This window comes from Phoca vitulina, unplaced genomic scaffold (genome assembly GCF_004348235.1).
Source record: "Phoca vitulina isolate PV1807 unplaced genomic scaffold, GSC_HSeal_1.0 scaffold88, whole genome shotgun sequence".
NCBI lineage: Eukaryota > Metazoa > Chordata > Mammalia > Carnivora > Phocidae > Phoca > Phoca vitulina.
Genome location: NW_022589791.1, coordinates 1,884,993 through 1,995,983, shown reverse-complemented (window position 1 = coordinate 1,995,983; position 110,991 = coordinate 1,884,993). Strand labels below are relative to the sequence as shown.

The window sequence follows — 110,991 nt, the reverse complement described above, 5'->3', positions numbered from 1 at the left end:
ACTGAGGGTTCTAGAGGGGAGGGGGGTGGGGGGATGGGTTAGCCCTGGTGATGGGTATTAAAGAGGGCACGTACTGAATGGAGCACTGGGTGTTATATGCAAACAATGAATCATGGAACACTACATCAAAAACTAATGATGTAATGTATGGTGATTAACATAACATAATAAAATTTAAAAAAATGTTTTGGGGAATTCAGATGTAAGCTAGAAGTCTTCATACAGTAGTTTGTCAGTAAGTTTTTAGCGAGTGAAATAAACATTTTAATCCGAATGGTTCTGCCTTAGTTTCATTATTATTTTAAACTTATTTGAGGTTTACCTCTTTCCTTATCTATGGTGAAGGTACTGCACCAGAAGACCTTAAGAGCTCATCTACATTAATTAGCTATGAATCTATTTCTATTTTCAGTCATCATCGAGTGAACATTCTTAACAACTCAACTACTGTATTATAAAAACTAAGAGCAAACTGATTATGGAATACAATTACTTTATTTGATTAATGAATCAGAAGACATTTTGGATATTATAATAAGCTTTCCAATGAAAACAAACCCAATTAAAAAAAAAAGAAAGAATGGGGTCTTTCCATTTGCAAGAACATGGATGGACCTAGAGGGTATTATACTAAGTGAAATAACTGAGACAGAGAAAGACAAAAGCATATGATTTCACTTATATGTAGAATCTAAAAAACAAAACAAACAAAACAGAAACCAATCCATAAATACAGAGAACAAATTGGTGGTTGCCAGGGAGGAGGGCAGTGGAGAGATGGGCAAAATGGGTGAATGGGAATGGGAAATACCTCATGGAGATAAAATGTACAGCATAGGGAATATAGTCAGTGGTAATGTAGTAACACTGTAGGATGACAGGACAGATGGTAACTACATTTGTGGTGAACATAGCACAACATATAGAGTTGTCAAGTCACTATGTTGTATACCTGAAACTAATGTAACATTTAAAAAGATACTGTTAAAATAATGCAAACATAAGGTACAGAATGGGAGAAAATATCAGAAGCTCATGTATCTGATAAAGGACTACGCAGAACCCAAAAATAAAATACTTAAAACTCAATAATAAGAAAACAAAAGGTTGAAGGTTGCTAAGAGTATATCTTAAAAGTTCTCATCACAGAAAAAAAATTGTAAGTATGTTTGGTGACAGATGTTGACTAGACTTATTGTAGCAGTCATTTTGCAATATACACAAATATCAAATCATTGTGTGGTACACTTGAAACTCACATGTTATAGGTCAATTATACCCCAATTTTTTAAAATGTAAAGAACTTAATTTTTTAATTGTAAAATATTTGGCCAAACACTTTAATAAAGAATATATATATAAATATAAAACATATATAAAGATAAACTAAGTATATTTTACATAATAATAAGAATAAAGAAGATAGAACTAGGACATCAGCAACATGGTGGACTAGGAGGTCCAACCCAAACTTCTCACAAAAACAATCATTTAACAATTACTCACAGATTAATGAAGATCTGAGAGGGATCTGGAGTACAATTAAGAAGCTGCAGTAACCCAGTGAAACACAAAAACACAGGTTGGCTGCATACTGAAGTTTAGGAAGCATTTTACCCGGCCACTTCATCCCCCAAGCCAGTATAACTTGGCACCAAGAGATTGCCTCAGCCATGACTTTCCTCTGCAGGGGAAAGGGAGAACAGGAGAACTCGAGCAGGCTTAGCCACTGAGGACCCTGGCAGCTCTTGATGTTGCTATACCTATCTGAAATCTTCATTGTCAAATAATTCCTCAGTCTTTACTGATGCTGACCACAGCTGACAGAGCTACCCAGAGCCAGAACCACTACTGCACTCCTGAACCCAGGGACTGCTATGCATCTCCAGGGTCAGAGATATCATACCCCATCCCTCAGCTCTGGTGCTTCATACACACACTATGGACCTGGAAATACTGCACTTACCCCTGAAACAGACAACTTCCTCCTCACCCCCCACCTCCAGAACTGGTGCCCTCATGCACTCCTGGAAGCAGTGTCTTCAGACCTAGCACTGGACCCAGTACTGACCCACTGTCATGCACACCACCTAGCCAAGGCCCTCATGCTCACTTGCAGGGGGTCTTTTCCTTACCAAAGCCAGTCCACAAAGTCTGAAAGAGGTGACTGTTACTTCAAAAGTAGAGACACCAACACAAGGCTACAGAAACTTGAAAAAACATTAAAAGGAAACATGATGTCACCAAATGAACACAATAAATTTCCAGTAACTGACCGTAGAGAAATAGATTGCCTTACTAAGAATTCAAAATAATTGATTTAAAGAAGCTCAGTGAGCCACAAGGGTACATGGAAAGACAACTGAATGAAATCAGGAAAACAATACATGAACAAAATAAGTTCAGCAAAGAGAGAGAAGTCCTAAAAAGGAACTAAACAAAAATTCTAGAGATGAATGAAACAAAAATGCAATAGAGCTCTTCAACAGCAGTGAATCAAACAGAAGAGAGAATCAGTGAACTCAAGGATATATTTGAAATTATCCAGTCAGAGGAGAAAAAAAATTAAAAGAGGGAAGAAAGCCTATAGGATTTATCAGACATTAGTAAGAAAAACAATATACAAATTATGGGAGTCCCACAATGAGAAGGGAGAAAAAGGGCAGCTGCTTATTATAGAAATAATTACTCCCCCCAAAAAAGTCCCAAATCTGGGGAAGAAAGCAGATATCCAGATTAAATAAGCCCAAAAGATGCCAAGTAGGTTGAACACAAAGAGGTCTGTAATGAAACATATTGTAATTACATTGTCAAAAGTCAAAGACAAAGAGAATGTTAAAAGCAGCAAGAAAAGAAATGGCTCATCACATATAAGGGACCCCTGCCCCCATAAGACAATCAGCAGGTCTCTAAACAGAAATTTTGCAGGCCAGGAGAGGGGAGGAAGATATATTCAGAGTACTTGGCAAAGCCATCTTTTAAAAATGAAGAAGAGATAAAGTCTTGCCCAAACCAACAAAACTGAGGAAGTTTGTCACCATTAGACCTGCCTTACAAGAAATGCTTAAGAGAGGTCTTCAAATTGAAGTGAAAACACACTAAAGAGCAATGCAAAAGCATATGAAAGCATAAATCTCACGGGTAAGGTAATTATATGAACAAATACAGAATACTATAACTGTGTAATGATAGTATGTAAATTACTTTTAACCCAAATATAAAAATTAAAGGATAAAAATATATTAATGAATACACAATATAAAAAGAAAGACTCTCTGAATAGAAGAACACAAAATGTGTTGGGAGGAGAGTAAAAAATGTAGTGTTTTTGTATAAAAATTAAAATAGATGGTTATAATGACAAAATTTTTATGCAAATCTTGAGGTAACCACTAAGAAAAAAACCTATAATATATACACAAAAGATACAGAGAAAAGAATCAAAGCAAATCACCACACAAAAAATATCATCAAACAACAAAGGAAGCTAGTAAGAGAGGAAGAGAGGAACAAAACCTCTCTAAAACAGACAGAAAACAATTAATAAAATGGCAATAGTAAGTTTCTACCTAACAAAATTATTCCTTTGAATGTAAATAGATTAAACTCCTCAACCAGAAGACAATGGATAAAAAACAAACCAACAAATAAACAAAAAAAGATCCAGTGCTATGCTATCAGAGACTCACTTCAGATTTAAGGACACATATAAGCTAAGAGTAAAGAGGTGGCTTAAGATATCCTATGCAAATGGTAACCAAAAGAAAGCAGGGGTTACTATATTTATATTAGACAAAATAGACAGTCAAAAACTGTCTCTAGGGACAAAAAGGGTCAATTCAATAAGAAGATATAACAAATACACACACACACACACACACACACACACACACACCACCGGAGCTCCTAAATACATAAAGCCAATATTGCCAGATCTGAAGGGAGAAAAGAACAGCCACACAGTAACAGTAGGCAACTACAATCACCTACTTTCAATAATGAAGAGAACATCCCTACAGAAAATTAATTATTAAACAGTTTATTTGAATAACATTATAAACCAAATAGACCTAAGACACATACATAGAACCTTCTACCCCAAACCAGCAGAACACACAGACTTCTCAAGTGCACAAAGAACATTCTCCAGGACAGATCACACGTTAGGTCACAAAACAAGTTTTAACAAATTTAAGAACATCAACATCATTCCAAGTATGTTTTCTGACCACAATTTAATAAAACTAGAAATTAAGAAAATAGGAAAATTTTAAAATGTGTGGACACTAAACAACATACTGTCAAACACCATTAGGTCAAAGAGGAAATCAAAAAGGCATTTTAAATATATCTCAAGATCGATGCAAATTAAAGCACAACATACCAAAATATGGGGTGTGCCTCAAATGCAGTATTAAGAGGAAGTTATATAACAATAAATGCCTACATTAAAAAAGAAATATCTTGAATAAATAATCTAACCCTACACCTCAAGGAACTAGAAAAAGAACAACAACTAAGCCCAAAATTAGAAGAAGGAAGGAAATCATAAACATTAGAGCAGAAATAAAAGAGAATGGAAAAACAATAAAAAAAATAACAGAAATAAGACTTCGTTTTTTGAAAAAATAAACTCAATGATCTTTTAGCCATGTAGGTAAAAAAAGAGAGAAGACGCAAATAAAATCAGAAAAGAAAGAGGAGACATTATAATAGATGCCTCAGGGAAAAAAACGATCATAAAGGACTATTATAAACAATTATATGCCAACAATTAGATATTCTAGAAGAAATGGATATATTCCTAGACACATACGACCTATCAAAAATGAACCAAGAACCAAGAAGAAATAAGAAAGCCTGAGAAGACCAATAACAAATAAGGAAACTGAATCAGTAATCAAATAACCACCCCAAAAAGAAAAGCCTAGGACCAGATGGTTTCACATGTGAATTCTACCAGATATTCAAAGAAGAATTAACACCAATCCTTCTTCAGTTCTTCCAAAATATAGAAAGAGAGAACACCCAGCTCATTTTATAAGGCCAGCCTCACCCTGACACTAAAGTCAAACAAAAAAATCACAAGAAAACTAGAGGCCAATATCCCTGATGAACACAGATGCAAAAATCCTTAATAAAATACTAGGAAACGAAATTCAGTAGTACATTAAAAGGACCATATATGATGATCAAATGGGATTTATGCCTGGGATTCAAGATTGGTTCAAAGTATGCAATCAATGAGATATACCACATTAATAGAATGAAAGAAAAAGGCTATACGATCATCTCAATAGACAAAGTATTTGACAAAATTCAACATCCATTCACGATAAAAACTCTCAACAAAATAGGTATATATGAAAATCCCACAGTGAATATAATCAATGTGGAAAAACTGAAAGCTCTTCCTCTAAGACTTGGTACAAGGAAAAGATACCTCCTCTTACTACTTCATAGCACTGAAAGTCCTAGCCAGACCAATTAGACAAGAAAAAGAAAGAAAAGTTATCTGAATCTAAAAAGAAGTAAAATTATGTTTGCAGATGACACAATCATAGATGTAGGAAACCCTAAAGACAACAATAATAACAATAACAGGAGCAGCTGGGTGGCTCAGTCAGTTAAGCATCTGACTCCAGGTTTCAGCTCAGGTCACGATCTCAGGTGAGTTAGATTGAGCCCTGCCTTGGCTCCGCACTCAGTGCAGAGTCTGCTTGAGATTCTCTCTCTCTCCCTCTGCCCCTCCCCCCACTCTTGCTTGCTCTCTCTCCCTCTAAAAATAAATAAAATCTTTTTAAAAAATAACAACAAAAACTGTTAGAATGAATAAAGCAATTCAGTAAAGTTGTGGACTACAAAATCAGCATACCAAAATCAGTCACATTTCTATATACAATGAATTGTCTGAAAAGAAAATTAAGAAAATCTCATTACAATAGCAACAAAAAGAATAAAATACTTAGAAATAAACTTAGAGGTGAGAGACTTGTACACTGAAAATTAAAAACACTGATGAAGAAAATTAAAGAAGACACAGATAAATGGGAAGACATCCTATGTTCTTGGATTGAAAGAATATTATTAAAATGTCCATAGTACTCCAAGTGATCTAAAGACTCAGTGCATTCCTACCAAAATGCCAATGCCACTCTTTACAGAAATAGAAAAAAAAAATCCTAAAATTCATATGAAACACAAAAGACCTTGGATAGCCAAAGCAATCTTGGAGGAAAACAAAACAAAACAATTACAGCAACAACAACAACAAAACAAAGAGGGGGGACACAGTTCCGGATTTCAAAATATATTACAAAGCTACAGTGACCAAAACAGTATTGCACTGGCATGAAAACAAGAAAACAGACCAATGGAATAGAATAGAGAGCCCAGAAATCAATTCTTAGTTACAAGTATAATACAAACTAGCACCAAAATATCATTAATGATCATTTGTAATCCACACATATGGTCAACTGATCTTCAGTAAGTGTGCCAAAAACACACAATGGGGAAAGAATAGTTACTTCAATAAACAGTGCTAGGAAAACTGGATATCCACATGCAGAAGGATGGAAGTGGTTCCTTATATCACACCATACACAAGAAATCAAATCAAAATGGATTAAAGATTTAAATGTAAGACCTGAAGTCAAAAAACGAGAATAAAACATAGGCAAAAAGCTTCCTGACATTGGTCTGGCAATGGTTTTTTGGATATGACACCAAAAGCAAAGGAAACAAAAGCAAAAAGAGACAAGTGGGATTACATCAAACTAAATATCTTCTGTACAGAACAGGAAATAATCAACAAAGTGAAAGGCAACCTATGGAATGGGAGACAGTATATGCCAACCATATATCCAATAAGGAGTTAATGTCAAAATTTTATAAGAACTCATAATTCAATAGCAAAATTAAAAATGGGCAAAGGACCTGAATAGGCATTTCTCAAAAGAAGACATACAAATAGTCAATAGGTATATCAAAAGGTGCTCAACATCACTAATCATCAGAGAAATGCAAGTCAAAACCACAGTGAGATATCTCACACCTGTTAGAATGGCTGTTAACAAAAACAAAACATAATAAGTGTTGGAGATGATGTAGAGAAAGAGGATCCCCTGTACACTGATGGGAATATAAACTCATACAGCCTTATGTAAAACAGTATGGAGAGTCCTCAAAAAATTAAATAGAATTACCATATGATCCAGCAATCCCACTTCTGGATATATATTCAAAGAAAATGAAATCAGTATCTCAAAGAGATATCTGTGCTCTCATTCACTGAAGCACTATTCACAATAGCCTCAATACAGAAACAACCTAAATGTTCATCCATGGATGAATGGATAAGGAAAGTTACAATTACACACATACACACATACAGACACACAGGAATATGATTCAACCTTAAAAAAAGGAAACCCTGTTATTTGTGATAGCATGGATAAATGTGGAGGACACTACATTAAGTGAAATAAGCCAGACAGAAAGATAAATACTGCATGATCTCATGTATATGTGAAATCTAATATAGTCCAACTCATAGAAGCAGAGAGTAGAATGGTGGTTCTCAAGAGCTGGAGGGAGATGAAAATGGGGAGATGTTCAAGGGGTGCAAAGTTTTGGTTATGCAAGACCAATAAGTTTTGAAGATATATCTTCAAAGGGACTATAATTAATACTGAACAGTATACTTGAAATCTGCTGAAAGAGTAGATCTTAAATATCCTCACCACAAAAAAGGAAGGAAGAATGGAAAGGAAGAAAGGACAGGAGGAAGGAAAGAAGAAAAGAAGGAAGGGAGGGAGGGAGGCAGGAAATAGTAACTATATGAGGGGATGGATATGTTAATTAGCTTGACTGTGGTGATTATTTTGCAATGTATATGCTTATCAAAACATCAAATTGCACACCTTAAATATATACAATTTCTATTTGTCAAATATATCTCAATAAAGCTGAAGGGGGGAATAAAAAGAGTTGTAAAGAAAAAACTGTTTAAAAAGAAGAAAATAAAGAGGTTGTATTAAAGGAACTTCACCAGGGGTGCAACTTCAAGCATAAAATCTAATTGTATTTTAGATTCAAATGCCTCACCAATTTTTTTTAACTATAAATATGGCATGTAGGCTCATGTTAAACATCATTAGTTACTAGGAAAATACAAACTAGCACCAAAATATCATTGCATGATCATTTGTAATAAAATACCTGACTCCAATTTTGATGTTTGATTGCTAAGAGCTTTCAAGCCCATCTTTTCCTCTTCCCTACAACTGGGAAAGTGAATTTAAAGACAAAAACCCAAACAAAACAGGTGTTCCCAGAATTAGTGCCAGCAGGAAGTTTACACCACACAACCACAGCCCATCTAGAGAAACCTTCACCCCAACCCCACCCCTTAACATGCACTTAAACCCCAAGCCACTCTCCTTTTCTTGCTCTCTCAAGCTAATTTTAAAGCAGCTTAGGAAGCCTGCCCTGGTCTCCTCAGAAAGTCTTATTATGTGATAATCCTTTTCCTACCTCCTTGTTCTGTCTGTGTGTGACACCATCAATCATGAAATCCAAACCAAACTTTAGCTGGGGGTCCATCCTACCAGTACCAGATGACCAAAACACCATTAGAGTGGCTAACATTAGAAAGCCTGACTATATTAAATGTTGGTGTGGATGAGGAAGAAGTGGAGCCAACACATATATGAGAAAGGAATATACAACTGATTTGGAAAATAATTTGTCAGTTTTTTACAAAGCCAAATAGACATTGACCATATGACCCAGCAACTCTACTCTTAGGTATTTGCCCAAGAGAAAAGAAAGCATACGTTCAAATAAAGATTTGTACATGGAATGTTCATAGCAGCTTTATTTATAATAGTCCCAAACTGGAAATGACCCAAATAGTTCATAACATGGAATACTATTCAGTAATTTAAAAAAAGGGGGAACCCTCTTACACTGTTGGGAATGCAAGCTGGTACAGCCACTTTGGAGAACAGTGTGGAGGTTCCTCAAAAAGTTAAAAATAGAGCTACCCTATGACCTAGCAATTGCACTACTGGGTATTTACCCCAAAGATACAGATGTAGTGAAAAGAAGGGCCATATGCACCCCAACGTTCACAGCAGCAATGTCTACAATAGCCAAACTGTGGAAAGAGCTGAGATGCCCTTCAATAGATGAATGGATAAAAAAGATGTGGTCCAGATATACAATGGAATATTACTCAGCCATCAGAAAGGATGAATACCTACCATCTGCATCAACATGGATGGGACTGGAGGAGATTATGCTAAGTGAAATAAGTCAAGCAGAGAAAGGCAATTATCGTATGGTTTCACTCATATGTGGAACATAAGGAATAGCATGGAGGACATTAGGAGAAGGAAGGGAAAAATGAAGGGGGGGATATCAGAGGGGGAGAGGAACCATGAGAGACTATGGATTCTGGGAAACAATCTGAGGGTTTTAGAGGGGAGGGAGGTGGGGAGATGGGTGAGCCCAGTGATGGGTATCAAGGAGGGTACGTACTGCATGGAGCACTGGGGTGTTATACGAAAACAATGAATCATGGATCACCACATCAAAAACTAATGATGTATTGTATGGTGACTAACATAACATAATAAAAAAACGTTTATGAAAAAAATAAATTAAAAAACTGAACAGGTAATAAATGTAAAAATATGGATGAATCTCAGAAAAATTGTGCAGATTAAAAGATGATGAGTACATACTGTAATTTCCCATTTATATAACTTCTACTTGCAAATATCTACAGTGATAGAAAGCAGGAAATGGTTGCCTGGAGACCAGGTTGGGAATGGAACAAAGGTGCTGGTTGGGTGGGGGGGAGACACAGGAGGAAGGGATTGCAAGGATGCAACATGGAACTTTTGGAAATGATAAATATATCCAGTATCTTGATTTTGGTGATGGGTACATGTCTATATCAAAACTTATGAAACTTTACACTTAAGATGTGTGCAGTGTTTTATATGGAAATTGTTCCTCAAATAAAAAAAAAAAAAAGATTGAAAATTTCACCTTGAATACTTGTTGACAGAAAAGAGTTCTAAGGATTGTGCTTTGGGGCATTTCTTGGATGTCCCCCAACAATCATTCTAGGTAATCTCTTCAATTTTCTCCTGTTTTTGTTCTTTTTCTGAATCCTGTCTTCCTCTTTCTTGGTTTGCTCCCTCATGTTATGGAAGACATCCTTCAGGAGTACTGTGAGAAAGGATACTTCCATAAAATTACCTCAACAGTGTGTATATGATAGCTTGGGTAGGCACAGAATTTCGGGTCAGAATTCCTTTTCCAACAGAACTTGGAAGGCATTGGCTATTACCTTGTTTTCCTTTTTGCTGTTAAAAAGATCAAAGCTATTCTTATTCCTGATAATATTCCTTTGTAGGTATACACTGTTTTTTGTACTGATCTTTCCTTTTCTTCACTCCCTCCATCTCTCGGGAGGCCTGTAGGATTTTCTAATTGCTTCCATCAAAGTTTATGATAATGTGCTTTAGGATGAGATGAGTTTATCCATTTTGTAAACACCTTCAACCTGAAAACTCATGTCCTTCAACTTTGGCAAATTTTCCTAATGATTTTTTTCCCCTTTTTTTCCCTTTCTTTCAATGGACGTTCTACTCTTCAGGTTTTGGACCTACAGCTTTTGCTCCTTTAATTTTCTTACCTTTTCTTTCTTGTTTTCTATTTTTTTTTTTTTTAATCTTTCTGAGCAATTTCCTTAACTCTACCTACCAACCCTTATATTGAGTTTTAAAATTCTATTATATTTCAATTTTTAAGACTTTTTTTTGAGTGTTTATATGTATATGTATATGTATCATTTTGTTCTTTCATGGATGCATACATACACTTCTTTCTACAGGCCTGTTAGGGAAAGTTTCTATCTTTGAGGTGTTCTTCCTCCTGGATAGGGGTATGTTCTATAAATCACTGTTTTGGTTTCTCCCACTAAGAAGTGTTTCTCAGATACCTTGTGTATTATTTTCCTATTGCCGAACAAATTACTGCAAACTTACTGGCCTAAAACAGCACAATTGTGGAGGTCAGAAGTCCTAAAACAAGGGTGGCAGCAGGGCTGCATTCCTTGTGGAGATCTAGAAGAAAATGTTTCCTTGTCTTTTCCAGCTTCTAGAGGCTACCTACACACCTTGGCTCACGGCCCCCCCTTCCACCATCCTCAAAGCCAGCAGTGTATCATCTTTAAATACCTCTGATTGCATCATCACATCTTCTTCCCTCCATCTGGCCCTTCTGTCTCCCTTTAGTAAGTGATTATATTGGACCAACCTTGTGATTATATTAGGCCCAACCAGATAATCCAGAGTAATCTTCCCATTTCAAGACCTTTAATTTAACCACATCAGCGAAGTCCCTTTACCATGTAAAGGAACATAAGCAGTTTCTGGAGATTAGAATGTAGACACGGGGCCATTATTCGGCCTACCACATCTAATAACCTTTGTTTACTGGTGAGTCCACCCATTCAATCTTCATCCTTTCACTGCTGGTCCTGAACACAGGTACTTACAATGTAAGATAATGATTAAACTTTCACACACACACACACACAAAGACAGAGAGAGATTTTTCCAAATATATTAATTTTCTGTTACTGTATAACAAATGACCACCAATTTAGCAGTTTAAAACAATGTATTTATTTTCTCACAGTTTCTGTGGCTCAGGGGTCAGAGACTGATCTAACCGGTCTTCTGCTCAGGGTCTCAGAAGGCTCAATAAAGTCAAGATGTTGTCCAGGATGTGGTCTCACCTGAGGCTTGGGGATCCTCTTAAAAGTTTATTCATTCATTATCTCACAGTCTCTTCTTGTCTGGAACTGAGGTTCCTGATTTCTTGCTGGTTGTTGGCAGGGATAGCTTTCAGCTCTCAGAAGTCATTTTTAGGCCCCAGCCATGTGGCCCTCCACAACACAGCAGCTTACTTCTTCAAAGCCAGCAGGAACCTCTCTCCAGTTGGCTAAAGGATCTTAGATCATATAACATAATCACAGGCATGATGCAACCATCACCTTTGGCATTTAATGCAACCCAACCAAGAGAGTGACTAGTCCATCCTATTCACGGGTCTGATCACACTCAAGGACACAGGGCGATACAGGGTGTATTCTCCAGGGGGTGGGAATCTTGGGAGCCACAGCAGAATTCTGCCTACAACATCATGTATTAATTTTGAATCTTTCTTTTAGAAAAAGAAGTTTAAAGATTTAAATGGAAGCTGAGCTCTTAAATTCTTCTTGGTATTGTTTTTATATCTTAACACATTTAAAACCAGGGCTAAAATGTGTGTGTGGTGGGGGTTGGGGGGAGAAAGTAATTTACCGATTACCAAATATATGCTGAGTAGGGTGCTAGATTCCTTTACTTTATAGTTTACTTCCTGTCTGAGAAAAGAACAGCGTTTGAACCACAGGGGCACTAAAAAAAGCATGTAGTCAAATCAATTATTAGCATGTTCTTAAGGCTTTTAAGTACAGAGAAGAAAATTAGACAATGATAGTAACTGTCATTAAGTTGAAAGGCTAAAACTAGTACTTCCAAATTTTCCTAAATGAGTGACTGAGCATGCTTTTGATGGTTTTGGAAAACAAATACTCCACATTTCCCAGCGTAATGAACTTTTTTTTTTTTAAAGCAAAACAGATTTTAGTTGCACAGAATTTAAAACAGACTGTAGCTTATGTAACCAAACTTAATGGCCTAAAATATCTTCTCCTAAATCATGCCGGACAGATTTTATTAATCTATGAATAAAATTTACTCCAGGATGGCACTGCACATATTTAATCATAGCCAAATCTTTCTTCATCTAGAAGATCAAATACAGCTAATATTGCGCTTGGAAAATAAAAACTACAAAGGACTTCAGAATTAAGAAACATTTTAAACCACATTTAAATTCAAATATTGCTTAACCCGACTTTCATCCTGAAGCACCAAGGGGAAGTTTGAAGTACGGTCTTTGTGCAGAGCAATCAAGATAAAAACATCAAATAATTTCAGTTTTCAAAATGGTTTTATTAAATATTTAAAGACCTGTATGAAAGTCTTTGGTAATATAGTAATGTTAGAATATACGCAGCAAATCATAAACACAAGTTGAAAACCAACTCAAAATAATGATGGCTATTTTTAATAGTTAGTTCTGTTACTACACAAACCCAGGCTGATGAGATAGCTGAAAAACAACAAATATGAAACGGCCAAACATCAGAGAAATAACTGACTCATAATAATATAGAACACCTAAATTATTTCACTGATGTAAAAATGCACTGAAATGTTTGTGTTCACAAATAAAATATCATGATAACATATGCTTGAAGTTCAAAAGAAAATTTCTTCTTATAAAATCATAAAAATTTTAAGAAGCATTTTGGCCAAAAATACCTCATTCTTGGTCTCAACCCAGAGAAATATTTTAGAAAACTGGAAGAAAAACTGTATTTCATAGTTGTTTCAGGTGTCTCAAGACGGTTGGAAAAAGAAGATATTTTCCCCATTCTTATTTGGGCATTTTGCACACATTCACACATGGCATAAATTTAAACTTTGAACTGGCATGTACAAAATCCTGTATGAGGAAATCACAGTCCAGATATAATCACAGTCCAGAAATAAAAGCAATTTCTGAAACACAGCATGAAAGAATATTTGCAGTGCCCTGTTTCCTTACTGGGGAATTTAGGCATTCACTGCAGACAGGTGTTCACACTGTTACCCAAAGACCAAATCAACACATGTTGGTAAGTGAGACAGCATTTGGAAGCTCCTTACAAGGAAGCAAATGAAATGAAATGAAGAGTATATATCATTTCTATAAGGTTAAATATATATATATTTAATATATACACACACACACACACACACACACACACACACACATATAGGGATGGGAAGCTAGAATCACAAAGAATTCAATGTAATGGCACACTAGGTAATAAACACCAACTCTGAACACTAAAAAGGGTGGGTAAAACCGAGGGCAATTACTTGAAAGCATCCAAATGCCAACAAGCCAGTGGAAAATTACAGGACAGTGGAAAAGTAAACGTACACAGGTAAGCCCAGCATCTGGGGCTACTATTCTCATAGGGACATCTGCTGACGAGGCAAGCTGAGCAGGGCTTTCAAAAGACTCACAGGAAAGGGGACAAAAAGTTCAGGGCTTATCAAGGAGAAAGGACTCTGGTAAAGGCTTCTGGCTTTGGATGGGGACACACTCTGAGAGTAAAGAGTAACTAGAATCAGGAACTGAATCCAACTTCAAAATCTCAAGCCCTTTCTTGATTTAAGGTGATTCAAGATCCTAAGTACCCCTACCTGGCTTCTGAAAGCAAAACTAAATCAATTCTGAAGGAAGACACCAATCTCCCGGAAATAATCTCTCCTCTCTCTCACATACATTCAATGTCAACACACAAAATAACAAGTAGGTGTACTAGGAGAGAAATCAACATCATGAAAAACAGAACCACAGCACAGCAGATATCCAATTATCACATACAGACTTTAAAGTGACTGTTTAATACAAGAAAATCAGACAAGACTGAGAACTTTCTCAGAAAATTAGAAAAAAATTTTCCAAGTACCAAGTGGATATTCTAGAACTGGAAAAAAAAAACCTACTAAAGATGATAATTCAGTGAATGGGTTTAAAAAATTAGATATAGCTTAAGAAAAAAAACAGTAAACTTTAACACAGTTTCAGAAAGAAATATCCAGAATGAAGATGGGGAAAATGATAGAAAATACAGAATAAAATATGGTTGAAAGTTTTCTAAAACTGACAAAAATTATTTTTAGGTCATTAAGTTAATGCTGAACAACTCCATAGCACATAATTATATGTGCTGACATATCCACACAATCCATAATGTGGGAAACTTCTTAAGACAAACCATTATCTTCAATAAATAGCAAGTAAGAAGAGAGATGAAACAGAAACCTAAAGGTTAAAGAGACTTCAGAACCAGACCAACCAATCACAGTATGTGGATAGTAATTGGATCCTGACTCAAACAATCGTCCTTGGGAAAAAAACAACTGTGAGATCTGTCAGACAACTTGAACACTAATTGGATGTGATGATATCAGAAAAAGTATCTTTTGGAGATACATATTTACAGATGAAATGGAATGACTGAAATTTGCTTAATACAAACAGGGCAAGTAACAGGGTTATAAATTAAACACAATTTGCCATAAGTGTTGAAATAAGTGATAGATTCATGCAAATTCATTGTACTTTTCAGTTTTTGTTCAAAATTCTCCATAATAAAGTTTTATAGACTTATTTTGGTACTCTTGATCATCTTTACTATTTACATGTGCATTTTAGTTGGTTCTGTGATCTTTGTCTTTGTTTTTGCCTATTACTTAAGAGATTTGTAGATCTTATTATGTATTAGAAAAATTAGCCCTTTCTCATTAGATGCCAGAATTCTTCATTTTGTTTATGGTTGTTTTGTGGCATAGCTTTCTATTTTAAAGTGGTCAAATTTATCAATATATTCTTTTATCAGTGTATGTCATACTTAAAAAGACATACTTCCCTATTATAATGTTCATCCACGGTTTCTTTTAGTACTTTCTGATTTCACTTTTTCCGCCTCTACATTTAAAGTCTAACTCATCTGGAACTTCTAAGAGTGAGAATGGGACCAAATTATTTTTTTTTCCAATAGCTATCAGCTGTCCCAACACAAATTACTGAATAATCCATGTTTCTACTGATTTGAAATGCTGCACTTAGGTTACTGAATTCCCACATACATCCGAAATCTGCTTCTGGGCTATTTCATTGACTTGTCTATCGCAAACCAGTAGCATTCTGTTTCACTTACTTATGTCTTATATTGTAGTAGTTATTTACCAAATTAAAAAATTTCTCCTAGCTATTCTTGTATGATTATTCGAGATATACTTCTGATGATTTTCACATTTAAAAATCCTCATAGGATAAATATGAGTAAAACTGCTACCCTTATACTAAGCCTTTCTAGTCAAGAACAAAAACCATTTTTTTCCAGTAATTCAAACCTCTCATATCTCTTAGTAAGCAATGTGTCTTGATTTATGGTGTCTGGTACATAGTAAACATGGTTACTGAATGAATGACTCTATTGAACCAGTATTTGGGGATTAAGTATCATTATCAGAAAAGTCTGAAAACTTTTAAGCAATCAGTGGAGCTTATAAACAGAATACCTTTTGGATGTTACAGAAAAAATCCTAACGAATTAAAACCTTTAATCGGTATCTTTTTTGTACACCTGTACAAAAATTTTCATGGATATTCAGAATGACCTTAAAGCTCTGTACAATTCCAAGGTATCCTCAGAACCACAACAAACACATACACATAATTTCATATTCACTTACCGTAACCTGTACTCTCTTAAATCCTACTCATTTGAAAATTAACAGTTTAAATGGGTAGCTAAAGAAGGAAATCATTAGTTTAAAAAACAAGCTAATAGACTATTGCATTAAATTAGGAGAGGTAATCAAGACATGAACTAAGCTAATGGCAACAGAAAGAGAAAAAGATTAACCAAATAAAGGGGAAAAAACAGAGTCTAAAAGGATCCCAGCATTTGAGCTGTGGTGGCAGAGAATAATGGCACTAACCACAGAAATAGGCAAATTATGAGGTTAGTCAATTTTAAGGAAGATGATAATTTTAACTTAACATAGGCTGAATTGGAGGTGAGGAGCGACAAGGCAAAGTCCAGTGCACAATCAAGATCAAGTACCAGCAGGTGGGGCTGAGACAATGATTTGACAGTCATATGCCCAGAAGTGATGATGAAGCTATAGAAATCAATGTTATCTGAAAACTGTTTATTTGAACCCATCTTACTGGTTAACAAAAGATAAATGAAGTGCTACTGCTCACCCTTATTCTAAGTGTAGTTACTTCTTTAAAAAAAAAAAAGGTAAATGATGGTGTGTCTGGGTGGCTCAGCCGGTTAAGCGTCTGCCTTCGGCTCAGGTCATGATCCCAGGGTCCCAGGATCAAGTCACGCATCTGGCCACTTGTGTGCTCTCTCTCTCAAATAATCTTTTAAAAAAAAAAAGGTGAATGAGTAAAATATAAAAATATGCAAAAGGTATTATGGTTCTCTTTTTTAAAAATTCAGTTACATAAAGTTAAAGGAAACCAGTCAATATTGATAACTGAATTTTATAATCAGTAATGCCAAGCAATCAAGCAGGGAAACTCCAAAGATATCTACTGTTGGGTCTATTAGAGAATGGGAGGAAAGAAGGGGATGTGAAGGGACATTATCACATAAATCAATAACAAACAGCCCTTCTAAATCACCAAAATTAATTGTTAACGAAGAATAGCAAGTTGAAGCTTGGCTCAAATGCTGGCATCCTTTTAGACTCTGTTTTCCCTCCTTTGTTTGGTTTAATCTTTTTCTATTTCTGTTGCCATTAGCTTAGTTCATGTCTTGATTACCTCTCCTAATTTAGGTGAAGCTTGTGTGAGTTTTACATTGTTATGTGTATTTATAGAATTACAATACACATTTTAGATGGAATAAAAAAAACAAAAAAGAGTCTTTAAGTTTCAGATTCCATCTCATGACATCAGTCAGCTTCATAATCCACCTTTTACTGTTAAACTTTGGGACAGAGAACATGTCAAATGCTATTTTACACCACGCTCCAAGTCCATGTGTAAACTCTGCAAAGATTAATTAAAACCCTAATCATTAAGCTGCATTAATCTAAGCCAAATACCAGTAACTTTGTAACAGGAAAAGCTTAAAAAATATAAGACCTTCATTGTACCAACAATTTAATAAGTTAAAGAATTCTGGTAACCCAGAACATAATACAGACCTGATCTGTAATCTTTTTGTTAATTTGAAGCCATTTTATTTGACAGCATCCATCACAGTAAGTTTTCAATTTATAACCTGTATTTTTTTGTTAATTTTGCCTTGGCCTATTCCAAATTAGGTATTTTGCCACGCTATACTGGCTTCAAAGTGTAACATTTACTAATCAAGTTGAATCTTTCCAATACCGCTTTTAAAATGTTTTAGCACTGGGGCACCTGGGTGGCTCAGTCGTTAAGCGTCTGCCTTCGGCTCAGGTCATGATCCCAGGGTCCTGGGACTGACCCCGCATCGGGCTCCCTGCTCAGTGGGAAGCCTGCTTCTCCCTCTCCCACTCCCCCTGCTTACGTTCCTGCTCTCGCTGTGTCTGTCTCTGTCAAATAAATAAATAAAATCTTAAAAAAAAAAAAAAAAAACAACTAAAATGTTTTAGCACTACACGTTAACAGCTTCGAAACTTTACCAAAGGGGGAAGATAAGTTTAAGTGCATTTATCTAAGAGTAGACAGAAAAAGTGAATAATGCCTTTAATCTAGCTTTGACTCCACTGAGTTCTTAAAGGTGGGTGGGATACACATACCACAGATAACATACAACAGTGTATTTTTAAATAACTTGTGGTGATTTTATATATCCTGTATTATACATATTACAGATTAAAGATTCTATCTAAAATAGACATATTCTGGGAGTTGCTCCATGGGAATTCCAGAGGAACACTGTAATGTTTATATTCTTTGGAATATATATCCACAAGTAACTGAACTCTGCATGAAACCAAAATAAGCCTTTCAAGTATTTAAAATAAATTTTCCAACATCATCCTGAGGTGAAAAGTGATTTTAGGTTATGCTTTCATTCCAAGTATATATTGCAAAGAATTTCTCATTAATAAGGCTTTACATGAAATTGTGTGTCATGACCTGGTATTTCCTGAATGATAACTTTAAAAACTACTTAAACCTTACTTCCTTATTAAATATTAAGAAGAAAGACTCCTCTGAGGTATATGGGGGTCAGCTTCTGGACCTTTATGGAAAATTTAACAGCCAAATTTTATCTACCCTTAATGATGAGATCCATGGAACTCAAATTTGCAAAAAAGGAGCAGTGATCTAAAACTACTTGGTATGAACAGACTGTCTAAAAGCACTGCCTTAGTTTTTATTATTTTTACACAAAAACCTTCAATAGCTTACCACTGAAAATACACTCAACTTCCTTAAATTGCCATTGGCAGTCCTTCATGATCTCACTCAACCTTAACTCTTTTTGAATATCACAGTAAAAACTATATCCCAACCCACCCAAACTGCCAGTTCTCCAAATACACTTCCCTCTTACTGACTCTTCCTCAGGCTGTCCTCTTTTTTCCAGAATAAGCCCTATGCCCCTCTCTCAGTCTACCTATCCTTTCAAGGTCTACCTACGCTATTCATCAATGAAGCTTTCTCCGATCATCTCAGGCAAAAATGGTTTATTCATTTCTATGGTGTTTTCAATGTTGCACTCCTACAAGATTTCCTGAAGGGACTGAATGGAGACCCGAGGACAGCTACTCACCAACCGAATGCCAAACTCTGGCAAGTGCAGAGTTGCTACGTGGACAAGCTGTGACTGCTTAGTTGCTTTTCCTGCTGGCTTTGCTGCGGATGTTCCCTGTGTTGGCTTAAACGACACATGCAAATGTAGCTTTTCCCTACTGTGGTACCAGCAAGCTGTAAGTAACTGAATAGAGCTGTACTTTAAAGGCCAAGAAATTTCTAGGAACATGACGTAACTTGAAACAATTCTAATTCTGTTCTCACCTGACCACAGCCCGTGAGCAAAAGGAAGAGGCACGTAGTAAATGACAGCAGGAAGTCCTACTTCAACTGTATTTTCTCTTCTCTATGATCCCTAGAGATTTGTGAATGAAATAAGATTATAGATTTTTTCCTAGAATGCCTCTGGCCAATTCTCTAATTTCCTAAGGATTGGTAGTAACTCCAGGAATTATACTGGTGGGCCATAAAATCCGGAATGATGTAGAAGTGAAATCGATCTGATCTAGGTAGGCTTATATCCAAATTCTTTCACATACTGAGCAAAACTCATTGTAGATAAAGGCTACTCAATGGAAGCTTAGTTAACAAACAGCTAGAAAAGAAACACCTTGAACAAAACTTTTTCCCGACCTTAAAATCAGTTTTAAGTAAGAAGTGGCAATGACAAGTTAAGTGTAGATTATCTCTAATATGTAATAAAAACCACATTTTAAAAATTTGGGAAGTGAAAAAGAAGTTACGAGAAAACAGTAAATTTGTTTGTAGTCTATGTTCATTTGACTAGAACTAAAAATTTTAGATTAAAATATCTTTGTAGATTAAAATCCATCACATAATTAAACCTCAGCCTGAAAAGTAACACAAACGTACAGGGTCCAAGTTGTTCTATAGATTACAAAAAAAAAAAAAAAAAAAAGAAAGAAAATGCCAACACATATTTCATGTGCCTAAATGATCATTTTTGACTTAACATCAACCTAAAAAAGAAACCCTCCAATCAAATATCTGGAACAAAAAATCACCTCATTTAGGGGCGCCTGGGTGGCTCAGTCATTGAGCATCTGCCTTCAGCTCAGGTCATGATCCCAGGGTCCTGGGATTGAGCCCCGCATCAGGCTCCCTGCTCCGCGGGAAGCCTGCTTCTCCCTCTCCTACTCCCCCTGCTTGTGTTCCCTCTCTCGCTGTGTCTCTCTCTGTCAAATAAATAAAATCTTTTAAAAAAATAAATAAAAAATAAAAGAACTGTATAGAAGAACACTGCTACTTGTTTGTATAAAAGAACGCCATATATGTATGAAAGAATACGGATACTTGTATGTTGGTTTCAGATGTGAAATCAAAACAGCAGGGCCACACGAGCGTAGAACTCTGCTGCTTCGTAACAATTCTATTAGTGAGTCCCCCAAAATATCCCAAGCAGAGCTCATTGGTTTCTGACCTAAAATTTAGATGGGAAGCTATTTTGAAAACCACTATAAACTGTAAATCTGAATTCTGAGTAGCAAGAATAACTTATATACCACAAAAAATAAAAAATAAAACTAACACGTATAACGTGCCAGACTCCTGACCTAGCACTTTCCGATGTACCCCATGTAATCTTCACAAAGATCTGTGAAGTAGGCACTATTATTGCCCCCCTTTTACAGAGAAAACAACGGGGGCCCTGAGAGGCTGAGTAATTTACTAGGAAACCAGTCTGGCTCAAGTCCCCTGTTTTCAAGCACTATTCTCTTGGCTTCTAAAACAAAAGTTACTCCACAGGGAATGTATGGAAATTATATTTCAATATGTATCCATTTTGAACAGGAAGAAAGGAGGTTTCAAAAGATAAGAAAAAGAATACTGGGAATATCATATAGTAGAAGCAGGGTTTTATTTTTGAAAGCAGAAAAAGTACCTAGCATTCTAGAATACAATGTACCAATATTTTTATATATCTGGCTTAGAATACTAGAATGCGGTGAATGAAGTGTCTGCATTCCTATCTTTTAAAAACATTAACGTTTTTGCAAATCTGTTTTAATTTATATATGAAATGAAACAGGAAAACCTGTTTTAATTTATATGTGAATAAGAGTACTTTGCTTGAAGAATACAAAAAATACATACTAAGAGTACTAGCAAATTCTGAAGGTTTATTGTATTCGCTGACTACGTATGTACATACCCAGAAGTTCCTTTAAACGATTTCCACCCAGGGCCTCATGTAGATATCAATAATGGTTTGACTCTAAAACTGATTTTTACCACTTGCTTTGTATAGTTTATTTATAGTACATTCCAATCCTCTGTCACCTATTCCTTGTGGCAGTGGATCTGAGGCTTATCACACCGAACACATCCCAGAACTTCAGACCAGAAAGAGGTCCAGTGAGAGATCATGAAAACAGACACCCCATGCCAGTGGGTACCTGTGAGAGTTTCAGACCAGTTCTTCCAGGCGGTCGAAAGAGCAATGTTCTCAGGGAAAACCAGTTCTTCAAGCAAAGGAGTAGCCACTAAGCCTGAGTACTAACTGTTCTCTTCCCATTGGTGTGTGTGTCATTTTCTGGACTGCTACTTTTTATGGATTCCAGCAAATTTTTAATTCGCTCACTTGCAGGCTTCTTCCCTTTCTTCTTGGCAAGAGACACACTGCTTAGCACTGAAGGCTGCAGCAGCGTTGCCAGCCCCCAGGGCTGATTACTTGATGGGGAAGGGCGGTCTTTATCTTCCTGACTTAAAATCCAGGCACTTTCTCGGGCCAGATCTACAAATTTTTGTAGTTGGCTCTGATTTACGTTTTTGCTGATGTTGAGAGACGTTTCAAAAGGATTCTGAATGTGCAATGGAGAAGACTCTGGTTTGTTCTGTTCCCTTCCCTATAGATGATTATAAGGAAGAGAAAATGTATAAATATATGAAAGGCTCAGCTATAGGAACGATTTAGTTTAACAAAATGTCAAAAACAGGGCAAATCCCAGCATTTACAGAGTAAAGAACTGCTTTCCTAAGAGAATTGGGTATGTATGCATATTATGTACTTGTGTGTGTGTGTCTGTGTACTTCTGGCTGATTTTTTTACCACTGTAGTTCTGTGATTATTCTTTAGAGAAAAATAAATTAGGTTTATGAGCTACGGATGATGATGCTCAGATGAGAGGTATCTAGACTAAGTCAATCAACAGAAGTATTTTTAAAGTATCAACTTTGACCTAAGAGGATAAAGCAAGGAAGGGAAAAAAAATGAAAAATAGCAGAAAATAAAATGAAGACACACTTATTTTTGAGACTTGCTAAAAACATAATAGAAGCACACAAAATTAGAATCCTTAAATTAAATATAGTAATTAATGTTTCCCAAGAATAAAGTCAGAAAGGAAGAGAAGGAACAAAGGATTATTCATTATTCATTTTAAAACACTGAAAGTTTCCTATTACATTCCTAAAGATCCAACTTACATAAGGCCCTGACAGGTAAGACCACGTCTCATAGAAATAAAAAGAAAAGCTAAAGCTGTGATTTATATGACCATATCACATGTATTACTAAAATATTAACAAAACAAATGTCCAAGATTCGCCAGTGTGAGCAGCACCTCTTTATTCCCTCACTTCTGTCATGCCCTGCCCAGCAAGGGTCCTGCCTGTCCAGCAACTCTGACGTCTAGGCTAAGAGGACAGAAAGGATAAAGAACTTCATGTGATCAGTGACCTTCTTCTCATATGGAATTTAATGCCATATTAGCTTGCATCCCAGGGCTCTGTGTCCCCTCCTTCTCCCCCCCCACTTTGTTGTTGTTGTTGTTAAACAAAATCTCCATGACCAGGATTAAGAGGCAAGGATGAAAAAAGGAAGAGTTGAATAAAACAACAAAAAAGAGTATCTGATTACGTGTTTTATGTAGCCAATCTTACAATGGTTGTAACCAAGTACCCAAATGCTAAGCAGAATAGACCCAAACAGAGAGCTATCTCAAGTATCCCCCACTTGGTAACAAATTTTGCCTAGAATTCTGCTCTGGATTTGCTTTTTTTTTTAAAAAAAAAGTCTATTATTCCAGCTACTCATATGAACCAAAATCATAAATTCATTTGCCTAAACAAATTTAGAGCTCAAATTGAGAGAATTACTAAAATCTATAGGGCCATGTATCCTACTTCTTCCATGAACACAAAAGCAGTTTAACAAGAACTGTATATAAAATTATGTTTGCCAGAAAAATTTTCAGAAGAGTCCACATTTTGAAGGATGCTGTATTAGATGCTGAAAGAGTTGGCTTCTGCTCTTCCAAATAACTAGATGAATGATCTGATACGCAGCTCCTCTAGGCATCAATTTCCTTATTAGTATCTATTACTGTGGAGTTGAAATACACTAACATGTTAAGAGTGCTCTGAAAACTAATTAAATACTAATATAGCAGAAGACTAGATACTTCGTCATCAAATATTATTTACCTGTCGAATATTTATGGAATTTTTATTGAAAGCGAAATTGCCAAAATATTCAAAAAATTCTTTCAGTAGTGATTCTGCAAGAAAATAAAACAAGGAAAATAAGAGGAAGGCCTGTTTCAATTAAAAACAAACGAACAAAGGGAAAAAAAAAATACCTACCTAGTGTTTCTGTGTTTCCTGAAGGTTTAATTCTATTCAAGTCACGAATAAATGTACAGTTGTGGCCTTCTATTATACATTTATCTTCTGCATCTTCAAAAAACAGAAATGGAAAATATTTCACATTTCAAAGATATTGCCTACTTCAGAAAAGGAATCTATAATTAACTAAATCAAAGTTACAGACTAATGTGTCCTATTATTAGTCAGTGTTATAGATATTTACAGTTAATAGGATTTAAAACTCCTTACCAAAAAGATTTGAGACTAATTACAGTAGAGCAAAATTAGCGTTACATTTTTTTTAGCATACTAAAATCATCTATCAAAAGCCCAACAATTCTTAATCTTTTGAAGTCATCAGTTTTTCAGTTATAAATGAAAATGTAGATGGTTCCCATCTTTCACCAACTCAAATCTTGGCAGTATCCTTGATCAAAATACTTAATTCCTCTCCATTTCCATCCTTACCACCCCGTCATGCATATATTTGCAACAAGCCATCCACGACACAAACTGAATGCTCTAAGAGTTTTGAAGAACTTCTGGTAATTTCTAAAATGCAGTACTCTAGCAACTAGAATTCACTACCACAAAGTAAACGGCACCCTGGACTTAAGCATTCACCTTTTCTAATAGTATTTGTATCTTCAGAAGGAATCATTCCCCTCACGATAAATACACAGCCAGCATGAAATTCCTCACCCGTGCTAATCTACCTTCCACTGTACAATAAGCAGACAAATTCTCACTCCTCGAAAATCAAATTAACAGCCAATTCATCTGAAAGCATTTCCTAACTCCAAGTTGGCCATCCTCCGTTAGTTATTTCACACTCCATGAGCACTTATCTGACTTCATTGTGATTGTGTATGCATGCTGCCCACTCCCCTACCCCAGTCTGGGATTACAAATGTCCCATTCACTACTCCCCCTCTCCACATCAGTCTAGCCACAAGTGTCTAGCATACAGCAGGCACATAACCAGTAATCTGAATGATCAATTACATTTTGAATGTTATAATCCCCAGCAGGGGGATTAAATACAGAAATCAGAAAGAGATAAATAAGGGTCCTTCAAATTTTTGTCTCCCTTTTTTTGTGGTTTTTGTATTTTTTGTTAAGACCTGGGTTACTAATATAATTTCTCAAAAATTACTCCAGATTGTAACATATTAATTTTATGTATTTTTAGAAAGATTTACTTAGAGAGGGAGAGAAAGAACATGCGCATGGTGAGAGGCAGAGGGAGAGGGGAAGCTGACTCTGTGTTGAGTACAGCCTGATGTGGGGCTCAATGCCAGGACCCTGAGATCACGACCTGAGTGGAAACCAAGTCAGATGCTTAAGCAACTGAGCCACCCAGGCACCCCATATATTAATTTTAATAGCAAATTTTATGTCCTCTATTATATAACTTCTAGTACCCTGAAGAACTTATACACAGTTACACTTAGATCTATTTTTTTTTTTAAGATTTTATTTAATTTGAGAGAGGGAGAGAGAGAGAGCGTGAGAGAGCGTGTGCAGGAGTAAGGGGAAGGGAAGAGGGACAACCTTGATTTCTGACCATGGAGCCTGACACTCTGCTCAATCTCAGGACCCTGAGATCATGACCTGAGCTGAAGTCAGACGCTTAACCGACTGAGCCACTGAGGCACTCCACACTTAGATCTATTTTTTAGGAGACCCAGACACGTGTTACTCTTTCAAATTATCAACAGTTATATTTCTTGTGACACAGTGCCAGTCACATATATTGATGTTCTTTTAGCTGCTGTGTCTTTTTTCAGGAACTTATTTCCAATTAAAGCATTACTACCATAGAAATTTGAGATCCACGTTAAAATATTTCTAGAACTGCACAATAATGAAAACCTGAGGCTGTCTCTGTGACTGCTGCTCTTCACTAAAAGTTTTTACAGAAGTATTAAAACTTGAAGGAAAAAAAAAAGTATCCTCTGATTTAAGATAGGGCCATCTTTGTTTCTTCTAAATCCCTAAGGCATTCAAACCTAGCAGCTTGGCTGTCAAGTCCTTCCCCTCCTATCCTCTCTCCCCCATCTGTCTACTATAACACCCAGACAACATCCACACCATCCAATATAATAACCACCGCCACATGGGGCTATTAAAATAAAAAATTCAGTTCCTCGACCACACTAATCATACTTCAAGTGCCTAACAGCCACAAGTGACCAGTGCCTACCCTACTATGTACAATATGGATATAGAACACTTCTATCATCATAGAAAGTTCTACTGGATAGTGCTGCAATAGAAAAATGATTCTCAACCTATTCAGACATATGAACCCTATCGCTATCAGTTTAAACCTGCGGCACTCTTTTCTTAAAAGTATTGTTATGAAACCATGACAAAAATTTGTAAGTAAATACAAACTCTCAGTCGTGAGGAAGAGAGCCAGGTAAGCACCTTAATTAACTCATACTGGAGCTTGAGAACACATTCCTTCACCTTCACCTTAAGTGAACTTAGAAACTATGAAAAAGTAAGGTTATATATTTACTAAATTTGATTTCCTTGCTTCCTTTGGAAACCTCAGAGCCTCATGATTGGTACATCCATTACTCTTTTTCAGCAGAGTACACATGACAAATGAAATTCACTGAGTAATGTTCTCACAGACACAGCCAGATTGGTAACTCACCCACATTTTTCCAGGGAACTGATAGCCACACTAGAGTAATTCATAATTAGTCACAGAGATCACTATTGGCATTCTTAATAGATTACTCAAGGGCTGCAGTACAGATAATCATGTCTATGGGCTGTATAATTATTTAGGTTAATCTTTCCGGTCAAAAGAACAAAATCTACACTGTGCCAGCTACATGTATGTCTAGTAAGTCACTTGAAGTTGATAGGCACATATGTAAGGGGCATAACAGGAATAAAGTTCATATGAAGGCTTACTATTTTTTTCTTTGATAACAAATCTTTTATGATGTCCCATTTTTATAAGAGGAGCTTACTGGAACAAAACTTGAATAGCTAAAAATCATATAACTATATTCAGCTTCTATTATAACTATCCAGTATGCCATGGATCAGTAGTAATTAAATGGGAGAAGCCAACAGAAAAGCCAACTGAGATTACAGATCTCTGCTGTACTAATTAATGCAGACTGTTTAATACGAGGGGGCAGAGGTGCTATACACTTAGACACATTGCCATTTTGTTTCCTTCTAACCCACCCAGCCAGAATGCTTTCTGAAATGCACATCCAAGCAACTGCCTCTCAAGTACTTGGATCTAACCTTGTGAAGAATGTAAGTGTTATGGTTATATCCATGTTTCAAAGGAGCTTTATTTATTGCCTCGTAGCTCACTCAACTCCAGAATGTGACTCAGATAATATTCTTCACATATACACAACTATAATACAGATTGTTCCCTATTAATCACTTACGCTCATCAACAGACAGGGTAAAGTTCTACCTGCTTCGCCCACCATGCCATATGCTCCAATAACACTCAGCCTCTCCAGGACGGAGCCTATATACTGATTAAGAGCACATGCTATGGGGTAAAGATGATGAAATGAACACAACCACCTACCTTCACCCCCTCCCAAACCACCAATGAAACGACAGTAAAACGACACAAAATCTTAAAGATGGAGAACAGAAGAAATAAGAACAACAAAAATTTTTCAGTTGAAGAACAGATGGACAAGTAGCTAAGATTCAGGAGATCTGAAAAGACTGACTCCTAAACTAGCAGTAAAGAAAGCCAAGAAAAAACCCATCTACAGGGCAGAGCTCCCAACAACTCAGGAACTGCAAGCACCAGGTCTAACTGGAAGCACCAAGACTGGAAGCCTGATGGTTGAAGAAGCAGTTAGATTCCCCCAGATCTCTTCTTCCCTGACAGAAACCTTAGGCTTACTTTGGAGAGGGTAAAAGAAAGTATATCTACACAGGAAGATAAGGAGACACAGCTGAGGGTAGGAAAATTGTTCTAAAAGCAACAGTAAGTGAACAAAAGCATAGTAAATGTCAAAGTGACAGCATGCTAGTAACGGGGTCTTTACTTCCAGAAAAATATTAAGAGTCATTACTGGGGAATCTGAATAGCTCAAGAAGAATGACCTAGAGATAGTGACATAAAAAGTGCCCACCAATAAAATAGTCCAGCTACATTACCCTACGATAAAGCTCACAGTCAACAAGCCCCACCTAAGCTCAGAGATTCAAATGAACTTTTTAGTTCCTAACTCAAACATGACCAGAAAATCAAAGACTATCAGATACCTGAAGAAGGCCTCTAACATGACAATAAACTTAAAATGAAAAATGAAATGAAATGAAAAAAATATTTAGAAAAACAGAGGCTACATAATAAGAATTAATTAATAGAGTATTTGATGACTGACTGTTTTGACAAAAGATTTAGACAACTAGTAGCAAGCTGGAGATTCAAGTAATGTTAAGTACATAAAAAACTAAACAAGCAAGAAAATAAGTAGTATTAAAAACTATAAACTCCAAAGAGCAGAAAAAGTTGGGCAGGAAAGGAAATTAATTTTAGTTTACTCCATGGATTAGACAGGAATAGCATTTATATAGTCATAATAGTATAAAGAGCACATAGCAAAATTAAGCCATAGCCATATTCAGAATATGAGGGGTGTAAGAGATATATGTATGGTGAGGATAAAAGGTAATTCCTCTTCTTCCATACAGGGAAGTCATACATAATGTCTAAAACTAAAAATCAAGAAACATGGTCATCATTTGGCAACATATACAAATACTGAATCATCACGCTCTATACATAAAATATAATGTTGTATATGCCTATTACACTCCCCAGATAAATACAGAAATTAGGACAATTTATTCTGAAAATATATTTTATAACGGCAAACACATCAGCTAAAAGAGTTAAAAGTGGTTGCCTACAGAGCAAGGCAAAAGGAACAGAAGGCACAGGCTCAGAGTGTGAGTTACTGTTAACAAGTTTGTAGAATATTTTACTCTTTACCTACTATGTGCATCTGTACTTTGATAGAACTGAACTTTAAAAATCAGTTCTTTTCACCAAACACCATTAAGAGAGTGAAAAGGGAACCACAGTATGTATTTATTTGAGATATAAAGATATACACATAAATCCATAACATGTGACAAAGGACTCATGTGGAATATAGAAATTCCTACAAATGAATCTTTGAAAAAGACAGGCCAAGAGAAAAATAGGCAAAAGACTTAAAGAAACATCACAAGAATTACCCAAATGACTGATGCAGATATGAAAAAGTGCTCAACTTCATTAGTCATTAGGGAAAAGAAAACCAGAACATACCATGATGCCATGACACATACATTTAGAACAGCTACCATAAAAAAAAAAGATAATACCACGTGTTGGCAAAGATATAGAGCAATTAGAACTTGTCCATAATGCCTGTGGGAGTTTACACTTTGGAAAACTGTTTGGCAGTGTCTACTGAAGCTGAATATACCCAAATCCCAAGACTCAGAAATTCTATTCCTAGTTTATACTTAACAGATAGGAGTGCCTGTGCTCACCAAAAGAAATATGCTAGAATGATATTAGCTATTACCTGCAATGGTCCCAAAATACAAATCATTTACATGCCCATCAAAAGTAGAAGTAAAAATCTTTTTTGGTATGTTCATGTAAAATAGTACTGTGCCACAATGAAAATGAGTGGTCCACAGATACACGAACAGTAGGAATGAATCTTCTAAACATAATGTTGAGAGGGAAGAAACCAGACGCAAAACAATACACACTGTATGAGACATGAACAGGTAAAATGAATCCATGCTGTTGAAAGGGGGGGTGGGAAGGGCGTGGAAGGACCAGAAGGGAAGACAGCTAGTGCTTCTGCGGTATTCATTCAGTCAGGGTGGTGTTTCCATGGGTGTGTTCCGTTTGTGAAAACTGATACATATACACACATGTACTTCTAGGTGTATTATATTTCAGTTACCTTAAGAAATTTGGAAAACCTCTCAACGTTTTCTCACCTATAAAATGAAAACAGTAAATGTGCCTCATAAGATTTGCTGGGAGGACTGAATGAAATGGTGTATAAGACTTTCTAGCCAATGCCTGGCACTGAGTTAGCACCCAATAAATTGTTACTGCGTCACAATTAAAATTCTCTTCCATTCTGGGGTTTATGCATCAACACTGCCAAAGATACTATACCCAGTCATTTCTTCCTCAAACCTTTAATTCATCACAGGAAGGAAGCACAGGGATCCTAAACAAAAAGCTGTAATCAAACAACTGTTTATGAAAGGAAAATGCCACAGAAAGCACCAAGCGCAGAAGTAAATGTAACAAAGGTGGCAAAGCCAAAATGGGAGAGAACACACAATAAGAGACACAGTGGGGAAAGGAGTAGAGATTATAAGAAAACATAAAGAAACAGAAATTCAAGAGTAACCAAAATACAAAAGTTGCCATCATGCTCAGTACAAAAGGCTTTCAACTGTAAAACGTTCAGCCAATCCTCTGAAATCTATTTACTGAACTTCTCCTATGGACCCAATACTATGCCAGGAACAGAAGATGCAGAAATGCATCAAAGACTGCCTGCCCTAGAAAGGCTTGGCCAACACAGGCAGGGAAAACAAGTCGGCAACGTGACAGCCATTACAACACACGTGTGTACCAGGTGCGTGGAGGCCAACAGAGCGCCACCTCCCAGGAGGAAGGCAGGAGGGAGCCAGCCAGGAGTGACCTAACAAATGGGATCTTGGACTGGGTTTATCTTCTCTTCCCTGGCATAACCCTGAAGAGCTTCCCTCCATGGGAGAAGAGGAGGTAGTGAGAAGAAGGCAATTTCAGGCAAAGACAGAGATGTAAACAAGAACAAAATATTTGAGGATCAGCAAAATGCTGAGCCTCCAGATTTGCACACAGAAGTGAATGTAAGAGAAGACGAGGAAAAGGAAGATCAAAGAGACCCTAAATATAACTCTATAATGTTTGGATTTATTCTAGGTTCCAACCAGGTTTATAAAGCCCTAGAAGTGCTAGAAGGTGTTCCAGAAATTCATGCCGCCTTCTATTAATAAGCAAGCAAGCAAGTAAATATTTTTCTTTTTTAAAAAAGACAAATTGAGAGCCTCTATCTGAATATCAAGGGAGAGGTACAACTTAGAAGAACAAAATGATTGTACACAAGACTTAACTCACTCAGCCAATCAACCATAGAGCACTCAAGATGGTTTTATTGTTTCAAAGTTTAACACTGTTTTTATTCTTAGTCAGATCCTGTTGAATATATACCAATGTGGGACCACTGGTTAAAATCAGAAGTATAAAAAACATGGAATTTGAAAAATACCTAAATGAACAGAAAAAAAATATTTTGATAAATTCTTAAAATAATCTTCACATCCTTAATATACATTCATTTATGAAAAATTCTTTTATAAGAAATTCAAGGTATTGTCAGAACTTCAAAAATCAAAGATAATGCTATCAAATTTGCTTTTTCATTTATTGGCAATTCACACCCACAATGTGCTATGTGTAGAGAAGTAACTGCAAAAAACAACTTGAAAAATTCTCTTACGGTGTTTAAAAGCTAATGAAAAAATATTGTAAACAACTAATTTGGTATTTTAAAATACAAAATTAAAGAATTCCAAAACTAGTTGTGTCTGTTTTGATGCCATCAGAGGCGAATAAAGTTAAATTGTTTTAAAAAATAGATTTGAAATAAAAACTAAACGTGTCATTTTAAGTTTGTCCATCAATCACATTCTTTTTCTAAAATAATTAGCAGAAATTTTTTTAAAAAGATTCTAGGAGGTTACTGAAGGATTTCAATAGAGAATAATATAATGAGATACGAAGTTTTGACAATCGCTAGTTACAAATAGACTGGTGGGAAACAAATGGAGGTAAGGAGAGAAGGTAGTATAAATGCTCCCAAGAAGGGAATGTCAAGGGCCCAAATCTGGCGGGAGTGGCAGTACGCTTGAGACTGGAAAACAGCAACAAGATGTCAGGAATAGTTTGCCCCCAAAATCAACTTGTCTTCGTTCTTCCTTTTTATAGCTTCTGCTTTCCTTAGTTCTAAACTCCAAAAGTTCCATGATTTTTCCCCAAAACGGTCTCTGTGAGGGCAGTCTTAAGCATCAGCACACACAGCAAAGGTTGAACAGGAAGTGCTATTTACAGGTTGTTTATTGTGAGGAAATACCCACATTTTCTGTCTGTCTGTCTGTATGTGGGTCTGTCTTACGCCTCTACCAGAATGTGAGTTACCTGAGAATATCATCCATATCTCCTCACTGCACCAAAAATAACACCCAATGTAGAACGAGTAACCAATAAATATTCAGTGAATGAATGACACCAAACAATGAATGAGCACAGCCATGGATGTTGCCCCTTCACTGCAACCGAGATACATGACCACTACCCTACCTTCTGAAAACTCCCTACTCTCCATTATCCTATCACACAGAGCTTTTTTAAAGCTCAGTTTCAAGCTATACTAGTACTTAACAGTGTTCACAGGAAGGAATTACTTCTAATTTGGATAATGAGAGAAGGTGGCACAGAAGAGAGAACTGAGAGAAGTCACAGTCCAGGCAGAAAAACAAACAGTGTGAACAAAAGAGCTAAGACAGAATGTGATGAGGGGTATCACGGTACTGAGCGCAATGTGGGAACGCATGAGAAGAGGCTGGGAAGTCAGGTATGGCTAGGTAAGTGAAGATCTTCAATACCGGGGCGCCTGGGTGGCTCAGTCGTTAAGCGTCTGCCTTCAGCTCAGGTCATGATCCCAGGGTCCTGGGATCGAGCCCCGCATTGGGCTCCCTGCTCGGCGGGAAGCCTGCTTCTCCCTCTCCCACTCCCCCTGCTTGTGTTCCCTCTCTCGTTGTGTCTCTCTCTGTCAAATAAATAAATAAAATCTTTAAAAAAAAAAAAAAAAAAGATCTTCAATACCAAGCTAAGTAAGCGGAGATTTATTCCATAGGGCATAAAATCCCCTTTAAGGTTATTTTAAACTGGGAAGATTCAGAGATCTACTTTAAAAGTATTATTTGGCAGCAGTACACAGGATGGGTAGAAGATACAGTGTCTACATTTTGAGCGTATCCCTTATTTACCTTCTTTTTAGAATTTAGAACTGTTAATACTTTAGTATCTCCTCCAGCAGTCTACCAAAATGTCAATTCATTTATGACATAAATTAAGTAATATACTAATTTTAAAATAATTCACCTAAGATTGCTTGTAAACTTTTAACTAAAAAACACATTTAGGATCTTTAAAGCATTATAAAACAGTTTTTAGCATCTTTAAAAAAAATCTGGAAATAAATTCAGATTTGGAAAGCCATCACTGAAACTGTGATCCACTCAAGAGCTCTATCTGGGATGTTTTTTTTTCCCCCAAGGTCATTCCAGGCTCGGTCAACTAAGAGAGAGGCTCCAAATGTCTCATGATAGCTGTAAACAACCTTGCCAACTGACACAAACAGGACAGAACTCTAAAGGCCTCAGCGACGCAAATCATCTGCTCTCATGACCCCAGTGGGCATTAAAAAAATAAAAAGCACTTAAATTTTAGATTCACAAAACTTTAAAAAAATACAGAAGAAAAATTTTATGACTAATAAACAAACACACATGTCTTTGACAATACATGGTAATTATATTCATTTAAAATGTCAGAAAGAGAAAATAGACTGCTTCCAGTCTTACCTGCTAGAGTTTTTAGGTAGTCAAGTGTTGGAAGAATAGGGGGTGATCTCCTCTGGAGAAAAAAGATTACCATCATTGTAAGAGAGAAATTTGTAATCCAAGAGCCAGGAATACTACTCGTTAACGAATGTGCTCGAGCCCAGCATCGAATACTGAACACCAAGGCTCTCACTCTTGAGTCCAGAGTACCATATATATAAAGGAGTTCAGAACTTTTCAAGGCAATCCTTCAAAAGAAAAAAAAAAAAAAAAAAAAAAAAGAATTTTCAAACCCCCAAATTATGGCTCCAGAGTAGAGTAAAATACATACCTGGGAACATACATAAATATCTTACTATGTCTAAGCATATTCAGAACACCATGATCAGATAATCAAAAGCATTATGTATTTGCAATATAATATTTAATGTGAATGAATGAATATCAAATACATTCATTAACATTAAAACATTCTTTTAAATGTTGACAGTTATTATGTAGTTGTAAAACTTAGATTTTTTAAATCAAAGTTCCTAAACATGACTTAATAAGGGAAACACAATATATATGTGCTCTTCAGTAACTATCGATAAAGACACTGACACATTTGTAAATGAGAGGCTCTACACCTCACTTTCACACCTTAGTTATCTAGTCCTTTGGCAAGCAAGGAAAATATTCTATTTATTTTATCAAGAGAGTATCTACATCTTAAAATTCAGCCAAAATTACATAAGTCTAACATTTATAAAAACCAAAACCCATGAAGATAAAATACCTTTTAAAGAAATCAAACTTCAGAACCTATTTTCAGTAAGTTTTCTAGTTATAATTTTATAATGCAAAAAAATATTAATCAGAAATATTTTAAAATTAAGCTCCTACTGATCAAAACATGTCTTGTAATTTCCCAAAGAACTGACAGAGGGCACAAAACCATTAACAGTATCAACTTCAAACTATAAAGTTTCATCATGGCATTTACTTCCTGAGTTTAAAGAGAACAGAAGAAATGGCAAATTAGAAATTCAAGGTGATTAAATGTTTTATATAAATGAATCTAAATTAAGCTGAAAATAAATATCAAATAGTGCAAGATATTTTATATAAAGAAACAATGCAGGAGTTTATAAAAACCTGAAGGACAGACAGTGAGACAAATGTTTAAAAACCTGTCCCAACAAGACAATAAACATACTACTACTACAAAGATGTCATTTTGTTCTATTTTACATACTATAAGAAAAATGTAATAACGATAGGAAGTATATTATGTATTTTTATTTATTTTTACTCTCTGAACTACTTGAGAGAAATCCCAAAGCACTCAGCACTGACTTGTTAGTGAACACGAGTTGAAGCAAAACTGCTCTGGAATGTATTTTCTAAATCTGTTTTGAGTAATGATTATTAATCTAACAAATAATATAGTGAAATCTAATGCATGCAATGAGAATACTAGAGTTATGAAATAAACTCAATTGAGAAGTTTCCCCACCTGAGAACAAAAGAAAAGGAATCAAAGTATAAAAGAATCTGTCATTCACACCCCATTTTTTTTTTTTTTTTTAAGGAAGCAGGTTGCTTGGATAATAAAATGAAAATATGCTAAAGGGAAAAACTTATGCAGTCTGAAGCTGCGTACACCACTTTCTGACCTAAGCAAACATCATACAGGTTTAGGACCCAAAGTTGACGCTATCTGGAGACGATTCAGAGGTCAAACTCAAGGTGCTACTTTATTTTCTAAATATACTTGGAAGACTACATACAGAAGTTCTACTACAGTGCTTTCATGTTGTTATCAGGCTACATAAGTTAAGAATGATGAAACAGTTCTCCTCAGAAGATGATGTTATTTAGGTATGATAACACTTTAAACACAATATCCTAACATTTTATTCATGAAGACCAAAAAAATCAAAAGATACGTATGAGAAAATATTTCCAATTTTTAAATCTGTGTTCAAAATTTTTAAAAGTTATTATTATTAAAGCATGTATAAGAGTCCAAAGCCACTGTTTCTGTACAAGAAAAACTATGTTAATACCTTATAATATTCACATTTAAGATGATAAAATTAAGAGATCATACCTATTATTAGTAGTCAAATCACACTGAAATCCAGAGGCTTGGTGTGAGAACCTCACAAGAGGACACCGAGCATTTAAGATTTTTTGTACACCCACACAACCAGGGCCAAAGTGGTCAAGGCATTCTCCTATCACAGACAGGATCTTCTGAGTTGCAATTCTTTCTGAAGGAACATTTTTCACTTGAAATTCCATCAGAAAATTTCCTGAGGTCTGAATAATAAAAACATTTGTAAATGGGAGCTTTTCATAAGAAGGAATTTCTTAAACTTTCTAGAAGGACGCTCTAAGTCATTTTTGGCACAACAAAAACCAAAAAACAAGGAACACACACTCAAAAAGTTCTTCATGAAATCACAGCCAACTGCAGACTTAAAAAATCTCCAGTTGTCTTTTGTTTCTCCAAAGTACTAAACTAAAAAATCACTGGCTTTTTATAATTAACTTATACGCCACTATGTATTATATATCACAAACATTACATGTAGAACCACTGACTCTATAAATTCAGTGACCATACATCTGCCTTTTCCTAGTTAGCCATTACATTTTAATAGATGTTATAAGCCCACAGTAGTTAGAATAGGGAAGTACATGTACAAATCAAATCAAACAGCAAATCAATAGAAGAAAACAGAGTATAATCAGACTTTAACTATATATAGGAATTTAATATAATGGACTCCAAAAATCACCAGGGTAAAATTACTATTTAACAAATGAGTCAAGTGGCCATTGAAAAAAATAAACTAGATCCTGACTTTAGCTCTGAAACCAAAGTAAATTCAACATAAATCAAAGATTTACACACAAAAAGTTTTATCAGTAAAGTACTAGAAGACAATGAATGTTTTTACAAGTAGTGAAGGATTTTCTAAGCATGACACAAAATTCCAGAATATACAAAAGAAGAAATATGATTGAAACCATCTCAAGGTAAAGCATATATTCACTACTAGATAAAAGACAAAAGTAAAACAATAATACATGTCATATAAATGACTAATTTCCCAAATTTATGAAGCGTTTATACAAATGAAAAGGAGAAAAACTCACCCAATTCTAAAAACAGGCAAAAAAAACTTGAATAAGAAATAGCAAAAGAAATAAAAATGGCTAAGAAAGACAATAGAAGATGCTCTTGTTTTCTAGAAACTAAAGAAGAAATTAAAACAACACTGGGACTTTTCATTTATCAGTCTGCCAAAGACAAAAAGGCTGCCAGGATCACTATCGATGGGTGCAGGGAAACATGTATATACTGTCAGTGGGAGCGTAAACTAGCACATGTTTGGTAGACAACTTCAGTATCTACTGAAACTTTAAATGTATACTTGGACCAGCTACTAAAATTCTAGGAAATTATCCTAAAAAAAACACTTGCATTGATGAGCCGATTTACAAAGCTGTTCACTCACTGTAGCATTATTTGTGTGGTATACACCCTTTGGGAATTCTAGTTAGCTTAATAAGGCTACCTACCCTCGACCACCGCGTTTTCAGAACCCATTCCTAGGCCCTAACAATGTTTATCATAGAAATCCACCCCCTTACTCCCAGCTGAGTGGACCAGGCATGGCAGCTGACGTAAGCACTAGACGACTGTACCATATATTCATCCAGAGATCTCTTCTGGGAATTGGAACTGAGGTTCAGAGTCAACCATGTGGCTGAAATATGTATCTCAGAAGCTTTGGAGCAGGCACATTCTACATCACAAGGACAAAAATGTAAAGAAAATCAGTGGGGGTGCAGAGAGTGGAATGAAGGGGAGAAAGAAAAATAAAGCAACTAAGTGGAGAGAAACCGAATACTTCATGGGCTCTTGATAATTTACACTTCCTACGTCTAGTTCTTTCCTAAGACTCATCCACATTCCTGGCTCTGGGTTCAATGAAGCTAGTCTGAGTTGGTTTCTGTGAACAACCAAAGAGTATCAACTAATACAGTTGACAATAAAGAAGGGGGGAAAATACACCACCCTGTCTAACAAATAAAGGACTGGTTAAGTAAATTACGGTACATTCATTTGGTGCTCTGCAGCCACTGAAAAGGATGCAGTAGACTGAATTGCCATGACAATATTAACTGGAGAAAAAAAAAAAAAAGATCAAATTATAATCTGTAAAGATTAAGGGGTTTTTGTCATAAAAAAGAATTTCTACATGTAAAGGAAAAAGTCCAGAACAAAACGCATTAAACAATTCACAGTAGTTACCTCTGGAGGTGGTGGGACCATCAAAGATATTTACATTACACATTTTTGTAACTATTACTATATAATCATAAAAGAAAACTTTATGGGGTGCCTGGGTGGCTCAGTCGTTAAGCATCTGCCTTCGGCTCAGGTCATGGTCCCAGGGTCCTGGGATCAAGCCCTACATCGGGCTCTCTGCTCGGCGAGAAGCCTGTTTCTCCCTCTCCCACTCCCCCTGCTTGTGTTCCCTCTCTCGCTGTGTCTCTCTCTGTCAAATAAATAAATAAAATCTTTAAAAAAAAAAGAAAACTTTATATAGATATGACATGTATACAAACAATCTCCACAAATAAATATGTTGTGCTTTCTCTACTTATTCTGTAATCCAGACAGATTTTTGTATTTAAAGGATTTCCTTTAAAAACATTAAAACTTCAAAAATCTAGCTTAGCCTCTTTGTTAAAACATCTTTATAACTTTTGGTTCCCTAGTCTATTTGATTTTAAAATTAAAGCACATACCAATTTACATGGGAAGCAGGAACCCAAACAAGAGTAACCAACAAATACAGCATAGAGCTCCTCAACAGAAAACCAAAGAAAGAGAAACATCTTCTGTCAGGATTAAACAGTACCAGGAGAAAGAGACAGATCTGGGGTCAAATAATCTCAGGATGGCAAAAGAAGAGCAACTGGGAGAGTGGTATCAGACCAGACGGTAGAGGAGTCATGCTGAACTCAGATGCATGGGAAGGGTTAGGAATACACAGAAGAAAGGGGATAATGAGATTTTTTAATTAAATACTATAAATGAGAGAAAAATAAAATCACTGAAGTAACAAGTGAAAATGACACCAGAGAAAAATAGATCTGAGTAAAGGAATCAGGGCCAAGAAATTGGAGAAACTGTGAACTATAAGTGGGAATGTGCCAGTTATTGAAGCTATTCACCAAATATTCTGCATCACCTTTCTGGTATTTAGTAGGATTATCAGGTTCCTGTCCGAGTTAAGCGCAGTCACGTGATGACCTGCTTTCACCAATGAAATATGAACAGAGGCTTTACAAGCCACTTCCAGGCAGAGCTTTAAGAACCAGCGGTCAGTTCTCCACTGTGCCTTTCCACTGCCGTCAGTGGTAGAAGCACAGGCACGGGTGGTGAAAGTTCGTCAGCCTGGGAGCTTGAGTGCCCCCTGCCTACCTGCTTTGGCCATACAGCCTCTGGCAAGAGATAAAGGGTGATGTGCTAAATCACTGAGATTTGGGAGCTGTTTATCACCAAGGCATAACCTGGCCTAAACCGGCCAATGTAAGAAACAAGAGATCCAGAACCACATGAGGTAATTCTACTTACATAAATGCACTCTGCAAGGAAATAAAACACTGCAATTACGGAAGACGCAGATTATGAAAACCATACCTATTGTGAGCAAAACGAAGATCCTCCCCAAAATTACACTTCTCTAACAAATAAAACTTAGAGAAATTCTTCAGACACCTAATCAATAAACATTTACTAATTTTGCTGTACCTCTGGCACTATGTTTCAGACAAATTTTTAAAACATTACTGCATGTTCTTCCTAACTGCTCAGGGATTATGCCAATATCTAATAAAAATAAAACACAGGGTAAGCACCTTGTCCACAGCAATGATTTAGACAACAGAATAGGACTTAGCCACCAATTTTTATTTCTGTTACCTAAACCCTGTCAGATTTAAACCCTTTAGAAAAAGAAAAACTAAAGAAAAGAGCAAAGGCAGATTTTAGCTTAAAATTTTGTGCTAAAATGATCTTTGTGATAAGTTAGGTGGCACACTTCACTTGTAAGCATCTTTCACACATTAAGAAACTTACACAAGTTTACAAGTGTAGTTGGTAAATAACTTTCACTTATTCATTAGCAAAACATCTGTTTAGTGCCTGTGGTGCAAGGATATTCTACATAGTGCCAAAAGATATACAAGAGTCTAACACCCTCTTCCTAACTCCCCTCAATTCGGGTCGAATAAAGCAAACACCCGGAACTATAGAGCAAGGTGGTGTGCCAAAGGAGACACACACCAAGAGGAAAGAGGAAGGAGAGTTCACAAGTGCACGAAGCAAACAGGCTCTTTTATGAAGCTGATGAATTTAAAAGTGCTTCTGGGGGCACCTTTTCCTTCTCCCTCCACTACCCCTCCCACTCCTGGGAGCACACGCTCTCTCTCTCTAATAAAATCTTTAAACAAAAGTGCTTCTGCTTTTCATTATAATTCATTTTTAATGTTTCTATTAGCAAAGCTGTTACAATCTTAAACAAGCACATATTTCAAAGTATACATTTTTAACACATTTCATTAGTTAAACCTACATACCAAATAATGTCAAATTATTTAGTGAGACTGGAGCACTGTCTTTTATTTATTTATTTTAAAAGATTTTATTTATGTGAGAGAGAAAATGAGTTGGGGAGAGGGGCAGAGGGAGAAGCAGACTCCCTGCTGAGCAGAGAGCCCAATGCAGGGCTTGATCCCAGGACCCTGAGATTAAGACCTGAGCCAAAGTCAGACGCTTAACCGACTGAACTACCCAGGAGCCTCTGGAGTACTGTCTTTTAAAATCTTTTCGGAACGCCTCTATATTTCAGAAATCTAAGAGCCAACTAAAAGTTTCCAACTCCTCTACTTTCAAAGAAAAAGCTGTGTTTCCTATTTGCATAATAATTAACTAGTAACACTGTTGCTGATAGTGATCAACATTTGACACTTATTACATGCCAAGCACCATCCTAAGTGTCATGTGTATTAAATCAGTTGGCCCCTCCAGTGCTCCATGAGATAGGTGTTATAGCACTATCCCAATCTCATGACTAGAAAAATGTCAGCACAGAGAAGACAAATAAATTTTGTCATACAACTGGTATGTAAAAGAATTACTCTTCTGCAATTTGGCTCTAGAGCACAAGCTTTAACCATCACAATACATTATTATGCACCTTGATTGTTTTGCAAAGTCTTTTTACCTACCTTAGGAATAACCCAGCGCAATTTAAGTGTCCCTGCCAGGAATTTAATACGTATTAGTCTTAGTAGAGGAATGATCCATTTCATTTTGATGTAGTTTGCATTCCTTAGCCAGTTTTAATTCAGTAAGTATATACTGAGCATATTAAGTTATGCCAGGCACTATGTGGGATAAGACAATGAAGAGAGACGGCTTCTGCCCTGCCCTAGCTTATGATATAGTGGGAGGAATATATCAGCCACTAACTAAACATAACACAGAAGGACTGTGGAGAGAGAAAGAAACATGAGCAAGATACTGTGAGAGTTTACAAGGAACTGTGTGACTTTGGTTTGAGGATATACGTAAAGGGAGAGAGAAAAAATAACTTAAAACAGAATTAAGATAGCAAATGTCAGGAACTAAAATGCCACTAATTAACATATGAAACATATATAAGAACTTTTATAAAAACTTACAAAGAATATTTGCAAAGAATGAAAAAAGTTTTGTTTTCAAAATAGCAGGTTGAAGGGCCACCTGGACATCCACGTAGACAGGATTACTAGTTTGAAATACATAAGACAGAGTCATAAAAATCTACATTTTATAAACACACAGAAGCCTTTCCAAAGTTTTAATTAAATTAAAGCATCCTTTATATTGTTTGGCAGGATGGCAGAGATATTGGTTAACTTTACCGGTTAGACATGCATATTGTAAGTACTAAATGGAATATATAATTTCCAAACTATAAAAGGAAAAAGTGGAATGAGGCAGGAATAAAGCAGTAATCCACAGGAATAAAAGGTACAGCAGAGAGAATATAGTCAGTGGTACTGTAACAACATTGTATAGTGCCAGATGCTACAAGACAGACACCTGTGGTGAGGACAGCATAACATATAAACTTTTCAAATACTGCACACCTGAAACTAATGTAACAATATGTCAACTATACTTCAGTTTTGCTTTTTTTTTAAAGCAGCAATCCAGTAAGAGTAAGGGAAAGGGAATGAAAAGCAAAGAAAAAGTACAGAAAAAAACATAAATAAAAAATAAGATAGTAGAAATGAATCCAAAACTCATCAGTAATAATGAACAAATACATTGACTTCAAAGACTCAAAGCTCAGAATTAAAGCACAAAATTCAGTGATCTGCTATTCCTCAGAGAGACACCCAAAGTATAACAGCATATTTAAGGTCAAAATGAAGATACAGACGAAGATACGTGAAGCAAATAACCTGTGGTTATCTTAACAGACAAAAAAGAATTTAAGGAAAAAGCATATATAGAGATAAAGGACATAATTTAATGATAAATGAACAGTAAGAAGACATAATAATCATATACCTTTATACCCACATGTAGCTAACATAGCCTTTGAATAAAAGAGATCAAAAGAATTCCTAGGAAAACTTAACAAGACCAAAAATCATGAGATTTCAAAATATTTCAATGACCAGATCACACAGATTAAAAAATTAGTTAAGATACAGACAATTTGAATAACACAATAAATAACCTTGGCCTAAGGGAAAAACTTCAGAACTCTTGGAAAAAATTATTCATTTTACTGCGTATGTGTAGAATATTTACAAAAAATGATCGTATATTTTATCAATACAAAGAAAGACTTTATAATTCCAAAGAATCAATATCAAATAGATCATTCTTTAGCCACAATGTTTATTAAAGTTTAGAAACCAACAGTTATAATTTTATTAAGTCCAAAAATTACTTTTAAAATATCTTAACTTTAGTGATCTTAAGAAATATAATTACCTTGTTGGTGCTGAGTTTTCCAATTTCATCTAGATCCAAAAACATGTCCAAATCACATCCTAATTTCCCAAAACTGTTCACTGAGGAGCCAAAGGGTCTCACTGTACAGTCCTGAAAATATGCAGCTGCTAGGTCTTCAATAAGAGAACAGGTGAGATATCGGAGCTTAATGTCCTCCTCTGTTAACTGGAACTCCTTCAGGAGAGTGTTCAGCTGATCATCCATCTAGCTGGCCAGAACAAAACCAACAAAATACAGAAAATGTACAGGTCATATAAAATAACTGTCATTTTACTTTCAGAGATCTGATGGCTTTGGAGACCTACCATAAAAACATATCCCTTTTCCTTCAACCATAAAAGTTGATTAAATTTTTTTAGGGGCGCCTGGGTGGCTCAGTTGGTTAAGCTACTGCCTTCGGCTCAGGTCACGATCCCAGGGTCCTGGGATCGAGCCCCGCATCGGGTTCCCTGATCAGCCGATAGCCTGCTTCTCCCTCTCCTTCTGCCTGCCTCTCTGCCTACTTGTACTCTCTCTCTATCTCTCTGTCAAATAAATAAATAAAATCTTTAAAAAAAAAGAAAAGATTTTTTTAAATATCCCTCTAAAAAGAACTGAGGAATGATAACACTGGCAAAATCAAAGTTGGCCAGAACTAAAATCACTACTTTACAATTAAAGTATTGTTTTAGGAAAATGAAAATAGTATGCTCCAGAAAGAGATCAAAACAACCACAAAGCTAGACATTTTTTTTATCACATTTTAAATGAAGTTGGGGGGAAGGAAGAAGCAATGTTAAAGACAAGAAACACTAGAAATAAGCAATGCTTTAGGTAATGAAGGCCCAAGATCCCTCAACTCCTCAGAACAATAATCCTGTATCTTCACCAAAAAACTGGTGTTAAAGGCATCACATTTTGAAACTGTGCAAGTATTTAAAATAAAAATCATAGCCTCAAATGCCCTTATTTGGAAATAATATTGAAATTAACTGAACTAAGCATTCAACTCAAGAAAAATAAGTAAAAGAAAAGAAGGAAATGTAGAAGGTTAGAAAATCAAACCAAAAAATACCATTTTGATAAAAATCATGAACTGATTCTTTGAAAGGACTACTAAACTAGCTAAACCTTTGACAAGCCTTTGTAAGAAAAACTAAAACTAATATAAACAATGTTAGGGCAGCAAAATAGATTAAATCAGAAATGAGATTTTTTTTTTTGAGATATTTTTAAATTTACAGAAAAATGCCAGGTACAACTATATGTCATTACGTTGACTGGAGAAAGAAAACCTGAACAGTCCAAAGGCTGAAAACTCTAGAAGAAGGTGGTTACTTGGGAGGAGTATAATGGGGCTGTGGGGGCGGGCATCGGGGAAGGATTACTTTCACTTTTCACTCAACATATTCTGTAGTCTATTTTATGATAAGAACCTATAATATACAGGGGCGCCTGGGTGGCTCAGTTGGTTGGGCAACTGCCTTCGGCTCAGGTCATGATCCTGGAGTCCCGGGATCGAGTCCCGCATCCGGCTCCCTGCTCGGCGGGGAGTCTGCTTCTCCCTCTGACCCTCCTCCCTCTCATGCTCTCTGTCTCTCATTCTCTATCAAATAAATAAATAAAATCTAAAAAAAAAAAAAAAAAAAAAAAAAAGAACCTATAATATACAAACTAATGTCATATATACACACACATATTTTTAGAAATTGGGGAAGTATACCTAAAAACTTACACTTTCTGCATAACAAAGTAATTCAGAAAGCTTCTTGTTTGAAGGAGGGGAATGATTACTGCTTTGTATACAGGACTGTTCTGAAGTCTGGCTTGATGGATTCTTCATCTTTAAATTGAAGAAACGTGACTTGAATGGAATTGCAGCCTCTGTCTCCATACTCGGAGTTCGAGTTACATTCTGTAGTGAAGTGACACTTTCCTTTTGTGAAAACTCTACAACTGCATAAAGACCCTATGCCAAAATCATAAGGAAAAGCAGAAGACATCTCAGAAGGATATATTTTACATATTTACATAGTGTTTCAGTTCAAATTTCCAAACGATTATCATAATACTAAAAAAGATTCATTACAAATGAAACACTTCTAACACAAGCACTGGTTTTAATCATTATAAGCAGACTAAGAAAAGGAACACCATAAAGTGATACTAGTCAACAGAAGCTGAAAACAATGATGAAATAGAAAATCATAAGGCAAAACAAAAATCCCCTCCCCCCAGCCTTTATCCCTAAGATAACAGACTAAAGTATTCAAATAATGGAATCAGTCAGTTATACGTTACTTATAATTCTGTAGTAATGCCATAAGGATGTCTATTCTCATACAAAAAAAAAATCATTAAAGAAATTTAAAGAAAGATGTAAGATATCAAAAGAGAATCTAACTTTACCATATTGCAAGTAACAAATGGGACCTTTACCTTTCAAAAGCATGAATGTCAGACTGTTTTCAAATACTTACAAAGCTCTCATAGAAGAAATGACTATTAATAGGTCCATGCTGGGATAAATATTTCAGAAACTTTTTTTCACTGATTTTATTTGGGCAATGTATTAGAACAGTTCGCTGTGCCTGTTCTCGTCTTTCTTTCTGCACCTCAGAGAATTTCTTTTTGGGAGTCCTGTCTTCAGAGCCTGTGAATGAGACAAAAACGTTTGCAGCACAAACACACACACACACACACCGATATAAAATTTAAAGCATATTTCAATAAGGTATATAAAGATTTTATAGCTGACTAAATGAATCCAAATCTCATCTTCTTCTTTACCTATGTAAGAATGAAGCTATACTACTTTTGATTTTCATTTTACCATTCTCTTGTAATTATCATTAATACTGTCCACTTTCCCAGTTTTGATTTACTGTATTCAATGCATAGCACTGAAAAGAGAGAGATCCACAAAATTATAAAAGCAAAATCAGGAATGTAAAATCACTCGTGTAACACCTCCCCAAATAAATACGCACATACAAAATCTGTATAAGCTGTAACATTCCAAAGCCTAAAAGAAATTATTATAAGCCTGAGTGTAACGAGAATGAGTTTAGAACTTTAATGTATTAAAGTAAGTTATTATAGTTTTTCTTTGTCGTGGGCTTTGATCTGGCTGAAACAATTAACAATGAGTTACCAACTACCGTGCTGTGTATCACAGGGAAATCAAAGAATTTAAAATCGAGTTGCTGCCCATAAAAGTTCATGATAATTTTACTAATGAAATACATGATTATTTCTTTTTTCATAAAAAACCACTCCAGGGGGTGCCTGGGTGGCTCAGTCGGTTAAGCGACTGCCTTTGGCTCAGGTCATGATCCCAGGGTCCTGGGATCAAGTCCCGCATCGGGCTGTCTGCTCAGCAGAGAGTCTGCTTCTCCCTCTCACTCTCCCTCTGTGCTTGCCCTCCCTACCTCTCTCTCTCTGTCTCTCAAATAAATAAAATCTTTGGGGAAAAAAAAAAAACAACAAACACTCCAGGGGTTGGGGGTTTTACAATCACAGGCAATGAAGACAAGAGCTGTGAAAGTCAAGAATTAGATATTAATAAATCAATTGACCACAAAGGAAAGATCAACAACTAAGTATAAAGCCAAACAATGAGTTTTAGCAACTCATTTTTCCTCCAATATATTTAACTTCTAGTTGGGTGGCTTAAAAGTGTTTCCAGAAGTCTGGAATGGTAGTTTCTAGAGATTATAAACCACCAAGTCTGATATCAATACTCTAAAGAAATTCCAAAGAGAATAAATAGTACAGAAAATAGAATCGGTATGTGGAAATTGGCAGATGCTTTTAGACTCCTCTTCTTTCAAAAGGTTATAAAACTGATGGATCAAGGAATACTACAAACTACAAAACTACAAACACACTTAATTTATCTTAATTTCAGCAAACTCCAATACATCCTCACAGACCAGACAGACAAATGTGCGTTAAGGCCAGTAAGGGCTTGCGGAACCCTAAACTGTGTTCATTAGTACAGACCCAGAGGCAGTCTCTAATGGCACACCACAGAACTCTTGGCCCTGACACAGTCCCCATATCCAACAATTGATCAAACAGGTACTGAGTACCTTTCCTGCATTTACTATACTAGATACTGAAAACACATCTCTTAAATAGGGGTCCACATCTCCATTCTGAATGCCAACTCTTTAACATCCATCTCTTATTTCAAGGCCTGATTCCTCAACTGGTCTCATTCACACTAGTCTTTTCCTTCTCAAGCAATTCTTTGCTGCCAAAGTGACCTTTATAAACTAATCTTTTTAAAAAGTCTTATTTTTTGACCTCCTTGCTTCAAAGCCTTCAGTAGCTTCCCTACCGCATTCAAGATCAAGTCTAAACCTGACAGCGTGGGTATGTATAGTTACCGGCATTTTGTCCCACTGCTCCTCTTCAATGTCAATTTCTACCATTTCCTCCTTTTGCACTGTTCACTTAAGGTATTCCATACACAATACTACCACATACTGTGAACTTTTAAAATCTTCCTGTCTCTGAACGGAATGCCCGCTTTCTTATTTTCTGCCTCAAAAACTCCCATTCACCCTCCCAGAGGTATGTGAAGACTTTTGACTTTCCAGGACAGACTCTCCTCTACCTCTATTACCTTACTTCAACATCTGTGAAAGAAGGTAATTCATGGTATTGTATTTATTTAACAATATGGACAAATATGTCTTCCATATTGAGGACAGAGACTATTATTATTCACTTTGATCTCAGTCTATTGACAGTCCTCCCAATTTGTTCCTATTTTTTTTTTTTTTTTGGACACAGGCTCTGCCTAGACCACCTCACCCACTTTTCCCTTTGTAATTACTACCTATATTTTCTCGTCTCTAGTTTTCACTGAGTCTAGACTGATGTCCAAGTGCTTACTGTAAAAGTAAAGCCAAATTGTTAAATTTTATAAAGTAAAAGTATAAATCCTTCCCTAGTTCTCTGCCCCTAATAACACCCAACTATTAAGTTTGGTATTTATGTTTCCAGATATTTTTAAGGCATATATAAACATACACATTTGTATTTCTCCACAAAGAACCATTTTTTACATAATTAAAAATTACTGAAATCATACTATACATTCTGTTTTATAATATGCTTCTAAAGACTTAATACATTGGTGATATCTCTGTTTGTATATGTTTACCTCATTATTTAAGCAACTGTGTAAGTATTCTTGTTAATTCATCATAGGTTAGTCAATCCTCTACTGATAAATATTTGGGTGGTTTTCCTTTCTTCACTATTACAACAATACTGCAGTATCATCTGCATACAATGTCTTTGCACCTTTTTGCAAGTATATCCCTGCAGGTGATCACTAGGGAGGAGAGACTGAATTTAAGATTGATAGAGAAATCTGATAAAAGATGAAGAAATGTGCTTGAGAAGATAGGAGAGGTAGAATCCAAAGTATTAATAGTTCTGGCCTTGAACAACAGTAGGTAAAAATGATGAGGACAAGACAAAGTTGTGAAGGAGGGGACAAAGAATTCAGGTAGTTTATTATCTCACAAAAAGCTTATCAAATCTACCAATGACACAAAGTTGAGAGTAAAAAGTAGTGAGTGCTAGTATTTTATGACCAACGCAATTTATGGCATTGATGACATAATCTGGTAAGCATAAACTTAACACAAAAAATAAGACTAAATACTGTCCTGCATCTAAAATTAAAAACAACATAAAGATACAATGACATAACGGGGAAGAAAATTAATCTAGGAGTAGTTGCATATAAGAGGCCTAAAAGTTTAATTTGATCAACGCTCAGAATTAGTCAAAGAAATGTCTTAATTGCTGGGATATGGATAGGGAGAAAATAAACATATATAAAACTCCAAACTTGGGGCTCCTGGGTGGGTCAGTTGTTAAGCGTCTGCCTTCGGCTCAGGTCATGATCCCAGGGTCCTGGGATCAAGCCCCACGTCGGGCTCCCTGCTCAGCGGGAGGCCTGCTTCTCCCTCTCCCACTCCCCCTGCTTGTGTTCCCTCTCTCGATGTGTCTCTCTGTCAAATAAATAAATAAAATCTTTAAAAAACAAAACAAACTCCAAACTTTATTAAAACAAATGTTTTCAAAAATCCAAATTCAAGGGATAACAGAACTTCTTTACTATTTACTGGCAAGGCCACATATGCAGTATATGTTCTACTCTGGACATAATGGATATAAAGGATTTTAAAGAACCAGAGAGGGGCTCCTGGGAGGCTCAGTAGGTTAAGCGTCTGCCTTTGGCTCAGGTCATGATCTCAGGGTCCTGGGATCGAGTCCCGTATTGGGCTCCCTGCTCAACAGGGAACCTGCTTCTTCCTCTCCTGTTCCCCCTGCTTGTGCACTCTCTCTGTCAAATAAATAAAATCTTAAAAAAAAAAAAAAAGAAACAAACAGAGAACATCTGGAGAGGGGCAGTAAAAGGTCTAGAAACTGACAGAGAATTACTGTAAATACAGCCTGGGAAAAAAACTAATGAGAACCCAAATGCTGTCTTCAAATATAACAGTGAGCTGTCTTCAAATATAACAGTGAGCCCTCCATTCGTGCAGCACTTCAGTTTTCCAAGCACCTTCACATATACACTCTATTTAGAATCTCACAATAATTTTTGAGATACAGTGGGTCTATAACTGGTGGAAAAACGGCACAAAATCAAACATCTATAAGCTAAGTAGCCACTTATAGAATTAATCTGTTGTCTGATTGCCTAGCATCTGCCCCCTTATTCGAGTTAGAACACATCCTGCTTGTAGAAAACCGCTATATGAAGTTGTAGGGGGGCGGTCAATACAGTTATCCTACCTGTGACACTGACCCTCACCCCATTAGATAGGCTAAGATTATTAGACTATTTTGGATAGCTCCTCTGGGTCCAAAGGGTGGGGGGGCGGGGTGTGATCAATCAAAAGTTCTTTCTTCAAATTCAGGTAAAAGATGATCTTATTCTTCCTTCTGGCGAAGGCTACAAGCATGTAAACATGAAGCTGCTGTGGCCATGCCTCTGTGTAGAAGAATCTGAGATAAGGGGGCAACCAAACAACAATACCCCACATTGACCATATCTATCCACCTTAACGCATCTAGCTCTCTCTGACGTTTGGTTACATGGGTTGGTATATCCTCCCCCCTCTACTTAAGCTAATTCAAGTTAGCTTCTGTCACCTGTACCCCAAAGAGTGCTGAATAATACACTGCATATTCTTACTCTTAAAATTGGGGGTCTTTTCCACTACCCAAATGAAAGCTATGTCAAAGCTAAGCTTACTTAGCTCATTACAAACATTTTCCAACCATTAGAGCCTGACCAAAAAATGGATTTGGTTGATTTATGAAATACTGTATTCCTTGTTACTAGAAAATATTACTAGAAATGTTTTCCAACAAGTTCTCATACTAAATGGAAACCTCAACTGGAAATTTCTCAAGTTTCTTCCAATTATAATATGTTGTGCTTCTGAGTATAAAGTGCAGGTACCTTCTTCTCTTTTAAAAAATGGAAAATAAATTCAGATGAAGATCTTGTTAGGCACCCCAAAAGTCCCTGAATATTTAGCCAATTATGATACAAAATGAAGCACATTTCCTAAGAAAAACAACAAAGCTGTATGAACGAAGAGTATAGTCTTGGAATCAGGTTTTTTCCTTATCTTTGCTACTTCATAGATGGGTAAGTTTCAACTCGCCACTTGGACTAGCCTTTTTCCTCATCTATAAACTGCAGTAATAACTCCTTCCGTACCAACTTTACAGTTTTATTTCTCAAAGAGCTTAAGAAAAAACTCCCAAATCTAAACCACTATACGGATGTCAAATTACAATAGCTTCTTTGACAGAATCCTTACTTAAATTTTCAGTTACTTGAGTATTTTTAATAGAAGCAGTTTCTACCAAATACAATCCAATCAGTATGTCAGTGAAATGTCATATTAAGTAACAATTCTCACTCCCTGTCAATATGAACCTTTATTTATACAGTCTGATGAGAAGAGCAATCCCACCATTTATTTTAAGGGAAAACATTTTACTTGATTAGCCTACTACAAAAATATTCCCAGAAATAATTTCATCTCTTAAAACTATAGCCCCAAGAAATGGCAGAAATCAACATATTGCTTAATAATTTGATTCGAGGTCTAAATGAACTCAGCTATGTAACCTTGCACAAGTTACTTAGCTCTTTGAGCCTCTCTGTACACCTGTTAAGTGGAGACAGATGATACAGTCTTTGCTAGATTGTTTTAAAAATTGTAAATAAGATACATGCAGTTTTGGGTCACACGAGGGGTTCACTAATAGTGGGCTTCTCAATACACAAAGAAGCATATAAATTTAGAACGTTTACGGGGCAGCAGCCTGTTCCGGTGAATGCAAATCTGTTACCTGGTTACCAAAATGGCCAAAAGAATAAAGCAAACGGCAGTAATGTCCACAGGCAGAATACTACATTTGGGAGCCGCGAATATTGTTATTCATTAATGCTTCACTACTCGTCCTCCATCAACAACTTATAAAATCAGATACATTTGTAAATTCAGCAACTGACCGATGTGTGGCATCACTGTTTTCATTGGGAACGTTGTTCTGCCAAATTATAAAATATTAGCAAGCCGTTCTCTTAGCCTGAACTTCACAAATATTTAAATACTTTCATTACTGTACACAGGCGTCCTCAAAGAAACATCACCCACCCCACTACCACCACGAGCAAGGAGCGGCCCTGCGTTCCCCTGATGAGATTAGAGGAGGACGGGACACGGCCTCACCCTATTGCCAAAGGCTCCACGCACAAGCCACGCGCTCGCCCACGATCCCAGTCTCTCTCCCTTTCCCTCGCCCGCGGTGGGTCGCCGATACAGAGCAAACCGAGAACACTGCGCCATCACCTGTCTCCACGTTCCTCGAGGACTGCTCGTCTCTCTTAACGTCTGCTGCCACAGTTCCTGAGCAACTGAGAAGCCTGTGAGTAGGACGCAGGACTTGACTTCTCTGAGCACATAGGGGTAAACAGGCCAACATCCACACGCCGCGAGCCGCCATTGTCAAAGTAACACGAGCGGGAAGACGAAAGGGCACAGGCTCCCGCGCATGCGCGCTGGAGCGAAAGGAATGGGAAGCCTAGAGGGTCAAACTAGGCGAAAGCTGCCGACTAAAGATGCCTTTGCTTTTGGACCTGTTTCCTTTCCGCTCTCCCACAGTTCTCTAAAAGACCCCTCCCCAATAGAACGAGCCCACCACCTGCTCTTTAAAATAGTCCTGAAAATAGAACCAGAGAGCGAGGTCATGAGGAAGGAGCACTGACTTGGGAATCTATACTTAGCGTATAATAAATGCCAACACTTTTTCTTTAACAGACACTGTTGTGAGTGCTCTACTTGTATTGACTCTTAACCCTTAATCCTCGCGGAGCAGGGACCCTGATGCGGACCTCAATCCCAGAACCCTGGGCTCATGACCTAAACCGAAGGCAGAGGCTTAATGACTGAGCCACCCAGGCGCCCCAGTACTTCATTCTTTCCTGTGACCAAAAATAACATTCCATTACATGTGTTAAAAGATAAATTGAGGCATATTAAAATTTTTAAGAGATTATTTGAGGAAAAAAACAATTCAAATCAGGCAACATCCGATCTAGCAGATAGAAAGGACTCTTAAAGCCTGGAGACTTGAAAATAAAAACAAAAGACTTTTATAGGCAGAGGAGAGCAGGAACAAGGAAGTGAAACTAAGCAAAAAGCCTGTTGGTTATTGCAAAGTTACTTTCCTTTAGGAGATGTCCCAGTCCTATCAGGCAAATTAATTAGCTAGTGCTGATCCGGTGATTCCTGACTGACTGGATTAAGATTCCATTTCTGGGAGAGTTGAAACAAATGAAGTCTTGGTTTGGTTACATGGGGTTTAAACAAGTGACTGTTTGGGGCCTGTTGTCTTATTTTTAACAATGGATATGCTGCATATGGTTATCCATTTCTGCTGTTTCTACCTTTTGGCTATTATAAATAATGCTACTATGAACATTCATGTATCAGTTTTTGTGTGAACATATGCTTTCACTTCTCTTGGGCATATACCTATGAGTGGAAGTGCTGGGCCATATGGTAACTCTATGTTTAATCTTTGGAGGAAATGTCAGCCTCTTTTCCAAAACAGCTGCACCATTTTCATTCCCACTAGTAGTGTAAGAAGTTTCCAGTTTCTGCACATTCTTGCCAATATTTGTTATTTTCTGTTTTTTTTTTTAAGATTTTATTTATTTATTAGAGAGAGAGAGAGACAGCATGAGAGGGGGGAGGGTCAGAGGGAGAAGCAGACTGCCTGCCGAGCAGGGAGCCCGATGCGGGACTCGATCCCGGGACTCCAGGATCATGACCTGAGCCGAAGGCAGTCGCTTAACCAACTGAGCCACCCAGGCGCTCCTTCTGTGTTTTTTTTTAATAGCCACACTGATGGGTATGAGTAGTATCTCACTTTTGATTTGCATTTGATGAATGATGAGCTCTTTTCATGTGATTATTGGTCATTTGTGTATTTGAAGAAATATCCATTCGGATCCTTTGCCCATTTTTAATTGGATTTTTACTACTGTTTAAGAGTTCTTTATATATTCTGGATATAAGTCCTTATCAGATATATTATCTGCAAACAGTTGATCCTATTCTGTGGGTTGAACTTCACTTTTTTGATGGTGTCCTTTAAAACATACAAGTTAATTTTTATGAAATCTAATTTCTTTATTTTTTTCTTTTGTTGCTTGTGTTTTAGTGTCATATCTAAGAAACATTGCCTAACCTGAGGTTGTGAAGATTTACCCCTATGTTTGCTTCTAAGATGTTAATATTTTTAGTTCTTACATTTAGGTCTTTGATCAATTTTGAGTAAATTTTTATATATGGTATGAGGTAGGCATCCAATTTCATGGTTTTGCTTGTGGATATTCAAATTGTCCCAGTACTATTTGTTTAAAAAACTCTACTTTGCCCATTAAATGGTATTGGCATATTTGTTTAAGTCAGTTGATCATAGATATCTGGGCTTATTTCTGGATTCTAAATTCTATTTCATTGATCTATATGTTTATCCTTACACCAGTACCACACTACCTTGATCAATGTAGCTTTGTAGTAAGTTTTAAAATCAGAAAGTATGAGTTTTCCAAACTTGTTCTTCTTTTCCAAGATTGTTTTGGCTATATCAGGTCCCTAGATTTCCATATGAATTTATGATCAGCTTCTCAGTTGCTGCCCAAAAGGCAGCTGAGATTTTGATAGGAATTGTGTTGAATCTGTAGATCAATTTCAGGAGTATTGTCATCTTAACAACATTAAATCTAAAACATGAACATGGAAGGCCCTTCTATTTATTTAGTTCTCCTTTAATTTCTTTCAACAATGTTTTCCAGTTTTCAGTGTATGAATCTTATATTTATTAAATTTATTTCTAAGTATTTTATTCTTTATGATGCTACTATAAATGAAATTGTTTTCTTAATTTTGTTTATGGATTATTAATTGCAAGTAGATAGAACATTCAATAGAATGTTCATTGCAATAGAAACACAATTGATTTTTGTATGTTAATAGTGTATCCAGTAACCTTGATAACTCAGTTTTAGTTCTAATAGTTTTTTGGTAGCTGCATTAGATTTTTCTATATATAACTTCATGCCATCTGCAAAGAGATAGTTTAACTTCTTCCTTTACAGTTTGGAAGCTTTTATTTCATTTACTTACCTAATAACTCTGGCTAGAACCTCCAGTACAATGTTGAATAGAGGTGGTAAGAATGCACATCCTGTATTGTTCCTGTTCTTAGTGGAAAAGCATCCTTATAGTTTATGTTATTAGTTGTGGGTGTTTTGTAGATCCTTTTACCAGGTTGAGGAAGTTCCCTTCCCTTACTGTTTGTTAAGCATTTTTATCAATGAAAGTGTGTTGGATTATTTTTTTGTTTTGTTTTGTTTTTTTCCTGCATCTATCAAGATGATCTTATGCTTTTGTCTTGCATTCTTTTAATATGGTATATTACATTAATTAATCTTCAGGTGTTAAACCAATCTTGCATTCCTGCAATAATCCCACTGGTCATGGTGTATAATCCTTTTTACATGTTGCTGCATTCAGTTTACCTATATTTTTGCTCTAATCTCTTAACTGGTTTGCCTCTTTCTACTGTACTCCATATAGTCTGTTCTCAGCCCTCTGGCTACAGTGTTGTGATTATGTCATTCTTTTCAAAATGCTCCAGGGACTTCTTTCCCACTCCAGAGTAAAAGCTAAAATCTTACAAGATCTGATATAAATGAGCGTCCCAATTCTTCTAGATCACATTTTCTGGCACTCTGTGCCTCATCTACTCTACTCTTCCTATACTAGTCTCCTTGATATTTCTCAGAAATCCAAGAAAATTTGCACCTCAGGGCATTAGCACTTGCTGTATTCTCTTCCTTGGTTGTTTTTCTCCCATATGGCTTATTCCCTTACTTCCTTCAGGTCTCTGTTCAAATGTTGCCTCACTAGAGAAGCATTTTTTTTATCACTTTATAAAATAACAATGCTTTTGGGTAAAAACTTGCATGGCAAGTATGGCATAGTATTCCCCATTCTCCTTACCTGCTCTTTCTTGATAGCATATTTTACCATCTGACATTATATATATGTTTCTATGCTTACTTTGCTTACTATCTGTCTTTCCTCAAGTACAGCATAAGCCCAAGTAAGTATATTTATTGGACAGGTATTATTGATTTATTACTATGGGCAATGTTCTAAGTGCTGGAGATAAAATGAAAAAAAAATCCAGATAAAATCCCTGCCCTATGGAGCTTATCTTTTAGTAGGGAGAGACATTCAATAAACAAATATAATTAAAATATGGAGTATGTCAGTAGTGATGAGTACATAGAGAAAGATTTTGCAAGAAATATGGAGGTCACTAATATTCTTGGTAAAAGCAGTTTTAATGGAAGATGGATATGAAAATGCAATTGGAATTGGTTCAAGTATGAATGAGAGGAGAAAACTTAAAACAGATGGTACAGAAAATTATTTTAGGGATCTTACTACTAAGGTGAATAGAGAAATGGGGTATGAAGAAATAACATATTTGTACATTGATCCAAACAATCCCAGTAGAGATAGAAAATAGGTATTATGGGAGACAGAAGAGAAAATTGCTGAGCTATGTCCTTTAGTAGTTCTTGAGAGAGGATGTAGTCTAGTTCCCTAGTGAAGGGACTGGACTAGGAATATGGACTATATGGAGATGATGTGGGTAGGTGTTATGTTTGTTAAATGAATGATTCACTGTTGATCATAATAGTAAAGTACTTGCCCCAGGAAATTCCAGCAAGTGGCCTCACATCGTGGGGCTTTCCCTGATCTCCTTTGTAAACTGAGATCATCTTTGTATGTGATATAGTCAACTAGGTTACAGTCCACAATATTAAATATGGGTTCAAGTGCTGACTTGTTCTCATTTTCTGAAGACTGGTGCAACAATTCTTTTACTTGGAAGCATTTTAATGTGATGTATCAAAAACCAACTCAAATTATGTAAGTTTAAAAAACACATTCATGACTTTTACCAACATTTCCACTTCTAGGAATTTACCCTATAGATATACATGCACAAGTGTACAAGGTTATATATACAAGGAGGTTCACTGCAGCATTAATTGTAAAAGCAAAAAAATGGAAATAACTCCAACATCAATCGTTGGTTACATCAACTAGGGTACAGACATACCATGAAACTCTCTTCCTTTATTACAAAGAGTGAGTTACTTTGTCTAGAGGGTACCTCTGGCTTGAAAAGACTTCAAATTTTTACATCATATAATTCTAATTATATACAATTTTTTCACAATAAGCATGTGTCAACATATTAACTCTACCATTAAAAAATCCCATATAGGAGTGGCGCCTGGGTGGCTCAGTCGTTAAGCGTCTGCCTTCGGCTCAGGTCATGATCCCAGGGTCCTGGGATCGAGCCCCACATCGGGCTTCCTGCTCGGTGGGAAGCCTGCTTCTCCCTCTCCCACTCCCCCCGCTTGTGTTCCCTCTCTCACTGTGTCTCTGTCAAATAAATAAACAAAATCTTTAAAAAAAAAAAAATCTCACATAGGACACTTCAAAGATATGGTAATGTTTTATTTTTTAAACTGTGTGGTGGGGCCACGGGTGTTCATTGTATTAGAATTCTTCTTACCATACACATATTTGTAAATACCATTTTGTATCTATTCAATATTTAATAAAACATTATACCCATGATATCTGATTATTGTCTTGTTAATGATTTCTCTTTTGAAAAGGCTAGTGCAAATAAATCTTTGTCAAAGAGTTGGGGGTTCTACTAGCTGAGGTCAGTTCATTCGGCTTTCTCTATGTCTATCAAGAATTGCCCACATAGATTCTCTCGAACATGGGAAGAAAGAAGTCAAACTTCTGGATATCACTGAATATTTGTTACAGACGGTAGCCTTAATCTTTTGGTTTACAAAGTTTATTGACTGCTAGGGACTGAATTGTGTCCTCCAAAAAAGATATGTTCAAGTCCTAGCCCCCTGTACCTCAGAATACGACCTTATTTGGAAATAAGGTTATTGCAGATGTAATTAGTTAAGATGAAGTCATACTGGAGTTGCGTGGGCCCCTAATCCAATGTGACTGGTATCCTTATAAGAATATGGCCATGTGAAGATAGAGACATAGAAAGGATGCCCTATGTTGACGAGGCAGAGACCGTAGTTGTGTGGCTGCAAGCCAAAGAATGCCAAAGATTTCCAGCAAACCACAGAAGCTAGGGAGAGACAAGGAAGGATTCCCCTACAGGCTTCAGAGGGAACATGGCCTCGCCAACACTTGAGTTTGGATTTCTAGCTTTCCAGACTGTGGGACAATACATTTCTGTTATTTCAAGCCACCTCAATGGTGCCATTTTGCTAAGAGCAGGACTAGCAAACTAATAAGCCTGCCCTATACTTATAGTTATTATCAATATTATTGTGACATCAGACCATAGTCATCAATCAGATTGAATGCATTTCACATCACGAAGCCAACCGACCCTTCTCTCGTTTGAGAGATCCTGTGAAATATAGCATTGGAAATGTCTGGAAGGACACTCTCCAAACTGTCAGCAGTGACAGTTCCCTATAAGGAAGGAAATCAGAGGCTTAGGTGCATAGAAATGAGGGACTTTTAACATATTGCCATCTTAAAAAACAAATATATTTGTTGCATCATTAAAAAGAAAAAAGATTCCTATGCAGATTGGGAAGCCAATAGGAAAGGAGCAAAATATTGTGTGTACATTTCACATGCTACTAAAATACTTATTGTAAGTTAAGGTAGTCTTTGGTAAAAAGTGAACATGTGTGATTTAGGGCTCAGAGACCATATATATTGTTTGTGACCATGTAATTATTGAAACACTGTCTTGGGGAACCTGGGTGGCTTAGTCGTTAAGCGTCTGCCTTCGGCGCAGGTCATGATCCCAGGATCCTGGGATCGAGCCCCGCATCGGGCTCCTTGCTCAGCGGGAAGCCTGTTTCTCCCTCTGCCCACCCCCTGCTTGTGTTCCCTCTCTCACTGTGTCTCTCTGTCAAATACATAAATAAAATCTTTAAAAAAAAAAAAAAGAAAAAGAAACACTGTCTTTCACTCTCAAAAGTGTTCCAGTTGGACAATAAATTATATGGTTACCTTACCTCTTTTCAGATCCTAGTTTCCCATTCGAGTCACCAAGAAGGATTTTCATGTTCAAAGCCAAATACATCAGCTAAGAACAGTTCAGCAAACAGAGGTGCCAGGGAAAATTTTACTAGCAGAGAAAAGCAAACTCAGGAAAGCAAACACTGGGACTTTTGAAAGGTATGCACCAATGCAATTTTTCAATTTCTGTGAAATTGTATCTTTTATCTTTAAGATCAAGGAAATTTTGCATTCTCTAAATATTTATATATTTGGAACAGTAGAAAAATAATGTTTTTCTCACCATACAGCTGAATTACTTTATTTTTCCTTTCAAATCATCTTTAAGTAAAATTGGATTGGCAGTCCATGGATCTTATGCTCTCCCCCATCCCCAAATGCCTGAGATTCCTGCCTTCTCATCTGAGAGGTACAGCTCTAATCCTGGAGACTTCTTGAGCTCCTTTATTAAATGCCTGGGTGTTCAGTAGAAGACTTAACTGAATGTTTCACTGCTTTCTAGTTCAATCACATCATCTAATAAGGGGAGACCCCTCTGGATAAATGGCTCTTAGTAAGTGAAGTGGTTGACTTTGCCCAACCTTTTATTTCACGTGAGCGAGGAAAACTCACAAACCCCTTTCACTTGCTTTAGACTAATACACGTAGAAAAACTGACTTAGTTATCAGGTAAACAGAGATATATATTTTTATTCATTCATTCATTCATTCATTCATTCAGTTCATCAGTCAGTCCAAAGAGCACATCTCATAGCTCTGCACCTCCAGGCTTAGCCTAGCACCTGGCACAAGGGCAGTCCCTGAATATGAACTGAAGATCAGGCACAAGTGGCAAGAGAGAAAAAGAGCACTGACCTGGGAGTCAGGAGGCTGGATTCTAGTCCTACCTCTACCAGGAACCTGCTCTGCATGTCCTTAAGGAAAGGAATTCAACATCTTGCTTTCGTCCCTTGTGTCTGCTAAACTGCAGAAAGAGGAACACAGGATCTTCTGTTTCATCATAACACAAAGACTTAGAATTCAGACCTATTCCCTTAAAATTATGTGCCAGTACTATAAGGTTATAGAAGACTTATATCAAGAGTTTCTTGGGGCGCCTGGGTGAGCTCAGCGGGTTAAGTGTCGGACTCTTGATTCCAGCTCAGGTCACGATCTCAGGGTCCTGAGATCGAGCCCCACATCCAGCTCCGTGCTGAGTGTGGAGCCTGCTTGAGATTCACTCTCTTCCTCTCCCTCTGCCCCTTCCCCTGCTTGTGCACTCTCTCTCTCTCAAAACAAACAAACGAACAAAAATAAAAATTAAAAAACAAAGAGTTTCTTATAGCAAGTGTTTCTGCCCTCATGGAGTCCATTCTCTGCTGAGGAAAACAGACTAGTCAGTAGATGACTTCGGTCTAGCGGTAAAACGCTAAAAGGGATAAAGAAGTAGAAAGCAGATGTTCCCCAAAAGGTATGGTGCAGTGAAGAGGGAAGGAGGGAGCCAGTGTAACTGACAAGAGTGGTAAACACACAGGCACACACACTCAAGGTTGTGAGCAATTTGACATTAGGGACTGTGATTTATTCATCTTGTTTCTCCAGCAGTAAGAACACAGTAGGTTCACAAATCATTGAATTATGAACAAAAAAATTTTAAACATACTTGTGCTGACAAAGGACATATATTCATAAGCTTGCTTGTCGCTTCTCATTTCAACCAATCTGATCATCTTTTTTCTTCCATTTGCTCCCTTAAAGCAAGCAGACTTTTTATTATAATTTTATATGCTTTAAAACTTAAAGAATTTATTAATATTCTACCAATTTGGAGTTAAGATAGTTTGGACAGAGATTAGACTACAGTTACCTTTCTGTTATATAAAACCAGGATTTGCAGTGAAAATTAAAATGCAACTCTGAGTTTCTTTTAGGTACTTAAAGAACAACTTCTTAGTGTCCTTCAGATAGTTTGGCAATACTTATCAGAATTGCAAATGCATAAAACCTTTGATTCAACAATTCTACTTTTATAAATGTATATACTTCCTTGATCTTGGAGCTACTTTCTTACAGCAAGAGATAACAAAATAACCTAAATTAATGAGGAGGATCTTTATTTTCTGATCTGAAACTATCTTCAAGATACATTGTGTAAATTGCTAAGTAAAACAAACAAAGGGTAGGACACTGTATGCACACACACACTTGGCTTGTATGTGTACAAACTATTTGTGGAAAGATACACAAAAAACTGGTAGCTTTGATTGACTTTGGAGATGGAACCAACTGTGAGAAGGAGATTATTTATACCTTTTGTTCCTTTAAATTTTTAAATATTTAAAAAACATGTTGTAATTCTGAATTTTATTTTAAAGATTTAAAACACTTCTTAATTAAAAATGTAAAATGCTTTCAGATCTACCATTTGCTTCAAAGGAGAGAAATTGAATATCTAATTATCAGGGGAGCCAGGGAGAATTACTTTTCATCATCTACATTTTTGCCCCTTTTAAATTTTGTACCATGCATATTTAGGGGAAAAAAAGGAAGTACCTTTGAACATGTTAGAGCTTCCATATCACTTTGTTAATTAAGTGATTATATAAATTCCTAAATACGGTCAAACTAAACTTAAAAATCATATAAACCTTCATAATTATATATTCTAAATTTATTATAATTCAAACTGACCATCTACATTCATATCTTCGGGGTTTTATGGTTTTGCTACTGATAGTAATTTTTCAAAACTGTCACTTATAGCTCTATACTTCTAGATATTAATATACTTAAGATAGTAAAAGCTTATTTTAAAATCATATTTCTCCTATTTAACCTTTAGGAGTAAATTGTAGAAGCCACAGAATTAAGATTGACATGATGTTCTCTGAAATAAAATTAATGAAATATGTAAATCTATTACCTGACAAGCCAGCTGTTGAATATATTCAACATGCTCATTGTATGATCACTTCTGATTGTCTTTCTAAGCTCTACGCATCCCATTTGTCCAGAAGTTCAAGCCCAGAGGCCTTTCATGAATAATAGCTTGGATATCAGTATGCCAATCCCAACCATTCACTAAAATTCAGTCTTAGAGTTTGCCAGGATTTATATGGCCCAAATAAAATTGCCAAAGTGATTTTTCATGGTTATATTATGCAGAGAGATAAGCTGTTCCTATGATGTATCCATAGAAATGATGTTGAACTCTTCATCGGTTCATATATGAGATCTAAATGAGATCGTCTTTCAATATTTAAAGCAATCGCTTAGGCCCTCATATTCAGATTGGCAACACTCACTGTTTCCTGAGTCTGTCTATCTTGGGTCACTCACGAATCCTAGGCTCAGGCTTCTCCCTTCCAAATAGACAGTCCTGTCAACACCACCAGAAGAACTGATGAATCTGATCATTTCTGACTACACAGAATTTTCTGCTGCTGCTATTTCCATTATGGCCACAGGGGGACACTGTTGAGAACTGGTGGTCATACTCATCCAAAGCTAGGATGCCGCCATGTAATGCTACCAGTATCTCAATGTCTTAATAAAAATAGCTTACACTTAATTGGAACTCACAATGGGCCTATGCTGTATTATGTCTAATCACATCATCTTATTTAAACCTCACAATATGCCTGTGACTGTTATTATTATCCTTCTTTTATAGATGCAAAAACAGATGTAGAAAGATTAAGTAAAATGACCAAGATCACAAAGTAGTAACTCTAACCCAGGCTTTTGTTGGTTTGGTTTTGGTTTTCCTTTTTTTTCTTCTAACCCAGGTTTGACTGACTTTCTAGTCACCATGATTATAAGTCCATCCCCTCAATATGTTCATGCTTGTTGACCTTGTAATTCCACTTCTAGGATTAGAGAGGCACATAAAAGTTTACGTTCAATGCAGTATATAATGTAGGGATATTATTGGAGACAATCTAAAGGTTCAACAAGGAGACACTAGTTAATTTATAATCCATCCACAGATTAGAATATTAATAGATTAATTTATTAAGTGAATTAAGCTAGTCATGGTTCTAAACATTTTGTTTCTTGACTCAGTTAACCCCCCACAAAACCCTAGAATAGAGCTATTATTATCATATTTCATCTAGTCTAAGATACCATCATTATAAAACACTCCCTCATTTTATGTGCCACTAACAAAAATGCTGCCAATTAATCTAGGATACAATGCTTTCTCATTGTCATGGTGAAGTACACTTTGATTTCAGAGATTTTAAAATTTGGGGAAAATGTTTATCTTAGATTCGATAAAATAAGCTATTATCATGTCTCATTTTATGGGTGAGGAAACTGAGGCACAGCGAAATTAAATAATTTGCCTGAGGTTAAAAAAAAAAAAAAAAGGCTGTAAGTAAAGGTAGAATAGTGATCGGGGTGACCCACAGTCCCAGTTTGGTCGATCACTGTGTGTCTCTCTCCTCCTCTGTCTGAAGGAAAAATTTAATATTTTAACAATATTAAAAAAAAAAAAAAAAACCCAGGGATGCCTGGGTGGCTGAGTTGCTCAAGTGTCTGCCTTCGGCTCAGGTCATGATCCCAGGGTCCCGGCATCAAGTCCTGTGTGAGGCTCCTTGCTAAGCAGGCACCTGCTTCACCCTCTGCCTGCCACTCCCCCTGCTTGTGCTCTCTCTCTCTCTCTAACAAATAAATAAAATCTTTAAAAAATAAAAAATAACTCCCCCCCAAAAAAAACCTATCAAAGATCCTCAAAGAGAGTAATTCAGGCACCTTAGAATACACCTTAGAGGACTTTTGGACAAGCCTGAAATCATAGGAAACATTTCCATCAGGGCTATAAGAACGCCTTCTATTTGATGAATTACCTAGAGCTCTGAGCTACAGAGTTGCCTTCAGGGAAAGAGCTCTGTATCTTCTTCACTACCCTCTGAAATGTTTTATGTAAATGAGTAGCATTGACAACTTTTCTCTTTCCTGTAAGATTTTTTTTTTTTCCTAAGCGATCACTGCTCTTTTGGGAACATGAATGGTCAATTAGATTTAACCTCACATACCAGGGCTTGCAAACAAATGTTTTGAAAATGTGTGAACACCAGCTTTTGTGACTGCAGTTTGACTTTGTATATTCTAGCCTGAGTGTTTTTTCTCTTTTTGGGAGGCTAGGCTTTCTAAAGTTGGTCCAGGGACCTGACTCTTTCCTGAGAAGCATTTGGCGAGATATTACAATACAAGAGTTCTGGGCTTTACCTGCCCACTTATTGAATCGGACTATGCACGGGTGGGATTCAGGAATCCGCCTCTTTTACAAGCTGTTCGGTGTGCTATAACTGGGGAACCTCCCCCGAAGACGATCACCATGTGTGTGTGATCCCATGGAAGTCTACACTTTTCTGAAGAAGTTGTTTTACCCCATGATAAACACGTCACGTGATCTAGTTATTGCTAGAGTTACTTTTCTCCCCGGAGAACAGGTTAGTGCTTTTTTTGCCGTATTCAGAGTAATAATTATAATGATGATGATGATAATAATAATAGCTATATTTGTTAAATTTGCTTATACTTTTTTTTTTATACTTAGGTTACAAAGAGTTCTATGGATTCACGTATATGTGAATTTTGATTGTGGAGCCAACTTTAATATTGAGTTCTATGACCTTAGACCCTAACAGGCCCACATACTCAGACACATAGTCACCGGTGTAGAGATACTCATTTCCCTTCTTGCCACATTTAATACTAACTCATATCTTCTTTTCCTTAAAAAAGGAAAGGAAGAAAGAAGAAAGAAAAGATCCTTTGAAGAGGCAAGAGGGAAGGGAGATGGTTTTGCCATGTTTCTTTCCTCTGGGTGTTGCTCCCTCTCAGAGCCTGTGTCACTTGTCCCTTTGCCCACCCCTCTGGAAATGTCGCTGCCACCAAGCTATAGGAGGACTGTCTTCTTATGGGCAGAAACATCTTCCCCGGGGCTGCAAGTCAGAAGAAACCAGCCTCTAGTGGAAGACTGGTATCTGGGAACAGAGTGATCCTACCCCTCTGGATGGAGCCAGCATTTTCTCCCCAGATCAAGCCACTTCTGCTTGGTCTGCGGCCACCCAGCTGGGTTAGAAAAAGAGAAGCCTGCCTGATGAGCCTCATAGCTAAAGGCTCCAAGACATCAAAAATTAAGCTTATTCCAGGGGCGCCCATGTGGCTCAGTCAGTTAAGCATCAGCCTTTGACTCAGGTCATGGTCCTGGGGTTTTGGGATTGAGCCCCACATCAAGCTCTCTGCTCATATACCTCTCCCTCTGCTCCTCCCCCTACTCGTGCTCTCTCTCTCTCTCTCAAATAAATAAATAAATAAATAAATAAATAAATAAATAAATAAAATCTTTAAAAAAAATTAGGCTTATTCCAGTCTGTTCCAGTGTTCTAAAAAATAAGTACTCCATGCAGTTCCCTGAGACATAGAATAAGCCTTTAAATTGACCTTTCCAAAGAGACAGTTAAGACCTTCCTAAAACCTCTACAAGCTATGGAAAACTTTCAGTAATTTCTTAGTTGGGTTTTTCTTTAAAAATGTCCTGCTTCTTATCAGTTTTAGATATTTTTCCAAGAACCCCAGGGAGATTTGCAGTGGGATAATCCAGTTTACATGGTAAAAATGAAACCACAACCACGTAGCTTATGATGCAACAAATAAAGTATAATAAAAGAAGCACTGAAGAAAACCGGAAGGTTTGGTATCTTAAAAAGAAAAACCACAGCAAGATGGCTTTGACCCGCTGACATGGTTCCTCAGGTTTCTCCATGCACTGACCCGGGGTTTCTGTTTCTAATCAGAGCCCTATTCAGGTGAAAGAAAAACCCAACCACCACCAAATTCTACTCTACACCCCATACCTAGAAGATGTGAAATTTTATCACTGGATGTGCCATTTTTCCCCTGTACTCTCTTACTACTTTCTCCATTCAAACATTGGAATAATAGCCATATTTACTAAGCATCCTCACTTCCTAAATAAGGCAACTACAGCTCAGAAGGATTAAGCAGCTTTTCCAAATCACACAGCAAGTGAAAGGAGAAAAAAAAAAGACGTCTGGACATCACATAACACTAAAACATGTACTTTCTTTCGCCCTAGACTTGCATCAGGGAAAAAAAAAAGATCATGCAGGTGATTATATTTGATTACAGTGTATTTATGGGAACCACACAGAGCAACATTTCTTTATATTACTCTCCTCTAAAAGGAGCTGTGTGTTACAATGATAAGAGACAGGATCTGTGGGTCAAAAAAGCTAGCCTCTGAACATGGTTCTGTTATTCGCCAGTAACGTGACTCTGGCTAAGTCACTCCCTTGACCTCATTTTCATCATTTATAAGTTGAAGGTGTTGGATGAAATCACCTCTAGGATCTTTGCTTACTTTGAGAATCTATCCATGTCAACTAATAATACAACTGAAGCATGGATTTAAGTGACAAACAGCTATTCCTACACAGCAACTTTGGATGTGTACCAGGTTGCATTAGACATCATTCTCTTTATGTGAGGGCTACATTCTCAGAAAAGTCCTCTCTGACCTACGCAAGGTCTAGTCCATAAGCATCTCTCACACCCTCTAACTTCCTCCACTCTGTTCATTTCCTACAGGGCGCTTGTCACAAACTATACTCCTGTATGTGCCTCTTTCTCACCAAGCTGTAGGCTCCCTGAAGGCCACTGAGTTTGTCCACTGCTATTTCCCAGAAGCCAGAACTGCATAAACACACACTCAAGGATGTTCACATAATAATTGATTTAACTTTTCTCCTAATGTCAAAGCTGTGGGTTGTTATCAGCCTTTGAAATTGTAAAAAGTCAGTCATTAAAAAGTAAAATGAAAACAAAGTAGCTTTTGTTTTCCTTTCCATAAAACAAAAAACAAAAACCAAGGCTCCATGAATTTAAGTGATTAGCACTGGGTCACATGGACAGAAAGTGACAAAGCAGAGGTTTGAATCTCAGAAGTGCTCTTTCTACTTGCCCAGTATTTCCCAGTAACATTCTCCTGGAGTTTTCTGAAATTCAGATCCTAGGGCCGTCATCTACTGAATGAGACTTCCCCAGGTAGTTCCTATAGGCCAACGTGGAGCCCGGATTCCAAACCCAGCCAGGGTCAGCAGGGGAGTTCAGATTAGGAGTGAAAGTGTCTCCTCCCACTGCCCACTGCTGGGTGGCCAGGTTCACTGTGCCCCGTGCCCCAGGGGCCTGATGGCCACTGATGCCCTTCTCCCCTTCCTGGCTCTGCTGTTAGAATAGGGATGGAGCTGGACAGGAAAGCCTCCACTCACAGCAGGTGGACGCCTGTCGTCAGCCTACATCATTGAAGATTTTGTTACTTGGGTGGAAATGAGGTATTTAGATGTATCGTGGAATATTAGGAAAGCGAGGGTAGGGTGCAAAAACAAAGTCAATAACCTCAAATGTGTCGAAAGTACCTGAAAACATAAAATTTATCTATAGGCCATGGTGCGCTGCTAACTATTTAACAACCAGCCTTCTCAAAACCCTGCCCCGGTTTGTAGCATTTGCTGGTTTCTGTGGTGTGAATACTCCCACCGTGGCCTATTTTAAGCTACCAATGTGAGGCCACCGACTGCAGAGTTGCAAAGTGTAGTATTTCCACCACACACACACATAATAGACGTGAGTAACCTCGGGAGCCTGGGAAATGATAAAAGGCAACAAAATAATCAGAGGTAAGTTTTCAGTATTTATTTTAGTATTTATTACCTTCGTCTTTAATATCTAATTTACTTACTTGTGATTCCATATAATTTTATTTTTCATAATGACTGTTTAGCAAGCAGCTCTCACAGATCCTACAAAGTTCAACACTGGCTCCGTGAGCTGGTAAAAACGGGCTCCATCCATCATGTTACTGCCTGTAGGGGTCTGGGCAAAGGACTCTTGTTTTGGGGGACAGTGCTGGCCTGGGGACTGTGTATCTGTGCCAGAGGTGGGTGGGTGAGTGGGAACAGTGCTCACCCGCCTTAAGAACATCTTAGGCCCCAGCAGCACCTACACAAGCCTACGTTCCACCAGCACCGGGGTGAGAGGCTCAGGAAGTCCCTCTGGGTTCCTGCAGACCCCAAGAGGAATTAAAGCCAGTTTACTGTAAGGATAAGCAAAACTGGTGTCCTACTCTGGAGGCTTCCTGGGGCTCAGCATTCCCCCTCATCTCGACTCCTGGAATATCATTGAAATTCCTTCGAACCTCTCCACTCCCAATGAGAGATCAAAAATTAAAAATATAAACACCTGGCTGAGGTATGCCTGAAATCCACTCACGTCATGAGGAAGGGGCCAGAGGTGAGAGGAAAGGAGAGGCCAGGATGGGAAAGCAATCCGGGGCATTTCACAATTGGCCTATGGTCAGTCCTGTTTTCCTCCAATGCCAGACACGCACTGAGCTGCTTTTGCCGTGGGAGGCACCCACGTGCGGGGTGATGCAGGAAGTTATTATTTGGGCTTGGGGTCAGACAGGCATGGATTAGAATCCAGTTTCCTTGGACACACTACTTAAGCTCTTTAAACACAGGTAAACCCCCCCCCCCACAAAAGGAGACACTAGAGCCCACCTCAGGACTGTTGTGAAGTAATCTGGCTAAAGGGAGTGCCTGGGTCATGGTAAATCCTTAAAACATAGTAGCTATCACTGTTATTTTAATATGGTCCAAGTGTACAATGATGCTTGGTTATTATGAAATGCATCCATCAGAGCATCTTGATACTAAGAAAAAAAGTTGTGATGAACAGTAATCCCTGGCTTTAATTAAGAAAGGAAAGAGTCAACCCCCTCCTCCAACACACACACACTAAAAAGATGGAGTCTGGGGGCACCTGGGTGGCTCAGTGGGTTAAGCGTCTGCATTTGGTCAGGTCATGATCCTGGGATGGAGCCCCGTGTCAGGCTCCCTGCTCAGCTGGGAGCCTGCTTCTCCCTCTCCCGCTGTCCCACCTGCCCACCCCCCCCCCCCACTGTGCTCTCTCTTGCTCTGCTCTCTCTCTCTCTCAAACAAATAAATACAGTCTTTAAAAAATAAAAAATTAAAAAAATTAAAAGATGGAATCTGTTGGCAATTGTTTCTAGCGCTGTGACATAACCGTAAGGGCAAACCGCAAAATGTGCTTGACTCACTTGACTTAAAACAAATCACATGAAGATAAGCACGCCATGACTTTTATAGGCTGCTGAAATAATGCGACCTATTGCCCCACATGTTGTGTGTGAAGAATACCATCTCAAAGGAGAAGAGTTAAGGTCATTATTTGGGGAGGGTGTGCTATTCTAGTGTGATTTTTTCCCCCTACTATCCATTTACATTTGCAGTAATCTATTTTTTATTTTTTAATTCCAGCATATATTTTTTAAAGATTTTATTTATTTATTTGACAGAGAGAGAGACAGGGAGAGCAGGAACACAAGCAGGGGGAGTGGGAGAGGGAGAAGCAGGCTTCCTGCTGAGCAGGGAGCCCAATGCGGGGCTCGATCCCAGGACCCTGGGATCATGACCTGAGCCGAAGGCAGACGCTTAACAACTGAGCCACCCAGGCACCCAATTCCAGCATATTTAACGAAAAAAATTTAATTGCAGTATAACTAGCGTACAGTGTTACATTAGCATCAAGCGTACAAGGCAGCGATTCAGCAATTCTGTGCATTACTCAGTGCCCGTCACTGTACTTAACTTTTTGCAGCAATGCCTCCCCTCAGCAAACAATACCTTGCCAATACTTACTTCCCTCCCATCCTGGGCAGTTCTTTTTCCACGCACCCCTGGCACGTGATTGCACAGTATTGGGGTGGGGGGCTGAGGTTAATCAGGAGTGACAGGAGGCACCTGAGGTTGCACATGAATAAGCTCCACAAATTCATGTGGGACTGCTCCAGGCAATTTGGGGGAGCCCCACTGCTGGGCCTTTCTCCTTCTCTAAAAATGTGAAAAATGAAAGCACTTGCCCAGGCCCCAGGCCAGAGCCTTGCACAGTTTCTGGGGGGCAGCCTGAGCCGTGTGGCAATTTTGGAAGCCCAAGATTAAGAAATGCTGTACCAGGCAGGACTTTCTATTTAGGAGGTGGAAGAGAGAAGCATAGAGTAGTTTCTGTTTTCAGAGGGTGGCTCAAGGACCTCAAATTTGAGGAAGTCATAGCACAGAGTAATTAATAAAAACATCATAGAGATCACACAGAGCAGTGCAATTTAGGCACTTTGAAAGACCTACGTTTTAGCTCTCTGCACATGAGAACAGGAGATCTCTGATTTGCATACAGGCCCAATTGACACACAGCCCTCCTAGATAAACAGTGGCCACAGTCGAGAGTATTCCGGAACTTCCCCTCCCTTCCCAAGGCTTCCAGGGGATTTTTCTCCCCTTCCCCCCACGTGAGGACTCCATCTCTGCCTCAAGCCCCATTTCCCTTGTTCAGTTGCTGTTCCCACTTTGCATAGTGCTGACAAAAGTTTATGAGTACAGTGTCCCAAAAGGTGAGGCGAAGGCAAAAGGAAGGAGGAGCACAGAGAAATTGTCCCTTTCATCCTTGGCTGCACCCCTCAGCCAACAGTCCTAGGGAGCACCTGAAGTGGCGAGGGCTGCAGGAGCTGAGGGCATAGTCTTGCACACAGATGTTCTAGGAGGGCATTATAGAGACTCACCCTTATTCCTTAAGGCAATCAGGTGGGGCCAGGGGCTCTAGGGCCTGTCCCCTCTGCAATCTCATCTGGGATGGGTGCCGCTAGGGCAGAGCAGAATTTAATGATATACCATGTGGTCTCTACAGATCTAAGGGACATCCCTAATCCACCTCCAGATGGTGAGTGAGGCCAAGCAGGTCCATCAGCCAGCAGCTGCCATGACCCAGGCCCTGCTGGAGGAAAGGGTTTGTTTCAGGTACCAGAGGAGCATGGCCCAAGGTCACGGAGAGTTAGCAGTGGGGGTGAGGCACGAGGGAGGCCTGGTGGTCCCTGAGCAGGGGAAGTCCGCCCTGAATCTCCTCCTCCACTGGATACTTCATCCTCTGGGCTGATGTGTCTTTTTAGTGTTGTCCAAGCTAACTGCTATAACAGTGCATGCATGTTCTGCAAATTAAGGCTTTGTCATTTTGAAAGACTTAAATATGAAAGACTCTGATTGTAATTGAAACCCACGTACATTAGCATAAGAAACTTAAGTGTGCCTGTGAAAGAAAAGAGCTACTGGATTTTCTCAACAGAATTTCAACTTTAAAAAATTTTAAAGATTATAATAATGATTCTAAATTTATTACCCACATGTCTACCTGTACAGTGTCTCATCTGAAGGTTATTATCAGAAGTTTGGACAGATCATTATTCAAATATCTTAACTGGTAAATATCTGTAGTTGTTACAACAAACACCTGCAGAAAAAAGTTATGCTCATGAAATCAGCCTCAAGTTCCTCTTAACTTTAAAAATATCTTATTTAGGGGCGCCCGGGTGGCTCAGTCAATTAGGTGTTAGGTGTCTAACTCTTGATTTCCGCTCAGGTCATGATCTCCGGGTTTTGAGATCGAGCCCCTGCTTAAGATTCTCCCTCTGCAAGCCCCCCATTGTGCATGCTCTCTCTCTCTCTCTAAACAAAACAAAACGAAACTTATTTAAAGCTTTATTCAAATTCAGTATTTAATTATCATCTTCAAATACTTCAAATACTTCATATTTTACTGTTATCTAAGAAAACAAAACACATTTTTCACCAAGCTACATACAGGTATCTCCCAGCTTATTCCAGTTTATTCCAGTATTCTCTAAGCATCATATTTTTTTTTTTTAAGATTTTATTTATTTATTTGACAGAGAGAGATAGCGAGAGAAGGAACACAAGCAGGGGGAGTGGGAGAGGGAGAAGCAGGCTTCCCGCAGAGCAGGGAGCCTTATGCGGTGCTCGATCCCAGGACCCTGGGATCATGCCCTGAGCCGAACGCAGACACTTAAAGACTGAGCCACCCAGGCGCCCCTAAGCATCATATTTTGTGAACACAAAAAAACATTGGAAAGCAGCGTCTCATATTCTGTTCATTAGTGTAGAGCCCCATTTGGGGTTACATAAGATCAATGTTCTGCCCCCCTGACCTACCCATTATTAATTATTTTGTTTCCATGAGTAAATGAGTTCTGATTTGCAAACTACAGTTTACAAACCCACTATTGTGCCAAGCTCTAGGTGGAGAAAACCTCAAGTAAACTGCAACCGGTTGCAACTCAACTTTAAAGGGCATTTTGTTGGCTGCCAACAGCTTCCAAAGAGCTGTTTTGTAATGTACATCATAATGGCTTCTTGAGTAACTCCCCTATGGTTGTGCACTGGCGCTGTCTCAGGTGGTTTCTCCCTGGCAAGCTGAAACCTTACTTTCCCAGCAAGCTCCTAAAAAAGCAGGATTGCTTTTGCAAGTCTGTTGCAACAGTCCTGACCAAGAAAAAGGCAAGCAGTCTGCAAACTTTTTCATGCCTGTTCACTCGTTCTCCAATGTCCAGCCTCTTCCAGGACACCAGATCCAATCTTTGTTAGACTTTCAAAAATGCTTTTAAGTCAAACTTCCTCTTAATTCACCCCCCCCCCCCCATGAAATCTGTTCTCCTATATGTCATGAACAGCCAGAGCACCCTGCTGGGGCAGCCATCTCACCAGCTCCCTAAAACGCAGCTGTATTTGGGAGCCCTCTCTGTAGGAAGTAAGGCTAATACTTAGTTCCCAGAAGATGAGGTGTGGTTTTAATGAGCTCATTCAACGGGGTGGAAGCGGGAGTGGTTCCATGTTTCTATTTTTAAAATACTTATAAAGATCATCCCTTGTTGCTCAAAGACAACAGAAGAAGGAGAGAAGTCTCTCACGTTACCATTAGAGATAACAAGGGCGACAACCTGGTTCCCAGAAAAAAAGCTACAGCCCTTTAGACTTCAGTTTTCTGCACACGTTGCCTCTCCCCAGTCAGAGCGGCAAAGGCAAAGTTAGTCCCTCCCTCCACGACCAGAAAAGCCCCGGCGCCCAGAAGGGCTTCTCCTCCGGCCCCTGGGGACCCCTTCACCGCCCGAGACCACCTGGACGGTTCCAGGGGTTGGTACGCATCCCGCGTTATTCATGTCACAGCACTCCGGGAACTAAAATAATTGGGTGGGGGGGGGGGGGGATTTAGTGCCGACATAGTCCGTCAGCCCTGGCCGTTTATTTGCTAGTTCGGCTCACTTTTACTGATGGGCTCAGCTACTTGTCAATCACTTTTTCAGCCTCATCCCTGCCTGACCGGAAGCACAAAGAAATGATAGGAGTTAAGGTCCTACGAGGGCCTTGCTTCTCACCTACGCTAGCCTAGGTCCGTCAGCAATTTTCAATAGGACTCCTCTGGATCGGAACAGCAACTCACTTTCCACAGAAGAAACGTGGAAAGCTCTAGAGCGGGTCCGACGCCGTTTTGAAAGCGCGGGGGTAGAATGAGAGTGGGTACTGGAAAAGACCGGGCGTGGACTCAGAGTCGTGGGGCTTTTGAATGTGGGCTCTCTGCCTGGGACGCCCAACATCCTGGTCGGTAAGACCCAGAGAATATCCACCTTACATTCTCTCTCTTTCTCCGGGCCGTCTTGCAAAATGTCTGGTTTATGGTGGGTGCTTGATACTAGGGGAGTACTGAGAGGCGAGGGGGTAGTGAGTTGCGACTCAGGTATTGGGAATGCCCTGCAGAGTGGATTTCGTGGACAGAGGCGCTATTTTCCCTAGAACTCGCTTCCCGCTTCACCTGGAGGAAACAATTTCCACTCAACAAGGAAGAATACTATGAACACACTTTGATCTTCCCAAGCTGTACAGAAAACCCCAGACTCGCCGCGGGGGTTAGGAGGGGGCGATCAGTACAGGTACATTTCGTAATGGGACGGTGCCGCCAAACAACCCGTTCCAAGAAAGGCTGCAGAGAACGAAACCAGGTTTTGCTGGCGGAGGACACCGGCCCCTCTCCAGGTGCTACACCACCAGGTTCTGGCCCACCTTGCGGCAACCTCTGCCAAACCTTTATACGGGGGGCCGTGCGTGCGGACCACGGATCCTGGCACTCACTGTGCGTGGACGTGAACCGAAACCTGGCAGGGCGAACGGCGCTACCCGCCGTCGGGTGCACGGACGCGGTTCTGAGAGAAGGCCAGAAGCCCACTGCGCCTCGGTCCTCCGGAGCGTGCGGGTGGGCGCAGGAAAGGGCCAGGGCCGCTCGCCCTCCCCGCCGCGGCCCAGGACACCGGAGTAGCGCGGAGGGCGCCGGCACATTAGGGACACGATCTTCTTTCCGGGACTAGGAAGGGGTGCAGAGGCGCGGTCGCGGGGCGCCTTACACCACCAGGTTGTCGGGTCCCCAGGTCCGAGGGAAAATCCCTAGGTGTCCCAGGCCCTGGACTGGAGCCGCGGCTGCTGTCCCGGGGCCCCTCGGGTGGCGTGGCGAGTAGCCACTCCAGCGCTCGGCCGGCGCCCCTCCCGGCGCCGCGCTCTGCTCCTCCCTAGTCCAGCCTTCCGCTCCGCCCGGGCGCCCCGAGGACAAACGGCGAGGGGGGGGGAGGGGGACGACGGAATTTCCCAGAGAGGGGGCTCCGGCTTTCCCGCAACGCGGCAGTCTGTTTCTGTTTACGGAGTGAAAGGGGAAATGGAAAAGGCGGGGAGGCGGCGGCTGGCGTCCGCTGCGCCGCCCCTCGGCCGGCTCAGACGCCGTGAGTCAGGGGCGGACAAGGGCGGCCTGGGAGGACAGCCTGGGCTGGAGGTCCCGCGCTCACTGGTGCGCTCGGGTCGGGACGACGCGCCACGCTCCGGGATCGGTCGCCCTGGCTCCAGCTTCCGCTGCCGCCGGACCTCGCCGTCCCCGCGCGCTCGACTCCGGGGGGGGTGGGCCACCGGAGGCGCACCGAGCCGTCTGGGGGCCGCGGCTGCAGCGCTCCGCCCGCCAGGTAACCCTCCGTTCGGCGACTTCTGGGTGTCTTTGTGGTGGCAGCCCTCCAGGGAGCCCCGACGGTCGAGCGCGGGTGCCCCAGGCCGAGGGGTGAACTCCCGGGCTCCCGGAGGTGGGGGCGTACCCGCCGGCCGCGCTACTGCGCTTCCGCGGTTCTCTCGCGTCGCGGCTGCCGCCGGCACAGCTGGAAAGCACCTTGCGCAAGGGTCTCACGGGGTGCAGACTCCGACTCCTCCCCCTTCCTCCGCCTTCCCGGATCCCTAACGCGCGAGCAGTGCCGGTCTGGGCAGTGCGCGGGGACACAGAGACCCTCTGTCACCGCGCCTCCCGCCGAATACACCGCCCGGCCTGCTGCACTCTCCCCGCCGACGCCGGTGAGTGCGCCTCGGAGGCTGGGGACCCGGCTGCCGCCCGCCCAAATCGTGGGGGCTTTTTATAATTCACAAGCCCTTGGTAGGCTTCCCCGGCTTTAAAGAATAGGAGGAGGGGAGTGGGGGCGGCGGTTGACGGAGCAGAGAACTTTTTGAATAGCTGAAACTTAATTTCATGCTTATGTAACCCGGACGCTATTCTGTGACTAAAGGGTCGTTATAGAAGAACGTGAATGCTGGGCTTTCGGTCTAAGAAGAAATGTTGAGGGGAGGGTCGTAATGTGATATCAGGACTCCAAAATTCTTTTAGTTCTGGGCGGAGAATGACGATTAGAAAGAAGAACGGCGTGCACAGAGATTGCCCCAAAAGTTAGTAAGGAAGGCCAGGAGCTGCCTTTAAGAGAAACGGCTATTTCACTTTTGGAAAGACATTTTGGCACGGAATAAAGAACTCCTACTAAAAACAGGGAAAGAAACACGACTACAGTTGCATTAGGTATCTGTGGCCTGTGTCTCATGTATTTGCCAAGTAGAATATAATCTGAGTCCAGCAGACGCCCCCAACTCTCATGGATTGAGGTTTGTATGCAGTACTTGTGACAGCTGGCCCTTAAGGCCTTTTTCTTACAAGGAAAATTGGATAGTTGAGGTGTCTAGAGGTTTTGAAGCAGAGTGGCTGTGCTCCTATATAGCTAGAATGTGTAATTCTGGGGCTTTTGGAGAAAAAATATAATAAGAGATATGCCCTGAGGGGCAACGTACTATTTTGGCAGTAAAATCTTTTAAATGGGAAGTAACCAAAGGTATAATTATCCTTTGTTAGGCAGAGGTTTATATCTATAATCTTGGCCTTTTTTCGTTCACACTTGCTAGGAATTTCTCCACTTTTGTTTATGTAAATGGAAGTAGCCAAGAGTGTAACATTAATGAATAAGAGTAGGATTTCCTCTTGGTGTTATTGCTGATTTCTGAAATAACTCGAAGCAAATCATTTTGACAATATCTACCCATTTCTCCATTTCTAAGATGGTTGTAGTTGTCTACTCCATTGTCAAGTGGGGATTTTATGAGGATTTTTATAGTAAACTACGTGGGGAAGAGTCTTTATTGGTAAAGTAGAATACCTTCACAATCCAGTTTTTCTAGATGGCTACTGATCGGTATAACTCGGAAATCACTAGCATGTTGTCTGCTTAATGAAGGCCTGAAAGTGCTGAGGCTTTTTGCAGGGGCATTTAGCAGGCTGACTGGTCATCAGGGTTGCTGGGGTGTACTGATTTGCGTGACAGGAGCCCTGCTGTTGCTAAGGAATTACCCCTGGCATCAGTGTCCTACACTGCCCTCCCTCCCCTCTCCCCTCTCCCCTCTCCTCCTCCCTTCCTCCCTTCCTCCGCCTCTGCCTCAGCACATAACTTAGGGGTGTGTGTGTTCAGACCTCTTAGGCTTCACACATAAATGCTCCAGACTTTCTGCAGAACTTAAAAATCAAAACCTGTCTTTACTCACTGGATCAGCTGACTGACTTGTAAACTGTGTGGACTTTTTTTCTTTCTTTCTTGAGTCATGTTACTCCTGGGAACTTTATTTTCTCTCCAGCCAGCCATTAGCTAAGTCCTGGAGCCTTGGAACTTTTCAGCCACTGGGGTCCTCCATCTGGCTGGTTTTGTTTTAACTTCCTTCTCTCAGTAAATTCTACAAGCAGAAACTGCAACTGAATGGCCCAGTGAAATCAGAGTCGAATGTTCCTCCGTGAACCTAAGCAATTCCTTTCCTAACTCAAGACTCCAGGAGCCTGAATCAGTCTTCCTCAAAGACACAGGAGATCTGTGAGGGGAACTTCCTTCGCTCTCTAGATGTGACCGTGGCTAACAGCTATCAAAGCATTTCAGAGGTTTTTGCTTTTTTGTCTTTGTCTCTTGTTCTCGATACAGCATTTAAACCCTTACTGTGAAGAAACGCAGGGAACAGGTCGCCGCACCCCATTTGCAGAGAAGAAAGGAGGCCTAAGCAGTATCTGCAAAGCCGGGACTTCTCTGTGCTGTGCACGTACCAGCAGCTACAGAAGGCAGAGCTCTTTGACTCTGCACCGGACACCTGACACACCTGAACTTCTTTAAACCTCACAACCGCCCTATGAGGTAGGTGCTGTTATGCCTCCATTCCACAGACAGGGGAAGTAGAGGTGCAGAGTGGGTAAGGTGCCTGCCTAGGAACGTGTAGGCCGTGAAGAAAGGGCTGGGAGTCCAGCCCAAGCAGCCTGAGTCCAGGTGGAATATCAGACTGCAGGATGCGAGATAGCATGCTTTCTGCAGAGAATGCTTGCACGGCAGAAAATGGTCATCAAGTAAGTGAATAGCGTCCCTGGATTGCCTTGGTCTTTTCTCAAATGAAATTGGCTCAGAGACCAAAAGTGGAGTGGTAGTCACGAGAGCTATAGGTGCTCCCCCCAACCCTCCAGGTGGAACATTTCCTGGAGCTTTGTACTTGAGCTCCTCAGATGGAGGCCTGTGGCTTTTAGCACTAAGTATTGAATGTGTTAAAGGTTTGTGCTTTCAGGAACCAGAAGCATCTTTCAGAGAGGTTTTCAGGAGCACAACAGTTTAAGTAGATGTTCATGCCTCTAAATTCTCTTAGATGTCTTAAATCCTTTTATCTTTAATCCTCTAGAATGGAATTGTTCTAAAATCCTGAGCAGCAGCATCATTTTTTTTTTTTATCCTGGGTTTACCTTCTTTTTCTCATTTACAGATCCCAAGATGTAGCACCTGATTTGCATACAAGAACTAAAATACAGTATTGGCTAATGTAGTTAGCTTAGCTGGCCTTACCTGCGTCTTGCTTAGGATAGATTCGGCTGTCCTGGCCTCTTTGTAATACCACAACTTCTAGAGGGTGATTGATCTAAATATTACATTAACTTTCTTGGGTCATTGAGATACATGCTTTGTACAATTAAAGAATTCTGGTCTCAAGAGGAGACAGCTGATTCATAGCTAAAAGAATCTTCCCCTTTCTCATAGGTCGCTGGCAGGAGGATTTGAGGCTTGTGGTCCCCAGTCTAAATGAGCTGTTTATTTGCATCGGAATTATTCCTGAAACTTGATCTATCATCATCAGTTTGCTTAGATTCGAGTCCATTTTACAGGCTTTTGGCTCCACGGCCTGAATTTTATTTGCCAAGTTAGCTCCTGAATTTGATAAGATAGTTCTTTTTCTTTATTTAAGAAAAAAAAAGTTTTTTTTTTTTTAAGATTTTGTTTATTTATTTCAGAGAAAGCGTGAGTGGTGGGGAGGGGCAGAGGCAGAGGGAGAAGCAGACTCCCCACTGAACAGGGAGCCTGATGTGGGACTGGATCCCAGGACCCTGAGATCATGACCTGAGCTGAAGGCAGCCGCTTAACTGACTGAGCCACCCAGGTGCTCCAATAAGATAGTTCTTTTTCTTTAAAGTCACCAGGGCATGGAAGCCACAGAGGTCTGTGTGGGGAGGGTTGCTCTCTTGGAGGAACAGTAGGGTTGGAAGCTGTCAAGGGCCAGGAGCCTCAGCTCCTCAGATTTCTGAGCCGCTCTTATTCGTGTTTATGTTTAGTGAAATTTTCAGTGGCTATAGCTCATGCCACCAGCTCAGTGAGTGAGTGAGTAAGGAGTAAGCTCTCTGGATCTCAAGTTTCCCTTCTGCAAAGTGAACGGCCGGACTTAAAGGTTATCTAAGGTCCCTTTCTTCACCATCTGTCAACTTGAATTTACACACACTGTTGACACAGAGCCCTCATTTTATAAACCGAGGCATATGGAAGCTGTTCCCAATCCTTTGATGTCATTTTCCCATTGATCTTAAAGGCAAATACAAATATGGTAACTGTTTGTCTTTTCTTTTGCAGACTCTCTAGAAAGCATAACAGTGATGGAGTACATGAGCACTGGAAGTGACAATAAAGAAGAGATCGATTTATTAATTAAACACTTGAACGTGTCCGATGTAATAGACATTATGGAAAATCTTTACACAAGTGAAGAGCCAGCAGTTTATGAACCCAGTCTCATGACCATGTGTCAAGATAGTAATCAAAATGAGGAGCGTTCAGAATCTCTGCTGCTCAGTGGCCAAGAGGTGCCTTGGTTGTCATCGGTCAGTTATGGAACTGTGGAGGATTTGCTTGCCTTTGCAAACCACATATCCAACACCGCAAAGCGTTTTTATGGACACCGACCTCAGGAATCTGGGATTTTATTAAATATGGTATGTTTTTTTCCTGATCAGTTGAGTACTGTGTGTTCAGCTTTACTCTTGCAGCTTCGTGTAATGCAGAGGGGCAGTTAAACTCGGTTTAGACTGGCTACCATGTACGACTTTTAAAAACATAGTATCTGTAAGAATCATCTCCATGTTAAAGATGCAAAAAAGGTCTTCATTCAAAGTTCCACTTAATCTTTTCCATGTGTCAGTGACAGTCGTACAAATAGGTCATTAAGAAGAATGTCTTTTAACTTAACAATTCATTAGAAAGCTCATTCATCAGGTAGGCAGAAGAAGACTTAATGAGAATTCTTCATCTGAGGGGAATCAATACTTTATCTTTAATTAATATTTTTGAAAACTGGATTTTTTTGCTCCTCTCTTGTCACGTCTTGGAATGTCACAATATTAATACTGGTTAACTTCAGTTCTTGCAGAAATATAGTTTGCAGGCAATAAATAGCAATGCATAGATTCACTCTCTTTAATTGGCAAAGTATGAATGACAAATGAGATATTTCCTTAGTCATACCAAGTATGCAAATAATCCAAAATATTGTGACAACACGTTGTCACAATAGTTGATCAGATGATGTGTTTGGGTGTGCCTGCGATTCTGGCAGTCTTAGTGTGTCAGAGGTGAATGTAGGTGTTGGCTAGAGGTCATCTAATCTTTTAAAAAGGACATTTTACAAAGGAGTAGGTAGTAACTTGCAAAATGTGCATATTGGCGGAAGTGACTCCTTTTCCTTTGGTGCTAGTTCTATGTGGCAAAATGGCTAATGTAGGGGGAGGGTCAGTGTTGAATGATTGGAGTCTGGACAGAGTACTTAACTTTTTTTTTTTAAGTAGTACATTCATTCAATTGAAAACAACACAGTAATTTAGGTCAGCTATGTAGTAAATTGTTTTGTTAGAAACCAGTTGTGTTTAGCTCCAGCTCAATTTGGAGCAAGATTACTTTTTGCATAGTTGCATGACTTGCTTTGGTCTGGATATACCAAACTGTGTTTAATAGTTGACTAAGTACTTTACCTTGAGAATATTATTTCTTCTTATACATGGAAGTAATACCGAACTAGGAGCACTACCTAATTTTCTTAACATTAGGACTACCTAATTTTCTTAACATTGTCATAAACAAAATATTTTTGCTTATAAATATGTAGAAACTTGCATTCATTTCTCCTGGCCCATCAGACTGAAGAGAGGTGGGCCATAGAACTTTACTGGGAATGTACAGAAGAGAGTTCAGGAAAATTATAAGGAATACAAAGAAAGAGCTTCCTAAAGGTTTTGGAGTGGGAAAAAAAAAAAAAAGCCAATGCAGAAAAGGAGAGAAACAAAGACATTACAAGGAAGTGCAAATTTTATCAGCAAAGGTTAGGAGTAAAATGTTGTCAGTCCCCGCTGTGGAGTCTATGCCCAATAAGTGAACAAATGCATATTCAGGAGAAAATTTAAGAATAAGACATATCATAAAAGCAGGGATCTTTAAAACTTTAAAAAGATTTTTAATTTAAAAATGATCAAGAATATAAAGCAAGAAGATTTAAAACCAGAGTGGAATAACAGGAGAACCTCAAAATCTGCAGGAATGCAGACCACGCCTCACTGGGAAAATCATCCCAGTGGTCGATGACTCTCGGGGCTGTGGTTGACTTTTCTGTCACTAAGTTAAGAATCGTATACATCCTATGACTGCTAGTAACCAATGCCAGGTCCGTGCTTTATAAATAATGGCATAGGAATCATGACTTGCCATGCTTGATCTTTGGCAGTTTGAGACAAGATGATGAAGGAGGCACGGTTTGCTTTTGGCTCCCACTCATCCTTATATGGTGCTCTCCTTGGAACCATCCTGTGTTTGAGATCTTTGTCTTCTTGAGGCCCTCCCCCTAAGACCCTATCAAAACTTTTCCATTCTGGGCTTCACTTGCTTTAATAAATGATCACTCATTATCTAACAGACAGACAGGCTGGTTCCAAGGTAAATTTCATCTATAAAGTGTATCTGCATATGGACCAAATGCCTTCATTCAAGTATTCATCCATTCACTTGCTAGACATAGGTCAGATATCGACAATGTATCAAGTACTTTTCCAGGTGCTACAGATCCAGTATGGAAGAGTCTGGGTTCTCTGGTAGCTTACTGCCTGGTGAAGGCCTGAGGTAAGTAGAACAGGTGATTATAATGCCGTGTGCTTCTTCCCGATACAACTACACCCTGATTGCTGTGGGGATGCTCAGACAGGACACCTCATGTGGCCACAAGGGAAGAGAGACTGCCAGAGATGCTTCTAAAAGGAACTGATGCCTAAACTGTTGAGTTGGAATCCTCCAGATAAAGGGGATGGAGAGTGGAGAGTGTTCCAGATGAGAATAGCATGTCCAAAGGCCCAGGAGCATAGAGACGTGGTGTGTTCCTGGCAGCCAACAACCATAAAGCCCATGGAGTTAATTAGACAGGGTGGAGGATCAGGAATTACAAAAATATCCTGCAACAGAGGCACGTAAAATGTTGGTCTGCACGTGTATATGCAAATGTGTGCTCTTTTTCTAAAAATATTTGATAAAGATTCTACCGACATCCAGCAGGACCTGGGGAAGAAACTTTAGGAGACCAACCTAGGCGTTGCTTGGTATGAGAGTGCTATGAGTTATTTACACTCTAGACCAATTCATAACCTGAGTGGGGAATGAATAACTGAAAATGGGTTGCAAAGACTGAACTCATTGGTGATTAGATGGGGAGCCGAAGGGCCCCAAAGGGTTCGCTCATAGATACGGGTGTGAGATGTGGGAATGCTGTTCCTCAGGGGTTAGTCATGGAGTCCTGGCTTCTCAGGGTTGGAAAAACCTTAAAGATACTTGAGTCAAGCCCTCTGTCTGATGCTTACATCACCCTGGTCATCATATCCAATAATTGTTGGAACATTTTGGTCTGTGCCTGAAAATCTCCTTTGACAAAGTTTATCACATACTGGGGCATTTAATTTCATATTTAGCCAATTCTGATTGTAGGAAAGTCCTCCCTCGTAATGCACTGAAGTCCGTCTCTGACTCTCCTTAGCCCTAGTCCTACTTTTTGGCCATAAAAAAGGTAGAGATGTCGAGTAGTGTGAGGATGAAGGCCCATGAATTACAGTGCCTGGGTATGTATTTCAGCTCTGAGATGGATTAGCTGTGTGACTTTGGGCTAGTAACCCCTCCACGGCTCAGTTTACTCATCTGTAAAATGGGTCACATCATAGCACTCACTCTGTGGGGCTGTTGTGTGGGACAAGTAAGGAATGCACGGGACCTGTTTACACAGAGTGAGTGTTGAAAGAGTGCAAGCCATTGTGGTAGCTGCTGTTGCAAATAATTGTTACTCTCTTTCTTTAGGACGGTCTTTCCAATACTTTAAAACTTGCATGTTCCCCACATCTTCTCGCTTCTGTCACAAACACTTCTCATTGTGTCTGCTACTTGTCACTTACCGGAGGGTTACTTTCATCCTCAACCTGGGCTGCACCCTCGGAACTCAAGCCCGGGTCAGTGCCTGCCTTACAGCCCTGAACTTGAACGTGGCAGTCCATTGAGTAGGAAAGAGCCACCTTTGCCTATGCCTCTAGATAATAGCCCAAGGTTGTATTTGTGTCCTAGCAGCCATATCCTACAGGTTCTTTATGGAATTTATTCCTATTAAAGTACTTAAGAATTTTTCTCAAGGCCTGCTGCTGGGCCCAGCATTGTTTAGTGTCACTAGTCTGGAGAAGGAACTCAAAAGCATGCTTATAACGTCTGCACTTGATGGTGGCTTTGGTTAAGCTGAAGAATTGGCAGACATGAGCAGCATAGAGTTCCATAGGATTATTTGGTAGGGTCCCTAAAAAAAGGAGAAGGGGGGGAAAAAAAAAACCATTGCAAACCCAAAGAGGGAAGGTCTAGGGCCAGGGGAAGAACCGGGGACTTTGCAGAAGTACTGACTAGTCTGTGCTCGCCTATCACACTGAATGTGTCAGGGCCTATCATCAAAGGAGAACCTGCCTTTGGAGGCATGTCCCTGGAACATGGGAGCTTATAAAACAGGGATGAAGGAACTTGCAGTATTCTATCTAAAGAGGCGAAGGCTGAGGTGCTCAGTGACTCGTAAATGTAGGATTAAAGTAACTGGCTTTTGATCCTGGCTGAGCTTTAATTCCTGTCTTCTGGAAGATAGAAGGCACACAGGAGCTCTGGCTTTGGGGTCAGACAGACCTGAGTTCCAATCCTGACTTTGTCATGGCCTAATGAGTTACTTAACCTCTTGAAACCAGTTTCCTCATCTGTAAAGTGGAGATAAAAATAGTACTTACCTCCCAGGATGGCTGGGAGATCTAGATGAGAGCTGAGCACAGTGCCCTCCTTATAATTAGCACTCATTGCATGGCTGCAATGAGTCTTCTTCATCCCTTGGGTCAAATTGGGCTATCACAGATTGAGCTGGACAAGAGTAAAACTTGCACGAATGAAACCCTGAGTGGATAGCTGGAGCCGAAGTGAAACAGGAAACGTAAATACTTAATAACAAGAACGAGGCAATGAGCAAGTACGGTTGAGTGCCGTGGGTATGGTTCTGTCTACATGTGGCAAGGGACTACATTTATCATGTCCTTAGCATGTTGTAAAAAGAGGACTTCAGTAACTTGAGGTGACACACTTCTTGAAAGGAGGTCATATTTCAAACAAGGCAAGACCCTGGGCTGTGGTGCTTCTTCATTTTCCTGCTAGGGCTCCACTCGGGGGCTGGCTCAGGGGAGTGCTCAGGAAATACTTCATTTTAAATGTAGTGACTTCACATCTCGAAGGATTGGAGTCGTCCTCCTCTTCATTCCCTGACTAAGAGCACATGCATCCATTTGTGGGGTACAGCTAAGATGAGTGGTAATGGAGCCTGAATGAATAACCCTGGGATTATTACAACTATTCTCTTGCCAGTGGCCTGCTGAGGGGCCCGCGCATCTGCCGATGAATCAGGTGTTCATTCTTTTCCCATGTGGTCCGCATTCCCCTTCAGCCTCTTCTGCACTTGAAATAACTTAATGTCATTTGAATAGTTTCACACTTCCTGAATTCATAATCTGAAGTCGTAAAGTTGCTAATTACACGGAGGCAAACCTTGTATTTTTGAGACCCTGTTCCCCTCGAGAGAACATGTAAACATATTGTAGGCATGTGCTCCAGGTCATAACTCAAAATAACATATCTTATTAATTTATTTTCATATTTATCATTATAATTCTTCCTCCTTTTATTTATTTATTTATTTATTTTTACTCTTAAAATTGAGATATACTTTATATGCAGTGAAATACACAGACCTTAAATGTCTGGTTTGTTGAGATTGGACAAAAGCATCCACACTGCTCCCAGGATATATGTCTTTTAATTTTTGAGTCAACTGGTTTTGAAACCACTTGTTCCCAGTGTTGGCCTGTTCAGGAGCTCTCGGAGGTTAAGGGTCATCTCTCTCGTTCACAGCTGCCCTCCTCGGCACCAAACACAGTGCCTGGTGCTTTTTATGCACTCAGTAAATACTAAGTGAGCAAGTAGATGAGAAATAATTCTGTCCCTTGCTTGATTTATGCAGCACTGTCAACTCATAGCTCTGGCATAACACCTTATTTTCCAGAATCCTCTACGATCATCAGTTTATTTCCATGCTCTCTCTCCGTATGCGTCATGTGTGAGTAATAGCTATGCAGACTAACAGGTTAGCACATTATAATTGGAAACGAGTCAACTTGCAGGCACAGTTTATATTTATGCAATCTTTATTTTCAGCCTTTTGGTCACAATAGTCATGTTCCCTTAGATAAATAATTTTTAAAATTTTGACAATTAATTACTCACCAGGAGGTGGAATACGATCAGGTCTGACCAGGGACATGTTTCTGTTACATGCTTTCTCTGGCTTGCTGAAGCTCTAAGTATAGTCTCCCTACACTGTTAGGATTACATAACAGTGACATTAATTTCAAACACTGCGTAGGAATGCAATTTAAAGTAACCAGTTTCTAAAGGTGTGTCTTTTTTATCTAAAGTAGCCAGTTTCTAAAGGGTGTGTCTTAGAAAAGGAGTCTGCTGGAATTCTCACCCTCCTGCCTGTTTGTTTTATCGTAGGTAATCACTCCCCAGAATGGACGCTATCAAATAGACTCTGATGTTCTCCTCATCCCTTGGAAGCTGACTTATAGGAATATTGGCTCTGATTTCATACCTCGGGGGGCCTTTGGAAAAGTGTACTTAGCACAAGATATAAAGACTAAGAAAAGAATGGCGTGTAAATTGGTATGTACTTTATAACCAGATATCCTGCGCCGTATGTATGTTTAGCATTGTGGCTCTTGTTTGCTTGCATTACTCAAAGGTTGTTGCCATTTGACTGGATCTTATGTAAGGGCGCCCTGTCCGAAAACATCCTTCTTCTTCTTTTTTTTTTTGGACTTGCTTGCTCCCTGGGGTTCAGTCCCTAAGTCTGTTTAAGTGCACAGTTGGTTTTAATCTAGTTTGCATTGATAAAAAAGAAAACACTGCTGGCTTCTATAGCAGGACCTTGGATAACGTCATCCCTCTGTGGTAGGGTGGAGTGGAGGGGAGCTCTCCTGCAGGAGCAAATCTGTGTGCTGCTCCTTTAATCCCACCCACAGGGAAGGGAACCAGGCAGGGAAGCCAAGCTGGAAAAGCCGCAAGGCTTCGCAAGACTGTAGATTAAAGGATTGAATATAAATAGACCAATTATTGCAAAGACCCTGTCTCTTCTTAAGTAGCCATTGCTGAGGCGTCCCTGCTTTGGAAGACTGCCGAAGCTGGACACGTACACACCCTATGACCCAGCAATTCTACTCCTATAGGCACACACCCAAGAGGCATGTGCACTTGCTCACCAAAAGCTATGCACTAGACTGTTCATCATAGCACTCTTTGTAATAGTCCCAAACTGGAAATTCTCCAGATGTCACAGTGTGATATATTTACACAGTGGGATACTGTACAGTGAAGAGAGCAAATGGTTTACAACTGTAATAATGTGGATGAATCTCATCACCATATGTTAAGCCCGAACAGCCAGATACCAAGTAAGATCTACTCTATGATATTCCACTTCTATACAGGCCAAAAATAGGCTAAACAAATCCGTGCTGTTGGAAGTCAGGATAGTGGGTGCCCTTGAGGGGCAGTGACTGGCAGAGGTCAGGAAAGGGTTTCTGGGGGGCTGGTAGAGTTCTGTTTCTTGATCTACATGGTGGTGACATGGGTGTGTTCAGTTGAAAATTCATTGAGTTTGATACATAACCAGTTTTATGCATTTTGGTATGTCTGTTTCACTTTAAAAGGTTTTAACAGTGCTCAAAAACTAATGATGTACTGTATGGTGACTAAGATAACATAATAAAATTAAAAAGTGATCCATATCCATAAAAAAAATAAAAAATAAAGTTTTTAAGAGTTCAATAAAATAAACTCCCTTTTGATTTGCCGAATCTGGCCATAGTCTATCTTATTGTAATTAAAAAAAAAAAAGACCAACAATATATTGGCCTCATTTGTTCCTTCATAAAGGTTTGCTAGAGTATCTGTTATCAAAAGAAAACAAGGAGATATTATAATAAGCCATTTGAAGCTTGCATTTAGAAGAGACACGTTCCAATTCTTTTAAGAGACTAGTGACATTTTAGAAAGGTCTTAGAACCAAAATGTCCTATTTTACAGTTTCATCACAAAAGGCATGAAAAAATAGCTTTGCAGGTTTGTTTTCCTTAGAGTACTTACATTTAATTTTTAAGCTGTATTTTTTTCTTAAAAGGAAAACCATGTAAGATGATTAACAACACTTAGAAGATTCAAAAGAATGTAGGTTGAAGAATGAGATCTCTTTCCTTGAGGCAACCACTGTGAATGAGTTCTTATACATCTTTCCAGAAAATTTCTATGGACATGTGTCATGTATAGCTTAAGAGATTTTTACAAATGGGAGCATAATACATGTACTTGCGCGTCTTGCTTTCTTCATCCGACACTGTATTTTGGAGACATTACATATCTATCTGCACTGAAAGATCGACTTTTTTCTTTATTAATGACTTTTGATTTTCCTTAGAATAGATTTTAAATGCATTGCCAGAGCATGAACTGTGGGTCCAAAGACATTATATTATTTCATAACAAGTGGAAATGTTGAAAAGACAACCTAAAATCTAGGTGCCATAGAAAGTACATGCAAAATAGATGGGAAATTATCTCTCTTTTGATTCAATTGTAAATAATTCTTTGGTTGGATTGCTACATTCTAAATGAAAATAATATTTTACATTTTGTTCTTATTTTCTTATTTTGAACTGTTTACCTAAAGCTGATGTCATGTAAAAGCAGGTTTGAACATTATTTTAACTTGGCAGTATAATTTCATGCAGATCATGATCTCCTTGAAGGCATTTATTTGCCCTCTGGATTGTGAGTTGACCTATCTCGTATATATTTTTGTCTAGAATCTTACTGGTATTTTTGTGTTCTAGATCCCAGTAGATCAATTTAAGCCATCTGATGTGGAAATCCAGGCCTGCTTCCGGCACGAGAACATCGCTGAGTTATATGGCGCGGTGCTCTGGGGTGAAACTGTGCACCTCTTTATGGAAGCAGGCGAGGGAGGGTCTGTTCTTGAGAAACTGGAGAGCTGTGGACCAATGAGAGAATTTGAAATTATTTGGGTGACAAAGCATGTTCTCAAAGGACTCGATTTTCTACACTCAAAGAAAGTGATTCATCATGATATTAAACGTGAGTTACATTTGGATGTGTAACCTCTTTGGCTTAGAGATGAGTTGGACAGGAGGCAGATGGGCTCCTCTCTTCAGTCTAAAGATCCTCGGTGGTGGGGAGGAGAGCTGCCCTTGAGGGCTTTTCACCTTCCTCGCCTGTGCTCCTGCAACATGTTTTAGCACCAAATGGGATCACTAAAGCTTTCAAAGTCATGAGGAAGGATGATTATCCAATTGTGGAAGATTATGGCCATACGTCTATTAAGTACTGGCTATGCCCTTGTTCATAAGGCTTTAAAAAATAGTAATGTACTTTAAACACACACAGAGTTACATAGTTCTTGCGAAACAAACAGCTTTTTAATTCTGAACACCATTTTGGTAATAATTCATTAAACAAGCCTTCGCTGACTGCTTTCTAGGAGTAAGAGATGGTGGGAAATGCACAACAAAGACCCACTATCAACCCTTAATATTTAATGCTACATTGAACTAACAAAACTTTTACTTTAAAAAAAAATGGGTATTTTACTTTTTCATTTTAGGAAAGTGGCATGATAATAATATGCTTATATCTTAGGATTTGAAAGTCCAGCTCTCGAGCATTATTATATTTTTCCAGCTTTATTGAGATATAACTGCCATAACATTGTGTAAGCTTAAGGTATATGATGGAATGATTTGCTATATGTATATATTGCAAAAAGATTACCCCAATAGGCTTAGTTAACACATCCATCACCTCACAGAGTTAAAATCGTGTGTGTGTGGTGAGAACTTTTAAAATCTACTCTCTCAGCTACTTTCAAATATATAATACAGCATTATTAACTATAGTCACCATGCTGTGTATTACATCCCCCAAAACTTGTTCATCTTATCACTGGCAGTTTGTACGCTTTGACCGCCTTCACCCATTTCCCCCACCCCCCCGACCCCTGGCAACTGCGATCTGTTCTCTCTTTTTTTTTTTTTTTTTTTAAGATTTTATTTATTTATTTGACAGAGAGAGACACAGCGAGAGAGGGAACACAAGAGGGGGAGTGGGAGAGGGAGAAGCAGGCCTCCCGCCGAGCAAGGAGCCCGATGTGGGGCTCGATCCCAGGACCCTGGGATCATGACCTGAGCTGAAGGCAGACGCTTAACGACTGAGCCACCCAGGCGCCCCTGTTCTCTCTTTCTATGAGTTCATTTGTTTTAGATTGCACAGACTAGTGAGATTCGTACCGTATTCATCTTTGTCTGACTTATCTCAGTGATTTCACTTAGATCTTCAAGGTTTCATCCATGTTGTTGCAAAAGGCAGAAGTCCATCCTTTTTTGTGGCTGAATAATATTTTATTATATATGCATATACACACACATCATATTTTCTTTATCCACCCATCCGTCATGGACCCTTAGGTTGCTTCCATGACTTGGCCATTGTATCTTGAGCGTTATTAGTGTGTTCAACCATTTACTCCCACATTGGCTGCACTCCTGGCACATATGAAGTGATTTTCACTTGAATTCTCACCTGGATTTATCCTCCTCTTTTGAATATAATATAGTCATCTCAGTAGGGAGCACATTTCAGTCTATTCTGATTTGGGACTCATCGTTTCAGATGATGTTTTTATTTTATTTATGGGTATACAGACAATTTTATACTAAAAAATGTCCTCTTTTTATAGCTAGCAACATTGTCTTCATGTCTACAAAAGCTGTTTTGGTGGATTTTGGCCTAAGTGTTCAAATGACTGAAGATATCTATTTTCCTAAGGACCTTCGTGGAACAGAGGTAATTCTATTCCCACAGGAAAAGTCAATACCTTTTTAAGAGTAAAATTTAAAAATGTTCTGGTGTTATTGCAGAAAGGACAAAAAAGGGGAGGAAAAACATTGCATCAAATGTTATTATTGAAACATATTTAATGAGCACTTGCTCTGTGCCACGTACTAATTTTAGCATTTTATTTATTTATTTTTTTTTTTTTTTTTTAAAGATTTTATTTATTTATTTGACAGAGAGAGACAGCGAGAGAGGGAACACAAGCAGGGGGAGTGGGAGAGGGAGAAGCAGGCTTCCTGCTGAGCAGGGAGCCTGATGCGGGGCTCGATCTCAGGACCCTGGGATCATGACCTGAGCTGAAGGCAGACGCTTAACGACTGAGCCACCCAGGCGCCCCTAATTTTAGCATTTTAAATTAATTATATTATTTAATCCTTGTTACAATGCTATTATTAGTAAATACTGTTATTGTAGGCAAATACTATTATTTACAATAAGGGAATAAGCTTGAAGAAGTTAAAATAAATTGCCCAAAGTTACTCAGCTAGTGACAGATCTGGGACTTAAACCAATTTTTTTTGGAGTCTAAATTCTAACTACTATGTAACTTTTTAATATAACTAATGTATATATTCTTAGTATAACATGTATATGTATATATATATATATTCTTGGTATAACTAAGTATTATTGTTTTGGTTCAATTATAGTCATAATTGTCATAGTCGTTAATAATATATATTGAGGAACAACAATATTTTAGGCTTATCTTTAATTCTAGAGAGCCTATAATAAACGTCAAATTTATTATACCACAAATAAATTGTATTTAAAGATATAAACTAGCTCTAATATTTATTTCATTTGTGAAGCAAAAGCAAAACCAAACCACAAACTTTTCTGAATATAAATGAGGTTGTGAGGAATGCATACATGGGTTTTCAAATAATATATTTAATTTAACATATACATGATTGGGCTGAAGAGTGGATTCATGTAGAAGCATCTGTTGAGCATCGCTATGCGTCAGGCCGTTGTGGGTATCAGGAGCACTGGCCAGGGGTCAACAAGGACTGTGGACTTGGTGGTACTTCAGCAACCCCCACTCTTTGCTGAGAGGACCTATTTTAAATTTACCTGAATTATTAAAAAAGCAACAGTTTAGTTCATAGTAGATTATGATGGGCGTGGGGTTGGATGCAACTGGGAAGGTAAATGGGAGTGGAAGCTGCCTCCCTGGCCCATGCTTAACTATCAGACCCTCCCAGCCCCATGCCCTCTCTCTGCTCTAAGTGCCCCCAGCAAATGGAGAGAAGGCACTTGGCTGCGCCTTTGCCTTAAGATTACTAGGTCAGGGGTCGGCCCGGCTCATGACCTCAGGGTCCTGGGATCGAGTCCCAAGTTGGGCTCTGCACTCAGTGAGGAGTCTGCTTGTCCCCCTCTGCCCCTACTGCCCTCTCAATTAAATAAATAAAATCTTCTAAAAAAAAAAAAAGATTACCAGGTCAGTCTTAGTGTTCAACCAAATGACAGCCCTTAGTCTAGCTCGTAGATATATTGCACTGAACCCAATTGCAGTGCAAAAACAAGCAAACAAGTAATCATCGTCTGAAACCAAGATTGTATTAGTTTTTTCTTAATTCTCTCAAAGCAACAACTCTCCTGGGAAGCAGAAGAAATTGCTGGTATTACTGAAGTTATTCTGTAAAAAACTTGAGGAAGGATCCTCGATAGTTGTCTTTGAGTAGAATGATATTTAGAAGAGAAAACTGTAGACTTCTTTAAAAGAATGTTTTAGTCCCCAGATCTTAAGAATACTTCACCGAAGCACAAAATCTAATAAGACTTAATGCTTATGACATGTTTTTTTTGGAAAATGTTTCAGCATATTTTGGCATTAGTCAGAAGTTCAGATATGTGACATTCTACCCTTTTTCCTGGAGCCAGTTTGAGAAACAAACTATTTATGGTATTAAAGATAGAAAATACCTTTCTCTTCCCGGCAGTGTGATCAAATTGAACATTTTGCAATGGCTGGACAAAGAAATGTCTTCCCTGGGATTCTCTAACAGAAAGAGAGCGTGTGCTTGAACATGAGATAATAACATAGTGTTTACTCTAAATAGTATTTTGGATTGAGTTATTTTCAGCAAATGTAAATTGCTTTTTACAAAGCACTAAACTGACTTTGATGTTGAGAGTTATAAACTTTCTTCAAATCAGCCTGCATTTACTATCTGTATGGTGCTCACCAGTCAAAGTTTGATAACGGTGTGAAATCCCCGTTGAAAGCTTTCAGCGAGCTTATTTTAACTCTTCCTAGTTAAAGAGCCAGTAAGATGTTGTTAGTCAAAATCAACCATGTAGACTTACTTTCCTTTGGAACTTGATCACTTGACTGCTGAATAGCTGTAGATGATTGCTGATCCCTGCAGTGTAGCTGGTCTGTGTTTGGTCTCTCCCAGCATTCATATTCAGAACATTATACTGTAACCATAAAATATAAGCACAGGGTTAATCTGGCATATATTTAACTTACTGTTTTTTAATTACATCATACAGAGAAAAATAATGAATGTAAATAGCTAATTAGAATTACCTTTTTTTTTAAGAGAGGGAGGGAGTGGGGATAGAGGGGGAGATGGAGAGGGAGAGAGAGAGAATCTTAAGTAGGCTCCACACCCAGCACGGAGCCTAACGTGGGGCTTGATCTCACGACCCTGAGATCATGACCTGAGCTGAAATCAAGAGTCAGTTGCTTAATCGACTGAGCCACCCATGTGCCCCTAGAATTACTTTTATAGCGTGATTCTTTTTTAAAAGTTCTTATTTTCTTCTGAGTCTGTGTTTGGGCTTACTTGATGTAAGTTAACGTGTCATCATCACATGCACGCGCGCGCTCGCGCACACACACACGTGACACATTTCTAATAAATGTGTTGAGAGGTGAAGGCCTCGACCCCCGGACATATAGGTTCCCTTGCTCCAGTGCCCATGCCTGAGGCTGTGCAGGTCTCAGAGAGCCTTGCGTGGTTCCCACCGGGCCTGTTTCATGCTTGCAGTCAGCCAGCCTGAAGAGTTCTCGAACACCATGCCCCATTGCTCTGGCTCAGGTACGGGCTGCGGAAGCAGGAGCTCTGAGCCATGGAACGCTGGGGGATCTGCCTGGGGGGGGGGGGGAGCAGCTACGTCACCAGGTGGAGAGAATGCTGCATCCCCAAATGTGACGTCCCCGGGGGCCTCCAGAGCCCTGTATACAGAGCCGCTGTGGGTTACACCAACAGTAAATACTTTGCCTGATCTTTGCTTAGGAGGGCAAACAAGGGGAGAGGAGATACACATCCTCTATGGGCAGATAATCCTTCCCACTGCATGTGTTTAACTTTGTAATTATATTTAGTAAGAAAGTCTGTGGGGATCCAAATGCTCTGCCTTCACTTCAGGAAATGTTTGAGAACAAGGAGCTCAGTTTAGCCTGTTCGTTGAGACAGACAGACAGAATGAGCAAGGGAACAAAAGCAAGCCAGCCAGGAAGTGTGTTGTAGGATGGTGTTGAATATGGTTAGGATGGGGAAACTGGGAAATTTTCCCAGTTTTTGTAAGCCGGTTTTTTTTTTTTTTTTTTTTTTACTTACTGTCTCTGAAATATATTCCAGGAACACTTACCCCTTTCTCCATATTCAGATGATGGGCAGCATAAACATTTCTTAATGTTAAATATTGATAATTAAGATTTTAACTACGGTATCTGTATCAGCCATAAATACAGATCATTGGTCACCAGCATTTGCTTGCTTTTTCTTTCTTTTTTAAGTTTATAAGCAGAGACTTCTTAGAAGAACTGTTTCTGAAACTAGCCCTGCTTTTCCAGCCTGAAACCAATTTTAAAATGGCATGCATTTAATATTTAGTCACCGGGCTACGTGGTGGTAGAAATAAGGACCACTTTTACAACATTACACTCGAAGTGCTTCTCTCCCATGTGATTGGTGTTAATACCCAATGGATCTCTGCCACCTTTTATCACGGCAGATAAGTAGAGGTTTGGCAATTTAATGACAAACGTGAAGACATGTATTTGTAGTATCCATTTAAATATTGAAAGGAATTTTTTTTTAAAGATTTTATTTATTTATTTTTGTGCTCGTACGTGAGAGAGCATGTGTGTGTGGGCGCATGAGTGGGGGGGAGGGGCAGAGGGAGAAGCAGGCTCCCCGATGAGCAGGAAGCCTGATACAGAACTTGATCCCAGAACCCTGGGATCATGACCTGAGCTGAAGGCAGACACTTAACTGACTGAGCCACACAGGCGCCCAGAATTGGTGTTTTAATAGAGAAGTTAAGCCTCGGTCAGTGCCTTCCAGAACCTTGATGAGTGGGTGTCCCAGATGGGTTCTTGGCTGCAGGCCCATGGCTGCCAGGTCTACCTGTGTGTTCAGTATGTGGAAAAAGAGTGTTCTTCATTAGGCTGCAGGGACACCTCAGGCCAAAGCTGCCTGACCCCCCTCCACCCCCCAAGGGTGTCCCTCTCCCTAGCTTCAGGGAGCACAGCTGTGACATGCTCTTCTGGAGGGCTGAAATGTGCAGTAAATATGGTAAAGGTGGATGAGCCAGCTTCCAGAAATGGATGAGGGAAATGGACACCCCAGGAGATGGGGGAGAGTCAGACTGATGTTTTGTCCTTCTTTTTTAGATTTACATGAGCCCAGAGGTGATCCTATGCAGAGGCCATTCAACCAAAGCAGACATCTACAGCCTGGGAGCCACACTCATCCATATGCAGACGGGCACCCCGCCTTGGGTGAAGCGCTACCCTCGCTCAGCCTATCCCTCCTACCTGTACATAGTAAGTGGGGGTCAGCCAGGGCTGAGGGTGCAGGGGAGGTCTACCTGCTCAGGAGAGCTGCTGTCCCTCTTGGAACACACCCGAGTGGGATGATGTGAACTAGTAACTCAGGAGGCGAAGCTGAAAGTTCTTCCTACATGGAGGAAAGTCCCATTCCCGCAAAGAAGGCATTGCTATTGCAGTGGGAATTGGCTAAAATGTGCGTTGGGCATAAATTATATGCTATTCTGTTATTCATGACTCATAAAATGCCACTTAGGAGAGTCTGAGTAGCGTAAATGTCTGAGCCAAAGAAACTGTGTATATGTGCTTTGAACACTTTCGTAGAAGAGAGATGAGATTATAGATCCCCAAGCCAGCATGGACGTAATGAAACATGCCACTTCCATTTTACCACTGAGAGATCACAGAGCAGATCCTTCCCCTTTACAGCACAGTGACCCTTGAACTTCATTCACCCAAAGGATGGGTTTAACTCGGGGTGATTATGGAATTAAAGGGAAACTCGTGTAAGGGCATGACTGTATTCGCTGCAGGGCATGTAGTGGGAAACAAATAACTTTCCAGGTCTTGTTCACTAGAACACTTGAACTGTTGAGGGTGTCTTTTCATACCGTTGGTGCTAAGAGAGCTGGTGTGTTGCTAGATCCACAAGCAGGCGCCTCCGTTGGAAGATATTTCGGATGATTGCAGCCCTGGCATGAGATTGCTGATAGAAGCCGCCTTGGAGAGGAACCCCAATCACCGCCCGAGGGCAGCAGACCTACTCAAACACGACGCCCTGAACCCCCCCAGAGAGGATCAGCCACGCTGTCAGAGTCTGGACTCTGCCCTCTTTGAGCGGAAGAGGCTGCTGAGTAGGAAGGAGTTGGAGCTTCCTGAGAACATTGCGGGTATGGACACCTGCTGTGTGCAGTGCCCCTTGCTTCCCTTCTTTCTCTGTCTACCTCAGACTGCCGACGTTGTTCACGAAAGCAGTGGAAAGAAAATGCAGTGACTTCTTGAGTGCCATAAGTTGTCTAAGAAGTCTCAGCAAGAATGTTATTTAGCAAAAGCATTGAAAAAAAAATTGGCTAAATGACCAGCAAATCATAACATGTTTCAGCACAAATGTAGGTAACAACAGTCCTTGAGAATCGCCTCTGACTTGCTTTTTTGCACTAGGGAGTATCATTTGCCTTTAAAAACAAATCAAGCCTGGCAGTCTTGCTTGTTGGTTCTGAACAGGGTTTTATTTCATGCAATTACGGTAAACCACGCCAGTCCTTGGTTGGAGACATCAGGGCACTGCTCCTGTACAGATAAAATATTGAGTTTGAAGTCAACTTGCATTTTTGTCTTCCTCTGCTTAAAATCTCCTTGCCAGCTATGAATCTTTCCCACTTAGCAAAGTCAGTACACATTCCAGGAACATTGAATATGCACGGAGAGGGTTTCTATTTTTATTCCTGAAATCTGTGGCATTCTTAATCCATTTAGGTCCAAACCCAGATGTCAAGCCTGGAATGTTTATTTGCATTTCATCCTCTTCTTGTCTGACTTTTCTGTATTTAAAGAGAACCATCTGGGGTGTTGGAAAACATGCCAGAATTTCTAGCTAATTTCTTGTCCTCATTGACTCTTTTTCGAACCCTTTCGTCTATGTCATATTACATAAACTAGCCCACAGTCTATAACTCTAAGTCTGTAGGTTTTTAATTAAACCATAGCTTGAATGCTGTTTGATTAGGGCCAAGTGTTCGTTGTTATTTTTTTTTCCCCCAGAAAAAAACAAGTATTTGTTGTTGAGCATGTCACCTGGTCATTAATTTTAGTTTTTTCAATGTTTCCCTTTCCAGATTCATCATGCACAGGAAGCACTGAGGAATCTGAGATGCTAAAGAGGCAACGTTCTCTCTACATAGACCTTGGGGCCCTGGCTGGCTATTTCAACCTTGTACGGGGTCCACCAACACTAGAATATGGCTGATCGGTGGCATCATTTGCTCTAAATAATTAAGACTCATCACTGGGCTCCTGGAAGCTGGTTCTGCTGACTCGACACCGGGGCTCTGTATAGGGAAGCGGATATGGGCTCCCTGTGACTCATGAATGTGACTCCACGTGGCTCCCATGGGTTTGATTCGTGAAGCTGCCTTGGTAGCCCCCAGTCTAAAGGTTCTCATGTCTCAGGTGGTGTAACTCAAAGGAAGTTGAGAGTTCGTAGAAGGATCATTTCTGGTGACTGATTCCATTCACTGTGCACTTTGCTCAAAATGTTAAAAATACCGAGGATATCACGAGGATAATGTCTTAGCCTGAAATTACTATTCTTGGTTCTAATTTAAGGATGAGAACTTCATTTAACTCAGAATAGTTGTTTTGTATATATTGGTGTATATTATATGATAACTCCTTGAGCCTTTGTAGGTAGGTTCTAGTATAAATTAAAGTCATTGTATTTTGGGTGGATAGAACAACTTGAATATTATAGCAATAAGCTGGACTAGTGTCTTAAAAATGGCTGATTATTTAGGAGCCATCTGACAGCAGACCACTAGTGACAGGTTCTGTTATGTTCCTATGGAAACATTTTGTACTGTATATGCTATGCTTAAAACATTTAAAACATGATGTTTTGAATGTGGATAAAACTGTGTAAACCACATAATTTCTGTACATCCCAAAGGATGAGAATGTGACCTTTAAGAAAAATGGAAACATTTCTAAATTCTTAATGATGCTACTTTTGTAACTCTTCTGACTCTACTTTCTTCTAAGCATTTGTGTATTAAAATAGCATACTGTGTATGTTTTCTATCAAATGCCTCCATGAATCTTTCTTACCTATACATATATTTTTACCATTGTTAATATGTGAGTATTCCCACTTAAAGTATGTTTTTACATCACGCAAATGAAACCAACACTTTTATCCAGTATAATTGGTCAAATCAACCGAATAAACTCAGTATTTTACCTTAATTCTTGGAAAGAGTGTGATTCTCAACTGGGACTGGGGGTGGGTTATGGGGTTTGGGATATAGGTTGGAGGAGAACGTGTATCATGAGGAAGCAAAGAACACCTGAGAGGTTTGCAAATTATTTATAAGCCCCTCTTCTATTGTTGCAGCCTTAAGCCATTGTTGTTGTCTGGATTACGCCATGTCCCTCCCGCGCATGGGGCAGAAAAAGAATCGTCAGTCACTGGTTCAGGCTAAGTGTGGTTCTGTTTTGCATCTTGTTTTTATACATTTTATACTACCTTTGAATACATGCTTGTCGGTTCTGTGTCTGTTGTTTGTCAAGTTAATAACTAATTTGTCTTGGGGGCGCCTGGGTGGTTCAGTTGGTTAAGCGTCAGGACAGTGGTTTATAGCTCAGGTCCTGATCTCATGGGTTGTGAAATGGAGCCCTGCATCGGGCTCCGCACTCAGCACGGAGCCTCGTTGAGATTCTCTCTCTCCCTCTCCCTCTGACCACCACCCTGGCTGTTTGTGCACTCTCTCTCTCAAAAAACGAAATGAAATAAATAAAATAACTAACTTGCCTTGTATAAGGTAAATTTTAATCCTGAACACAAATTCTGATGAAAATTGTTGGATGGGAGTTGGATTCACTCATTCTCTGAGCAAACCGTATGACGCACTTCTATGTGTGTTACCTAAAGCCATCCTTGGAATCCTCACAGCACATGCATGAAAGATGGACCGTTGCCTCCGGGTTTTCTTCAGAGGGGGAATTAAAGCACAGTGAGGTAGGTCACTTTATGCTTCAGATCACAGAGCAGGTAAAGAGACAGAGCTGGTCGTGGAAGCCAGGCCTTTCTACTTCTAGTTCGCCTTTTCTTCCTCTTTGTGCTCCTGGCAGGTGATAGACCGTCGTAGGTGATGGATTGTCTTGCTGCAGAAAAGCCCTGTGCTCTCGCTGGGATTCAGATCTCCAAATAAGGGCAGAGGTGGCTTCACCACCAACCTAATGAAGCTTCAGCCTCAGGGCCCCTCACTTGCCTGGGCACCCCCATGGCCCTGTGCCTGCTTCTATATTATCCTACATCAGGTCCAACAAAACCTGGACCTGTCCCTGGGCCAAGGTGTACAACCTTTGATGATTTTCCTGAAAAACCGAAACAGTCAATATGAATTGTTTAGTTAACAAATTCCACTGGGAGAAAAAGCATGCCTTTTAAATAAATTGGAGCTCTCATGGAAAGATCCGGGAATGTTTGCCAAAAGATGATCAGGGGCGGTGGGGGCCGAGAAAGCGGTCTTGAGGGCTAGCAGGGCACGTTCAGGGCTGGCATCTGTGCACGGGGCACCTGCAGAGCTGTTGACCTAAGAAGCCAAGAGCTGCAGCCTGGGATGGGCCAGCAGACAGAGTCAGATTAAGAGAAGATGGAGGCCCTGAGTTGGCCCTGAGGGAACCCATCATTTGCTTCCTGAGAAGGCAAGCAGGGGGGTTGTCAGGCTTGAGTGTAGCTGGGACAGAATGATCACACCCTAAAACCTACTTCTTGCCCCCTTGATAAATCATGCCTCAGGCAACAAGGCTTCCGATTATGTGCGGACATTGCAATGCTTCACGGAAGACAGACTGGACCTTTCCTGCTTGGGTCTGGAGATCATCGTGTCTAAGCCCCTTGTTGGATAGGGTGGTCTATAGATAAACTTGCTGGTCGTCACGTGGCACATGCTGGAGCCATGCCTTCTGATTACCACTCCCCACCTTGTGCTTGCCTTGGGGTCTGTACAATAACCTGAAACAGGTCAGGAAGACTGCCTACCAGGAATTTGCTGGCCCTAGGGGGGATTTGCCCAGCCTTGGACGGACAGCTCTCATCGGGGGTCAGCCAGCGCATCCACACCTCTGGAGTGAAGTTTCCACCAGGTGTCTGCCACGGTGCCAAGCGCTGCAGTCGGCCTGGAAGTCCGCGGCACGGATTCCCGTCAGCCCCTGTGTTCCTCCCTAGTGCATGCCCGTTACCAGCCCGACTGAGCCAATCCATCTTTTCTTGATAGCAGATGTCAGTCTCGTACCTCAATATGAAAGCCAGTGGTTGTGTACAGACTTGCTGTGATTTCAAACCCATGTTTAGAAAGCCCCTTATGGACAACGTTGTTTGTGGTTTGAACTTGTTTTGAGTAACTTGTTTTGATCAAACGGTTTTGAAATTGGATATTAGGACTTTGTTCTCGAACTCTCACACCTGGAGCAGAAAGGACCATTGTGTTACTGACACCACAGTAACGGCTGTGCTGTCCTCACTCGATGGACTTTTAAGCTGCAAAACCAAGAGGTTTGACCAGCAATTCGAGAGGCGTCCGGTTAGATAAGACTACTCTTTGCTGATCTAAAGAGCTCTCCAGAGATCTTGAGACGCCTGCTTCTGCCGTGGCCGGGATATTCTCGGTCAGTAGGGCTGACAGTCTCAGGAAGAAGAGGGGACATCTATTCCTACCTTGGCGAGCCCACTCCTTGTAGCCCGTGGTGCAAACCGTGGAACAGTCTCTGGACCAATAACCTTCGGAGCAGCCCACCTTGCCTTCCAACGACGGCGCCATCGCCCGCCAGCTCCAGGCCCCAGCAGTGAGGGACCTACGCCGGCAGCTGATAGCCGGCTTTTAGTTGGAAGGACTGACTACTCCACTGAGAACCAACTTGTACAAAGGTACCCCTCAACGAAATTTGGACTTTATTTCTTTCACCTTCCCTTTGCCTGGAACAATAGTGTAATTTATCTGTCATTGGTTTGGAGTGTGTTATTCCTTTATTGGCTTATTAAGAGGCATTATCTGGTATGCTATTGGCTTGTGAAATATTATTATTATGAATTTTAATTCCCGTAATGAGTCTGTGTCAAATAAATTATTGGCAAAGAATCTCAGTCTCTGAGCTTAATTTGCCCTGAACAAAACACCAGTGTTTTCTGAAGGGCCTGGGGGGACTTTTTTTTGTAGGTCTGCAGTGTGATTGGGAGTAAAGATTGCTTGATGCCACAGGTCCACGGCCAACCCCTCAAGGGCATCCAGGAGGGAATGCACCCAGGGGAGAGCAGACCTAGTTAGTGGAGAGCAGGCCAGCTCTGATGGAGAGCTGAAGCCTTATTGGAGACCTACTTTGTGCCAAGAACTGTGCTGGCCCCTGCGGGGTAGAGAAGTAGGAGAGGGCCCAGCCCCTCAAGTATCCAGTCCCCGCTGAAAGGACACGCCTTCTATGTTGCAATTGTTAGGAGACTATTTTGACGCACGTCCCCGCTGTTTCAACAAAGACTTCTTTGGCCAAGCATTTACTTGCAGTTTTACCTTCTGCCTGTGAGCTAGATTTTTAAATGTCGATCTAATCTCAAATGCACAAGAAAACCATGATTACAATAACATGGTTTCAAAGCGCACCTGGGGCCAGAGAGAGGAGAGATGCAAAGTAGCTATGGACAAAGCACTTTTGTACTCATCTGTATGCACCCTCAGCGAGATTTTTGATGGGCTCTCGGGAGGGCGTGCAGGACAGAGCGAAGAGGGAGAGAGCATGGGACAGCCAGCAATCCTGCTCCCTACTCTGCTGCTCCCTACTCAGCTGCTCCTCAACAGCTGGAGCTTGGCTCGTCCCTCTACACAGACTACAATCTCCCCCCATGTCACCCATAGTTAACCCAGATGTGGGGAATCTGTTTTGTCTCCCTCCAGAATCAGTTAGACGTGACCGCTCGGAGCGATCCCATCTGAGAACAGAGCGCATGCTTCATTTATTTTCAGGGTTAGTTTAAAGTTCTGGGTACTTAGGAAATTCAGAGATACCTGTTGCATCCAAAATGCCACGAGATAAAAGCTGGTTATGGGGCTGCCCAGCGCGCAGTAGCTGGTTTCAGGAGATCCCGTTCATTCTGGTGAGCAGACGACGGAAGCCCACTGGAAGTGCGGATCAGAGAGGCGTCAGCTAGAGAGCACAGCATCCTCTCATCACAGCTCCGCGGGGAGGTGCCCTGAGCCCGCCTATCACTGTATCATCGCACGAATACCACTAACGATTGCGGGAGTTACAGCATTGCTGTACCCATGTTGGCTCTTATTATTTTCTTTAACTCATGCTAGATTTTCTCTCTGTGTGGAACATGCGAGTCCTTGCCAGGGCCAGCGAGCCAAAAAGGCCCAGTTGTTTCTATCTTAATTAAGTCACATAGGAAAGGAAGAGAATGAACGAGGTAATTAATTCAGATTTTCTCACTGAAACCCAAAGTTTCTTTTCTCGTCTGGCCGGCAGGCAAGAGCAAACAGAAAAGATTTGGCAAGTGCTTTCATCACTCACCATTTCAGCCTGACCTCTCGTGCCTGACACCCACTCCCCTCCCAATTCCCCAGGCCAGCTCTCCAGAAGAAATTGCTGCTAGCAAAGATATTCTATGCATATACAAACATGTGATTCTGCAACACCCTTCTTTGTAAAACAACAATAAAATGTACACCTGCTAGCATGATTTATACATAGCTTTATGTCTTGTTTTTTTGACAGAATATTTCCCATTATGGAAGGAAGTGTTTTATAATAAGAGTAATCTTACTTAACATAAGTCTTACATCTGTCTTACACAAAGCTTTTACCAACCACTTCTTCCGTAAAGCGGGAGGCTCGAATCTGGCTCTCCTTCTGCTTTTCTTTCCTCCTCTGGGAATGAGGCCTGGAACTAGATGACCTCTCAGTTTGCTTCCAGACATTAAAATCTTTAAAATTTAGTTTAGGGACACCTGGGTGGCTCAACCGGTTAAGCATCTGACTCTTGATTTCGGCCCAGGTCATGATCGCCGGGTCGTGAGTTTGAGCCCTGCGTCGGGCATAGAGCCTGCTTGGGATTTTCTCTCTCTCTCTGTCTCCCCCTGCCTCCCTCCACCCCCTAGCCCCACACTCTCTCTGGTTTTTTTTTTTTTTTTTACTTTATGGGAAGGGAAATGGAATGGTAACAAGTTTACGGATCTAAGGTCTGAATCTAATTGTGCACAGAGCAGGGATGGGGATCAAAGTCCTTCTCTTCTACATCAGGACCTTGACACAAGAGCACACAGCTGTCTGCCATTCACGGCTGCCCTCAGGCTATCGAAGGCCCAGGGAATCCTAGAGTCGAAGCAAGACAGCAGTTTATACTCATGTAAGCTTTGGGGTGTGGGGAATTGATAGGAACGACGTGGCTAGACTGATCAAGTTTCCTTTGTCCTGATACCAAGAGGCTGGATCTTATCTCCGGTTGATGTCATGGGATGTGATCTATGTGGATGAGAATAGGTTCTGGGGTACAGGACGCAGGGGAGAAAAGGTTCTACACATGGAGGCAGATTCAAGGTGATGGGGACAGGGGAATAACTGATGGTGTTTGGTATAGAAAACAAAGCCAAGAGCTGCTCATTAAAGTTAACAATGACAAAGGGTGTTGCTAAGTGCGAGCTGCGTGCTCAAGATCTGGGGATGTAGCTGTGGCTATAGTCATATTCTAATGAATACCTCTAGTGGGAATCAAACCCCTTCCATGTAAATCACACTGTAGTTTTGGCATTTAACCGGATTCTAGTCACCAGTTCCGACGTAGAGGGTGGTTTCCCCAAACCACCACCAATTCTGATACCTGCTGTGTTCCCTGTAATTCAACTCGATTCTGACACCGCCTTCCTGGAGACAGCATCAGATCCCACAGGCCAAGGGTTCAGTCCCACGAAACTGCCCCCCGCCCCCACAAACACACTTCAGATGCCAATCACAAGTCTGAGTTGTCACCCAGACTGCTGACTCACTGGCTATCCATCAGAGGTCCCCATGACTTCCTCCTTGGGTTTGATTGACAGAGTGGTTCAAAAAACTGAGAGAAACATTTTATTTACTAGATTGCCAGTGTATTACAAAGGATATTAAAGGATAGGAATCAACAGCCAGAGGAAGAGATACATGTGGCGAGATTCTGAACAAAGGAGCTTTAATCCTCATGGAGTTTGGGGCCTGGCGTGGTGGGCACGTGTCCTGGGTCACCAACATGGAAGCTTTCCAAACCCCATCCTTTTGGGTTTTTATAGAGGCTTTATTACAGAAGTTCAATTGGTTAAATCACTGGCCATTGGTGATTGATTCAGCCCTCAGCCCCTCTCCCCTCCTGAAGGTTAGGGGAGTGGGACTGAAACTTCCAATCCTCTAATCACATGGTGGATTTCTTGGCATCTGGTCTCCATCCTTAGGTGCTTTCCAAAAGTGACCTCATTAACATAGACTCAGGTGCGATCAAGAAGAGTTCGTTATGAAGATCAAGACCCCTTTAATCACTTTTATAAATTCCAAGGGTTTTACGATGGGACACGGGGACAAAGACCAAATATATATTTCTTATTATAAATAACAGTATTACAGCATTATTATTTCTGTTTAGAATCAATAGCATCACAGAATCAATCAAATCAATTGTGAATTCAGCAAGTGATGCCAAATGTCCTAAAAACAAAGCTCTTCCAAACTAACCTTAACCTTAGAGTTGGCAGGTATGGCGGGGAGTGCTAGTCTCTTTTGTCACGTAGCTCGGTGGCTGAGACTCAGAAGGCCGAGGCCAGAGTGGATCCTGTTTGCCTCCTGTAAGCCAAGCCCTGGCCTGGGCAGGGGAAGGCTGCGTTCAGGATTTCCAAAGTCTGTTTCCTTAGACGTGGCCAACCTGTCACTGAGCCATTGTTATGTGAGGTTTCATACTGTCAAGCAAGGGAGCAGCCTCAGAAGAAATGAGCCTGACATTTACTGAGTGCATGCATTGCGGCTGACATTTGGGACATTACGTATATTACTAATCCAGGGAACCGAGACTCTGGGAGTTTGAGTGAGTCATGTGAGGGTATATTCCCAGTACATGGCAGACCTGAGATTTGAACCCAGGTCCATGTGATTCCAAAGTTCATGCCCTTCTCACTACACTCAACTGCTTCCCCGTGTCACTGGGGAAAGAAATTACCTACCAAACCTCATTAAGGTAAGAATCCAAATCCCCTGACCGCTACCTTACGCCTACCTCTAGAAATAGTTACTCGAATTATTGCAATATTTGTTACTGGGACACAACCTCTTCTCCAGTACAAACAGAACTGTATAGAATGTGGTCTTAGCTCCTAAAAAATTTAGTCTGGCTGTCCAATTAGACCAAAACCCATAAACAAAGCAACCAAGTCACTCCATGTAGTTCAATAATGGCATGGCACAGTGTTGTGTAGAGTACACAGAGAATATAAAGTTGAAGGAGGAAGAGCTGTGATGAGAGCAGGAAGGGGTCTGCTTCAGTTAGGGTCTTTCTTAGACAGGGCTCCCCAGAAGAGAGAGCATGAGCCCGAGTTTACGTGCTGATGTTTTATAGGATGTACAATCCTAGAGCCGTGAGAGGGAAGGAGGAGGGAAGAGAAGGAAGAAGGAAGTGAGACAGGAAAGGATGGGAAGCAAATGAACAGTAATACTACTGAACAGGCCACAGCTTTAGGAAAAGACACACAGCTGGTTGCTTCATCACACCAAATATCTTCAGAGGGGCCGTATAGAAAGAACACTGTGTCCCAGAACAGCCTCCTGATGGGATGAAGAGAAAGAGACTCATTCTCTCCCCCTCCTATCTTCTCTTTCATTGGTTTAGCTTCCTGCATGAGTGTCAGCCTCCCTACAATCTGGGTTGTGTCTCCAGACACCTTGGCGCAGTTCCTGGGAAGCCAGTTTCCATGTGCTGTAGCTTATCACTTCATCCAAATCCATAAGTGACGGGAGGGCCTGTCAGGCCTGGGCATCCGAACTGCTGGGGCTCCCACCGGAGCATGAGCAACAGAGACCATGTTGGCACTTCGGTGGAGACTTGGAGATGGTCAGCGTTGGCAGCTGTGGCAATGGGCAGTGGTGGGGGGAGTCTCCATGAGTAAGCAAACCAAGGGCACTGGAGACAAGCGGGGTCAAGCGCATCTGAGGAGGTGTGTAAATTGCATCTGATACAGAGTTCCATGAGAAGAGAGATGGGGCATTCAAGAGATAGGATATTCTGGAGTATCCTATTCAAGAGATAAGGTAATCCGAGAAAACTGTATTCACAGTGACACTCTTCCAGAGATAGCAATGTAGGGGAAGCTCGGGGGGAATATTCGATAGCTTCAGGCTAGTAGCAGCAGAACTGTTACCAACACCAGGCTGGAGGGAATTAGGGGAAAGAGCAGTTACTGAACTCAGAAAGACAGTCATGTAGAAGAAGTCACCTTGAAAGGTGCAGTGACCTTTGGTCAATGGACATGGCCAACCCCAGGGCAATAGCACAAAGGAGTTAGAAGGTATCTGTTCCCATCAGAAACCAGAGAGTAAGAGTCTACTGAGGTAGCCATGGGGGGGTCACCCCCTGGGCTAAAAGCTGGTGGAGAATGAGGAGGTCTGATCTGGAGGGGCATTTGGCAGATCTCTGGCACAGGGTCTCAGAGAGCACCTAGTTTAGGTCTTTCTCACTCCGGCCATTTTTTTTTTTTTTTTAAATTATCTGAGAGATGATATAGCTTGCTGGAGGCTATAGCCCTGGGAGAGACCCGTGAGTAGGATATGGCTGGGCGTAGGGAAGCTTACCACAGGCAAAGAAAGCAGAGTGAACAAATGCCCAGGGGCAGGAATGAGCAAGACAAATTTGTGGAGCACCAATGGGGTCATCCTGACCCAACAGAAGTTGAAGGATTGTGAGAAATACTGGCAAATGGGTGGGATCATCCTTTGAAGGGCATTGAGAACAGGCAGGTCCATTTCCCCTTGGTGTGGCCGGAAAGAGGTTGTTATTGAAGGTTTTGAGATGAAAGCAGCACTTAGGCACTTCAGCCGAGCAGAAACAATAAATCCATTTCAAAAGAAAGGGGAATTGGATCCAGGGAGTCTCGCTGGGAAACTGTTATATATTTACTTAATACTTAATGCAAGCCTGGATCTGAATATGGTAGAGGGTATATCATAAGACGTGCTTCAAAGGGAAAATGGGTAGGAGTTGTGTATTGCTGGATGTGGAGGTGAAGGAAAGGAATGAGCCCGTGAACATAAATGTTTAAGTCTGGGGGACTGAAATTACATGGCTCTTGACCGAGAGAGGAAAGTGAGATAGGTGGTCCTCTAGGGCAAGGGTGGGGACTGAGGTGATGACCGGCTCAGCTGGGACGTGTTGAGATTGGGAAACCCACCACTTAATCATCTCTTCATCTTGACATGTGCAACCAGGGTTATTATCAAGGAAAGGACAGAACGGTGGTGCACCAAGCCTGGGGCAGTGGGAGCTATCCTCCAGAGCTCAGGGGACAAGGAGATGTGTTGTCTATAGGGAACTCACAGACAATCATGAAATCAACTAGAAGTCAATGTGCTTTTGATTATTACTATGCCCTAGTCAGTGATAAAACGCTGCTTCCTGAAAGAACTCTTTTGTTGCTCTAAATTCTAACCAATTGACTTTTAACAATACAGACATGCTTAAAGTTACCACATTTTAATTACCCGTTCCCTTTTTTTAAACTAGTTGTTTTTTTAAAAAACTGTGATAAAATATACCACATTAAATATAAAATTTACCATTTTAACCACTTTTAAGAGTACAGTTCAGTGGCATTAAGCATTTCAAGGTTGTGTGACCTTCACCACCAGCCATCCGCAGAACTTTTTTCATCTTGTAAAACTGAAACTCTGTCCCCATTAAACAGTAACATTAAACAAAGTTCCCGTTGCCCCTCCCCACCGGCCCCTGGTGACCACCATTCTGCTTTCTGTCTCTATGAATTTTACTACCCTAAGTGCCTCCCAAGAGTGGAACCATTACTTATCTTTCACTAAACATTAGGTGGTAGCTACTTTGGGGAACTAGTTATAAAGTTACCCCACAGAGAACTCAGCCACATGTATGCGTCTCAAGAGTAAGTTTTTAATGTCACAGAATGAAGTTCATCCAGGTGTGGTTGGGGTCTCTAGCCCCGTGATCTCACAGATCCCTATGTTTAAACAGGAGATTCACAATGAACAATGATTGACAGCCCAGTGGTTTTAGAGAAGAAGCAACAGAATTTATATCATTTTAATTCAGTCACTCTATGTGACCATTTGGAATTCTTATTTGTGTTTTAAAATTTAAAATGGTAAAATAGAGTGCACACCGTGAGGCAAAGTATTTTTGGTTGGTAAGTGTAAAATTTGGTTCATACAGGACATATTTTAAATTTAAATAACATCTTTAAAATTAAAATCATTGTGTAGTTCCTACTTGTTGGTTTCATTTTTTTATTGAACTGTCATTGACACATAGTGTTACATTAGTAATTGTCGGTTTTAAAGCTAAAAAATAGATCAAAAACCTTTTTTGGGGGAGGGCAATACCATTTGAAGAATAACCTGGTGCAGAGGAAAAATGAGCCTCTCACAATAAAGATGGTTCCTTCTCTGCTGTTCCACAAAAAGCAGAAAAGTATGAAACAGAGAGTTGACATCTGACAACTTCATGGTTTTTAAGTATCTCCCAAGTACCCAAACTGCAGAGAATATAGATGGTTTATTACAATTTTAAAAATGTGTTTTGTTTCTGTTGAAGACTGCTTGCTGATGAGATTAAAAAAATGGAACATTCAATTTTGCGTCTGGCTTTAAAACCTGAAGAAATTTGATCTTCAAGTCCGTGAATGCGAGATATAGCTGCATCACATCTCTCTTGCTGCAGAAAACCCTGGCAACGGAATGCAAACTCTTAAAAATTACCGATCAGATCTATCAAGTGAAAATAGATGAGGAAAGAGAAAAGCGTGAGAAATCTTACATCATCATTTGAACCTAATTGTGTTTTTAGCCCAGCTGAACTTCTCTGTGGTTAAGGAGCAGATACATCATTCTGAATCAAAGGAAATTTGTTGGCACTGGTGGATATTTCCGGTCTCAAACTGCAGTCCAGTTTTGAAGGAACATTTTGTAAAAATTAAGCATACTATTCTCTTAGAGGAGAGTTTTATTTCATGCACATTTCCAAAATATTCAAAATTCATTTATTCAACCGAGAAATTACATCAAATTGAAAATAGTGGTAGAGGTTTAAAAAAGCAGAATACAGGGGCGCCTGGGTGGCTCAGTCGTTAAGCGTCTGCCTTCGGCTCAGGTCATGATCTCAGGGTCCTGGGATCGAGCCCCGCATCGGGCTCCCTGCTCCGCGGGAAGCCTGCTTCTCCCTCTCCCACTCCCCCTGCTTGTGTTCCCTCTCTCACTGGGTCTCTGTCAAATAAATAAACAAAATCTTTAAAAAAAAAAAAAAAAAAAGCAGAATACACTGGCATTCTTTTTCTTGCACTCCTGATATTTCTCACAGTTATTTAATATTTGAAGTGATTAGGTATGTCCTTATGGAAGGTGGTCAATTAAAATAAAGTAATCAGTTTTGGACATCTTTTGTATTTCAGGGAAGATTGCTACCAAATGCATCAAAGAAATCTTGGAACAATTGGATATGGGTGAACATACCCAATTTGGTGCCGGTGTCCAGCAAAGACCAAAGAGATAGATCACGTTCTTATTTGTGTCTTCTGCAAATCATTCTCACTTTTGGACATGTTTATTTCATGTGTGATCTTTTTTGGAATTATGGGAAATTGTATTTATTCTTTGTCATCTCACCTCATCAATTAAAAATGACCATAGATTGTAGGTAACAAACCCAAAGCCTTTCCCAGAGAAATGGAGTGTTCAGTATGAAGCTGTGCAGACCACAAAGACTAATTAGGAAAAAGTAATCCCAACTCTGAAGTTGGGAGGATCAGCTTAGACTTTATGGAGAAGGCCTTTGACTCTGCAGCCACAAAATATTGAACAAGGACTGTTGACATAGAAAATAGAATTAAATTTTGAAGAAGAATATGGAGAAATGACAAAAGATGCTGGCCTTCCATTGCCAGAAGAAACCCAAAGTGCAATGTTTGAATGCCCCAGTTGTTGTCCCCAAGAACTAGACACTAAAGGAATAGGTCGGGGGTGCCTGGGTGGCTCAGTTGGTTAAGTGTCTGCCTTCAGTTCAGGTCATGATCCCAGGGTCCTGGGATTGAGCCTTGCGTCGAGCTCACCGATCAGCTGGGGGGTCTGCTTCTCCCTCTCCCTCTACCTGCCGCTCCCCTGTTTCTGCTCTCTCTCTCTCTCTCTCTGTGTCAAATAAATAAATAAAATCTTTTTTAAAAATTTAAAAATAAAGGAATAGGGCAAACAATGTCAGTGTTCATGCTCTGATTTTTGCAGAAGAAGGAAAACTGGAAGTTTTTAGCAAATATAGAGAAAACTCTACAGTGAATTTTCTGGAGAAAATATTTACAAGATAATAGAAATTTTTTTAATGCGAAGATTTTGAAAGCCACTGGGATCAACCCCCAAGAAACGAAAACATTGACAGTATTCCGATTTCTTATTGTGAAGTGCCATTTATATGAATCTCTGTTAAACTATATTCTTTTTGTAACTATGTGTATATCTGTTGTCTCATGTGGAAGAAACGCTTTATAATTAAAATTCATAAACATTGCTCTTCAATCAATCAACTTCACTTCTGTAAGTGAAGAAAGATGTACAAATCTGACCTTGCTATAGAGTGTACTGCACATGCATATGCAGAGAAGATCGACCAAAGATCAGTCTGTCATCGACAGATTTGCATGAGTAACAGCTGGAAACCAGAAACTATAATTTATTCTTAACTGCAACAGAAAAGAAATAGTTTTTTCCTCTCTCAAAAACACATTCATGCAATTAAAAATATTAATCTTTCACATTTTTCTCTCTTTTTAAAATTTTTGCTTTTTTAAAAATTAGTTTCACAGGTAGGATTTAGTGATTCATCAGCTGCATATAACACCCAGTGTTCATTACATCAAGTGCCCTCCTTAATGCCCATCACCCAGTTATCCCATCCTCCCACCCACGTCCCCTCCAGCAACCCTCAGTTTGTTGCCTAGAGTTCAGCGTCTCTTACGGTTTGCCTCCCTCTCAGTTTTCATCTTATTTTATTTTTCCTTCCCTTCCCCTATGGTCATCTGTTTTGTTTCTTAAGTTCCACATATGAGTGAAATCATATGGTGTTTGTCTTTCTCTGACTGACTTATTTCACTCAGCATAATATCCTTTAGTTCCATCCACGTTGTTGCAAATGGCAACATTTCATTCTTTTTGATGGTTGAGTAATATTCCATTGTACATATACACCACATCTTCTTTATCCATTCCTCTGTCAGTGGACATCTGGGCCCTTTCCAGTTTGGCTATTGTGGACATTGCTGCTATAAACATTGGGGTGCAGGTGGCCCTTCAGATCACTACATTTTATCCTTTGGATAAATACCTAGCAGTGCAATTACTGCGTCATAGGGTAGTTCTATTTCTAACTTTTTGAAGAACCTCCATACTCTTTTCCAGAGTGGCTGCACCAGCTTGCATTCCCACCAACAGTGTAGGAGGGTTCCCCTTTCTCCGCACA

The 110,991-nt window shown here is 39.6% G+C and overlaps 2 protein-coding genes across 3 annotated transcripts; one reads left to right on the top strand and one right to left on the bottom strand.

The window, feature by feature from the left end:
• Positions 1-21,588: 21,588 nt before the first annotated feature.
• Positions 21,589-51,937, bottom strand: MTPAP (mitochondrial poly(A) polymerase). The gene is made up of 9 exons (XM_032395861.1): positions 51,757-51,937; positions 45,328-45,500; positions 44,583-44,816; positions 42,848-43,072; positions 35,879-36,090; positions 33,805-34,031; positions 24,073-24,165; positions 23,914-23,987; positions 21,589-22,334 (listed from the first exon to the last, which is right to left on the bottom strand). The coding sequence occupies exons 1-9, from the start codon at positions 51,908-51,910 to the stop codon at positions 21,972-21,974; spliced, it is 1,755 nt and encodes a 584-aa protein (XP_032251752.1). The 5' UTR covers positions 51,911-51,937; the 3' UTR covers positions 21,589-21,971.
• A 20,930-nt stretch (positions 51,938-72,867) lies between these two features.
• On the top strand, positions 72,868-97,531 carry MAP3K8 (mitogen-activated protein kinase kinase kinase 8). 2 transcript variants are annotated; one of them, XM_032395871.1, is made up of 9 exons: positions 72,868-73,119; positions 76,820-77,026; positions 78,770-79,128; positions 85,274-85,441; positions 87,667-87,928; positions 89,586-89,692; positions 94,377-94,529; positions 95,176-95,422; positions 96,368-97,531. In XM_032395871.1, the coding sequence occupies exons 3-9, from the start codon at positions 78,793-78,795 to the stop codon at positions 96,496-96,498; spliced, it is 1,404 nt and encodes a 467-aa protein (XP_032251762.1). In that variant the 5' UTR covers positions 72,868-73,119; positions 76,820-77,026; positions 78,770-78,792; the 3' UTR covers positions 96,499-97,531. The 2 variants fall into 2 exon arrangements, with proteins under 2 accessions (XP_032251762.1, XP_032251761.1); XM_032395870.1 differs by lacking the exon at positions 72,868-73,119 and adding an exon at positions 74,697-74,891.
• The last annotated feature ends 13,460 nt before the right edge of the window (positions 97,532-110,991 follow it).

Bases quoted from the DNA above. Each gene is read 5' to 3' on its own strand.
- MAP3K8 (XM_032395871.1), top strand. From the start codon at position 78,793: ATGGAGTACATGAGCACTGGAAGTGACAATAAAGAAGAGATCGATTTA. The intron at 85,442-87,666 runs GTATGTACTTTA...TTTGTGTTCTAG, and splicing joins AAAGAATGGCGTGTAAATTG to ATCCCAGTAGATCAATTTAA. The intron at 87,929-89,585 runs GTGAGTTACATT...CTCTTTTTATAG, and splicing joins GATTCATCATGATATTAAAC to CTAGCAACATTGTCTTCATG.
- MTPAP (XM_032395861.1), bottom strand. From the start codon at position 51,910: ATGGCGGCTCGCGGCGTGTGGATGTTGGCCTGTTTACCCCTATGTGCT. The intron at 34,032-35,878 runs GTATGATCTCTT...TTTCTTTTGAAG, and splicing joins GATTTGACTACTAATAATAG to GATTGCCTTGAAAAGTTCTG. The intron at 22,335-23,913 runs GTAAATAATATT...AATCATCTATAG, and splicing joins ATTCCATAAATATTCGACAG to GGAAGGGAACAGAACAAACC.